We start from the raw sequence: 122,459 nt of genomic DNA on the forward strand, positions 1-122,459 counted from the left end.
TCTGTTTTTGGAGAGACGAAGAAGAGAGAAGGAAGGCACTGACATTGCAGGAATTGTGGTGGAAATCAAGCATGTGTTGTCAGGCTGGCAAAGTTCCAATGGCTCTCCGTAAGTTTTCCCTTGGATTTGGTAGTTATTGGTAGTTTTATAAATTGTTACTTCCCTCTATATATAGTTATATAATATTCCCTATGTTTACTATAATTGGAAAGGAGGAGGAAATTATCATCATCATTTTAACTTAATGGCATAGTGTATAACTCAAAAAACACATTAAGATCATAAACAACTCTTTTTTTTTTAAAGTATTTTCTCCCGTTATAATTTTTGGTCAGTTTTAACTTTGTTTTTGAAGTTTACGAAGAAATAACCACAGAACGCAAAGATCAACTTATGCAAGGATGTTTCCATTTGATTTAATTATGGGGGATACTTGTGGTAAAGAAGTTACAAAGAAGTACAATTTCTACCACTTGTTAATGTTATTGTTTTTTTAAGCAAATGGATGACATGCAGAGGCATCACAATAGCAGAGTGATCCCAGTCAGGTTGGCACCCCATGCATCATTTGCAGCACGCCAAAGAAGAGAGATATAAAAAATCAAGGGACATAAACCAAACCAATGAGAACCACAATTATTTAAACCAAAGAGAGATATAGTTTTGGATGCATATTCTATTTCTATTTAATTCTAGTGAAACAAAAGAAGGGATTGAATCCCACCAACAAACCCATTAAGATATGAGGCATGAGAAACAAGCATATATGTACAAGTGTGGCCTTCTCAAAAGATATGTTCAACTAAAAACTATATTTTCTTTGTAATTTTTATGCAATTAATTCATCTATTTCTCAACTTCCAAGGGACTAAACCTATATTTTTAAAAGTTTGTTAATAATATTACTATTCATAATTTTTATTCTAATTTGAAATCCTAACAATTTCACTATGAATAACTGTGCATTCTGTAATTTAGTTTTCCCGGTCAGTGTTCAAATGGTAAATGCAAAAGCAATACATTTCAAATCATATTATTTTCTAATCTAATACTAGTAGTTAACATCTTTGCATAAATACTTCAGAAACGATGTAGCTAGGATGCTGCCAGTGGATTAACATTTATACCGCAAAAACAGAGTTCATGTTTTCTAATTTGCATGAAAGTAATATTACGCTGAATAAATCAAACACTCAAAACGCAGTGCCAAATGAGACATTGAATAATTATTCAATTAACTTAATTTCACTGAGAATGAGACATTGAATAATTATTCAATTAACTTAATTTCACTGAGTAATCTGACAAGACTCAATTGAACATAACCTTATGTTGTATTCAAAATCCTAACTCTTCAGCACGTGTATAATCTCTAGTATTACTTGTAAATCAAGAAAGATAAAACATCAATCAATATAATGTTAAAAAACCAAAAAAATTTCCTGACCAGACCCATTTTCAACTGATTTTAAAAGTGTAAGAATAAAGGCACCTGATCTTACTTTTGCCTGAATTAAGTTACAGAACCATTAAATTAAACCATGCACTGACATTATTAACAAAGATTAAAACGGTCCTTTCAGAAAACAAACAAAGATTAAACGGTAAAAACAATAGATGCTTGAATATGACTATTTCAATAACAGGCACCCCAAATTGCTAAAGATTAGAAGACTTGCCAAATAGACAAATAGGGATGCTTAAACGGCCCAAATGGCCATTTCAACACCAATTGCTTTTCACAATAGTTTTTCAGTGTTGTATTGTCATAAGAAAATCCTGCACTTAATGACTAGAAACATAAACTGCAAAATTGAGCTTTCTCTCTGATCTGAATCAACTGAGCCTTGCTGCTGTCTGTATGGCTGTGTGGGCTGTGTTCCAGATTCTTCCTGGCTTAGATTTTGCACACATGATTTTGGAACATTATTCTGTTAAAATTGAATTTGCAATTTTGCAGTAAAGTCATTTATATTTTGATCCTCGTAAATGTAAGTTTGTCCTAAATTAAATTTTGTATAAGATTCCTCACTCAATAAAAAAAAAAATTCTTCATTCATGACTGTTTGTAATTTGATGATAGTATAAGTATGTATATTTAGTCTAGTTTTAAACTGATAAGTTAAATTGAAAACTTAGAAAATATGTTTAAATTAATCTTAACTGTAAACTTTGCATTCTTAAAAAAAAAACTGTAAACTTTACATTGAAGTATATGTACGCTACTGAAAACTCATTTTTCGTGCAAAACAAACGGCATGAAGTGGGTATACAACATGGAAGTTGCGGCTAATATTGTTTGGTAGTTTTTTTTTTATTATTCAAAAATTTAGGTGAGTTGGACACGGGAGATTCACAAAATTAGAATAAATAAAAAAACTCAATCAGTATTTATAGAAATATTTATAAATTATCCACTAACCAAATTTTCATATCTACAATAAAAATTGAATCCATGTCCAACTGTGATATAAATTCGTTTCTATATCAACTAGATCAATCTTTGTTTACTATTTGTTTGATAGTTTAGTATGATACTCCTTCACACTCAAAACGAAGTTAGTTAATTTGAGTAAAATTTGGAGATGAAAAACATTTTTCATTTCTCAATACTAAAAGTAAGATTAAAGTCAGCAACTTATTATCCAAGCAAGTTATTCACTTTGACGGGATAAAACATTCTACAGCTTCAGAATTACTTCTTTCACCTTCTTTATATTTTAGATTGCACTTTCCAGAATTCTATGGAGGCGGCAACTGCTTGGAGGTGCAGGAAACAGCACTCCACTTGATACTGTGCCCTGTTAAAATAATAACCTACGAAAGGACGAGAGGTCATGATGTTGTGGCCCATTTGTTTTTTGTTCAATGTGGTTGGGCTTATAACCTTTATATTGTTCTAGCAAGCTATTCACTTGATAGACGAAAAACAGATTGTCAAATTGGGGAAGAAAATTCCTTGAAGTTAATTGAATAATTTGGTCATGATGGGAATGCTTATAGGTGCGACAAATCTAAAATTTGAAATAATATTTAAATAACTTTATTATTAGGCATTTTATTATTATTTTAGTACATCTTAGATTTTTTATTATAGAGTTTAAGTCAAAAGATAAAATGCATGCACATTTGAGAATTGAATTTTTATCATTAAAGTTTAGGTGATTTAAATGGAAAGTGAAATATTGCATTTTACTATGAACTTTTTGAATGAGTGCATTGGAAGTTATTTTTGTTTTAGCTTTCAAGAGAATTTATTTATTATAGTTGGTGACAATCTTAACTATAAATAGAGAAGATAATTAATGGAGAAACACAACAGTGAAGAGAGTGTGTGTGAGAAGAGAGATTATGAAACACAGTTGAGAGGAAAATATCTTTCTGTGAAAGTGTTATTATTTCTTGTAACCTTTGAATGGGGTATTCGGGTTTGTAGAATGATGCACTATTTGAAGTTATAATCTTGTAATTATTTTTATAATAGTGAAATACTTTTTGAGTTGATTCTGTAAACATAGGTAAGAAGTATCGAATCGCATTAAATTCTTATGTTTGTTATTATTTTTCCTACGATGTAATCTTTATTATGTTATCCTTCTTTATGAGTGTGGATAATTTTATTTATGAGAGCTTTGATTTTCCAACACTTATTAGCTTTATTTATATATATTCCTCACTACAAAAATGATGGAGAATGACGATCCTTCAAAATTCAAACATCCAACAAAACGAAGTTGATCTATTGAAAACCAGTAATGTCATACACTCATACGTACACAGGGCACTTGAAACGTACACTACACCTACGTTGAAACTAGATACACGATAATGTCATAATTTTATAGTTTTTAATAAATCTCAACCAATAATTAATAAAAAGTAGAAATAATGTTTTAAAGAATGTGTTATTACTTATTAATATATACTACTAAAAAATAAGAGACATTAGTCATTAGTAGACTGAAAATGGCAAGAGATATGTACTTATTGACCTTAAAGCTCTTGCTAGTATTAACCATTAATTAATTAGCAAGTCTTATTTGTGCAAGATATATGTAATTGAAAGCAGCCACTTGTCATGCATGAGAAAAAAAAAAAACATCTATTCCATTCCTCAATTTCTCAATATACGATAAAGTTTTTGCAGAAGGAAATTAACAACGTTTAAAGAAAATGCATGGAGCATGCATAGAAGAATGAACTATACATCGGTATCATCCATCCACTTGCGTGCTTATGTAGAACTCTTATTTTATGCATTTGTCTGTTCTAGCAGAGTGCTATATATATACTCCCCTTTGTTGTTATCAAGAAAAAAAACAAGATACTTCTTGCCATTGTCTTGGTCTCGCTGACACTAACATGTCATTCGAACAACGAGGTAAGTTTAAATTTTAACTGGGAAAATAAATTTAAGCTTAACAGTTGACGAGTAAAAAGGCTTAAAAATCTCAGACTTCACTATCTACTTTTTTTTCCCCTCCATTTTTCTACTTGACTAAAGACTCAAATGACAAAATTCATCTTCTCTCACTTATTTAAGTGGAGAATGATCACATTTGGGACAGAAAGAGATTCATTTGAGAGGAAAGAACACGTACAAAAATATTGAAAGAGTAAGGATTCATTGTGATTTTTGCACTCACCCGAGAATGTCTTTTAGATTATAACTGTGGATTCGTTCACCGTTGGATCAGGTTGATTTCTGGATAGTAACTTCTACACACGTGATACTTCAAATTATTTGGTTAGATTGTAAAAAAGATAGAGAGATATATGTTTCACATTTTTTACTAAATATTTTGAGATTTCATCTTCTTGTCTCTATGATAAGCATTGGGGTCTGTTTTGATTTAGTTGTTTGTAGCACGTTTTAGTGCACTTGTTAGAAACTCTCTTATATCTTTATTGATTATAGTAAATTTATTTTTTTGATCTGGATGACGCGTGATTTTTATCCTTATATTAAGAGGTTTTTCACGTTAAACAAATTGTGTCTTTTGTGTATTTTTTCTTAATTTCTATTTTGCATTCTATTTTTATTGATGTTTCTTACATGTTCCGATAAGTTTTTAAAAAATTTATTTTTGTTGCATATTATTTTATTATAAAATTTATTATTATGTTGACTTGTTTTCCCATCATTCACCTCAATCAAGGATTGTTATATACTCCCCCAGTATATGCACCGAATAATGCTACCATATACTAGTAGGTATCATAGAGAGTATTAATTAAGTGTTTAGTAAATAGTAAAGTACCTAAAAATATTGTTACTCCTACATGTATAATTACTCTTAACTTAAACAAACTTTGTCGTTGTCTTGGCCTTGCTGTCACAAAACGGTACCTCGTCATGACAAATACGAGGTGAGTTTAAATTTTATCATTGTCAACATCTTCCAATCTTTTAGTAATTAAGATCAATGTGTGGGAAAAGAAATTTAGGATTTAAGCATAACTGTTCACGAGTGAAAAGGTTCGAAAATCTGACTTCACATCAACCAACGATTATTATATAATCCTATGTACCGAATAATGCTACCATATATACTTACGTTCACACACAACATCGTATATGACAATGGTACATGCGAAGTAATTATTTAATTCATTGGTAAAATAATTTCTTTGACAACATTAGTAAAATAATTCCAAGACACATGTACCATCATTTCCTTAATTAACGGTCTTCATGTATTGATTACGGATTCACATCTGTTGAGATTAAATCACAATTCACAACCTTAATCTTTCTGAGTTTATTGCATTTGATTTAGGTGTTAATTAATCAATTAGTATTACCTAGCTAAATTGTCATGAATCATGATCATTTGCAAATTCCTATCGAATCAGATGACTCAAGCTGGAGACAAAGATGCAACAGGAGGATGGAGGAACTGAAGAACACACAATTCTCAAGTCAAGATGCAGCTTCTTCTTCACATCCGGTAAGACTATTATTGCATAAGGAACTTGTTGGAAAAGTTATGGTTCATGAGTTGTATAAAGCTGTTGAAAATGGGAATTAATGTGGATAACTTTGTAGAGGTGTTGAATCAACAATGCAGAGAAAGGAAACTATCTTTGTCTGATATTTTTTATCAATTCACAGGAGCAAGTGATTCATTGCTTCACTTAGCAGCATATCATAAGAAAGAACATATTGCAGCGTTGATTTGTGATCACTTTCCTAAGCTTCTTATTAGGAGAAACGTAAGAGGAGATACACCACTTAATGTTGTTGCTGTGAGGTCTAAGAACTCTACTATAGTCAAGCTCATTCTCTCCCAATATGCCATAGAGAAGACAAAACATGATGATTAGATGAGAGAGAGAGAGAGATAACAAGAGAAACAAATGAACATGGGGATGTTGATGTGATAGAAGAGATTTTTGGTGCAGATAATGATGTGGTCCATTGTTTGAACAAGTCAAAGCAATCACCACTGTATTTAGCAGTTGTGAATGGAAATAATGTGAAAATTCTGAATCTTCTATTGCAAATTCCATTCCCTGCGGATCTTCCACAGTGTCTTGGAAACTCTCCACTCCATGCAGCCATATTAGATCGGAAGCCTGGTAAATCCTGCTTCTTTAGACTAATTTTTTTTCACATTAATTAATGTATTTGTGGTATTTCAGTTAAACACTTACTTCACCTGAACCATCTTCAACAAAATGTGTAAGTATTATAAAACTTTTAATATAGTGTTTAATTTTTACCAATAAAAAAAATACTTACTTCTTAAGCTTTTAAAGTAGAGTTGGATATATCAAACATGAAATGACACAATCGATAGATAACATTATCTATTTTCTCTATTTTCTTAGTACTTAAGGTGTTAATTTGAATAAAAAAGAAGTATTAAACCAAACAGAAAAAAAAATACTTATAAATTATATTTTTTTCTCTATTTTCTTTCCCTCGCTTACTCTTCTAACAAACTCATTATAAAAGTTAAAATTCACTCCATGAATAAATATCTGGTTAATTTAGGGTAGAAAAATCTGGTACTGACCGTGGATAACATGTAATTAAGAGCAACCAAATCAGACTTGAATTTGGCCCAATAAAATATTGACTTTCAGGTTCATGTTTTATTCATTGAGATCTAAATCTCAATAATCTGATTTTGACTTTAATTTACTTATGGCACAAATTGCAACAACTTTTTACTACACTCCAGCAGACCCCAAACAGATACACAATGCTCAAATCAAAACAACAAATGTCAACGATAAGATTTAGAGTAAATTATACGGCCACATTTGAAGTTTCGTGTACACTATTTTTCCTATTTAACTTTTCAATGCTTTGCAAAACATTACGCTAACAATTTTCATATATTATTTCTCTTAATTATTTAAAAATTATTGTACTGTATTTTCTTGTAAGGAAGTTGCCGTAAAGTTTATAAAAATAAAAACAGTTTGTACAATTTCACAAAATATCAATGTGATTTTCTTTATCCATGAACAAATGGAGGAAAGAAGCAATGTGCTGTATGACAAGGACCTATATTGAGGATTAAGGGCCCCTCACCAGTGTCTTCTGGTATATGTATATCATTTATATTTTTATATTTTGTATATACCATTTATATCTTTATCTATAACTAATACTTTATAGTATTCCAAGATTTCATGCAAATCTCATATCAAAGTATGAATATGTTAACCGATGTATTTATGCATTGTTATTTTTTGACGGTATATTTTGAACTTCACATCATATAGCGTAACAGCCATACTCCTGCAAACTATATACTATGTTTAATTTTATGAAGTAACTAGTACAAACAGAGAAGAAAAAAATTCACAGAAGTCATACTTTAATAGTAACATATAGAGAAATAGCAAAATCTTAAAATAAATTAAGTGTGAACACATGGCTAAAAAAATGGAGGCCGGATGGTTTTAATAAAACGATTGATTTTTTTAATAATTAATAAAACTATTGATAAGAGTCACCTTTTCCTATTTAGTGATTTAATTTAAAACTGGGAGCAAGTGTGGACAATATGCTCATTCTTTGATCCATATCAATTAAATTTAAAATGTTCAAATTAAAAAAAAAAAAAAACTAAGTGAATCAAATCAAATTATGGAACTTATGCTAAAGTTCCCTTTAATAAAGTTGTCAGTATTGGCCTTAAACGCGACCTAAGAAAAAGTTTTGGCCTAAAACAAAGCACATGTAAACAACAAAGTTACGCCTTTAATTTGTACTATATTAATTATATTATAAATATTAATGCCATATAAATATATTACACGTTTAGTTTTGGTTATTTATTTTATAGATTAAATGTATTTTTAATTCTTAAATTATGTCTGTTTTTGTTAAAAATGTTTCTTTTTGTTTCTTATGTTTAACAGAATAATGTAATGTTAGTTTTTTTCAGAGATTAAAAATACATATTTATCCACTATAATATATAAATATTAAAAATATTTTTTTAAAAATATATATATATATATATATATATATTCAATTGGTATTTTAGTTTGTGTATGTCATATAACAAATACTTATTTGTACATAATTAAAAAATTATAATAAATAAATATTTTTAACTATTTACGACAACAAAGTTTAAAATGCAACTCAAAATATATAAAAAAATTAAAAACATTGACAAAATCTGTAATTAATATAAAATAAAATAAATATATAGTACACCTAAAAATTAAAATAAAAAATTATTCTTTTAAGTTGATATTTTAATTTATGATATAATAACGAATTCATCTATCACTCCAACGTATTTCTAGCTAATCTATTATATTGGGAGCATAGTTCAAAAACTGGTCCAACTTTGTCGGTCAGATCGGTCCAATCAGGATTTGGTGGTATAATTGAATCGATTTGATTATTGGACCGATCATGTATCTAGTTCAGTATGACTCGATCAGATTTGATCGATTTTTAAAACCCATATCGAGTTTTCGCGTAAAAAAAAGTTACAAAATCGTCAAAATGATGCCGTTTTAAAAAAAAAACCCTAAAAAATCTCAACCCTTCTCTTCATCTGATTTCTCTCGACTAGTTATAACTGTAGGAAGCAAGAAGAAAGCCCCAACCAAAAGCTTCTCTAAGCGGTCAGCTAGTTTTTGGTCAAACAATGTTAACTTCCACTTCTAGCTACATTGTCTGAGTAGACCCCGTATGTGCCTAGATTTGGAGCCACATTTGTCTATTTGCTTTTCTTTTTAGTTATTAGTGTTAAGAAAGAAACGGCCACAGCAGACATTTGAACCAAACCTAAAACGCACAGCAAAACTGAAACTTAAACTCACCTAACACAAAAAAAATACTTGTTTTCTCTTTCACTCTTTCGAGACAAAACTGAAATAATTACTGCCATAATAATTATTCTGGTGGCAATTTGGTTACTTAATACCCATTTGAGTTATACAAAAAAAATGGAGACTCCAGTTGAAGTGAAACCTACTAGTGTGTAAGTATACTTGGATTGGACTCTTCAAATTTGATGAATTAAATTATTTTTTTCTGTCATGTCTTTGAATTTTAGTATTTAATGTCTTTTTGCTCAGCAATATATATATATATATATATATATATATATATATATATATATATATGTTTTATTTTTCTCCCCTAATATTCAATCTCTTCATTGCAGTGCATCTGGATTCTTAGATGATGACTTGTATGAGACCTGCAAGGTGTGATCTTTTTCCCATTCTGGCATATTCTTGGTAAATTTCTTTTGAATTTTCAATAGGGTTAGTATTTTTAATTTATGTTACCACAATCTGTAGTCAAATAGGAGTTTCCATAATTTGTAGTTAACTTTTAATACTTTAATTATTATTTTGAATTTTAGAACATAAATAATTTTTTTAATAAAATAAAGTTAGTTATATATTTATATATGATAAATACATATATAATTTTATATTTATTTAATATATATCAGATGAAGACCCACAAATTAGATTACTCGTATACTAAATCCACTATCTTCACAACTTTCATTACAGATAACAACAAGGCATATATTCAATAGTTATTTGGTGAAATAAAATATTGCGTGTCATCCTTATCCGGAAGAGTCTCATTATTTTGTGGGGTTTGTTTTTATTCTTATTTGTCCGCGGGAGTACAAAAGGTTCAAAACGACAGTAACTAATTACTAAATTTGGTAATGATTAAATTCTATTATAAGAACGTGTGTTTCAATTTTAACGTTAGTGGTACATAATTTATAAATATGTTTATAAGTACTCGGTGATCCCATATATATCCAAAATTTTGTTGAGTTTTTAAAATCTAACTTACCCAAATTTTCTCTCATAAAAATAACGATAGTCTTTGATTTATACTATGTGACAAATTATTTTAATTAATTTATACTTTTTTATCATTTGAAAACTTGTAAAACTTGTTTGATGTTTGATGTTTAGTAAACAAATTTTTTAAAGTAATTTTTAGTATTTTTTTTAGTAACTTTTAATTTTTTTTGAAATGTTATTTAAAATAACATTTTTTTAAAGTGTCAATTTTTATTAATTTTTAGTTTTTTATATTTTATTTTTTATCTTTAAAACATTTATTTAATTTTCTTATTATCCCATTTGAATTTTATTTATATCATTTTATATTTTTTGGATTACTTCAACAACTAATTTGATTATATTTAGTAAAATATTTCAACTAGCTTCTAATTTTTTTAACTAGTTAAAAAAATTTAGTTGTTCCATACATAATTTTTTATAAACATATTCCAAAACGTTACTTTTTGAAGTAATATTCTTTTAAACGTTAGTTTCTACATTCTTAATTTTTTATATTTTCTTTTATTTTTTTAAAATATATTTATTCATTTTTTTATCTTTTTTAATTAATCATCATTTATTATTTTTCTATCATTTTATACTTTTTAATCACTTTAACAACAGTTAATTTTATTAAGTATTTATAATTTAACAAGTTAGTTTTTCAACTTCAAATCACCCACTAGTTTTTTCATTTCTAACTAATTTTTCAATTAATTTTCTCAAACATTAAACATTTATGTCTTAATAAATTACTTTAAAATTTACAGCTATCAATTATAATTTTTTAATTAATTTTATCTACCGTAACCATATTCCCATTGGTCATATCGACTTTTTTTTTTACCAAAATGTTGATAATTTCATTGGATGAGACGATTAAGGGGTCCAACGGTATTATCATGTTGACCTTACAATTTTCGAAATTTAGTGTAGACTCTAGAGGCGCGAGTAGTATCCCAATCTCTTTTAATGTAAGTGATTAATTGAGAGACAAAAAAAATCTTATGGGAAGAATTGCAACGTTGTATTTTTCCTAATTATATGATTAAATAATTAATTAAAATAAAGATGAAACTGAATTTTATTTATGTTATTTAATAGTTAACTGATGATATAATTAGTAAGTTTGCTGATGTGCAGTGTGTTTTGGATGAGTTTACGTTACATGTTTTTTGAATGAGCTTGGTTGATTATGTTATGTTTTGGATGAGTTGAGGCTCCTTATCTTGAGAGTAACATTTTTTTCCATCTTAGGATCTTTGGATGATAATTTTTTTAGTGTGGTGGTAGGTATTTTTCTTTTCTATTTCATCTTTTATCCCATATTATTCTCCCTCGGTTGAAAATCGTAATTAATATTTTAATTTATTAATAATTACAGTTTATAGGAACATAATATTTGATTTAGAGGAAACAAAATATTCTCTATTTATGTATAATTAATGTAATCAACATATATAAATGTGTATGGGTTGTATATTTAGACACGCGATTTTATCAATAATGATTAACACAAGTAATGACTTGTGTTTCTTAACCAAACCTTTCATATTTTTTAACAATACTCCTTCTGTTATTTAGTGTTAGGTATCATTATTTTGCATTTATACTTGTATTTTCCTCTCCATAATGGCTTCCTCTAGCCTTATCTTTTTCCTAGGTGCACTGATTTTTTCTTTAGTTTCAAGTTTAAATAATTTAGGTCTCCAACATTGATGGTTTGAATTAAGAACTAAAAAAAAATCCAAACTTTTCAGTAAGTCAAACAAAGTGTGGGATATGTCATATGCTTTGTTAGAATTTAATGTATATTATTTTATAATACAGGTTCTCATAAAATTCTTTGAGCGGAAAATTCTCCATCCATGGATCATATCTTAGGCAAGACTCTCTAAAGGTTGAGATTACCTTTTTAGAGTGCTTTACAACTCCAAAGCCTAAGAACAGATGCCCCTCCTATTCCTTCATTCACCAAGCATTTAAGAGGTCAGTATTCTCACATCTATAGGTTGAGAATATTAAGTTAAAACCTATAGAGCTACAAAATCCTTTATATATATATATATATATATATATATATATAGCTTTACAGAGACTTAAAATTTTTTAATTAATAGTCTATGAACCTAATTGAAAAATATCAAATAAGTCATAAACCTACATATAAATTTAATTATTTTTTTGTCTTTGCAGAGTGAAAAAATCAAGTGGACATTTGTTTCTAGTTGAAACAAATACTTTCAAGGTATTGGAAATGAAAGAAATATTATGGTCAGAAATATCATTCATGTGAACATATTTGGTTGACATTGGTTATTTAAAAAAACTAAAGTTAAAAAGAAATGTAGAAAAATAAAGTGAGAAAGAGTAATTATTATAAAAAAAAATAATTCTCACAAAAAATACACAATATTTTATTTCATCATGGAAATAAGATATAAGGCAAGTATAAATAATTTATATTCTTAAAATATTTTTTCAAAACTTATACTTTTTTCATTCCTTTTTATTTGTCTTTTAAAAATTCTATGTAGAAATTAAAAAATAAAATAAATTTTCTTGATCCTAATAAAATAATTATGAGAGGGTTTCTATTTTATTTTTTTATTTTTATTTCTCATTAAATGTATATGTAAATTAATTAAATATCGGTTAAAATTAAGAATATAGTGTCAAGTTATTTAATCTTATATGTTGATTAAAATAATTATTTTAATAAAATAAATAATTTTTTATTTCTTGGTGTATTTGTCTAACTGTTTCTCTTTTAAAAAAATAATTTTATGTTTATTTTAAGAAATAAATCATATATATTTATTAAAAAAACGTTTTTAAAAATGTTTATTTTAAAATCATTTTTTTAAGTTTAACCAAACCGATCCATTATTAACAAAAAAAAGTTAATTGATTTTATTTTAAACTTTGAAAACAAAAAAAACCAAAAAATTCTAAAAATTTAACAATTACGAAAGAAGGAGTATCAAACACCAAAATGTGTTATTCCTAAATTGGTTTTTCTAAAAATCTTTAATGATATTTGTTTTCACCAGTAAGTATTGAGATTTTTTATTCTCAATAAAATAAATAATAATAATTTTTTTAGAGAACAAATTAAAAAGAATACAGTAAAAAAATTTAAAGAACATTTTTAAGGTCGCATAATGATAATAAAATTTAAGATTAAATACTTTTTCATCCTCTAAAATATGTCTTGATTTTAGTTTCTCTAATTCTTCTTTTTATATTTTTCATTTTCTAATTTTAAAATACATCACTTTTAGTTTTATAAATAATTTAGACTTTAGATGATACTCTATAAAGAGATAAAAAGTGGTTTAGATACCAATCAAAAGTGGTACATTTTTTTAATGATAAGAGTGGTATATTTCAAAATTAGAAAAATTAAAATCAGACAATTTTTTATATTTTATAATTTATATTTTTTTTGAAAATAAAAACATATTGTGTTAAAAAAAAACTTAGTTGAACAGTGATTTAAATTGAAGAGCATTTGATGAGCTGCATTAAGTATAATTAATGGCTTTTTCATAAATGAAGACAGCCAAAAGAATTAAGTATCATTAACTAATTGTTGTTTTTAAGCATATTGATGAAAAATTAATTTCTAATTTCATGCTTAAATAAGGTTTTGTCGAACAAAATTTTACTAATACCATAGATTATACGCAGATTAATTTCTAATTATGAACTAAAGACACTTTATTTTTACCTAATATTTTAGTTTGTTCATTGCACATAATAAATATTTTATTTATACAACTAAAATGTATAATTTATAATAAATAAATATTTTTAAATATGTAAATTATATTGTAATTAAAATTAGTAATAAATAAATATTTTGAATATATAAATTATATTTTAAATTTATGATAAGTAATTTATAATTAATTTGATATATTTCTGTTATTAATTTTTTTAAAAAAATATTCAAATTAAAGTTGTAACTAAAAGATTTTGAAAGTTTAAAAGAGATAAGAATTTAAGTTAAATTGTTTGGCTGATATTAAAAGTATATATATATATATATATTGATATTTGATTACATGCAGTTTCTTAAATAGTCCAGTTGATATTAAAAGTTAAGAAAAATAGAAAATATATCATATGCGTCATTTAAATGGGAAGAAATGTGAAGGAGAGTGGAGCAATAAGAATACACATAGACTTAGATTTACATTTTTTTTTATAAAAGATGAAAAAATTAACAAAATTCAACAGGTCGAATTGGACATGCCGACCATAATTTCTTATTAGTAATATGATGTAAAAATGAGATAAACTCTTATTTGAACGTTTGAGTAAAAAGTTTTACATTAAACAGCATAAAAAAATCAATGAAAATATTGAAAGTATACTATTTTTTATGTATAGTTAGAAAATAGATAGATACAGAAGGAAAGAAAAGGAAGAAATTAAGAGATAGATATAGATGTGATATCACCATAGTTAATGCATTTGTTTGTTATTATTTTCTTTGACTTTCATGTGCTTTTATATTTTTGTTCTTTCTAAAAACATCTTAGTGAATCAAGGGAGGATGATATTCATAAATAATCCTTGACTCAGGCACCGATACAGGAAATCATTAAAGGGAGCTAGATTTTTTTTTTTGTATTTTAATTATTTAAATATCTAACAAATAAATATTTAATAAAATATATTACCATAAAAATTTAATACATAATACTTTTTATAATTATTGATTAGTTTAAAATTAAAATTGTTTTTATAATTCAAATGTTACAAGAAAAAAATACATGTTAATACTTGTATTAATCTTAGTTTCAAGTTTTAGAAGACTTTGTTGTCTCACAAACACAATAACAATTAAACAAGATTTATAATAATAATTTCATAATAAAAAAAGAGAAACAAACTCATCGGATATAATAATAACTCATTAAGTTTTATAACAATTATATATAATATTAATAATTAAATATATAGATAGATAAATAAGACTTATAATAATAATATTAATAAAAAAACATATTATTAATTTAAGTAATAACAATTGATGGAAAACTATAAAGATATCATTCTTATCAAATCTATCTATTAGTATATATATGTTTTTGAGTAAAATTATAATTAGTGAGAATATATTATTAAAAAATTAATATAAAATGAATGATAACATATATTATCATATTTATTAAGTATATATTATTTTACATATTTTTTGAAAAAACAAAAGATTTTTTTTATTAAAAAAAGCTCAATTAGCTCACAAGATTTGGCCAAACTAAGCTGCAGAATTATAAACACAAAGATCCACGTACAATACCTGTGGCTATGTAAAGCATAGAAAGTTAGAAACATCCCAACAAACAATTCAATCCACCCAAGTCCAATCTATCTATTTTTTTTTTTAATATAATCTATCTATTATTTTACTTGAAAGAAGTTTGGCTGAGGGGAATGGATCAAATAATCAAAATATAATGAAATGAGATGGATTGAAATGAAATAGAATAAAAATATCATTCCATTATTTGAATATTTTAATGGAGTAAAGCAAAAATTTCAGCTTACTGTTTGAAAAACAACAAAAAGGAAAAATATAACTTTTTAATTTTACATTATCCTTATTTTAAATATATTTAGGTTAAAATTTGTAAATATAGAATAATCATTTTATAATCTAAAAGCTTTGTTCGAATAAGTGCACTCCAAATTTAAGGAAAAGATAAGATAAAAAAAAAAGTATATGCATGATAAAATAACCCATATACAAAACTCTTTATCATAAGATTTGTCACACTTATTTATCCACTTTTCCCCGCCGAATTCATACCATAACCACAATTAATTTAAGGTGATAATTATTGTTATTCTATTATAAAATCTCATTGTCTCCGAACTCTTCTTTCCTCGTACTCCATCACTTCCTTGTTCTTCTTCCTTCTCTTCATTCTGTCTCTACCCTTCAACGCAACTTTCTTTCTTTTCTATTGAGCTTCCAATATTCTCACGCCTTGCAATCGTAGTTGCACCCTCCAAACTCCTTCCCTTTTCTTTCATCTGTAAGTATTTAAACCTCTCTCTCTCTCTCTCTCTCTCTCTCTCTCTCTTCGTAGGATGTGATGTCAAAGACATGGGGCATGCAATTTCGTTTTTATTTTCCTTAACTCACCTTCTTTATTTGTGCTTAGCCTCTTATGTTCATCTGGGTGTTGAAATTTTCAGTCAAAAATGTTTTTTTATTTTTGATTTTGGCTGTTGTGTGGAACTGCTTGGTCTTTAATGGATGCCCTTTAACTTCGCACGAGGAAACTTATGAAGCAACTATCAATACTTTGCGTTGAGAATTGAGATCCTGATTTCCTATGTTTCTAATAGATGGAAATAAACACCTTTTCTCTCATTTTTTTTGTTCAACACTTACACACGCCACTACTTTCCGTAGTAATTTTCTCTCACGGCAGATCTAGAAAGAAAATTGTTTAGGGTGTGTTTGATTTCTATTTTAACTGATTGTAGTTCCTACTAAAATTGATGTAGTATTAATTTATTTTAGAATTTTTTTTAAAACCAAAAAGTGAGAAGGTAATCGGATGGCTCTTAATTTCTAGTTCCAGCAAAAAGTGATTTAGTGATTGATGATGGATATCAGAAACTTTTTTTTTCCCTCTTGTACATGATAACATGATATCCCTGAGATTGTGGATATAGGTTCCTCTGTTTTCCCAACTTGTCTGTAACTCTAATTGTCATTTTTCTTGCAATTATTGGCAGAAACCAGAAACCTTTTTTCCCTCAAAGAGAGGAATAGAGATTAACAATCGTGGATACTGTGATATGGTTAGTTGTAGAGAGAGAACTACAATTTTTGAGAAATATAATTAGGGTGCGTGACAAACAATCGTGGTGAGTTCTTAATAGATGAGTAAAAATCAAATATAAATTTTGCACTGCTTTCTCTGACATAACCATGTTATGTATTTAATCACACAATCAAATCCGAATCCGTTTTCAACTACTCTGAATGTAAAAAAAATACTAGAATAATTGTAGTTGCACCACCGACTACACAGTTGGGTATGTGATTAAAGGTATTCTCCATGTATCATTATTTTGTAATTTATGGGGAAAAAAGAGTGGTTGGAGAGTTAAATGGGCTGGTTGTTCCCAAATTTGGGATTTGTGTAAACCTTTTGATTTGATCCCAAGACTTTGGATTTTTTTATTACAAATACTAATTATTTTTATGGAAATTTATAACTAAATATGGCTAACCAAGTAACCGTAACTCTCCAAATCTATAGTTTATCAAACACTGCACTTCATTTGGTTGGTTCATATCTCACTTAATTTTGTGTCCTTTCCATTTACATATTCCACATTCATTAATTTTGAGAAACATTTAGTGTATGTTACATCTGGGGAAGGCTTAAAGTAGATTTACTTTGGGTCCATGGTATCCACTGACTTAAATTACTTTGCCAAACCATCATTCTCAACCTCAATCCACAAGGAAAATAATTGTACCATAGATAGAAGGCTGACATTTTTAATTTGAACCTTTGATTTTGAGTGGTTTGTAAAATTTAAACCCCCTCATCCTAACTAAACTTTATTTGTGAATGTAATCCCTTCTGAGACACTCATAATTCATGCATGGTGTGCTTGTACATTTCAGGTTCAGGTACTTGCAGTAAGAGAACATATTGTAAAACTAAAAGGGAAAAATGGCCTTAGATCACTTTGAGGAGACTGTGCACCAAAAAGGAAATTGGAAATCTTCCAGTGAAATCATTGCAGATTCTGATAGAAATGCCTCTGGTGACTTTGACTGCAACATCTGCCTGGAGTGTGTGCAAGATCCAGTGGTGACACTTTGTGGTCATCTTTATTGCTGGCCCTGCATATACAAATGGCTTCATTTTCAAAGCACCTCTTTGGATGATGAAGAACAACAGAGGCCACAATGTCCTGTATGCAAATCAGAAGTTTCTCAATCCTCCCTTGTTCCATTATACGGCCGTGGCCAAACCACATTACCTTCTAAAGGGAAGCCACGTCAAGTAGGCACTGTCATACCACAAAGACCTCATGGTCCAAGAACACTTAACACTAGAAGTGTTTCACAACCTATTTCTCAAAGTTACCATCCCTATAGTAATCCTTATCATCCTCAACAACACTTCAACTCGATTCCAAGCGGTTACACCTCACCTATGATTAGAACAACTGGTTCAATAGACAACACATTTGGAATCTTTGGTGAGATGATATATGCAAGGGTCTTTGGTAACCACGTGTCAAACATTCATACATACGCCAATTCGTACAATCTTTCGGGGACCAGTAACCCAAGGATGAGAAGACATTTAATGCAAGTTGATAAATCACTCAGCAGAATAAGTTGTTTCCTCCTTTGCTGCCTAGTTTTGTGTCTGCTCTTATTCTGATTGCTACTTCATTTTCATCATTAGTTATAGTGCATCCTTACGTAGAATACATTCACTCATTGATCCAGATGTATTCTATGTTAGAGAAGCTGCAAATTGATGCTGAGTTATGTGTAAATTACCAATCTCTCTACGAGCTATATGAAGTGAATAATGATATTCTCATACCATTTTTAGAACATTTTCTTTTTCTGTCCCTCTATATCACATTGTTCATCTTATCCCATTTCTTTGCTAATTGTAAAAGTTTTGGGGGAGTAGAGTTATACATTTGAGAGAATAGATTGAAGTCCATAGCAGGTGGTTTAGTTGGAAGGTGAATTCAATAATCAATACACCCTGGAAAAAGGAATCATACCTTGGCGAGTAAACTAATAACATATTACTTCTTAATAGGTAAAAACTTTTCAAATGACATTTACTGTCATTATATTAAAATTCTCACTATTTTAAGTGTTGGAGTGCATTTGCAAGTATCCTAACCCTTTACCATCGAGCTCTGCCATGCCTAAAGAGAGAACCACCGCGAGAGTACTTCCGAACACGGTTGAAATCAAACTCGGACATCTCAGACTAGTTCAGTTGGTATTCTAGTTAGCCAACTAGCTAATGCCTTCCACCTGAGGGTAGGACAAATAAGAGGATTCAGGATAGGAATGACTTTGCTTCTTGGTAACGGCAGGCATACAATGCATAAAGCCTCAGAAGTCATACCTTATCCATCGCATTGGATGAAACTAGTTGCTGTGGTCCATACTATAAAATGCCAACTATAAGTTTTTCTGATCATTTTCCAAGTTATGACTTCCCTAAGTTGATGGGTGACTAGAGAGGGCATAAGGAATGGAGAGCATTCTCTATGTTTCAAGTATGAAATCTTTTGTGACGTGTAATCAATTCTCACACCTTCTTTAGCCAATTGAGCTAGACCCTGATTTTATATTTCAATAGTAAATTGGTAACCGATGAACGTAAATAATTATCACATCATCAAAGAAAATTTTGTATCTGAAACACTCTTTCTTTACATTATTCTTGTTCAATTTCATCATCTTGAAAGTGACTACTAGTGGGGGGAGCATGGCATGGCATGGCATCTAGTGATCACAGAAGATCGCTTCAGTGATGATGAAAGTGACTTATGGTGGTCCCAGTTCATCAAGTTGTTCAAATTGCCATGAACACTCCATCCTTATCCTTCACTAGTTTAGAAGACTGAAACAAATTTTGGATTGGAGTGCCAGCAACGATTCTCCATATTAAACTTATTTGAATTTGAAGAGGTGTGGCAGAAGGAATTGCTAAATGAAATAGGAGTAGTCACTTGTCAGGACTCTCCAATGTTGTCTTAAACAAATTTCTTTTATATACACATATAAGGTTTATCAAGTAAAAAACAATTTTCATTTTAAGAATGTCATAATTTTAAATATGAATGAGTCACACAGTGATATATAGATAGTTAAAATTAAAAGTTATTTAATGGTTACTTTAAAAAGTCACATTTTTTTAATCTTAACTATTATGATGATAAGATTTGAAATTTTAATTTTCTATCCTAATATTTGGAATCTTATGATAAATTTAGAATATAAAATAATTTAAAATAAAATATTTGGTAAAAAAATTAATAATTTTTGAAGGATTTTGTAGAATGTGAAATTGGTCTATGAAGAGGGAAAATTTCGAGATTTTTTTTTATGGATTTTAATGTTTTGGGTATCCCCTATTCAAGAGCTAGAAATCGAAGTTCAAAAAAATTTAATCAAATCAAATTTTAACTATTTTGTGTAGAAAATAAAAAATTGAGGGTTTAAGGTAAAGTAAAAATGACAAAGACCAAACTTGCTTAATTTTCGAAATTAAAAGACATATTTTGCTAAAAAAAAACTTAAAAGATAAAAGGCACATATACTTCAAACTAATGGGCTATAAGTGCAATTGAATTATATATTTAATATTTACTCACTGGAATCCAAAAATTATATATTTATTATTTAAAATAGTAAATAAATCCGCTCTAATTTGAATATTTTCTAGTTTTTCTCTCTCAAAGACTAATATCCTGCCTCTTTAGAAAAATTCAAAAGTTTAAGTGTGGAAGAAGAGTCTCAAAGAATAGTTGGCCGTACGTACGAAAATATTTATTAAAAAATGTTATCTATTTAAATAACTAGCAATATTTTTAAAAAAAAAAAAACTAAAGTCTCTAATTCTTGGAACTAGGAAATACTTAGAGTTCATAAAATAAAAAAATCTTTAAAAAAATTAGCTACATTCTACAGGAATTGGTTGCACTTTTTTTATCTTCTATATCTTTCCTCCCTCGTTAGCTTTTATATTCTTTCTATTCTGTGAAAGTTCTTTTTGTTTCTGAGTTTCTATTCTGTTAAAGTTTTTCCTTCATTTACTTTTTCTTTCCCACAATTTTCTTATTACTCTTTTATTTGATTGTATTTTACAAATTTCATCATATCTAGATCGCGACTTTAGCTATTTTCTTTACAAGTCTTGTGCAGTATCCAAAATACATTATTTTGTAAAGGAATGAAAATAAAAAAGTATTTAATGTGAAAATTATTTGAGATTGTAAAAATTGTCATTAACACCCTAATTTTATGTAATTTTATAGAGGATATAATAGGAACATTTAATATTTTTTTTTAATTTCTCAATCAATCTTCTGACAGGGCATTTGTCTTTCTTTATTACTTTCTCTTCACATTTTCTTTATTAGTTTGTTTACTGTGCATAGATAATGAGCATGCGATTGTGTGGCGGCAACAAATCCCTTTAAAATTTCGGCTCTTATGGTTAATATATTTTTTTTATTATCAAAATGTGAGTATTTAAATTTCGGCTCTTAAACAAAAGTTTTAATCACCACAAAATGTGTCTTGATCTTCAATGTGAGTATTTCTTTTTATGAGATAAACCTTGGTATGGTAGGTAATCTATAATAAAAGAGTCTCCAAAGAAAAATATGTCACCTTTTGTGGCATTTTAATTTGCCACAAACATTTAAAAATGTCATTTTCCATTGCCTCAAACCTCAAATTATGTAATGCCAAGTAAGCGGATTTCACGTGTACATGCATACTTGATGTGTCTTCCATCCAACAAAACCCTTTAAAATTTTAATATTTTTTTTAAGAGCCGAAATTAATGCGATTATGGTTAACATTTTTTTTAATACTCACATTGAAGATCAAGACACATTTTTAAATGTAACTCAGGAAATTAATTTAATTATGGTTAATATATTTTTTTATCAGTTTTGAAACCATGTTTAAAAAAAATTAAATGATTCAATTTCCTTAATTTTTATTTAATCATGCTTGTTTAAAACTTTTGTTTTCTGGTCAGTTACATTACATAATAATGATATATGAGTTTAATGCAATTTCGAGAAAATAGTAACGTATGATTATAAATTGATTAACATTCACCAAGCCTTATATCAGTTATGTTACATAAAATGTCAATATAACTTCAAGAAATAATAACATTAAAATATATTATTTAAAATAGTAACAATAAAGTTTATTTAGAATGCAATTAAATTAAATATTTTTTTGCAAATAATCTTTAACCCATTAATGATATTAAATGATTATATTAACTATATATAACTATAAAATTAAAAACTAACCATTAAAATTATAAAACTATTTGAGTTTGATTTATGGTTAGAGTGATGTTTTGGACATTATTATCTAGCTATATTTTTTGGGTACATTTATTGTCTAGTTGTATAGTGTCTCATTAATTAAGGGATAGTAGTACATCAAAAATGTATTTTAGTAATTAGGTGTGGTAGGAGGTAGCCCATAAATAATCAAACAATACACAAATAAAGGTATTTCGTTTGACATTAAACATGTACAAAGTAGTATGAACTATGTTAAAAATAAATTTAATTGTTAAGAATACACATTTCATGGATAAGTGCTAAAAAAAAGTGTCAAGGTAAGCTAGAATTTCATATTGTTTGACGATTTCTATCTGTCAGAGTACAGATGTATTATTTGAAGAATTTTTTACCCCAAAGATATAAAAAATATAAATATTTATCTAAATAATACATGTAAATTACATAAATGATACAAAATATTATACAAGGTAAGAAATCACACTTTAGAATTTGGTTACCTCCAAATTAATTTCTCACTTATACAATTTTATTTTATTTTTTTAAAAACACACTTTAGAATTTGGTTATCTAAAAATTGACTTCTAAAGTGTGTTTTTGTTTGTTTTTTGTTTTGCCTAGGTTTTTTTTTTTAAAACTCAATCAAAAAATAAATTGAGTTTTTGTTTTTGTTATTTATTTTAGTTTTTTTTTTGCAAATTATTGTTTTCTTTTTTAATTATCTATATGTTCGTATACAAAACTAATTTCTCATAAGTTTGTTAAATGAAATTTTCTATAATTTTTACACTTTTTTCTTAATATTAAATTTTTATTTTATTACCTTGGATGATTCATTTTTTTTATTAGGAACACTTACACACATTCTATATTAAACATATATCTTTCATATATTTTATTTTAAAATATTTTACTAAAATGAAATTAAGTTGATTTAAAAATAATCTGGTTAAAAATAAAAATATTTAGTATTTAATTACTTTTAAATTTTTGAAACAAAAAAGATTGGACAACAGCTCATCCTAGCATATATTTCAATTCTTTTTTATTTTCATTCTATTTGATTATTAAAATACATATTTGAAATTAAAAAAATATATGCAACCAAAAAGTTGAATTAAACATTTTTTATTTATTTAATTTGTTTAGGAAAAAGAATTAGATCACATAAATATATACATTTTTTATAAATATTTAACTAAATTATATTTATATTGAGTATTTAAATATAGACATTTTTATTAAATGTTATTCTAGATAAGATATGTATTTTTTATAAATATTTAACTAAATTATATTTATATTAAATATTTAAACATATGTGTTTTTATTAAATAGTATTCTAGATAAATTATGTTTTTTTTTATAAATTAATATATATATATATATATATATATATATATAAATTAGAAAAATAAAAAATTAAAACAAAAAAACAGTTAATTTTTTAAAAAAACTATAAGAAAAAATAGAAAATAATTTTAAAAAAACCTAAAAGAAAAAAACAAACAAAAACACACTTTAAAATCGGTTTTCCAGGAACCCATTTATAAAGTGCATTTAAAAAAAAAATTAAAATGGTACAAGTGAGAAATTAGGTTGGGAGGAACCGATTTCTCACCTTACACAATATTTTGCATTATCTATGTAAATATTTTTCCAAATGGATTATTTGGATAAATATTTTTTTTTTGTATTTTTGGGTGAAAAAATCATTATTTGAATGAGTTATGTTATTTATATAACTACTCGTATACTAATATAGAACAAATTACGCATAATCTCACCCTTTTATTACATAAAAGATTGTTTTTTGTTGTATTCAAACGAAATTAATTATCTCCAAACTTATAAAAAAATTCTAATTATAATCGACTATAATATAATAATCAATTATTGAAATTATTTAATTTCAATCCTCTAGCAATATATATCATTTCAAACATTAAAATGAACGATGATAGTCTCTCAAACGGAAAGACTTAAATTACACAATTGAAATTTCTTGGAATATCCAATTGACAATGTGAGAAATTAAAATGACAGCATTTAAGATATTTGGGGATCCAATTAAAACAATTGAAACTTGAGGGACTTTTTTTAAAAACTGAAAACTTGAGGGACTTAAATTACATAATTACAATAGTTGGAAGAGCACGAGTGTAACTAAGCATATTTGTAAAGTTTTATTTGTGTACGTATAATCTTTGTGAAATAATTGCTCTGAATGATATTTACAAAACTGAGTAATCACAGAAACTTGCAAAACTTGAAAGAAATATTTCCTTTTCAATCTTTAAATTCTTTGCTATATATATCACTAGTTACATTGTGAATTATAGATTAGGATATTTAATGATAATTGATAACCAACATCTGGCCTGTGTAAAGCCACATAAGTTCATTAATTTGCTCAACTCTGAAACGCCAATTCTAGCTGCTTCTGTGTATTTGTCCATTTTCACTTTCTTTGGTCCTCACATATAATGTCACTGCTAACCGTTCTGTTTGGCTTCTTCTCACATTACCTATCCTCTATTCCTTTCAAGAATTTAATTATTTATTTTTTCTTTAATTTTCTGTGATGAAGAGCTTTGTTCTAAAAAACAAATTGATATTCTTTTTTTTTCCTACTGAAGAACAAATTAATATTCTAGCTCTGCAACTCCCTGCATTCTTTCTACTGAACCCTGCATTTTTTTAACAACATCAATCCAACAAGAAACAACAATGTCCCCTTTAGGGATGAGTGTGGTACTATTTGTGATAGATTTATCATGAACTCATGTTTAATTTTCATTATCTTAAAAAAATTTCTTAGTTCATGTTATGTACTACGAGATTAATATATGACTAAATAGATTAGAGAACATTTATATATATATATATATATATATATATATTATTTAGATTTAAAGAATTGAACCAATGTTTTTATTGGATTCATGTTTTAGATAGGCTAATTTTATTTTAATTAATATTTTAAATAGATTAATGTTATTTGAATTTATGTTTTGGAGTTATATAATGTATATATTTTAAAGAATCTAATTATGGTGAAGTTGTTTAGCATTATATAGTTTTCTTTGTTTTGTTTTTAATATTCATGAATATCTACATGTTTAGAAATACTCACATACAGTTGCATACGTAGGCAATGTATAGATATTTTAGCACACAGGATAGGTAAGAGTTAGGCACTACCCGTGATTGTGTTGGTGCCGTAGTTTTGAGTGAAGCATATAATGGGTTCGATGAAGGACACCTAGGGTCAGTTAGACCAACCTGGGAATACGGGGCTTCTTTACCAATTAGGGGTAAAAAATTTCACAATTTTTTAATTGGGAGTATATTTTAAAAAATGATTTAAAACGGGATAAGTCGAAATAGGTGTTATGACTTCTAACTCAGAAGTCCGTAACATCTATTACGATTTGATTTTTTTTTATGTTATTTTTTATACGATTTTAAAGTCGTAAATATTTTTTTAAAATTGAAATCATAAAATTATTTATGATATTTTTTTGTTTTATGAGTTTAAAGTGGTAAAACTTTTTTTTAAAAGGTTTCATAAGCAAGTAGTAAGCCTTTTTTTTATTTTAAAAAATTATTTTTTTTCTATTCGTATACCTGTTTTTGTTTTGTTAACCTTTTTTTTTTCTTTTTGTAAATCTATTTTTTCTTTTAACTTACATGCCCTGAAGGTACATAATTGGACTTATTGTCTATACAAATAAGAAATAACTTGTAATTTTTATGTTTTTTTTCATTTGTATTGTGCGTTGTATTAATTATGTTGTTTTTAATTTTTATTGATAACTTATTTAAACTTTAAATAAAAAACATTTAAAGTAAACTATATTAAATATATATATATATATAACATGTTTAAAATAATGAAACATTAAAATAAAATCATAAAAAAATATACAATAAGTAAGTCAACTTAATATTATTTATTATATATTTAAATATGTTTTTTAATTTTTTATTTAAAATAAAAATAAAATCATAAATAATTGTAAATTAAAAGAAAAAATAGATTTACAAAAAGAAAAAAAGGTTAACAAAACAAAAATAGGGATACGAATAGAAAAAAAGCAGTTTTTTAAAATAAAAAAATTTACGTAAACCTTTAAAGAATAAAATAAATAAAGAAAAGAAGTTTTTACGAATTTAAAGTCGTAAAACAAACAAAAAGTCATAAATAATTTTACGACTTCAATTTTAAAAAAATAAAAATATTTATGACTTTAGAGTTGTAAAAAAAATAACATTTGAACTGAAATAGTAAATAATTTTATGATTTCAGTTAAAAAAATAAAAAAAATAGAAGTCGTAACACCTATTACGATTTATCCCATTTTAGATAATTTTTTAAAATATATCCCGGGTTGGAAAATTGAGAAATTTTTTACCCCTAATGGATGATAGAAAAGCCAGGAATACGGTACTCTCAACAAAAGGGCAACGATGCTTGTAATTAGAGACCATGGAAGGGATTCAACATATTAGTAACTACTATACAATTCATGATTGAAAAAGTAAAAAAAAATAAAAATTGGAAAAGTGTAGATTAATTTTTTATTTGAGAAAAAATGTAGAGTGATTTAATATGATAAAATTAGTTAAGGTGATTTAGTTAGTTGGTTGAGAATTAAAGATAATACAATATGTTTATAACATTTAGGCATGTTCAATCAACTAAATTAAACCCTTTGATTGTTATTTATTACTTTTAGTCATTTAGTATGAACATCCATTCATTAATAAGAAATAAGATTCTTAATTTTTTTTAACTTTAAGGATCTAAAAAAGAATTAGATGACCAAGAGAAATTTAACTTAGTTGGTTAAATAAAACGTATAAATATTCTAAACATCATAATATCATGTTTAATTCTTATAAAAAAAAAAATAGATCTTATGAAAATTTGGTGAATCGTTATATTTTTATTCTTGTAAAAGATACCTCAATGGATTAAGAAAATAAAATATTTGTAAATAATCTGTAATCTTAACTCTATGAATAATCGATGTGAAATTTTATGATTTCCAGAAAAATAATATATATAGAAAGAAATAACTAAATTCAAATTCTACGTGAATCACCTAAGCTAATGCCATATGAGTGAAAAGTAACCCATCATGAAACAGACTTTTGGAGTTATTCTATTTTTCTTGTAATAGGGAGTGGAGTAATACATAGAAGACGAGATAATTAGAGTAACGTTGATTATAGCAAATTTGTCAATTCTAACTGCTTATCTGTCATATTTGTATTTTTATTTTCACAACTTTGATTTTAACCGGTAGATGAGCACATAGAATCCGAAATTGACAGCTAAACATGCATCTGTGGGCCACAAAACAGGGGTCCCCAAATCAGAGCATCTAAGAATTAATGAATTATACCAACTATGTCAAAAAGCAATAGAAATTTAGTTCCTTTTTTACTTTAGAAGTTGCATAAAGCAATGAAACATGCTTCTGTCTTCTTTTATGTTTCCAGCACGTCTAGTTTAGGAAGCCTCATAATTCATCATGATTTGGGGCAAATGCATAATCGAAATGAATGAAGGAAAATAGTGTTCATAAACCTTCATAACCTTTTATAGGATATGCATGGATTTAACGAAGGACCTTTTCTTTATTGTCTTCACTATTTGATTACAGCTAGCTGAATAACGCGTTCAAAACCAAAATTAATCATAATTAAGAAACAAGCCCATACATGATCATGACCCTCTCTCTACTCATTTAAGCTTCCCAAGTTAAAATTAAATCACACACCACCAAATTAAATATTGGGGGATGCATCTGGATCCTAAACCATATAATTTTCAAATTTCAAACACCACCCTAATAGTAACAAAAACAAGGGACAATAAGCAAGATATAAAAAATAAGAATATTATTACACAAATAGAGTCAAAAGAAACATCAAGATCTGGAATTTGGGTCCTCACTAGAAATTTTGCATAGCAATCCAGAGGAAGAACAGAGAAAATAATAAAACAAAATTTTAGATTTAACACAAACAAACTCGGACACACCAAAATTATATCCCTGAGAAGAGACAAAAACAACCCCAAAAAAGGGGATAGAGGAACCAAAAAAAATTAGAAGGACTACATTTTACATGCAAACCAAACCTATGAAAGTACAAATAAATAACAATACCAAAAAGAAAAAGAAAAACAATCAAGAGACTTTGGGATAATAAGCCATGCAACAGATGATTACAATCACACTAATCAGCGTTTGATGTGTTTGACTTTGTTCCACCCCTTCTTGCATGAATCTCCCACAATCTTCACCCCTTTCTTGAGCAAGACCTTGAGCTCCTTGGCCCTATCCTTCATCTTCTGTTCAAACCCACCCATGAGAAGAACAAAAGACAAAACAAAAACTCTTTGGGAAGAGAAAAACTGAAGAAAAAAAAAAACTTGTGTTGGGTTGAGAGTGTTAGGCTAATTGGTATTGTGTTGTGTTCTAAAAGGTGGTGGAAGAAGAGAAAAAAACCACTTTAAACTAAGAGGCCCAATGGAATCCAACGCATCGTAGGACACGTGGCGGTGATCGGTTGGTGATGTGGGTATAAGATTTGATCTGAGTCGTCCTTTGATGCCTACGTTGATTGAGGGATAAGCATTGGTGTGTGGGGACCACGTGAATGCTGACACATCTGAAAGCAAAGTGAGTCTAGCTCATTAGGTGGGTGGCAAAATCTAAGAAAAAGAAGTTCAAGGGAAATTGGTGAAAGAAAATAGTGAAAATTAAACCGTTAAAATTGTGTGTTTGTGTGTGTGTTTACTATTTAAGTTCTGTTTACTTAAGCTTAGTTACATATTATTTAAATTTTATATTATGGTAGTAAGTATTTGTGTAAATAGTCTTTAGAAATTTTATGTGTAAAACAATACTCATACACATAATTTTGTTAGAATAATATTCATATTATGAATCAGTTTTTATATCATATTTAAAATTATGTGGATAATTTCTAATTATATATATATATATATATATATATATATATATATATATATTAAAAAATTGAAATTTTGCAGGACAATTATCCCAAACTAGTCCACCAAGTTGTTTGGTGAAGAAAAAACCGAAAGAGAGAAAAATATCAAAGCAATAATTTTATTTAGTTAATAATTGTGCTATTAAAAATTTATTTAATATAAATAAATTTTAAATTTAAAAATCAAATATAGATTGTTATCTTTATGTAAGCAGTTTTTTTTATAAAAAAAAACATTAATATCTTTCTATCATTTTCTTTCCACGTTCGATCAATCTATATATATACCCGTTATAGTATTGGTTTGCAGGTCTATTTTTTTGTTTTAAAAGAGAAAGTCCAATTTCAAGGAATAAATAACCCCCTCACCCACTTGCTGTCCACACACACACACATGCACGCAAGGTGATGAAGAAAGTAAAAAATAAATAAAAATAAAGAAGAACGAAAAGGATATTTATTATTTGAATTAATTAAGTATTAATATTTCAATAATCTCTTCTTTTTTTTTATTTCTTAGAGCAAAGGGCACACTTAAATGAAAGTTACTGAAAGGAATTATTAAATGTGAGAAGAGAGTTTTGATGTGAAGAAAAACTGTCATCTTCGAATAAGGGAATTTTCATTTGATAAATTAACTAAGTTTTCATCCACCTATTAATTAACAAAGAGCAACATTACCAAAAGAATGCATAAATCCAGCTTAGGTATTGTCTATACTATACTCCAGAATGTTTTATTCACTATATAGCCTTGCTGGAATGTGAAGGAAGATACGTATTTCATTCTCAAGTACTCAACAATATAATAAGCATATATTAAGTTGTATAGTAATAATTAAAGTCGAATAAAGTAGAAACATTTCTGTACTTGCCGAGCATTCCTCTCTATTTGAATTTGTGCCATGGAAAGAAGGGTTACATCTCAAATCTCAAATAAAATAAAAAGGTTAAATATTATAATTTGGGTGGATTAATTGTGCTCCAGGCACTAACTAACTTGAGGAAACTTATTATGAAAATAATCAACGATGGTATTTTAATAAACCCAAGGCGTTAAATGGTCGAAATCATTATTAGTTAACGAGTAATTAAGTGGTTAACATATCAAACTTTCATAAATGCAAGTTTCTTCTCAATATATTTCTCATTTTAAATACTTATGTTAACGTATATGTTTGGATTCTGGTTGAAGAAGCTCCAAATTTCTTTAATTCTCAAAACAATGATTTTTTCTTTTCATTTTGTATCTTAAAATTTTAAAAAAAAATATATTAGAATTCTCAAAAACTCATTCTCAATTTTTATCCAAACATAACTTATGTTTCAGACCCTATGTTCATGTCTGTCTACTCTTGCTTTTAAATGGGATAGGCCAATAATTGTATATTCATGGTTAAATTTGAATTTAACTACTTAAAATTTAAGAGGAGAGAAAAAAAAAAAAAGGAAAGTCGAAGTCACAGAGAAAATAGCTTCTGAACCATTGGACCCAATTCAGTAAGGGGGACAAAGGCAGCAAACATATGATGACAGAGACATAATCTCCTACGGAAAAATAATTGTGTTTCCTTAAAGAGAAAAGGCTAAATAGAATAAGAATAAAATTTTTATTAGATTAAATTAAAAATATATAGGGAGAATTCTACAACTCCATGGATAGACATTATCAAATTAATCTATCTTTATGCATATAAGGAATTATTTGATATTAAAAATGTCATTTTTTTACACTTGCACTGTTTAATAATTTTTTATAGCATATATCATTTTTTTTTTATAGAATGTAAAATTAATCAATCCAACAATTTAAATTATTTTTCTGATCATATATATCTAATTTCACATAAATTAGATAATTGTAAGTATTTTATGTTGTAATAAATATTTACTTGTATTTTAACTAATATATTATCCATTAAAATAAAGTGATAATTAATTTTTTATTTTGATAAATTTTACAGATATATTTTTTAATAAGAGTTTTAAAATAAATAAAATTCACCCGTCGTGGTTATTCCAGTGATGAAGAATTTATTTTCCTTTAATAAGATTCTAAATTTAAATTTTATAAATTGAAAAAAAAACAAATTTCTTTAAGAATGCATTTGGATAGAGAATTTTAACTGAAGAAAATAATTTATCAGAGAATTTGAATTTCTGTAATCTAGAATTTATTGTTTAGATTTTTTTTGTGAAGAATTTAAAATTTTAGAATTTTAAAACAGAATTTTAAACAACTAAAAATCTGGAATTTCAATTTCATTCTCAAAGGTGAGAAATTGAAATTTTCTTCTTACAATCTTCTTCAAGAGATACCGTCTGAGCTCGTGGAACATCAATTGAGTGTGAATGTAGAGGAATACGTATAACTAGCACACCAATCATATCTTCTCTTTTTTTTCATTCATTTTTTTTCACCCTCATAATTTTAATTTTTTTTATCCAAACACAAAATTTTGAAAATAAAAGAATTTCAATTGAAGCATTTGAAATTCTCAGAATTTTAAATTTCTTAGAATTTTAAATTTTCCCATCCAAACACACTCTAAATGAATATACTCAAATTGAATAATTAGACTAATGTAATTTTTATTCACAGAGAAAAAAGACTCATGTAATTTTTTAATACCAAAGTTTTTAAATACAATTTAATAAAAATAAGTTATTACTAAGGTCAAAGCATTGTACAAGGAATGTATAGCAATGGAGGAACTCAAATTCCCAGACCAGCAATAGGAGCATCCAAGAACACATCCAATGATGAACAATTGTAGAAAGTTCTCACCAGAGAAGTGAATTGCACTGAATACAACTGAGCTTATGGCAACAGCTTGCTGCCACTCCAAGGTAGAAGAAAGTGAGGTCAAAAGAAATCCCCTATAAACAACTTCTTCCAAAAGGGGAGTGACAATGCAATAAGCAAGCACACAAGACAATCTTGAGATGTCACTGTTTAGGAGCATGTCCTTCAGTATGGGGTTGTTCACAGGCTGCATGCATATGGTAAAAGTAAAGTTAAAGGAAAACATTACACACCATCATTTCATAACTTTCAACCCGTCTCAGTTTGCTATGGTACAGACTTAAAAAATTGCAAATTTTTAGAATAACTACATACAGAAATATAGAATCATGAGGTTTGGTTCGGAGGGGTTGGAAGAAATGATAGTTCCATGGTTTGCAATAATAATGCCTTTATTAAACATCATGAGAATAGGATAATGACACTTTCCACAGCTCACACAGTAAAGTAGGACTACATTTTGCAATCAAATATTGCTGGATATTCTCCACAACTGAATCAAATCATTCGGGTAATTTATATTAGGTATGTGGGAATGCATAAAAATCTTAGACATTTGTTAACTTTAATAGGATTAAAAATTATTACACGAATTTTTCGGCCATATAGCTCCTTTAGTGCATAGTGCATACTTTTAAGTCAGATGCCAAATACAATAATTTTGTTTCTTACTTACAAATTTCCCTTAGTCTCTTCTTCTTTCTTAAGTTTCCCCCTTTTTAGTTCTTCCAAAAATGTTGTTAGCAGCAAGTACCATTATAACCCTGTTTGTTTCTGTCATCAGGCTATCTAATTTCAAATTGGACAAGTCATTTTTCTAGCATGCATATTATCTCTGAGCCTCCCTAAACTAACATGGCAAAGTTACCGTGTATGAAGAAATTAAAACTGTGATATTAAAAGAAATATAAGAAACGTTAAAAAAGTAAATGTTAGTTGATAGGAGCCTCTAGGTTTAACCCATTGATCCTCTCACCTGTTGCCATGTAGGTTATGCCTAGACAACTTGAGTTATGTGGGTATTTTTCATTATAAGGTAGGACATTTTATTGAGACCAGCTTTATTATCATACCTATATACTAATGCAAAAAAAAAAAAAAAACTCAATACTTGTAAAGAAAGAGGTTTAAAAGTGAAAGAAAAAAAAAATAATGATACCAGTTTCTGGTTCACTAACTACTGCGGCATTGATATTGAACAGTATTGTGTTTGATAGAAGATTCTTGATGCTTCTGATCTATTACCATGTGTGTTTACAAGAATTTTCGATTAAGATATTAGGCCACAGAGGTACCTTGAGATGTCAAACTAAAAAGATGCCCTTGGTGTAGGATAACACCACCTATTTTAAAGATGATGCCCTGCTCCTTGAGGAAGCTTAAATCCTGAGGCCATGTTTTAAAGACAAATTATCTATTCCCTTCCACTAAATACTCCCAATCTCATGTAAATCTTGCACAAATCAAAGTTTCATTCCTATTAATCTCCTCCTTCTCGCCGTTCTCGCAGTTTGCTCAATTGTTTTGTCATACACCATAGCCTTTGGTTGTTGTTTACTCTTAGAAACTATTTCTTTTTAAACACTACTCATTCCATAAAGCTTTAAACTCCCGGATAATGAAAGGGTGCTTTATTGTTCTACTAAGAAAGCTATGCAAGCAGCAAAGATAATGTAAGGAGAATCATGACAAATGTGCTAGACATATAGTTTTTCTACACAAATGAAATTAAATATATAACTGTATATATATATATATATATATATATATATATATATATATATATATATATATATATAATCACCAACCTTGGAGCCAAATAATCTGTCAGCAAGTAGAGATGTTAGGAAAATTAACAGAACAAGAAACCCAAATCCCACAGCTGATGACAAAAACCAGTTCCTGTTGCTCAATAATTTGTTCTTTCTGGAGAAATTTGAAAACTTGTATTGTGGCTTAGCTGTGTACTTCAATAAAACTAGAGCCCCACCAAACTCGAGAATTTGAATGGTGAGAAGTGATAAGGCCTGCATCAGTGAATGAAAAGAGATTGTTAAAACTTAAAACATCTTCTCAAAAGGCATAACACTGTGAACCAATGAACCTAAACTCCAGCAGAATGTAAATTCAGACCATGAACTAAATGTAAAGATGAAGGACCATTTATAGCATATCACTTAAAAACACCAGTTCTGGTTGATGCTCTATTGCACAACCTTAAAACCTCTGATGCGCACACTGGATATGTGAACATAAAAACACCATTCTATAAATGCAAGCTATCCCCAAGCACAAGTGAGATACAGCAAAGTGACAAGCCATAAAAAAGCAACTTCCAATTCAGTCTTGCAGAACTAAAAAAAACACTGTTGATCTATACCAATTAAAGCAATAATAATAACAACTAACAAGATTTTGGAATGATTTTACTTTTTCCTTTAAACTTAGCAAATCAATATCACCACCACATTAACCTTGGAAAGATTTTGGTCATCAATTAGTCCCTCTCAAACAGAGATTAGGTGTGTTGCCACTTTAATCCTCAGTAAGACATGGTAATATATATTTGAATTTGAAGTACCAATTTGGTTATTAAATATTTTGACTAATAATGTGGCGACACGTTAATTTCTCAAGGGACTAATTTAATAACAAAAATCTTTATAGGATTAACATAGTAACACCCTGATGATATTTGGAAGATTTAAGGGTTTACTACTCTAATGATTATAAGAAATAAATAATAAAGGTGACCTCAGTTTGTGGGTCAAGAACAGGTTGTCCATTAAATAGAGCAACCACGGATAAGCCTCCAAAGCTAAAAGGGATATGCAGAGTGAATAAATAGAGTGCAAGATTGCTCCACACGTTCCCACTCTCCCATGGACTATCATCCTCTTGCAACTCTGAGAATCCCTGCAATTTGTAACAACAAAAAGAAGAAGAAAAATTAGAATTAATGATTGCATCAGAATCAGAGGGTCTCAGAGACCTAAGAGAGAATCAACATGTTTTTTTTTTCATACCTGAGAAAAGGGTGTGACGTGTTCTTTCCTATTGCAAAAGCACTTGAAAGGGTTGCGTTGGGAGGGAGTGCTTCCCAATTGCAGTTTCGGTGAACATTTCAGGCTATAATCTGTGTTTGGGAAGTGAAGGCACTGAAAGGGTGTGGCCAACTCATGAGATGGACACACCAGAACCGACAACATTTGCCTCTGGAATCGAATCCTTAATACTCAAACCTTTATCTTGCAATATAGTATTCCACGACTGAGATTGAAGGTCTTCAGTTTGGACTTTGGACCAATTATTCAGGCTTCAACACTTCAATCAGAAACTTATCTTACATTTGACTTATTTTTCACTTGGATGTTTGTTAAAATAATTTAATTTTGATTCGTTATTCTCTTAATCGATTATAGAATTTTTTTAAAATAATTACTATAAAGACTTAAAAGTATTTTTTATCTCTATTATATATTTGACTTTTGTATTTAATTTATGATAAAAAAATTTCTTTACATCTATTTTTTGATATTTGAATATTTTTATTTTAAATAATTTCCGTTAATGGACTAATGACGTATTTATTAAATATTTTATAATATGATATTCAAATATCGTCAGTATTTGATTTAAAAAATATATTAAAAAACATTTATTTTTTTTTAAAAAAAAACGTGTCGACTTCCTTGTATTCCTATGCATGCGACCTCCAATCAAGACCTACCTTGCGTTGGCCCTCCACCACCACCAAATCACCATAAGCGACTAGATTTGATTCGCAACACCTCCGACCGCCACAGTCTACTAGATCTTGCCACATAGACCATTGCGGCGCCGCAACCCACCCTTCACCTACCACGCCAACTCCATCACCACCACCTTAATCTATCCAAACAGAACCCACAAGTCCAGATCTAAGCCAAATTTGAATTTTGAGAATTAGAATTAGGATCGACCAAGCTTGAATTTTGAGGACAACCTATAATTGGTTCATCTCCAAGGTTTCGGCGTCAAGTTCGGGTCTTTCGAGGGATTTCCAGGAGAGGCCACCAACGCACGCGGTGGCGTCGCAGATGAGTGATAGTGCGATGGCCACAACGACATAATCAGGAGAGGACGATGAGGACGAAGAGGTTGTCGAGGTGGAAGGACTTCACGGTGGGGTTGAAGCCGTAATAGACCTTGAGGGGTGGCAGTGTTAGGCATGCGTTGTGGTGACTAAGGCAAAGGCAAATTGTCCCTCTTTTGAGACAAGGAACTTGCCATCTTTGTCAATCCAATTCATTTGAGAACCATTTATTTCCCCAAATGAGAGACACTTCCAGAATATTGACTCCTAACTAAACAAACTTTGCACAAAAGGAAAAGGGTACCCATAATATGGAAGAAAGACCAATGTTTTCCATGTTCACAAATGCACATGGAAGAAACATAGTTCATCTGAAGAAAAAAAAAGACAAAAAAAACACATAAATCTAACTACTATGCTCTATGAGACCATTACCAATAACAAGAACCACCCCAGAAAAGAATATGAAGTAGAGAGAAGAACTTGGTTGTTGCTTTTTATTTTTATTAAGGATGAGTAATTGTTCTTCTATTGGCAAGTATACCAATTTGCACAAGTAGTATTTAAACGGTAAGACCAAGTATCGTATTCACAAAGAATTTGTTTTACTTAGATGTTGTATATTCAATATGTAAACACTTTTAACTTTAGGAATGAAATAAAAGGTCCATCAATGATTTGATTTTTCTGTAATAAACTACGCTTATCAAATACCGAAATAAACACAAAGCTGTAAAATACAATAAATATCAAGGTAAAAGTGTTGGAGAGTCTTCTACTGAACTTTCTCTTGCCGTAGTAAAAAGTTTTTTCTCTCTATTTAACGTTATTTTAGCGCTCTTGCACCACCGATTTACTCAGACCATATTTCCTCACACGAATGGGTCTAACTCTCTTAGTTTTTGTTCTTGATTTCTCAACAAACTCGTTCTAAGGGAGTTGCAATATGCGCACAGTACAAAATATACTAGATTACTGCATTTTATTCCTAGATAAACAGACCTCTAGCTGCTCTATCAAGTTCTAAGGATTCCAAGCATTTTCCAACACTAAAAAATCTAACTAAACATACAAATGGATGATCAAGCCACAAGCATGTAAAATAAATGCATATAGAAGTAAAGAACACCAGAGAATAACATTAAATAGATAGTTAGAAATTTACATTAAGAGTGCTCAGTAGAATAACTCCTCCACAATGAAGTTTCTAGCCCTCCATTAACAAGTAGGACTTAATACAAAGAGGAAAATGGTGTTTGAATGAAAGAAAACGATAAAGGATGAAGAAAATGTCTTCTCTCCAGCCTAGGTGTCTTCTTCCTTCTTTTTTATGTAGTAGAAGCTTGGTGTCCTTTCATTTTCCACTAACTCAGTGTTTTAAAGGCTCTTGGACTTCTCAGCATACGAAGGCTCGCTCAGTGAGCATGTCTCGCTGAGCGAGAGTAAGTGAATATCTGCTAAGCGAGAGTAAATGAATATCCGTTAAGCGAGCTTGTGCCCACTAAGTGAGCCTGGGAATGCTAAACGCGAGTAGAGACAACGACCTCGCTGGGCAGGTTGGCTGCCCACTGCTCTCTAGCTTAAAATCTTCTAGGGTTTTGCATTCGCTAAGTGAGCTGGCTGCCTTGCTAGCTAAGCGAATATGGCTCGCTTAGCCAATCTGCCTCGCTAAGCGATTCCTTCAGCAGCATTTCACACATTCTCTTCTTTAGCCTACAAACTGAGTTAAATTCAATATTAATTCACAAAAAAATGGGGTTTCTACTTTATAAATTCATACAAGAATGAAAACATTTACAATCTTCACAAAAGAAACCGTAAATTAGAGGCACATTGCTATTTTTTTTACTTATTTTCAATGCAATAAAAGCGTATGAATAACAATTAACAGTAATGATAAGAGAAAGAAAAGAATATGAACAAACCCGAATATAGGATTTGACCAGTCAAAAAGTCTAATAGTAGATGACATGCTTATCAAAATCATGATTTAACTTGTAGAATCGTACGAGTTTATGATTCCATGGAGCCTCCACGAGTTAAATCCTGACTAGAATCAAAAACTGAGTGCAATCAAGTGAGTTTGCGCAGACTCATGCGAGTTAATGTAGACTTGTGAGTCTGCACCGAGTTTGCGGGTTTGGGAAAAATGGAAATGGCGTCTGTTCGTTTATTTCGTTTTTCTCTCTTCCTTACCACTTTGCATCAGTATCGCAGTGCTTCCATCAAATCATTTTTTTTCTTCCTCCTCGCTTCGTGTTCAGTTGTTCCCTCATTCCATCCCGCAATTGTGCGACAATACGACTGCAACAGCGTAGGCGAGGTGCACATGCGTGGTGGTTGCGGCGACGATGAGATGAAGTGTGAGTGGGCAAGTGTGCGTTTCTTCCACGATTATGTGAGTGCATGGTGGCCGCAACGACAATGAAGTGCATGGCGGTGAGGACAATGAAGAGAGTCTTTATTGTTCTCTTCTTTGTTCTATTTTCACTTTTCATCCTCTGCGACAGTAAAGTGCGATGGCCCAAGGCTAGGTTTTCTTCTTTTCCTCTTTTGTTTGTAGGTTTGCCTTTTGATTGAAGAATACTATAAATTTGTAGTTGTCAAGACTCAAGAATCTTGTGAATACAATATGAAGCTTTTAGTTACAAATACAATGCAAAAATGGTTCAGTAATTTTCAAGAATATGATAACTAACAAAGAACATTGAAACATGTTACGAAAGCTATATGTAATATGTATCATAATGATAAACAAATTGGATTAAAAAGGTAAATATCAATTGGCTAGGCAATACTAGACCAAACTTATCTATATATGAAAGAAGACAGATATGAAATACTTATTTGACAATTGAGTCTTTTATGTTGAAGATAGATTTTGTTCTTCTTCTTATCTTATTTGGCTCAAATGTATTTTAGGTCTTTTATGTTTTCATTTCTCAAGTTTTTTGAATTTGTAGTTGAGTAAAATTGGTAGTTCAATTTGTAGTAAGATTATACAACAATAATAAATCAGCGAGAGATACAGCTCTACGTTCCAAAGATAAATAATAAACCTCTGTATTATTTTTTTTTGTTTTGAAGTTAACCTCTATATTAGTTTGAACATTATAATATTTTTTATTTAAATTTATTTGAGTTCTTTATTTGTTAGTAACTATTTTTATTTCATTCATATTATGTATAATAAGTGTTGTCTCGATTGAAAACATATGAAGTTTATCTAAGAATTTTTTTTCATATTTGAGGTATATATATACATTTTATTGATTGAGGAAAACGACTTATATTCCACTTTAGCTTTATATAGATTAAATTTTGTGAGACTTTTTTTTTTTGAAAAACAATAGTTGATTAAATTATTTTTTTAATAAATAAATAAATAAATAAATTTGGTGTTGCGGCTAATTGTGTTTTTTTTACTCAAAACTCTCGAGATTTTATTTTCAATCTAAAAATAAGGGTACTTAAGTTAGAATTAAGATATGGAATATTTTTAAAGATTAAAAGTGAGAAATTTAGTAGAAATTTGATAAAATTATAATATATAAGATAAAAAAAATTTAATAGAAAAGATTAAGGTTTGACAAGGAAATTAAAATAATAAATTTATATATATTAAAAGACAATTTAAGAAATATATTGCATAAGTACCAAACGAATACGAGCAATAAATTACAAAAACACAATAATAATAATAATAATAATAATAATAATAATAATAATAATAATAATAATAATCTATTATTAACGTTCGGATATATGTGCCACGCTTTTTATATTTTCAGGGACTAAATTATATATTTTTATTGTTTAGCGGTGCATTTGTTCGCACGACAGAAAGACGAAAAGTCAAAAAAATATTATGACAAATATGTCCATATGCTAACAATCCACATTAACAATCATTTCAGTGAGAAATTTTTCCTTTCATGTCATGTTTTGGATTGAGTGGCCTCAGAATAATTAAGAAGGGGGAGTTGAATTAATTATTCCTAAACCTTTTACTAATTAAAAATTACTCTTCTAAGGCTTTTACTAAATTGTTAGGAGAATGAGGAGTAGAAGAGAAACTTAACAGAAAGTAAAAGCGGAAATTAAATGCACAGCGGAAAGTAAAAGAGTAGGGAAGAAGGAAACAAACACACAAGAGTTTTTATACTGGTTCGACAATAACCCGTGCCTACATCCAGTTCCAAAGCGACCTGCGGTCCTTGAGATTTCTTTCAACCTTGTAAAAATCCTTTTACAAGCAAAGATTCACAAGGGATGTACCCTCCCTTGTTCTCTTTGAACCTAGTGGATGCACCCTCCACTAGAACTGATCCACAAGAGATGTACCCTCTCTTGTTCTCAGTCAAACCCAAGTAGATGTACCCTCTACTTGTACCACAAAGGATGTACCCTCCAATGTGTTAAGACAAAGATCTCAGGTTGTTAAACCTTTGATACTTTGTGAATGGGGATACAAAAGAATTCTCAGGCGGTTAGTCTTTTGAACACTTTTGTATTAGGGATAGGAAAGAATCAAAAGAATTCTCAGATTGTGTCGTTTTGAATTCTTTGACAAGGGAGAAGGGAGACACAAAAGAATTCAGGCGGTTAGTCCTTTGTTCTTTTGGAAAAGGGAGAAGAGAGACACAAAAAGAATTCAGGCGGTTAGTGCTTGGTGAATTCTTTTTGGCAAAGGGAGAAGAAAATGAAAAGATGAATAGCACAAGTTTTCAAGGTTTGGAAAATCAGAAAACTTCATAAAGCTTTTGGTACAAAGAAGAAGAAGAAGTTCAAAGAGATTCAAGGCTTGTAAAGGATTGTAATGATTGGAAAAGTATTCAAGATTGAATGAATTGAATTTCTTTTTTTTTTTTTTTTTGCAAAACAAAGCCTTTCTTTTATAGACTCTTTGTGTCTGGTCAAGAAGACCATTTAGAAGAGTTATAACTTTTAGAAAAACTTAAAACCAATTTGAAAAAGTAAAAAATCTTTTGAAGAGTTACATATTTTGATTTTTTCAGAAATAGTCACTGGTAATCGATTACCAAATTAGTGTAATCGATTACACAAAACTTTTGTGTGAAAGGATGTGACTCTTCATATTTGAATTTGAATTTCAACGTTCAAATGCACTGGTAATCGATTACCAAAACACTGTAATCGATTACATCTTTTTGAAAATAATTGGAATGTTGTAAATTTAATTTGAAAACTTTTTCAAAACAATTTTGCTACTGGTAATCGATTACCAAAGAGTAAAAACTCATTGGTAAAGGATTTTGTCAAAAACTCATGTGCTATTCAAAGTTTTGAAAAACTTTTTAATACTTATCTTGATTGAGTCTTCTCTTCATTCTTGAATCTTGAGTCTTGAATCTTGATCTTGATTCTTGAGATCTTGAACATTGAATCTTGATTCTTGACTCTAGACTTTTTTCTTGAGTCTTGAATTCTTCTTGATTGATCTTTGATTTACTTGAGTTGATCTTTGATTGATCTTTGAGCTTTTTGTCATCACCTTTATCATCATCTTTTGTTATCATCATTGTTATAATCAAAACACCTTTGAATCACTTTTAATTCATCATGAAGCTTTACTTCTACATCATGTATGCCATTTTATTAATAATAACAAACGAAAGTTAATAGTAAGGTATATTTGTCGTACTTTTTACACTTTTCAAAATTAAATTTTATCTTTTTATTTTTAAGAAATATATTTACTAACGAATTACACGTTAAAGTACAAAAGTAACTGCTCTTGAATCCTTGTTACTCATTCATTTATCTTACATGATAGTATTCCACGAGTGAGATTGAAGGACTTCGGTTTGGCTCGTCAATACTTCAATCAGAAACGTATCTTGCATTAGAATAATTATCATAAAATTAATAATATTTACATTATTTGTTTTAATTAAATAATAGTATACAGATAATTAAAATGTTAGGGCATTATAATTTAATTATTGTCAAATGTATTTAGTTCATTTGTTGAACATTATTAGCTCATGAAATTAAAGAAGATTTATTAAAATATTAGGTTTTTAATTAACATTTACTTTTAAATAATTAAAAGTATTTAATAAAATGTACTCCAAACTACAGGGATTGTCCGCCTTCGTGAATATTAAAAACTGTTACAGTCATACATGTCTTATAGCATGTTTGTTTACGCATCCAATTCAACAGGATCCACGTCCGACAGAAGCTTATATAAGTAGTTTCTGCGTAAATGTGATGCTAGACGTGGAGAGAGAGGACCAAATCCACGTTTACTAAATCTTTTTCAAACACACTAGTTTAAGACATAGAAAAGTGCGTAGGAAAGTTTCTCTCGAAGCATTTTTAAAAAGAAAAAAAAATTATAAATTAAAATAAATTCTTTATCAGTTAATCGTCAGTTAATTTTTAAATGTCTTTTAACTTTTAGAGAAATAATATGAAATAATTTCTATAAATTAAGTAATAAAAAGTTTATTTTAACTTAAAAAAGGTTATTTCTTTATTTATTCTTAGAAATGCTTGTGAACAAACAAACTTATCAAATAAACAAAAAAATCTAGTGACTGACAAATTCATATAAACTGAATTAGTCTATATATGCTATCAGGTCTCAAGTTCTGTTTTAACTCGACACTGACGAATTTACATAAACAAATTTTTAACATTTTCACATTTATGAAAATAAAAAAATATATTTTTGCATGAGCAAATTTTTGCCTTCACAAAAACATTTTGAATAACAAAAATCGATCTATAATTTCATTTACATAATGATTTTCTTTACCAAATAAACAAAATCTAGTGACTGACAAATTCATATAAACTGAATTAGTCTATATATGCTATCAGGTCTCAAGTTCTGTTTTAACTCGACACTGACGAATCATGGCGAATGTGGCGATTCTTGAGCTCAATGGAAACTGTGGTAATACAGTGGAAGAGATAGTGAAAATGGAGAGAGAGATCTTTCCCGAGCACGAATCACTGACTTCATTCTTTCACGATGAACTTAGAAAGAAGAACAGTGGATTGCTTTATCTTCACGTGGATGGCGAACTTGTAGGCTACACCATACATCGTTGGCTTTTTAGGCCTGTCAGGCCCTAGCTAGGGGATTAGCCGCTCATGGCCATTGAGGGCTTTACAACTAGGGGTGAAAGAAAGAATGGGTAATAAAAGCAAAGAATATAGAGAGAAAATGGAGAGCTCAGGCTTGGAATGCTGAGAGAAGTGCTATGAGGCGAGGTGTACGTTCTCCCTTGGCTTGGATCTCTATTTATAGGCGCAGAAATGAGCTTTGGGCCTTCAAAGGCACGCTTAGCGCGTTCAGATCGTGCGCTTAGCGCCTGCCACAAGCTTAGCGTGTGCTTCTGTTAGATTGTGCGCTTAGCGCGCGTAACGAATCCTACATCTTCGAGCTTAACGCCTCGCTTAGCGCCTGTGTTGCCTTGCACGCTTAGCGTGTGACGCGCGCTTAGCGCGCGTGTTGAGCTGGGCTTGATTCAGATTTTCTTCTTTTTCTTCAATTTCTGCCACCTTTTGCTTGTTGTACCTTTAGTTTTCATATCTGCAGCCAAAAAATTTAACTTAATTACTTTTCTAGCTTTTAATCACAAATAACTGCTAAATAATTAATTTTAAGTCAAAATTTGACTAATTTTTTACTATTAATTCATAATTATTTAACAGTTATCATCTAGTAACTAAATAAGAAAGTAGATAAAAGGAAATAAATTTGAAATTATGAAATTGTGCTACTTACTCTCAAATTAAAATGAACTCTCAAATTAAAATGATAGGTAAAATAGTATTTTTGATCTTCTTAATTATTTTTTATTTTGATTTTAGTCTTTCTTTAAATTTATTCACAAGTTTAATTTTTTATGTCAAATAAGATAAATGTGATCCCAAAATTATAAGAATCAAAAAGATCAAATTCTGATATTAACCAAGTTTCTTTTTGGTTGAAATAGTTTAATGGTAAAAATAAATAAAATAAAAACTTCCAAATCAATTATTAAATATTTATTTTTAAAAAATCATCAAATGGAATACCAACTTTTTTTGTGGGTGAAGACAAATGAGATAACAATAAATTCATAAAACAAAGTGCTCTCCTGAACTAAAATAATAGTTGTAGAAATGTTAAAATGCACTTTATTTTTTCGTTATTAAATGTATTTATTATCTTTGATTATTTTATATAGATAAATAAAAAATAATATATGAAAAAAATTATAAAATTAATCTAATATCATCATTCATTTGTAAATTTTGTTATCTATCATTAATATTTGGAGACCAATTTTTTTTCTTACTGGGCACTTATAATGGGACCAAGGAAGTATAAGTTTAAGCCTTTTTTTGCTGAGTTTATAATTTTAAGCCATGTACATAATTATTTATTATTGCATCACTTATTTTACATTTTGCATTTAATTTCTATCAGAACCTATCATTAATTTTTTATGTTTGTTACAAAAAACATGCTATTGGATCAAAGAAATAGATTAATAATCAAAATAAGTTTTTATCTTCTTAGTGAAATTTGGGTTAAATCCAACCCCGAACCAATGGATATAATGGATTCGGAACGAATGAGAAAGAGTCCATACAAAAAACAAAGGGGTATTTCTTCTTGCAGCCGGTAGAAATCAAGGAACACTTTCTTACATTATGAAAAAGATAACTCAAAATGTAAAAGAAGTGTTCCTTATTTTCATGTGGTGTATGAAGCTTTACCCAAATAAGTTTATGTTGTGTTTGGTACTAATGACAACGAAAATAAAATCTCGACCACAGAGATGAGCAGTAGGAGTTTGCTACCACCGAGTTTATAGTGAATTAAATTTAAGGTTAAGATATATTTTTCATGTTAAAAAATACAAAATGTTTAAAATTTGTTTCAGTAAAAAAACATTATTCTCATAAAATTAAAATTTGTCTTTTTTTTTTTTGAAACAAAATTAGACATCCAAACCTACATACATCGATTTTGTGCATTGGTTAAATTCATAATTGATGCAAAAAGTCATATTTTATATTTGTTATATGTCTAATCAATATAAAAATATCATATTTACATTATATGCATAGTTGGTCTAAAAACTCATTCTTGTAGGTTTGAATTTATCTAAATTTACGTTCATGTTAAAAATAATTACAAGAAAAAACATATTAAAAAATTTACAGAAATAAATTTTTAATATTTTCATATTTATGAGAATAAAAAAAATATTTTTGCATGAGCAAATTTTTGCCTTCACAAAAACATTTTGAATAACAAAAATGATCTATAATTTCATTTACACAATGATTTTCTTTACCAACTTAATATATGCATCATAATTAATTGGTTGTGCAACTTAATGAATTTTTATGTGTCTGTTTATTTCTGTCATTCCTATTTTCATTCATACCAATCAACTTTTCACAGTATTATTTTTACTCTACTTCTTACTCAGTACAAAAACAAACAACAGAATAAAACTTCTTTATTTCTATTTTAAAATTTATTTTTTTTCAAATTATTTCTCTACTCTAAAGTGTAAATCAAACAGTGTTAGAACCGTAAAAGATATGAGGAAAAGCCCGCACAATGAATGACTAGCAGACCCAAATAAATTGGTAGATAATTAAAAAATAATAAACTAAAAGTAAAGGGCAAGAATTTGAAACGAGATCACTGTGTAGAAACAATTTTTTTTTTTATTTTTTTCTGAATAATGTAGAAACTAATGTATCTGTGTTGTGCATCTGACTACATAATAACTTTTCTTATTTTTCTTCACCTAATTCTATCATTTTTTACATTTTCACGGAGAATTATTATGCCGTGATAGATATTGCTAGAAAAAGAAAACATCAAATCAGTGTTCATAATTCATAAATAATTTAAACAAGATCGGATTAGAAATACCATATTTATCTCCTCTTCAATTCCTTCTAAGGTTCTACTTCTACCCAGGGAAATTTCCTTATGTTCTATTTATAGATATTTTTTATTCCATTCTTAATTGTTAATTAAAGGATTTAAAATTCTAAATTGATTGTGCAAGTTTCCTGCAGCATCACGACCTTTTTTCTTTTTCTTTTGAAATTGCTTGCAACTTCAGGAACGTATTACAGAACAGGGAGCAGGACAATCCGGATTCAAAAACAGACTAAAAATTGAAAACAACATAGCAATAACGTTTTAAGTTTTTTTTTTCCTGATGAAGTCAAAACGTACGTGATGACACCTAACAATATTTTTTTCTTGATATATATATTTAAAATCTTAAAAAAACTTGAAAATAAAAATCATTTTTAAGAAATAAAAAACAGAAAATAAGCCATCAAATCAAACATTACCTTAATTTTTAACTAAATTTTTCAGTTTCAATTTGACAAACAAATCCCAAGTTTCATGTCATACATAAAGGAAAGTTAAATGAGCAAGATCTGAATTATCTTTCTTATTCTATCCCAGTAAAAACAATAATAACTTCTACTCAATTGCCTTGTTGCACATGCTCTTCTAATCAATTGTCCTTGTCCTTGTTTGCTTTCTGAGAATGAAGAAGAATTTTGGGCTTACCACCTATTGTCGAGAAAAGAATCGAACAGCAATAAAGAGGTCGAAGTATTGGACTATGCACTATAATTGCATCAGTGTTCGCTTTTTCTTGTAGATATGATAGTACTGAAGGTAGTATTAACGTAACGGTGTAGAAAGCGAGCACGCATCCAATGCCGCTTGTAGCAATTGTGAGTAAATAGTTATTGGCCACAACTATAACTACAGCAGCTATAAACGCCACTGGTGCTGCGAAAAAGGCATATAACAAACACACGAGCGAAAATTGAATTGTAGGAGTAAGTTCAGACTGAAGAACCATTCCCACAGACAGAAGTGCACATGCCATTGCGGAGCTACACATAGTTATGATATTGAAGATGGTGAATATCACGAATAATGGTTTACGAGCCAAAACTGCAGTTCCTCTAATTTTAGGGTTTGGGTCATCAGAGCTATATACACCTCCTGGTACAGTAAAAGCAGCTGCAAATGACACTGTCATCAACAACGCTGCAACAATCAAAAATGCCTGACGGGTGTCTTTTTCAGGCTGTGATTGGAGTTGAAAATCAGAGGTGTCTTTTTCAGGCTGTGGTTGGCGTTGAGAATGCAACATGTGATTTACATGGACTCCAGCTCTTTTTAATAACTTCATGGAAAAAATCTAGCTACATGGAAATATTGTAAAATTTCAAAGTAGAAAAGCAGAAGTAAACATAAAAAATAATTATGCATATATAATCAAGCAGTGGAATTTCATGTTGTGACTGAATATACAATAATAGATTAAAATTAAATAATATAAATCACGAGAGTTTAATAGATTATTTTTTTAAATGACCAAAAAGAGAATAATTCTATAATGGGGACCAACAAGTTATTATAACATAGGATTCAATATCGTTACATCTCATTTTCTTTAATTACATTTGATCTTTTCTATCCACAGAGACATGTTAATCTATTTATAATGAAGTCAAGATGAAGCGCATACCTCTCTTCTACGCAACATTGGATGTTTAAAGGTCTTACTGATATCTCCAGCCGTTAAACCGTCTTCATTCGTGAGATTCAGATCAGTCCTATTATCCTCTGTGATCAACTTGATAACTTGCGGAAATAAATTTTTGGAAGCCAAATGCAATGATGTGTTCCCATCATAGTCTTTCTGGTTTATATCTAGATCATCAGTGTTGCAATTTCCTAGTAGGTATTCTACCACTTTATCTCTTCCATTCTTTGCCGCAATGTGAAGAATGTTTTGACCCTTTTGATTGAGGAGAACATAAGGATTAATGGGCCATCCGGATCCAGGTTCAAAGAATTCTTTTACCATCTCAACACAACCCCTCTTGCAAGCAAGATGAAGGGGAAGACGGCCCTTCTTGTTTCGTTCCAAGGCAGTTTGATCCAATTTATTTAGCAATGATTTTTTTAATAAAATACGAAATCCGTCAACATAACCAATGTCAGCTGCATAATGAAGGGGAGTATTTCCATCTTCATCCCTTAAATAAACTAGCTCGGGCCTTATTTCTATAATCGCTTGTATCACAACTACAATAGAAGAAATCAAAGTAAAATAAATTAGTTAGGTCTTGTTTCAGGACATGATTAAAAACTATTAAATATTTTAATTGTTGGTGTATGTTTTTATTCTTCTCGCTTATATTTAATTGAATGAGTTAGGAATATTGTGAAGAATTATGTTTAATATTATGGGATGATAATCGAATTATGTTGGAATCCTAGATATCTTATCTTACAAATTAAAGGTCTTATCTTAACTTAGAAGAATAATATGAGAATCAAGACATGTCAAAAGAGTAATCAATGATTAGATTTTAATGTGAACGAGTTATTAAGAAGACCAAATTAAAATTAGATGTCTTCATAAAAAAATATAGTATTAGATGTTACTAACAAATAACTTGAGTTTCACCTAATTTAGACTTATGTAACTCTATATATAAACGAATTTGTAAGCAAAGGTCAAACTATCAAGATTCTACAATCAATTTTTATTCTTCCTAAATATTGTGTCTACATCTCACAAAGGTCATAGAGGTGTAGCATAAAGCGATAGAAGTAATACTCAAATCTTAAGGATGTTGAATAAAGTGTTATCGCATAAAATGTCATAGTGTAAATGAAAGCCGTCGAGAAATCAAAAATCAAGGATATGTTACAAATGATATTAGACTAAACTTCTCTTCCAGGACAATGTGGTTCGAGGAAGAACCAGACAAAAGCTGGTGAGCATATAACACTCTAAACAAATCATGCCAAAAAGGGATCTAGAGACCGTATAGTTATGTATAGTTATGAGACTATACGGTTGATGATTATTTAAAGGATTGGTATTACTTATATCAACATGGTGTACATATTTTTTTGATAGTCTATCACTTAAAATTTTTACAGTTAAACATGTTAGGCTTGAAACAATTTCAGGATGAATGATATTCTAGGAAATTTGCCAGAAAACATGTAAGTGAGAATAAAATACGTCAACAAATCTCATTTTAGCTTGTGAATATAGTAATCCATCATATAAATAGGTAGAACTGGTTGTCAGGGTCTCAAAAAAAATTATTTAAGTTGAAGTATTCATATCAATAAGAATGTTAAGTGGATTGTTATAATGTGAAATGCAGGTAAGAGTTACTGAAAAGTAAAAAAAATCATAAATGTTATAGGCTATCCTTTAAATAAAATAGGTTGATAAAATTATATTTTATCTAACTTATTTTGAGTGAAAATGAGGTTAGATAATTTCATCATAAATAATTGATGAAATTTTCTTATGTATTACTTTAAATGGTTACTTGCATGTATTAATTTAATTAAATATTTATGATTATTTTTGCTTAGATTGGGTTAGACAATTCCTAAAATTTTTAGATCCGAATTAGTTAGTAAGTTGATCCATAGACTTATATATATATATATATATATATATATAAACAAAAAAAAGTCTATAAACCGACCTCTAAATCGAAAGACTTCAACTTTATTTAACCCATGACTAGTTTTGTCTAACCTAATTGTGAATATTATTGATTGGTATAAACATATTTGACTAATTCTATTTACAAGTTTATTCATCGAGTACTTAATTCTTCTAAAAAAAGTATTTAATTGGAAATTAAATTTTTATTCAAGCACACGGACCATAAATCAAGCACTTTAATATTCATTTTATCCTATTATAATTATTGTGTAAAAAAACATTTCAAAATAATTGTTATTTTAATTTTTTAATATAACATTAATTTTTTTCACATATAATATTAATAATAGGCTTAAATATATTTAAGATCTTTAATATATATTTAATTTTTATTTTAAGTGTTTAATAAATTTTTTTGTTATACCAAATCTATGATATATTAAAAATTTTATTTAAAATTTTAGTCGTCAATTAAATGATATCGTGATATTATCTCAATAACTTTTTTAATATATATTTATTATTAGAATGATATCTCATTATTATTTAATTTATGATAAAATTAAAAATAAAACTTTTAATATATGAGAGATTTATAATAATAAAAAAAATATTAAGACTTTACAAAAATTAAATATATTTTAAAGATCTAAAAATTATTTAAATCTTAGTAATATTAATGATGAACAATAAAATTCATAAATAAATTAATGATAATGTAACATTAATTTCTTATCATTTAAAATAATAGTAATTTGGTGTAAAGAAGGATTACCTTTTTTTTTATGGTGTATAGCTGTGTGGAGTGGAGAACTTCGACGACACTGTGAAAGCGGCTGGTCCGCAGGTAATGGAATTTGCAACAGAAGTGAGAGAATTTGCTCATTACCATTCACCACTGCCAAACACAGTGGTGATCTCTTTGACTTGTTCAAACAATAGGCTACAGCCTTATCCTGGTCGAAAATATCTTTAACCACATCAACATCCCCACTGTAGACAGCCTCGTGCAAAGGAGTATTCCCACATTCATTTGTTTCTCTTGTTATCTTTTTATCTTTCATCTCATCATGTGTTGACTTCTTTGTGGCATATTGGGAGAGAATCAACTTGACTATATCATATTTCTTAGACCTCGCAGCAACATGAAGTGGAGTGTCACCTCTTACATTTCTCCTAATTAGAAGCAAAGGAAAGAGATCACAAATCATCTCCACAATCCTTTCTTGCCCCAAATTTGCTGCCACATGAAGCAGTGAATCACCTGCTAGGGTGACTTTATCAAAAACATCAGACAAACGTAGCTTATTTTCCTCACACTGTTGCTTCAACACCAAAAAAAAGTTAGCACCATGTCCTTCTTTAACAGCTTCATACAACTTGTAAATCATAGCTTTTCCAACAATTTCCTTATGCAGTAGTCCCACTTGTGAAGCTGTATCAACATCAATTCTCAGTTGGTCCATGATTTACGTATGCTAAGCGATTAAGGTTGTAATGTAATTGCACAGCTGAGAACTCACAATACCTGTAGTTGGTAGTATTAATCAAGCTAGGAGTGAAAATGGATATGGTATATGGTATTGGTAGGTAGAAAATTCTTGGTTGAAGTGAAGTCAATTTTTCACTTAGTCTACTTCCATTCCCACGCCGCCATCTTAGACTCTTCGTTTGTGACAGCCTGGCAAGACAATGGCAAAGACTTTAACAAGTCAATTCATCTTAGTCTACTTCCATTCCCACGCCGCCATCTTAATAATAAGTTATTTCTAACTTACTAACTTATTATTGTAATTTTAATGGTAATTTATATTGTAAGTAGGCTAGATAGAGCAGCCAGCCCAACCTATTTTAAGTGTAGCTAGTTAAATACAAATCCCCTTCACATGCGTCAAATGCCCTCTATGAAGCTAATGGGCTCATAAAAATATTCACCCATGTTTAGCTCCCTTGGCATATGCTAGTTGGCCAGTTACGTTGGACATATAGTTAATAAAAAATAATTTAAAAACAAACATGTGGCCAAAAAATAAAAATAAAGACTAAATTAAATATTAGTAAAATTAACTAAAAATAACAAATCATATTTAAAGAAATTTTTGCGGGTGTTGACTTGCTATAACCCGCGATAGAGAACTTGTATCTGTTTAATTCATAACTTACATAAAAACAAGTATTAAAAAAAAACATTTAAACGAATGAATTGAACCTATATTTTTTGTGGTCTCACTTAACAGAAATTAATTGTAAATCCTAGGGCTGTATCAAAATTTATAAAAAAAATACCAGGACCCCAGGTTCAAATTTATAAACCCAGCTCCATAAGTTTATGAAACGAGTGTTTAATTAAAACACCATATCTGATTCGACATCCAAACCTACATGCATCCATTTTGTGCATTGGTTAAATTCACAATTGATAAAAAAAGTCATATTTTACATTTATTATATGCATAATTAATATAAAAATATCATATTTAATTACATTAATTGTATGCATAGTTGGTTTAAAAAATCATTCTTATAAGTTTAAATTTATCTGAGTTTAAGTTCACGTTAAAAAATGACACATTTTAATTTTTACATGAAAAAACATATTAAAAAATTTACATAAACAAATTTTTAACATTTTCACATTTATGAAAATAAAAAAATATATTTTTGCATGAGCAAATTTTTGCCTTCACAAAAACATTTTGAATAACAAAAATCAATCTATAATTTCATTTACATAATGATTTTCTTTACCAAATAAACAAAATCTAGTGACTGACAAATTCATATAAACTGAATTAGTCTATATATGCTATCAGGTCTCAAGTTCTGTTTTAACTCGACACTGACGAATCATGGCGAATGTGGCGATTCTTGAGCTCAATGGAAACTGTGGTAATACAGTGGAAGAGATAGTGAAAATGGAGAGAGAGATCTTTCCCGAGCACGAATCACTGACTTCATTCTTTCACGATGAACTTAGAAAGAAGAACAGTGGATTGCTTTATCTTCACGTGGATGGCGAACTTGTAGGCTATGTCATGTATTCTTGGCCTTCTTCCTCGTATGCCACTATCACCGAGCTCGCAGGTTTCACCCCACTTCGTTTTCTTATTTGCATCTAAGTCACGAAATAGTGGTTGCATTCAAAATTTCAAATTTCGTCTTTTCTATGTTAATTTTTGTGCTGGCGTTCTCAATTCAAGTTATGACCATAACCTGTTTGATGAAATTACCCAATTAAAAAGATTAAAGCTTTTTTTACTACTTGTAAAGATGAGACTGATGTGGTCTTCTAAGTCGTCCTCATAAACCTTAGATAGTAAGAAGTGTTTTGAAACATTACTTGTATTGATTCTTCAATTTTTTGGTTATTCATAACATGGGCATGCCATATTTTGGTCTTGTTAGTTAAGGAGCAATGGAGGGGACAAGGCCACGGAGAGGCTTTGTTGAAAGCAGCAATTCAGAAATGCAGTACAAGTAAAGTTTTGCGCATAATGCTTCATGTGGATCCCTTGAGGACTCCTGCAGTGAACCTTTACAAGAAACATGGTTTCCAAGTTGACACATTGGTTGAAGGGTACTACTCCTCAGATAGAAATGCTTATAGAATGTACTTGGACTTCGATTCAAGTTGAAGGAGAAAATGAATAACATTTGACACATGATCTGTGGTTAATTTAAAGAATGTAAATGACTCAAACTATTCATAAATTATTCAAATTTCATTTATTAAATGTTTGATCAAGTTTGATTGTTTAATTAAATGAGGAAATTAAAACTTAAATTTAAACTTAAATTTAGATTTAATTATTTAGATGAGACAAACTCAAACTTTACAAGTTTATTGTTATGGTAATAATAAGTTATTTCTAACTTACTAACTTATTATTATAATTTTGATGGTAATTTATATTGTAAGTAGGCTAGATAATTTTAAGTCTAGCTAGTTAAATAGAAATCCCCTTCACAAGCGTCAAACGCCCTCCATGAAGCTAATGGGCTCATAAAAATATTCACTCATGTTTAATTCCCTTGGCATATGCTAGTTGGCCAGTTACGTTGGACATATAGTTAATAAAAAAAAATAATTTAAAAACAAACATGTGGCCAAAAAATAAAAATAAAGTCTAAATTAAATATTAGTAAAATTAACTAAAAATAACAAATCATATTTAAAGAAAATTTTGCGGGTGTTGACTTGCTATAACCCGCGATAGAGAACTTGTATCTGTTTAATTCATAACTTACATAAAAACAAGTATTAAAAAAAAAACATTTAAACGAATGAATTGAATCTATATTTTTTGTGGTCTCACTTTACAGAAATTAATTGTAAATCCTAGGGCTGTATCAAAATTTATAAAAAAAAAAATACCAGGACCCCAGGTTCAAATTTATAAACCCAGCTCCATAAGTTTATGAAACGAGTGTTTAATTAAAACAGCATATGTGATTCGACATCCAAACCTACATGCATCCATTTTGTGCATTGGTTAAATTCACAATTGATGCAAAAAGTCATATTTTACATTTGTTATATGTATAATTAATATAAAAATATCATATTTAATTACATTAATTGTATGCATAGTTGGTCTAAAAAATCATTCTTATAAGTTTGAATTTATCTAAGTTTAAGTTCATGTTAAAAACTGACACATTTTAATTTTAAAAAAAACATATTAAAAAATTTACATAAACAAATTTTTAACATTTTCATATTTATGAGAATAAAAAAATATATTTTTGCATGAGCAAATTTTTGCTTTCACAAAAACATTTTGAATAACAAAAATTGATCTATAATTTCATTTACATAATGATTTTCTTTACCAAATTAATATATGCATCATAATTAATTGTTTGTGCAACTTAATGAATTTTTATGTTTCTATTTATTTCATTCATACCAAACAACTTTTCACAATATTATTTCTTACTCATTACAAAAACAAACAACAGAATAAAACTTCTTTATTTCTATTTTAAAATTTCTCTACTCTAAAGTGTAAATCAAACAGTGTTAGAACCATAAAAGATATGAGGAAAAGCCGGCACAAGGAATGACTAGCAGACCCATTAAATAAATTGGTAGATAACTAAAAAATAATAAACTAAAAGTAAAGGGCAAGAATTTGAAACGAGCACAAGTTTCTGGCTTGGTGTAGTGGCAATGCTGGGGTTGGGGTTAAGCGAGTAATGTATTTATTCTTTTTTGCTTGATGGCACTGGACTATTTATTATTATCTGATTCAGTAATATATGTATCCGTATTGAGGGAGTAATCACAGTGTAGAAACTTTTTTATTTTTTTCTGAATAATGTAGAAACTAATGTATCTGTGTTATGCATCTGACTGCATAGTAACTTTTCTTATTTCTTCACCCAATTATATCATATTTTACATTTTCACGGAGAATTATTATGCCGTACGTGATTGATATTGCTAGAAAAAGAAAACATCAAATCAGTGTTCATAATTCATAAATAATTTAAACAAGATCGGATTAGAAATACCATATTTATCTCCTCTTCAATTCCTTCTAAGGTTCTACTTCTACCCAGGGAAATTTCCTTATGTTCTATTTATAGATATTTTTTATTCCATTCTTAATTGTTAATTAAAGGATTTAAAATTCTAAATTGATTGTGCAAGTTTCCTGCAGCATCACGACCTTTTTTCTTTATCTTTTGAAATTGCTTGCAACTTCAGGAACGGATTACAGAACAGGGAGCAGGACAATCCGGATTCAAAAACAGACTAAAAATTGAAAACAACATAGCAATAACGTTTTAAGTTTTTTTTTTTTTTCCTGATGAAGTCAAAACGTACGTGATGACACCTAACAATATTTTTTTCTTGATATATATTTTTAAAATGTTATAAAAAATTGAAAATAAAAATCATTTTTAAGAAATAAAAAACAGAAAATACGCCATCAAATCAAACATTACCTTAATTTTAAACTAAATTTTTCAGATTCAATTTGACAAACAAATCCCAAGTTTCATCTCATACATAAAGGAAAGTTAAATGAACAAGATCTGAATTGTCTTTCTTATTCTATCCCAGTAAAAACAATAAAAACTTCTACTCCATTGCCTTGTTGCACATGCTCTTCTAATCCATTGTCCTTGTCCTTGTTTGCTTTCTGAGAATGAAGAAGATTTTTGGGCTTACCACCTATATTTCTCGAGAAAAAACTCCTCGATCAAACTGGAATAAATAAGTGGAAGTGATGACTTAGATTTAATTTCATCAGTCATCAAAGTTTCATTTGCTCGACATTATTTTATTAGAAAAATGTAGAGGATATAGTGAAAGGCTCCAATGAGGATTGTAGCACCTGCGAGTAAACGGTTACTGGCCACAACTAGAGCTACAGCAGACAAAAAGGCCACTGATGCTGCCAGAAAGGCACATGTCAAAAACAAGTGCGGAAAATGAATGTTACGAGTTAATTTAGACTGATTAACTATTCCCACAGACAGAAGTCCACATGCCATTGCAGAGCTATACATAGTTATGGTATTGAAGATGATGAATATCCAGAATCCTGGATCACCAGCAAAAACTGCAGTTCCTCTAATTTTAGGGTTTGGGTCATCAGAGCTATATAGACCTCCCGGTACAGTAAAACCAGCTGCAAATGACACTGTCATCAACAACGCTGCAACAATCAAAAATGCCTCACGGGTGTCTTTTTCAGACAGTGATTTGCGTTGAAAATCAGAGGTGTCTTTTTCAGGCTGTGGTTGGCGTTGAGAATGCAACATGTGATTTACAGGGACTCCAGCTCCTTTTGATAACTCCATGGATAAAATCTAGCCACATGAAAATATTGTAAAATTTCAAAGTAGAAAAGCAGAGGTAAACATAAAATAAAAAATAATTATGCATATATAGTCAAGCAGTAGAATTTCATGTTGTGATTGAATATACAATAATAGATTAAAATTAAATAATATAAATCACAAGAGTTTAATAGATTATTTTTTTTAAATGACCAAAAAGAGAATAATTCTATAATGGGGATCAACAAATTATTAAAACATAGGATTCATTATCGTTACATCTCATTTTATTTAATTAAATTTTATCTTTTCTATCCATAGAAACATGTTAATCTACTTATAATGAAGTCAAGATGAAGCACATACCTCTCTTCCACGCAACATTGGATGTTCAAAGGTCTTACTGATATCACCAGCCGTTAAACCGTCTTCATTCGTGAGATTCAGATCAGTCCTCTTATCCTCTGTGATCAAGCTGATAACTTGCTGAAATAAATTTTTGGAAGCCAAATGCAATGGAGTGTTCCCATCATAGTCTTTCTGGTTTATATGTAGATCACCAGTGTTGCAATTTCCTAGTAGGTATTCTACCACATTATCTCTTCCATTCTTTGCCGCAATGTGAAGAATGTTTTGACCCTTTTGATTGAGGAGAACATAAGGATTAATGGGCCATCCGGATCCAGGTTCAAAGAATTCTTTTACCATCTCAACACAACCCCTTTTGCAAGCAAGATGAAGGGGAAGATGGCCCTTCTTGTTTCGTTCCAAGGCAGTTTGATCCAATTTATTTAGCAATGAATTTTTAAATAAAATACGAAATCCGTCAACATAACCAATGTCAACTGCATAATGAAGGGGAGTATTTCCGTCTTCATCCCTTAAATAAACTAGCTCAGGCCTTATTTCTATTATCGCTTGTATCATAACTACAATAGAACAAATCAAAGTAAAATAAATTAGTTAGATCTTGTTTCTGGACATGATTAAACAATATTAAATATTTTTGTTGTTGATGTATGTTTTTATTCTTCTCATTTATATTTAGTTGAATGAGTTAGGAATATTGTGATGATTCATGTTTTGTATTATGGGATGATAAACGAATTATGTTGAAATTGTAGATATCTTATTTAAAAATTAAAGGTCTTATCTTAACTTAGGAGAATAATATGAGAACCGAGACATGTCAAAAGAGTAATCAATGATTAGATTTTAATGTGAACGAGTTATTAAGAAGATCAAATTAGAATTACATGTCTTCATAAAAAAATGTAGTGCTAGATGTTATTAACAAATAATTTTAGTTTCACCTAATTTGGACTTATGTAACTCTATATATAAAAGAATTTGTAAGCAAAGGTCAAACTGTCAAGATTCTACAATCAATTTGTATTCTTCCTAAATATTGTGTCTACATTTCACAAAGGTCATAGAGGTGTAGCATAAAGTGATAGAAGTAAATTCAAATTTTAAGGATGTTGAATAAAGTATCATCGCGTGAAATGTCATAGTATGAAGGAAAGCCGTCAAGAAATCAAAAATCAATTATATGTTACAAATGATATTAGAGTAAACTTCTTTTTCAATACAATGAGGTTCGAGAAAGAATCAGGCAAAAGCTGGTGAACATATAACACTTTAAAAAATTCATACCAGAAAGGGATCTAGAGACTGTATAGTTATGAGACTATATGGTTGATGATTACTTAAAAATTTCACTGTTAAGTTGTTAGGCTTGAAAAAATTTCGGGATGGATAACATTCTAGGAAATTTGTTATAAAGCATGTAAGCGAGAACAAAATATGTTGAATTGATTGTGGGGTCAGTCATTTTAGTTTGTGGGGTCAGTCATCCATCATAAAAAATAGGTAGAATTGATTGTTAAGGTCTTGGAAAAATTTATTTACATTGAAGTATTCATACCAATAAGAGTGTTGAGTGGATTGTCACAGTGTGAAGTGCAGTAACTTAGAGAAGTAAAAAAATCATGAATGATATAAGTTATCCTTTAAATAAAATAGGTTGATAAAATTATATGGTTATCTAACTAATTTTGAGCAAAAATGAGATTAGATAATTTCATCATAAATAATTGGTGGAATTTTCTTATGTACTACTTTAAATAGTTATTTGCATGTATTAAACAATTCCTAAACTTATTAGACCCGAATTAGTTAGCAAGTTGATTCATAGGCTTTATATATATATATACACACAAAAAATAAGTCTATGGACTTACCTTTGAATCGGAAGACTTCAACTTTATTTAACCCATGACTAGTTTTGCCTAACCTAATTGCGAATAATACGGATTGGTATAAACATATTTGTCTAATTCTATTTACAAGTTTATTTATCAAGTACTTAATTCTTGTAAAAAAAAAGTATTTAATTGGAAACTAAATTTTTATTCAAACAATGGACCATAAATCAAGCACTTTAATATTCACTTAGTCCCATCATAATTATTATAATTATTGTGTAAAAAAATACTTTAAAATAATTACTATTTTAGTTTTTTAATATGACATTAATTTTTTCACATATAATGTTAATAATAGGCTTAAATACATTTGAGATCTTAGAGATATATATATATATATAAAATTTGTTTTAAATATTTAATAATTTTTTTCATTACACTAGATGTATGATATATTAAAAATTTTGTTCAAAATTTATGTGGTTAAATGATGTCATCTCAATAACACTGTCAATATATATCAATTATTAGAATAATATCTTATCATTATGACAAGATTCTGAATAAAACTATTAATATATAAGAGATTCAACAAAAATTGAATATATTCTAAGGACCTAAAAATTATTTAAGCCTTAATAATATTAATGATAAATAATAAAATTCTTAAATAAATTAATGATAATATAACATTAATCTCTTATCATTTAAAATAATAGTAATTTGGTGTAAGGAAGGATTACCTCTTTTTTGATGCTGTATAGCTGTGTGGAGTGGAGAACTTCGACGACACTGTGAAAGCGGCTGGTCCGCAGGTAATGGAATTTGCAACAGAAGTGAGAGAATTTGCTCATTACCATTCACCACTGCCGAACACAGTGGTGATCTCTTTGACTTGTTCAAACAATGGACTACAGCCTTATCCTGGTCGAAAATCTCTTTAACCACATCAACATCCCCACTGTAGACAGCCTCGTGCAAAGGAGTATTCCCACATTCATTTGTTTCTCTTGTTATCTTTTTATCTTTCATCTCATCATATGTTGACTGCTTTGTGGCATATTGGGAGAGAATCAACTTGACTGTCTCATATTTCTTAGACCTCGCAGCAACATGAAGTGGAGTGTCACCTCTTACATTTCTCCTAATTAGAAGCAAAGGAAAGAGATCACAAATCCTCCCCACAATCATTTCTTTCCCCAAATCTGCTGCCACATGAAGCAGTGAATCACCTGCTATGGTGACTTTATCAAAAACATCAGACAAACGTAGCTTATTTTCCTCAGATTGTTGCTTCAACACCATAACAAAGCTAGCACCATGTCCTTCTTTAACAGCTTCATACAACTTGTAAATCATAGCTTTTCCAACAATTTCCTTATGCAGTAGTCCCACTTGTGAAGCTGTATCAACATCAATTCTCAGTTGGTCCATAATTTACGTATGCTAAGCGATTAAGGTTGTAATGTAATTGCACAGCTGAGAGCTCACAATACCTGTAGTTGGTAGTATTAATCAAGCTAGGAGTGTACGTGGGAGTAGTAAATGAATTAAATAATTAAAATATATTATTTTTATTAATGAATTAAATAATTAATTGGCATCTATCATTATCGATCAAAGGATGGGGTGTGTGAGTGTAAATGGATATGGTATATGGTATTGGTTGGTAGAAAATTCTTGGTTGAAGTGAAGTCAATTTTTCACTTAGTCTACTTCCATTCCCACGCCGCCATCTTAGACTCTTCGTTTGTGACAGCCTGGCAAGACAATGGCAAAGACTTTAACAAGTCAATTTTTGTTTTTTTTTTTTCTCAAAGACAGAGACCTCTTGAACTCTTCCAGCAATAAATGATTTGTTCTTCTGTACAATCAAACCTAATAATGATCAAGCATTTTATCGCATGTTTAATTTAAGGGATATAATTATTTTTCATATACCATATGTTGGTTCCTATTTAACATATTTATGCACAAATTTATAATTATTATGATGGATGATATATAGATGCAAAATAAAGCATAATATATATTTTAGAATTTAAATAAGTTGAGATAAAATCATATACTTATTAATATTCACTTTATCTAAACATAAACATATATATTCACTTCCAGGTTTTTTTTGGTTCGTTTAGATTGTTTTTTGGTTCTTGAAAACTTCCAGTTACTTATATCTAGTTCGTATATTTTTTTTCAGGAAAAAAGAAACCCAATAAAATGAAGTAAATTTGTAAGTTGTGCGCTGTGTTTTATTTCAATGCTTAGTGTCTTAGTGATTAATTAATTAATGAAGTAAATATATATATATATATATATATATATATATATATAAGTAAACGTTGATTACTTTTATTTTATTTAATGAGATTATGTTAAAAATATTCTTCATTTAATAATGAATAATTTATGTTTGATGTCAAATTTTAAGGATAATTTTTGGTTATTCATAACATGGGCATGCCATATTTTGGTCTTGTTAGTTAAGGAGCAATGGAGGGGACAAGGCCACGGTGAGGCTTTGTTGAAAGCAGCAATTCAGAAATGCAGTACAAGGAAAGTTTTGCGCATAATGCTTCATGTGGATCCCTTGAGGACTCCTGCAGTGAATCTTTACAAGAAACATGGTTTCCAAGTTGACACTTTGGTTGAAGGGTACTACTCCTCAGATAGAAATGCTTATAGAATGTACTTGGACTTCGATTCAAGTTGAAGGAGAAAATGAATAACATTTGACACATGATCTGTGGTTAATTTAAAGAACAATTTTATAACAGATGAAGGACAAGCATTTTAATAAAGAGGGCTTGTAGTTTTTACTTTTGTTTTCCAAACAGAAAATGGAAGATATATGTTCTGCAATTGTCTGTACTACTAGACACTAGTACATGCTTTGTCAATGACAGGTAACATTGTGAAAATGTCTAAAGAAACTATAGAAAGATTGATGATTACGAAGGTGGAAATGCTTAAAATAATTTTGAACCTTCTATTGATAGTTGAAATATTTTGAGTTTACGAAATCATAAGCCAAATATATTTGAGATTCAACATCATTTTGTTTGTATCAGCAAAATTTTCCATATAAAAAACAGAGTGGAAATTTTTCCTAAGTAAAAATAAATAAAATTTAAAGAAATGGAAAATTTTCGAAAGTTGATTTTTGGAGTAAATATAAATAAAAGAGAAATGCAAAAAGGTGATAACAAATTCCTTTGTTGCTGCCCAGGATCGAACTGGGGACCTTTAGTGTGTAAGACTAACGTGATAACCACTACACCACAGCAACTATTCCCTCACATTATAAAACAAGTTTTATATTTACTTAAAATAGAATGATGACGTCATTAATAGCCTGAAAAACTGAGCCATAAAATAACCAAAAGAAGAAACTAATAACCTCTTCGAATCCATTGATACGCATTCGAGCCCTAGATTTCAATCTAGGGTTTCTTTGCACGCTAATTCCATCTTCAAATTCTGCCTTCATTCGATTCAGGGGGGAATTAAATTGTTTCTATTTTTTTTCGAATTTACCACAAATTAGAAATCGATAAAGAAAATGGTGAGGGTGTTGAGAAGCTGCATTCAATCGATTTTGAAGCTGGTGAACTCGGTGATTGGGATGGCGGGGCTTGCCATGATTCTGTACTCTGCATGGATGATTAGGGTTTGGCAGAGGAAGATGGGCGAACTTCCCTTTGGTCACGATTCTGATTACCCACCTCCGTGGTAAAATTCTTACTTTTTTTTCTTCCTTTTTTTTTCCTTGTGATCAGAAACTTTGGACTTCGATTGACCCATGGCAAATAAGATTTGAGCAGAGAAAAATGTTTTTTGAGGATACATTTTGAAATTGTTTTTTGGTTATATGGTGCTAATTGATTTTTTTTTTTATTAAAGTCTTGAGTGGAAGATATGTTTTAGGTTGTGAAAGAGAGAATTGTTTATTGGGGGAGTTGTGTTTGGCATTATAAAGCTGTTGAGTTTTGTATTCTGTCCACTTGCTAGCTGTTAATGGAATTAAGAGAACTAGGAAATGAATTATGTATAAGCCGGAGTTTTGGAGCAGTGATGAGGTTCTGGCTTAGGATTTAGATATGTTCAAGGTTTTAAATTGTGGTTGCAATTGCGGTTTTGTTATAATCATCGACATTGTGGAAAGTTTATTGCGGTCGCAGAAACTCCAAAAACCTTGATGTTAGATGCGGCTGCCATTTTTTTAAAACAATGATATGTTCAGTTTGTGAGGTACACTGGTTGGTACTTAAAATTTGTTTGCTTGAGAAATAATTGTGTACAAAGTCCAAACACAGTATTTCCTGCTAGTTTGATTCTTCTTTACATTATTAAGTTTTTTGATCTTTATGTATGGACAGATTGTGAACAAATTGCTTTCTTCTGCATTCAGGTTCATTTACATGTTTCTTGGCCTTGGAGTTGCTTTCTGTGTAATCACTTGTTTAGGTCATGTTGCTGCAGAAACTGCTAATGGCTGTTGCCTATATTTGGTATCCTTTTCTTTAGTCTACCGTTATATTTCAATCTATGATGCACGAATACAGGCACTAGTATCTGATATGTCTCTGATGCAAAGCAAGGATATAACATTTCTAAAAAATTAGTTTGTATGTATGGCACGATACAACATAGCACATGAAATTTATTGATATCATATCATAACATAAGAAAATTATAAAGTCATTGTAAGATTACTCTTAACATTTTTATCCATTTTCTTAAAACCTAAATTAGAGACTTTTAATTTTAAGTGTTAAATGCATTAATGAAAATATGTTTAATTTAATAAAATAAATAAGGTTATATTTAAGGTAGCTATTATTAGCTAACAATTTAAATGATGAAATGATTACTGTTTAATGTATTTATCTTTTGATCCCCCCATGTACTTAATGATTTTGGTACTTTTAACTTAATTTAACTTCTGGTAAGTATTGATCAAACACCACTGGTAATTTTCACTGCTGAAACTTTTAATTTTCTGCACTGATTCTAATTTTTAATTATTAATGCATCCTAAGAAAAAATATTTAAATAAAATAAACAATTCAATAATATTTATGATAACTATAATAATTTAAATAAGGGAATTTTCACTGTTGAATGTATTCATAAATTTCCTGTGTACTGAATTATTTTTGCACTTTTCACTTAATTTCACTTTTGGTAAATATTAAACAAACACCAATAATATTTTTTAGTGATAAAACTTTTAATTTTGTGTACTGAATTGAGCTTTCAAGTAGCCTAAACAGCAGTAGCATTGTGTTCAATTGCAAAAATTCTCATTATGTGGTCATTAAGTCATTAAGGCGCTGTTGACCTTGACTTCCTACAGTATATGGTATTTGTGGTTTTGCTTATCATGCTGGAAGCTGCAGTAACTGTTGATGTATTTGTAAACCAGGACTGGGAGAAGGTATTGTATATAAAGAACTTTCTCAGTAATGTTTTTGTTAATTCAATACTTCTGTAGTCTCTTCCTGTGCAATAGATGCATTAAACCATTATCTGATCCATTGAAACATCGAAATTGGAATCAGGACTTCCCAAAAGACCCCTCCGGGAGTTTTGATCAGTTCAAGAATTTTATCAGGTCAAATTATGAGATGTGCAAATGGGTAGGCCTGTCACTTGTTTCTGTACAGGTAAATCTCCCTCTTCTCTGTGTGTGACACTAGTATAGTAATTTATGACACACTTACTGTAGAAGCATAATTACCAAATGTAAAAGATTCTTCCAACTTCCTAGATGATTACAATTTACAATTTCTCAACGCATTTAAGTTATTTAGTTCAAGTGAATTTTGTATTCAGGTTTTCAAGATTGTCTAATTAGCTTCTTCCTTTTGTGAATAAAGCATACTAAGAAAACTATGTCTCTAATGATTGGAAAATACTGAATTTTAAAACAATATTTATTGCTTTCCCTAAACAAGTTTGGGGACCTGTTGTATGTGAGACTAACACGATACACACTACACAGCAGCAACTTTCTTCTTTTGCACACATCTCTTTCACACTGTCAGGATCAGGTTTTATCTTTTATTAAAAATGGAAAAAGAAAATATTGGATTTTGTCATTTGTTTCTAACTGCATCCTGTTATGTTTGCCCTTTATTTATAGTTTATATGCTTTGTTAGTTATTTGTAATTTGGATGCATATTTTATGATTAAGGGATTGATGAAGGTAATACTCCTGTCGTGGATGATCTGAACCTATTATTCTATCTATATAATTACTTAGTTTGTAAAACAACTGGCCACTAGTACAATGTCTACTGTTTTTCTAATACATTTGTTCTTTCAGTAGAGTACCTGGTCAGCTACTGCGTATTTCTTCTTGTGCTTTGTTACATATTTCTTTAGACTACTACTTCTGGTTCTAAAAAGTGAAGATGGAGTTACTTTTTGGAATTTTGGTTAATGAATGATGTATTAATGGATGGCTGCCTGTGCTGTTAAGCAGGGACTCTCTTTATTATTGGCAATGATACTCAAAGCACTAGGGCCACATCAATATTATGACAGTGATGATGAATATGCTCCTGACAGGGTGCCACTCTTGAGAAATGCTCCGCCTCATTATGTTGTTGTTGATCCAGGATATGTGCATGGAATTGATGCATGGAGGAGACAAGGTAAAAAAAATTGGAATTCTTTAATTGATCATAATTTTCTTATTCGAGTCATCTTGGATTTCCATTGTCATTTATTTTCACTAGTTTGTTTCAAATACCTATTATCATGCATCAGGCTCAGTGTTAAATGGTTTGAAGAGGCAAGTAGGCTTGTAGACTGTACTTTGATGTATACTATAATTTAAGAACTTGAAAATGGTTATGTATTAGATTAAATCTATAGCATTAAAATAGATCGATTTTCTCCATTCCTCTTTTTTGAAACTTGTTTAAAATTAGAACATTAATCTCTGCTAATGATTTTTTTTGTATGATATTGATTTAATTTTAGTGTTTACATTATTATGTCAGTGGTCAGATACTTCATGAAATATCTATTGGATTTTATTTAGTCACTATTTATTAGTTAACTTGTGGAATAAAGGCTAGGCTATTGTTTTATTGTACATTAGTCAGCATGTTAAACATTAGGTCTTGCTTGCACTTTTCTATTTTTAAATGGAAGTTTCCTTCTTAATCAGACAAATAGGTAAGGCCATTTTGCTTTGAATTGAACCTTGATGCTTGGAGCCATGGAAGGTGGGCGTGGCAATCATTTTCGATGCCAGTTGACTTAGAAGGGGACCTGTATGCTGGAGATGGATTAGCTATTGGATTAATGGCTATGAGAGAAACAAGTTCTTATCGTGACCCTTGCATCTGTTACACCAATTTCATACAGTTATGAGCAAACGTATACGTTGTATCATATATTTTTATATTTCTTTTTTGGGTGAATGTACGAACGTATGTATCATATTGATTCATGTCTGTATATCATAAATAAAATGCAGAATCTCTTGATGAATGATCCCCCTGTATCTTCTGTTAAAAGTATCACAGAAGTTGGATCAATAGATAGATAAGAACAAATTTTCCTTTGTTTATCCTGATTACTGATCATTCATCCAGTTGATACAAAATGGAATTTTGGTGCCCGGTGCATTTACACAAAAACATGACTGTCCTTTGTTTTTTCTTTCTATATTTTTTTATTGTGCCTTTTTGCTTTTTTTTTTTTACTTGAGATTTGGATGATAAACTTCATTTCATCACTGGATCAAATGGAGATGAAATGATTTCTTACAGGTATCTTGCGTGTTTTAAAAAAGAAACAGAAAAATCTTCGTTTTAAATTTTCATTAGACAGAGACACTTGTTTTTTTTTTCTTTGTAATTAGTGTAATTTCAGTCAGATTTTTGTAGTACTGTGTAAATTATATCTGCAACGGGATCCATCATCCATGTACACGTTTCAAGGCCTTGGCACTGGCAGTTTCGTTGTGTAATTATTTGCTGCTGAAGCTGCTGCCTGCAAATGGTTTTCATATTTATCATTTAAATTTAGTCGATTTTTATATTTTTAAAGGGAGTTAAAATAGTTGTTTTAAAATAATGTGAAACTTGTATTAGATTTACTAAGATATCAGACATTATGGAACTCAATTGATATTTGAAAAAAAAAACTATAACACAATGACATTTGTCTAAAAAATGATTCTTTTAACAATCCAGAAATAATCTTATATTTGATTTTTAAAATATTTTGATGGCTTATTGAACTTACTTTTTAAGCAATTTTTATTATATTTATCATCTTTTTTGGTTAAAAAATTAATGGATTATTATAATTTTTATTTACATGAATTTAATGGAACAAGTTTTGTCACAAATCAATTAAAAATAATTTAAAATTGTGTCCAAAAAGAAAAAAATTATCATGTTTCAAAAAGATCATTTTTTATTCACTTAAAAAACATAAGGGACAAAATTAGATTTTTAAAAATATAAAAAACCTAAAAAAATTTAATCACAAATATAAAAAACTAAAATTGTATTTTAATTAAATATTTTTACACCACCAATTAAACTAAACTATTTTAAACTATTAATTAAACAAGTTACCTTACTACATTAAATTGTGTTATTTTTAAGAAATAAATAATTATTTTTTAAAAAATTATCCATCATTGAAATTTGACATTAAACATAAATTATTCATTATTAAAAGAAGAATATTTTCAACATAATCTCATTAAATAAAATAAAAGTAATCAACGTTTACTTATAATATATATATATATATATATATATATATATATATATATATATATATTTACTTCATTAATTAATTAATCACTAAGACACTAACCATTGAAATAAAACACAGCGCACAACTTACAAATTTACTTCATTTTATTAGGTTTCTTTTTTCTTAAAAAAAAAATACGAACTAGATATAGGTAACTGGAAGTTTTCAAGAACCAAAAAAAAATCTAAACGAACCAAAAAAAACCTGGAAGTGAATATATATGTTTATGTTTAGATAAAGTGAATATTAATAAGTATATGATTTTATCTCAACTTATTTAAATTCTAAAATATATATTATGCTTTATTTTGCATCTATATATCATCCATCATAATAATTATAAATTTGTGCATAAATATATTAAATAGGAACCAACATATGGTATATGATAAATAATTATATCCCTTAAATTAAGCATGTGATAAAATGCTTGATCATTATTAGGTTTGATTGTACAGAAGAACAAATCATTTATTGCTGGAAGAGTTCAAGAGGTCTGTCTTTGAGGAAAAAAAAAGACAAAAATTGACTTGTTAAAGTCTTTGCCATTGTCTTGCTAGGCTGTCACAAACGAAGAGTCTAAGATGGCGGCGTGGGAACGGAAGTAGACGAGTGAAAAATTGACTTCAATTCAACCAAGAATTATATACACTCACACACCCCATCCTTTGATCGATAATGGTAGATGCCAATTAATTATTTAATTCATTAATAAAAATAATATATTTTAATCCTTTAATTTTGAATTAATTTTTTTAATCTTTTGAAATTTATAAAATATGTTTTTAAGTCCTTATGCATAATGTTAGCAACACATGGAATAAAAGATTTATAATTTATAAAAACTTTTTGACTATTAAAATATGTCTGAATCGTGTCAGAAAAAAATTATAAATTTATTAACTATTTTAAATATTGCTTTAATTTTTTCATTAACTTGATTTTGATAGTTTTTAATTGTCCAAAATTGTACTTTATAATATAAAATAAAAAACCAAACACTATGATCGTGTATTTATCAAAATTTGGAGTTGCTATTTCAAGATAGACATAATAAATGTAAATTCCTAGATTTCACACGTCGGTTCATAAGACACCTTTATTAAGAAGATAAGAGAAAAAATTTGTAAAACAAATGACTCTAACGCTCAAGTACATGTCTAAATATAAGCTCGGGTGAGTGAATGAGAGACATGTTTTTTGGTCGTGTGTTGAAGTATGTGGGATTGTCGTGTTAAGAATTTGATGAAATTTGTATGTATAAGAGTGAAATGTAACGGTTGATTATTGTTTATATGAACTATTATAATCTTTGTAGATGATTTTTGACTTATAAATAATAACCGATAACTAAATCATAATGTTAGAGATAAATATTAACTTATCGATAAAAAATTAGAAAATAATTATACCATGTAAATAATGTGTGACTTTATATTTAATTAATTATCCTACAATAAATAAATATATTCAAATATTAATAAATCAAAAATAAAAAAGTCTAACGGGTAAGAATCAAATGTCTACGCTCTTATTATTCTGTTGACCCTAAACAATAAAAGTTGTGAAAAATTGTCATAAATTATCATCTCTTATTTATTTTTTTTACTCAAACAATACATGAGAACTAAAAAAACTTTAAATATAAAGTACTAAAAATCATGGACCGTGGTCCTAAAAACTCGGATGCTGCAAACTGGTAACAGAGATGCCGTGAGAGGATGAACAACCTCAATCATGGACCGTGGTCCTAAAATCATCGTGAGCGACAATAACGACATAGGTTTTAAAGCCGTGACAGTGAGAGAGACAAGGATTGGTGAGGGAGACAAGTAAACGGTTAGAAATTTTAAAAATATTATAAATAGAATAAATAATTATTTTTTAAAAAATTATCCTTAAAATTTGACATCAAACATAAATTATTCATTATTAAATGAAGAATATTTTTAACATAATCTCATTAAATAAAATAAAAGTAATCAACGTTTACTTATATATATATATATATATATATATATATATATATTTACTTCATTAATTAATTAATCACTAAGACACTAAGCATTGAAATAAAACACAGCGCACAACTTACAAATTTACTTCATTTTATTGGGTTTCTTTTTTCCTGAAAAAAAATATACGAACTAGATATAAGTAACTGGAAGTTTTCAAGAACCAAAAAACAATCTAAACGAACCAAAAAAAACCTGGAAGTGAATATATATGTTTATGTTTAGATAAAGTGAATATTAATAAGTATATGATTTTATCTCAACTTATTTAAATTCTAAAATATATATTATGCTTTATTTTGCATCTATATATCATCCATCATAATAATTATAAATTTGTGCATAAATATGTTAAATAGGAACCAACATATGGTATATGAAAAATAATTATATCCCTTAAATTAAACATGCGATAAAATGCTTGATCATTATTAGGTTTGATTGTACAGAAGAACAAATCATTTATTGCTGGAAGAGTTCAAGAGGTCTCTGTCTTTGAGAAAAAAAAAAAACAAAAATTGACTTGTTAAAGTCTTTGCCATTGTCTTGCCAGGCTGTCACAAACGAAGAGTCTAAGATGGCGGCGTGGGAATGGAAGTAGACTAAGTGAAAAATTGACTTCACTTCAACCAAGAATTTTCTACCAACCAATACCATATACCATATCCATTTACACTCACACACCCCATCCTTTGATCGATAATGATAGATGCCAATTAATTATTTAATTCATTAATAAAAATAATATATTTTAATTATTTAATTCATTTACTACTCCCACGTACACTCCTAGCTTGATTAATACTACCAACTACAGGTATTGTGAGCTCTCAGCTGTGCAATTACATTACAACCTTAATCGCTTAGCATACGTAAATTATGGACCAACTGAGAATTGATGTTGATACAGCTTCACAAGTGGGACTACTGCATAAGGAAATTGTTGGAAAAGCTATGATTTACAAGTTGTATGAAGCTGTTAAAGAAGGACATGGTGCTAGCTTTGTTATGGTGTTGAAGCAACAATCTGAGGAAAATAAGCTACGTTTGTCTGATGTTTTTGATAAAGTCACCATAGCAGGTGATTCACTGCTTCATGTGGCAGCAGATTTGGGGAAAGAAATGATTGTGGGGAGGATTTGTGATCTCTTTCCTTTGCTTCTAATTAGGAGAAATGTAAGAGGTGACACTCCACTTCATGTTGCTGCGAGGTCTAAGAAATATGAGACAGTCAAGTTGATTCTCTCCCAATATGCCACAAAGCAGTCAACATATGATGAGATGAAAGATAAAAAGATAACAAGAGAAACAAATGAATGTGGGAATACTCCTTTGCACGAGGCTGTCTACAGTGGGGATGTTGATGTGGTTAAAGAGATTTTCGACCAGGATAAGGCTGTAGTCCATTGTTTGAACAAGTCAAAGAGATCACCACTGTGTTCGGCAGTGGTGAATGGTAATGAGCAAATTCTCTCACTTCTGTTGCAAATTCCATTACCTGCGGACCAGCCGCTTTCACAGTGTCGTCGAAGTTCTCCACTCCACACAGCTATACAGCATCAAAAAAGAGGTAATCCTTCCTTACACCAAATTACTATTATTTTAAATGATAAGAGATTAATGTTATATTATCATTAATTTATTTAAGAATTTTATTATTTATCATTAATATTATTAAGGCTTAAATAATTTTTAGGTCCTTAGAATATATTCAATTTTTGTTGAATCTCTTATATATTAATAGTTTTATTCAGAATCTTGTCATAATGATAAGATATTATTCTAATAATTGATATATATTGACAGTGTTATTGAGATGACATCATTTAACCACATAAATTTTGAACAAAATTTTTAATATATCATACATCTAGTGTAATGAAAAAAATTATTAAATATTTAAAACAAATTTTATATATATATATATATCTCTAAGATCTCAAATGTATTTAAGCCTATTATTAACATTATATGTGAAAAAATTAATGTCATATTAAAAAACTAAAATAGTAATTATTTTAAAGTATTTTTTTACACAATAATTATAATAATTATGATGGGACTAAGTGAATATTAAAGTGCTTGATTTATGGTCCATTGTTTGAATAAAAATTTAGTTTCCAATTAAATACTTTTTTTTTACAAGAATTAAGTACTTGATAAATAAACTTGTAAATAGAATTAGACAAATATGTTTATACCAATCCGTATTATTCGCAATTAGGTTAGGCAAAACTAGTCATGGGTTAAATAAAGTTGAAGTCTTCCGATTCAAAGGTAAGTCCATAGACTTATTTTTTGTGTGTATATATATATATAAAGCCTATGAATCAACTTGCTAACTAATTCGGGTCTAATAAGTTTAGGAATTGTTTAATACATGCAAATAACTATTTAAAGTAGTACATAAGAAAATTCCACCAATTATTTATGATGAAATTATCTAATCTCATTTTTGCTCAAAATTAGTTAGATAACCATATAATTTTATCAACCTATTTTATTTAAAGGATAACTTATATCATTCATGATTTTTTTACTTCTCTAAGTTACTGCACTTCACACTGTGACAATCCACTCAACACTCTTATTGGTATGAATACTTCAATGTAAATAAATTTTTCCAAGACCTTAACAATCAATTCTACCTATTTTTTATGATGGATGACTGACCCCACAAACTAAAATGACTGACCCCACAATCAATTCAACATATTTTGTTCTCGCTTACATGCTTTATAACAAATTTCCTAGAATGTTATCCATCCCGAAATTTTTTCAAGCCTAACAACTTAACAGTGAAATTTTTAAGTAATCATCAACCATATAGTCTCATAACTATACAGTCTCTAGATCCCTTTCTGGTATGAATTTTTTAAAGTGTTATATGTTCACCAGCTTTTGCCTGATTCTTTCTCGAACCTCATTGTATTGAAAAAGAAGTTTACTCTAATATCATTTGTAACATATAATTGATTTTTGATTTCTTGACGGCTTTCCTTCATACTATGACATTTCACGCGATGATACTTTATTCAACATCCTTAAAATTTGAATTTACTTCTATCACTTTATGCTACACCTCTATGACCTTTGTGAAATGTAGACACAATATTTAGGAAGAATACAAATTGATTGTAGAATCTTGACAGTTTGACCTTTGCTTACAAATTCTTTTATATATAGAGTTACATAAGTCCAAATTAGGTGAAACTAAAATTATTTGTTAATAACATCTAGCACTACATTTTTTTATGAAGACATGTAATTCTAATTTGATCTTCTTAATAACTCGTTCACATTAAAATCTAATCATTGATTACTCTTTTGACATGTCTCGGTTCTCATATTATTCTCCTAAGTTAAGATAAGACCTTTAATTTTTAAATAAGATATCTACAATTTCAACATAATTCGTTTATCATCCCATAATACAAAACATGAATCATCACAATATTCCTAACTCATTCAACTAAATATAAATGAGAAGAATAAAAACATACATCAACAACAAAAATATTTAATATTGTTTAATCATGTCCAGAAACAAGATCTAACTAATTTATTTTACTTTGATTTGTTCTATTGTAGTTATGATACAAGCGATAATAGAAATAAGGCCTGAGCTAGTTTATTTAAGGGATGAAGACGGAAATACTCCCCTTCATTATGCAGTTGACATTGGTTATGTTGACGGATTTCGTATTTTATTTAAAAATTCATTGCTAAATAAATTGGATCAAACTGCCTTGGAACGAAACAAGAAGGGCCATCTTCCCCTTCATCTTGCTTGCAAAAGGGGTTGTGTTGAGATGGTAAAAGAATTCTTTGAACCTGGATCCGGATGGCCCATTAATCCTTATGTTCTCCTCAATCAAAAGGGTCAAAACATTCTTCACATTGCGGCAAAGAATGGAAGAGATAATGTGGTAGAATACCTACTAGGAAATTGCAACACTGGTGATCTACATATAAACCAGAAAGACTATGATGGGAACACTCCATTGCATTTGGCTTCCAAAAATTTATTTCAGCAAGTTATCAGCTTGATCACAGAGGATAAGAGGACTGATCTGAATCTCACGAATGAAGACGGTTTAACGGCTGGTGATATCAGTAAGACCTTTGAACATCCAATGTTGCGTGGAAGAGAGGTATGTGCTTCATCTTGACTTCATTATAAGTAGATTAACATGTTTCTATGGATAGAAAAGATAAAATTTAATTAAATAAAATGAGATGTAACGATAATGAATCCTATGTTTTAATAATTTGTTGATCCCCATTATAGAATTATTCTCTTTTTGGTCATTTAAAAAAAATAATCTATTAAACTCTTGTGATTTATATTATTTAATTTTAATCTATTATTGTATATTCAATCACAACATGAAATTCTACTGCTTGACTATATATGCATAATTATTTTTTATTTTATGTTTACCTCTGCTTTTCTACTTTGAAATTTTACAATATTTTCATGTGGCTAGATTTTATCCATGGAGTTATCAAAAGGAGCTGGAGTCCCTGTAAATCACATGTTGCATTCTCAACGCCAACCACAGCCTGAAAAAGACACCTCTGATTTTCAACGCAAATCACTGTCTGAAAAAGACACCCGTGAGGCATTTTTGATTGTTGCAGCGTTGTTGATGACAGTGTCATTTGCAGCTGGTTTTACTGTACCGGGAGGTCTATATAGCTCTGATGACCCAAACCCTAAAATTAGAGGAACTGCAGTTTTTGCTGGTGATCCAGGATTCTGGATATTCATCATCTTCAATACCATAACTATGTATAGCTCTGCAATGGCATGTGGACTTCTGTCTGTGGGAATAGTTAATCAGTCTAAATTAACTCGTAACATTCATTTTCCGCACTTGTTTTTGACATGTGCCTTTCTGGCAGCATCAGTGGCCTTTTTGTCTGCTGTAGCTCTAGTTGTGGCCAGTAACCGTTTACTCGCAGGTGCTACAATCCTCATTGGAGCCTTTCACTATATCCTCTACATTTTTCTAATAAAATAATGTCGAGCAAATGAAACTTTGATGACTGATGAAATTAAATCTAAGTCATCACTTCCACTTATTTATTCCAGTTTGATCGAGGAGTTTTTTCTCGAGAAATATAGGTGGTAAGCCCAAAAATCTTCTTCATTCTCAGAAAGCAAACAAGGACAAGGACAATGGATTAGAAGAGCATGTGCAACAAGGCAATGGAGTAGAAGTTTTTATTGTTTTTACTGGGATAGAATAAGAAAGACAATTCAGATCTTGTTCATTTAACTTTCCTTTATGTATGAGATGAAACTTGGGATTTGTTTGTCAAATTGAATCTGAAAAATTTAGTTTAAAATTAAGGTAATGTTTGATTTGATGGCGTATTTTCTGTTTTTTATTTCTTAAAAATGATTTTTATTTTCAATTTTTTATAACATTTTAAAAATATATATCAAGAAAAAAATATTGTTAGGTGTCATCACGTACGTTTTGACTTCATCAGGAAAAAAAAAAAAAACTTAAAACGTTATTGCTATGTTGTTTTCAATTTTTAGTCTGTTTTTGAATCCGGATTGTCCTGCTCCCTGTTCTGTAATCCGTTCCTGAAGTTGCAAGCAATTTCAAAAGATAAAGAAAAAAGGTCGTGATGCTGCAGGAAACTTGCACAATCAATTTAGAATTTTAAATCCTTTAATTAACAATTAAGAATGGAATAAAAAATATCTATAAATAGAACATAAGGAAATTTCCCTGGGTAGAAGTAGAACCTTAGAAGGAATTGAAGAGGAGATAAATATGGTATTTCTAATCCGATCTTGTTTAAATTATTTATGAATTATGAACACTGATTTGATGTTTTCTTTTTCTAGCAATATCAATCACGTACGGCATAATAATTCTCCGTGAAAATGTAAAATATGATATAATTGGGTGAAGAAATAAGAAAAGTTACTATGCAGTCAGATGCATAACACAGATACATTAGTTTCTACATTATTCAGAAAAAAATAAAAAAGTTTCTACACTGTGATTACTCCCTCAATACGGATACATATATTACTGAATCAGATAATAATAAATAGTCCAGTGCCATCAAGCAAAAAAGAATAAATACATTACTCGCTTAACCCCAACCCCAGCATTGCCACTACACCAAGCCAGAAACTTGTGCTCGTTTCAAATTCTTGCCCTTTACTTTTAGTTTATTATTTTTTAGTTATCTACCAATTTATTTAATGGGTCTGCTAGTCATTCCTTGTGCCGGCTTTTCCTCATATCTTTTATGGTTCTAACACTGTTTGATTTACACTTTAGAGTAGAGAAATTTTAAAATAGAAATAAAGAAGTTTTATTCTGTTGTTTGTTTTTGTAATGAGTAAGAAATAATATTGTGAAAAGTTGTTTGGTATGAATGAAATAAATAGAAACATAAAAATTCATTAAGTTGCACAAACAATTAATTATGATGCATATATTAATTTGGTAAAGAAAATCATTATGTAAATGAAATTATAGATCAATTTTTGTTATTCAAAATGTTTTTGTGAAAGCAAAAATTTGCTCATGCAAAAATATATTTTTTTATTCTCATAAATATGAAAATGTTAAAAATTTGTTTATGTAAATTTTTTAATATGTTTTTTTTAAAATTAAAATGTGTCAGTTTTTAACATGAACTTAAACTTAGATAAATTCAAACTTATAAGAATGATTTTTTAGACCAACTATGCATACAATTAATGTAATTAAATATGATATTTTTATATTAATTATACATATAACAAATGTAAAATATGACTTTTTGCATCAATTGTGAATTTAACCAATGCACAAAATGGATGCATGTAGGTTTGGATGTCGAATCACATATGCTGTTTTAATTAAACACTCGTTTCATAAACTTATGGAGCTGGGTTTATAAATTTGAACCTGGGGTCCTGGTATTTTTTTTTTTATAAATTTTGATACAGCCCTAGGATTTACAATTAATTTCTGTAAAGTGAGACCACAAAAAATATAGATTCAATTCATTCGTTTAAATGTTTTTTTTTTAATACTTGTTTTTATGTAAGTTATGAATTAAACAGATACAAGTTCTCTATCGCGGGTTATAGCAAGTCAACACCCGCAAAATTTTCTTTAAATATGATTTGTTATTTTTAGTTAATTTTACTAATATTTAATTTAGACTTTATTTTTATTTTTTGGCCACATGTTTGTTTTTAAATTATTTTTTTTTATTAACTATATGTCCAACGTAACTGGCCAACTAGCATATGCCAAGGGAATTAAACATGAGTGAATATTTTTATGAGCCCATTAGCTTCATGGAGGGCGTTTGACGCTTGTGAAGGGGATTTCTATTTAACTAGCTAGACTTAAAATTATCTAGCCTACTTACAATATAAATTACCATCAAAATTATAATAATAAGTTAGTAAGTTAGAAATAACTTATTATTACCATAACAATAAACTTGTAAAGTTTGAGTTTGTCTCATCTAAATAATTAAATCTAAATTTAAGTTTAAATTTAAGTTTTAATTTCCTCATTTAATTAAACAATCAAACTTGATCAAACATTTAATAAATGAAATTTGAATAATTTATGAATAGTTTGAGTCATTTACATTCTTTAAATTAACCACAGATCATGTGTCAAATGTTATTCATTTTCTCCTTCAACTTGAATCGAAGTCCAAGTACATTCTATAAGCATTTCTATCTGAGGAGTAGTACCCTTCAACCAATGTGTCAACTTGGAAACCATGTTTCTTGTAAAGGTTCACTGCAGGAGTCCTCAAGGGATCCACATGAAGCATTATGCGCAAAACTTTACTTGTACTGCATTTCTGAATTGCTGCTTTCAACAAAGCCTCTCCGTGGCCTTGTCCCCTCCATTGCTCCTTAACTAACAAGACCAAAATATGGCATGCCCATGTTATGAATAACCAAAAAATTGAAGAATCAATACAAGTAATGTTTCAAAACACTTCTTACTATCTAAGGTTTATGAGGACGACTTAGAAGACCACATCAGTCTCATCTTTACAAGTAGTAAAAAAAGCTTTAATCTTTTTAATTGGGTAATTTCATCAAACAGGTTATGGTCATAACTTGAATTGAGAACGCCAGCACAAAAATTAACATAGAAAAGACGAAATTTGAAATTTTGAATGCAACCACTATTTCGTGACTTAGATGCAAATAAGAAAACGAAGTGGGGTGAAACCTGCGAGCTCGGTGATAGTGGCATACGAGGAAGAAGGCCAAGAATACATGACATAGCCTACAAGTTCGCCATCCACGTGAAGATAAAGCAATCCACTGTTCTTCTTTCTAAGTTCATCGTGAAAGAATGAAGTCAGTGATTCGTGCTCGGGAAAGATCTCTCTCTCCATTTTCACTATCTCTTCCACTGTATTACCACAGTTTCCATTGAGCTCAAGAATCGCCACATTCGCCATGATTCGTCAGTGTCGAGTTAAAACAGAACTTGAGACCTGATAGCATATATAGACTAATTCAGTTTATATGAATTTGTCAGTCACTAGATTTTGTTTATTTGGTAAAGAAAATCATTATGTAAATGAAATTATAGATTGATTTTTGTTATTCAAAATGTTTTTGTGAAGGCAAAAATTTGCTCATGCAAAAATATATTTTTTTATTTTCATAAATGTGAAAATGTTAAAAATTTGTTTATGTAAATTTTTTAATATGTTTTTTCATGTAAAAATTAAAATGTGTCATTTTTTAACGTGAACTTAAACTCAGATAAATTTAAACTTATAAGAATGATTTTTTAAACCAACTATGCATACAATTAATGTAATTAAATATGATATTTTTATATTAATTATGCATATAATAAATGTAAAATATGACTTTTTTTATCAATTGTGAATTTAACCAATGCACAAAATGGATGCATGTAGGTTTGGATGTCGAATCAGATATGGTGTTTTAATTAAACACTCGTTTCATAAACTTATGGAGCTGGGTTTATAAATTTGAACCTGGGGTCCTGGTATTTTTTTTATAAATTTTGATACAGCCCTAGGATTTACAATTAATTTCTGTTAAGTGAGACCACAAAAAATATAGGTTCAATTCATTCGTTTAAATGTTTTTTTTTAATACTTGTTTTTATGTAAGTTATGAATTAAACAGATACAAGTTCTCTATCGCGGGTTATAGCAAGTCAACACCCGCAAAAATTTCTTTAAATATGATTTGTTATTTTTAGTTAATTTTACTAATATTTAATTTAGTCTTTATTTTTATTTTTTGGCCACATGTTTGTTTTTAAATTATTTTTTATTAACTATATGTCCAACGTAACTGGCCAACTAGCATATGCCAAGGGAGCTAAACATGGGTGAATATTTTTATGAGCCCATTAGCTTCATAGAGGGCATTTGACGCATGTGAAGGGGATTTGTATTTAACTAGCTACACTTAAAATAGGTTGGGCTGGCTGCTCTATCTAGCCTACTTACAATATAAATTACCATTAAAATTACAATAATAAGTTAGTAAGTTAGAAATAACTTATTATTAAGATGGCGGCGTGGGAATGGAAGTAGACTAAGATGAATTGACTTGTTAAAGTCTTTGCCATTGTCTTGCCAGGCTGTCACAAACGAAGAGTCTAAGATGGCGGCGTGGGAATGGAAGTAGACTAAGTGAAAAATTGACTTCACTTCAACCAAGAATTTTCTACCTACCAATACCATATACCATATCCATTTTCACTCCTAGCTTGATTAATACTACCAACTACAGGTATTGTGAGTTCTCAGCTGTGCAATTACATTACAACCTTAATCGCTTAGCATACGTAAATCATGGACCAACTGAGAATTGATGTTGATACAGCTTCACAAGTGGGACTACTGCATAAGGAAATTGTTGGAAAAGCTATGATTTACAAGTTGTATGAAGCTGTTAAAGAAGGACATGGTGCTAACTTTTTTTTGGTGTTGAAGCAACAGTGTGAGGAAAATAAGCTACGTTTGTCTGATGTTTTTGATAAAGTCACCCTAGCAGGTGATTCACTGCTTCATGTGGCAGCAAATTTGGGGCAAGAAAGGATTGTGGAGATGATTTGTGATCTCTTTCCTTTGCTTCTAATTAGGAGAAATGTAAGAGGTGACACTCCACTTCATGTTGCTGCGAGGTCTAAGAAATATGATATAGTCAAGTTGATTCTCTCCCAATATGCCACAAAGAAGTCAACACATGATGAGATGAAAGATAAAAAGATAACAAGAGAAACAAATGAATGTGGGAATACTCCTTTGCACGAGGCTGTCTACAGTGGGGATGTTGATGTGGTTAAAGATATTTTCGACCAGGATAAGGCTGTAGCCTATTGTTTGAACAAGTCAAAGAGATCACCACTGTGTTTGGCAGTGGTGAATGGTAATGAGCAAATTCTCTCACTTCTGTTGCAAATTCCATTACCTGCGGACCAGCCGCTTTCACAGTGTCGTCGAAGTTCTCCACTCCACACAGCTATACACCATAAAAAAAAAGGTAATCCTTCTTTACACCAAATTACTATTATTTTAAATGATAAGAAATTAATGTTACATTATCATTAATTTATTTATGAATTTTATTGTTCATCATTAATATTACTAAGATTTAAATAATTTTTAGATCTTTAAAATATATTTAATTTTTGTAAAGTCTTAATATTTTTTTTATTATTATAAATCTCTCATATATTAAAAGTTTTATTTTTAATTTTATCATAAATTAAATAATAATGAGATATCATTCTAATAATAAATATATATTAAAAAAGTTATTGAGATAATATCACGATATCATTTAATTGACGACTAAAATTTTAAATAAAATTTTTAATATATCATAGATTTGGTATAACAAAAAAATTTATTAAACACTTAAAATAAAAATTAAATATATATTAAAGATCTTAAATATATTTAAGCCTATTATTAATATTATATGTGAAAAAAATTAATGTTATATTAAAAAATTAAAATAACAATTATTTTGAAATGTTTTTTTACACAATAATTATAATAGGATAAAATGAATATTAAAGTGCTTGATTTATGGTCCGTGTGCTTGAATAAAAATTTAATTTCCAATTAAATACTTTTTTTAGAAGAATTAAGTACTCGATGAATAAACTTGTAAATAGAATTAGTCAAATATGTTTATACCAATCAATAATATTCACAATTAGGTTAGACAAAACTAGTCATGGGTTAAATAAAGTTGAAGTCTTTCGATTTAGAGGTCGGTTTATAGACTTTTTTTTGTTTATATATATATATATATATATATATATATATATATATATATATAAAAGTCTATGGATCAACTTACTAACTAATTCGGATCTAAAAATTTTAGGAATTGTCTAACCCAATCTAAGCAAAAATAATCATAAATATTCAATTAAATTAATACATGCAAGTAACCATTTAAAGTAATACATAAGAAAATTTCATCAATTATTTATGATGAAATTATCTAACCTCATTTTCACTCAAAATAAGTTAGATAAAATATAATTTTATCAACCTATTTTATTTAAAGGATAGCCTATAACATTTATGATTTTTTTTACTTTTCAGTAACTCTTACCTGCATTTCACATTATAACAATCCACTTAACATTCTTATTGATATGAATACTTCAACTTAAATAATTTTTTTTGAGACCCTAACAACCAGTTCTACCTATTTATATGATGGATTACTATCTTCACAAGCTAAAATGAGATTTGTTGACGTATTTTATTCTCACTTACATGTTTTCTGACAAATTTCCTAGAATATCATTCATCCTGAAATTGTTTCAAGCCTAACATGTTTAACTGTAAAAATTTTAAGTGATAGACTATCAAAAAATATGTACACCATGTTGATATAAGTAATACCAATCCTTTAAATAATCATCAACCGTATAGTCTCATAACTATACATAACTATACGGTCTCTAGATCCCTTTTTGGCATGATTTGTTTAGAGTGTTATATGCTCACCAGCTTTTGTCTGGTTCTTCCTCGAACCACATTGTCCTGGAAGAGAAGTTTAGTCTAATATCATTTGTAACATATCCTTGATTTTTGATTTCTCGACGACTTTCATTTACACTATGACATTTTATGCGATAACACTTTATTCAACATCCTTAAGATTTGAGTATTACTTCTATCGCTTTATGCTACACCTCTATGACCTTTGTGAGATGTAGACACAATATTTAGGAAGAATACAAATTGATTGTAGAATCTTGATAGTTTGACCTTTGCTTACAAATTCGTTTATATATAGAGTTACATAAGTCTAAATTAGGTGAAACTCAAGTTATTTGTTAGTAACATCTAATACTATATTTTTTTATGAAGACATCTAATTTTAATTTGGTCTTCTTAATAACTCGTTCACATTAAAATCTAATCATTGATTACTCTTTTGACATGTCTTGATTCTCATATTATTCTTCTAAGTTAAGATAAGACCTTTAATTTGTAAGATAAGATATCTAGGATTCCAACATAATCCGATTATCATCCCATAATATTAAACATAATTCTTCACAATATTCCTAACTCATTCAATTAAATATAAGCGAGAAGAATAAAAACATACACCAACAATTAAAATATTTAATAGTTTTTAATCATGTCCTGAAACAAGACCTAACTAATTTATTTTACTTTGATTTCTTCTATTGTAGTTGTGATACAAGCGATTATAGAAATAAGGCCCGAGCTAGTTTATTTAAGGGATGAAGATGGAAATACTCCCCTTCATTATGCAGCTGACATTGGTTATGTTGACGGATTTCGTATTTTATTAAAAAAATCATTGCTAAATAAATTGGATCAAACTGCCTTGGAACGAAACAAGAAGGGCCGTCTTCCCCTTCATCTTGCTTGCAAAAGGGGTTGTGTTGAGATGGTAAAAGAATTCTTTGAACCTGGATCCGGATGGCCCATTAATCCTTATGTTCTCCTCAATCAAAAGGGTCAAAACATTCTTCACATTGCGGCAAAGAATGGAAGAGATAAAGTGGTAGAATACCTACTAGGAAATTGCAACACTGATGATCTACATATAAACCAGAAAGACTATGATGGGAACACATCATTGCATTTGGCTTCCAAAAATTTATTTCCGCAAGTTATCAAGTTGATCACAGAGGATAATAGGACTGATCTGAATCTCACGAATGAAGACGGTTTAACGGCTGGAGATATCAGTAAGACCTTTAAACATCCAATGTTGCGTAGAAGAGAGGTATGTGCTTCATCTTGACTTCACTATAAATAGATTAACATGTCTCTGTGGATAGAAAAGATAAAATGTAATTAAACAAAATGAGATGTAACGATATTGAATCCTATGTTTTAATAACTTGTTGGTCCCCATTATAGAATTATTGTCTTTTTGGTCATTTAAAAAAATAATCTATTAAACTCTTGTGATTTATATTATTTAATTTTAATCTATTATTGTATACTCAGTCACAACATGAAATTCTACTGCTTGACTATATATGCATAATTATTTTTTATGTTTACTTCTGCTTTTCTACTTTGAAATTTTACAATATTTCCATGTAGCTAGATTTTTTCCATGAAGTTATTAAAAAGAGCTGGAGTCCCTGTAAATCACATGTTGCATTCTCAACGCCAACCACAGCCTGAAAAAGACACCTCTGATTTTCAACTCCAATCACAGCCTGAAAAAGACACCCGTCAGGCATTTTTGATTGTTGCAGCGTTGTTGATGACAGTGTCATTTGCAGCTGCTTTTACTGTACCAGGAGGTGTATATAGCTCTGATGACCCAAACCCTAAAATTAGAGGAACTGCAGTTTTGGCTCGTAAACCATTATTCGTGATATTCACCATCTTCAATATCATAACTATGTGTAGCTCCGCAATGGCATGTGCACTTCTGTCTGTGGGAATGGTTCTTCAGTCTGAACTTACTCCTACAATTCAATTTTCGCTCGTGTGTTTGTTATATGCCTTTTTCGCAGCACCAGTGGCGTTTATAGCTGCTGTAGTTATAGTTGTGGCCAATAACTATTTACTCACAATTGCTACAAGCGGCATTGGATGCGTGCTCGCTTTCTACACCGTTACGTTAATACTACCTTCAGTACTATCATATCTACAAGAAAAAGCGAACACTGATGCAATTATAGTGCATAGTCCAATACTTCGACCTCTTTATTGCTGTTCGATTCTTTTCTCGACAATAGGTGGTAAGCCCAAAATTCTTCTTCATTCTCAGAAAGCAAACAAGGACAAGGACAATTGATTAGAAGAGCATGTGCAACAAGGCAATTGAGTAGAAGTTATTATTGTTTTTACTGGGATAGAATAAGAAAGATAATTCAGATCTTGCTCATTTAACTTTCCTTTATGTATGACATGAAACTTGGGATTTGTTTGTCAAATTGAAACTGAAAAATTTAGTTAAAAATTAAGGTAATGTTTGATTTGATGGCTTATTTTCTGTTTTTTATTTCTTAAAAATGATTTTTATTTTCAAGTTTTTTAAGATTTTAAATATATATATCAAGAAAAAAATATTGTTAGGTGTCATCACGTACGTTTTGACTTCATCCGGAAAAAAAAAAAACTTAAAACGTTATTGCTATGTTGTTTTCAATTTTTAGTCTGTTTTTGAATCCAGATTGTCCTGCTCCCTGTTCTGTAATCCGTTCCTGAAGTTGCATGCAATTTCAAAAGAAAAAGAAAAAAGGTCGTGATGCTGCAGGAAACTTGCACAATCAATTTAGAATTTTAAATCCTTTAATTAACAATTAAGAATGGAATAAAAAATATCTATAAATAGAACATAAGGAAATTTCCCTGGGTAGAAGTAGAACCTTAGAAGGAATTGAAGAGGAGATAAATATGGTATTTCTAATCCGATCTTGTTTAAATTATTTATGAATTATGAACACTGATTTGATGTTTTTTTTTTCTAGCAATATCAATCACGGCATAATAATTCTCCGTGAAAATGTAAAATATGATAGAATTGGGTGAAGAAATAAGAAAAGTTACTATGCAGTCAGATGCACAACACAGATACATTAGTTTCTACATTATTCAGAAAAAAATAAAAAGTTTCTACACTGTGATTACTCCCTCAATACGGATACATATATTACTGAATCAGATAATAATAAATAGTCCAGTGCCATCAAGCAAAAAAGAATAAATAAATTAATTGCTTAACCCCAACCCTAGCATTGCCACTACACCTCCCACACACCAAGCCAGAAACTTGTGCTCGTTTCAAATTCTTTCCCTTTACTTTTAGTTTATTATTTTTTAGTTATCTACCAATTTATTTAATGGGTCTGCTAGTCATTCCTTGTGCCGGCTTTTCCTCATATCTTTTATGGTTCTAACACTGTTTGATTTACACTTTAGAGTAGAGAAATTTTAAAATAGAAATAAAGAAGTTTTATTCTGTTGTTTGTTTTTGTAATGAGTAAGAAATAATACTGTGAAAAGTTGTTTGGTATGAATGAAATAAATAGAAACATAAAAATTCATTAAGTTGCACAAACAATTAATTATGATGCATATATTAATTTGGTAAAGAAAATCATTATGTAAATGAAATTATAGATCAATTTTTGTTATTCAAAATGTTTTTGTGAAAGCAAAAATTTGCTCATGCAAAAATATATTTTTTTATTCTCATAAATATGAAAATGTTAAAAATTTGTTTATGTAAATTTTTTAATATGTTTTTTTTTTTAAATTAAAAGGTGTCATTTTTTAACATGAACTTAAACTTAGATAAATTCAAACTTATAAGAATGATTTTTTAGACCAACTATGCATACAATTAATGTAATTAAATATGATATTTTTATATTAATTATACATATAACAAATGTAAAATATGACTTTTTGCATCAATTGTGAATTTAACCAATGCACAAAATGGATGCATGTAGGTTTGGATGTCGAATCACATATGGTATTTTAATTAAACACTCGTTTCATAAACTTATGAAGCTGGGTTTATAAATTTGAACCTGGGGTCCTGGTATTCTTTTTTTTATAAATTTTGATACAGCCCTAGGATTTACAATTAATTTCTGTTAAGTGAGACCACAAAAAATATAGGTTCAATTCATTAGTTTAAATGTTTTTTTTAATACTTGTTTTTATGTAAGTTATCAATTAAACAGATACAAGTTCTCTATCGCGGGTTATAGCAAGTCAACGCCCGCAAAATTTTCTTTAAATATGATTTGTTATTTTTAGTTAATTTTACTAATATTTAATTTAGTCTTTATTTTTATTTTTTGGCCACATGTTTGTTTTTAAATTATTTTTTATTAACTATATGTCCAACGTAACTGGCCAACTAGCATATGCCAAGGGAGCTAAACATGGGTGAATATTTTTATGAGCCCATTAGCTTCATAGAGGGCATTTGACGCATGTGAAGGGGATTTGTATTTAACTAGCTACACTTAAAATAGGTTGGGCTGGCTGCTCTATCTAGCCTACTTACAATATAAATTACCATTAAAAGTACAATAATAAGTTAGTAAGTTAGAAATAACTTATTATTACCATAACAATAAACTTGTAAAGTTTGAGTTTGTCTCATCTAAATAATTAAATCTAAATTTAAGTCTAAATTTAAGTTTTAATTTACTCATTTAATTAAACAATCAAACTTGATTAAACATTTAATAAATGAAATTTGAATAATTTATGAATATTTTGAGTCATTTACATTTTTATTAGACATACTCATTATATTAAACGGCTATCAACTTAATTTTTATTAGGAAATATATCTTTAATTAATTTTTCCTTAGCAAGCTCCTAATTAAATTATTTTACTTTGTTTTATTCAATTGTAGATCTAATACAACATATAATAGAGAAAGACCCGAGCTAGTTTATTTAAGGGACGAAGATGGTGGTACTCCCCTTCATTACGCAGCTCACATCGATTATGTTGAGGGATTTGATATACTCTTAGAAATTCATTAAAGAAATCAGATCAAATTGGCTTGGAAAGAAACAAAAAGAGTAACCTTCCTATTCACCTTGCTTGCAAAAAAGGTCCTGTTGAAGTTGTAAAAAAATTCCTTCAAAACAAATGGAATGTAAATCCTCATGTTCTCAATCAAAAGGGTCAAAACATTCTTCACGTTGCTGCAAAGAATGGAAGAAGTAATGCGATACAATACCTAATGAGAAATCGGAAGATTGATCAATGCAGTATAAACCAGAAAGACTATGATGGGAACACCATTGCATTTGGCTTCAATAAATTTATTTCCTAAATTTTTATACTTTATTACACAAGATAAGAAAACTAATGTGAAACTCTTGAATAACAAGGGTTTAACGGCTCGAGATATTGTTGAGAAAAAGAAAATGGCGATTCGAATGGAATGATCAATTAATAATTGATATCTAGGAAAGAAGTGGGTAAGGTCTTATATAAGTTTCAGGAAGTTATCTACTTGATTCCAGAGTATGATGGGACTGATCTGAATCTCAGGAATAAAGACGGTTTAACGGTTTGCTGGGTTCTTATCTTCCCTGATCACCACACCATGATGGAGGAGTAAGAGCTATGAAGCACCAACACCGATATGGACACCGGACACGACACGGACACGAACACGTGGACACCTGTAATGTCCAAAATATAGAACGTAGTACGGGTGTCGTGTCGGTGTCTGACACGGACGCGGACACGTGTCGAACACCGAACACGACAAGGGACTGGAGTGTCCGTGCTTCATAGGTGAAGAGTAGGCGTATGTGTAGATTAGCTGATTAGCGAACCAAGGACAGTGATGAGCACCACAAGTCAGTTTTTTAATTTTAATTAAATCAATCAAAGACAGTGTTTAATTTTAATTAATTAGTTTGTTTTTGAAAATATTATTAGAAAAAATAGGATCAAAATAACATGGAAGTGCTGAATAGGGAATCCGGATCCTTGTCCTGCTCCCTCTTCTGTAATCCGTTCCTGAAGTTGCAAGCAATTTAAAAAGAAAAGGAAACTTGCACAATCAATTTATAATTTTTAATTTAAATCCTTTAATTAACAATTAAGAATGGAATAAAAAATATCTATAAATAGAACATAAGAAAATTTCCCTGGGTAGAAGTAGAACCTTAAAAGGAATTGAAGATCGAGGAGCTAAATATGGTATTTCTAATCCGATCTTGTTTAAATTATTTATGAATTATGAACACTGATTTGATGTTTTCTTTTTCTAGCAATATCTATCACGGCATAATAATTCTCCGTGAAAATGTAAAAAATGATAAAATTGGGTGAAGAAATAAGAAAAGTTATTATGTAGTCAGATGCACAACACATATACATTAGTTTTCTACATTATTCAGAAAAAAAATAAAAAATAATAACAAAATCACTGAACCCCCACACACCAAGCCAGAAACTTGTGCTCGTTTCACATTCTTGCCCTGTACTTTTAGTTTATTATTTTTAGTTATCTACCAATTCATTTGGGTTGCTAGTCATTCATTGTGCGGAATTTTCCTCATATCTTTTAGGGTTTTAACACTGTTTGATTTACACTTTAGAGTAGAGAAATAATTTGAAAAAAATATTTTAAAATAAAATTAAAAAAGTTTTTTCTGTCTTTTGTTTTTATAATGAGTAAAAAATAGAGTAAAAATAATACTGTCAAAAGTTGTTTGGGATGAATGAAATAGGAATTAGAGAAATAAATAGACATACAAAAATTCGTTAACATATATTAAGTTGGTAAAGAAAATCAATTATGTAAATGAAATTATAGATTTTTGTTATTCAAAATGTTTTTGGGAAGACAAAAATTTTCTCATGCAAAAACATGTTTTTTTTTATTCTGATAAATATGAAAATATTTAAAATTTGTTTATGTAAAAATTTTAATATGTTTTTTTCTGTAAAAATTAAAATGTGTTATTTTTTAACTTAACACTACTACAAAAAGTAGTTTTAACATCGACAGATTAATATCGGTTTTTGACAAAACCAATGTTAACATAAACGCAGTGACATAATTATAAATAATGTGTATCTGTTAACATTTTTCTACAAAATCGATGTTAACGAAGTGATGTTAACATCGGTTCTTGTAAAACCGATGTTAACAAAGTGATGTTAATATCGGTTTTCAACAAAACCGATGTTAACGTTAACATCAATTTGTTAACATCGGTTTTTATTGAAAACCAATGTTGAAATTAAATTTTAAATTATTTTGACGCGACCTATTTTGCTCGCGCTCTCTTCTTCTCGATGTATTCTCTGGCGCTCTGTTCTTCTCCGTGTATTCTCCAACGCTCTCTTCTTCTCCGTTAACATTTGAAGACTTTCGTAACAGGTATGTGTCATTTCGTCTACTTGTGTTGTTCCATTAAATAGTTAGGTTTGTTTCTAGAACCTTTGGTTAACCTAAGGACATTTTTTGGTTTCTGGTGCAAGGATTGGGGAATTCGTGGTGACATGAGACCCATTGTGGCTGTCATTGAATAGATGAGTCTCGCTGCCATTGTTAGTGTTGGGTTCGAGGTAAGCTTCATGTCTTTGATTTCTTAGGTAAACAAAGCAACTGCCAAATGCATTTCCCAGACAAATTTTATTTGAATATGTCTTTGGTGTTCTTTTCCTTGTCTTTCAAGATACATGGGAGTGCTAATTGCCCAAGTGTTTTGAAATTTTTGATTAATTCTAGTTTAAGTTAAGTGGAGCTAATATTTTTGTTTATTCAAGATGTTTGGTTAGAGAGGAAGAAATTATAGTGGATGAGAAATTACCTCCACACGTTCATGAATGTAAAATAAATTTAAACCTACAAGAATGATTTTTTACATCCTATCCTATGCATATACTTAATATAAATGTGATATTTTTATATTGATTATGCATGTAACAAACATAATATTTATTCATCTAAACTTAAATAGGTAAATATTATTACAAAGATAATCATTTAATATTACAAAGATAAATTATTATGTAAATACAAATTTATCCTACTATTTTAATAGACCAAATAATATGAAATATTGATTCACAATTGAAAGTGAATTTTAAAATTAAATGAACTTCTCAACAAATTCTTAAATAAAAATAAATAATAATTTAATATTTTTAAATAAAATTTAAGATAAAATATATTGATTTAAGATCACAAATTTGAAACATCCGTACCATATTTCTTTTCCACGCTGTGGGAAACCTGCACAATGTTTTCCACGTTTTTCCACGATAGAAACCCTTTTCCACTCACGAGTAATTAAGATGGTTAAAAGATATGACTTGACATCAACCAAAAATTGCTATGCACCTATTAATGCTACCAACTACAGGTATTGTGAGTTCTCAGATGTGCAATTACATTACAACCTTAATCGCTTAGCATACGTAAATCATGGACCAATTGAGAATTGATGTGGATTTTCCAAGTCCAGATGCAGCTTCACAAGTGGGACTACTGCATAAGGAAATTGTTAGAAAAGCTATGATTTACAAGTTGTATCAAGTTGATGAAGAAGGAGATGCTGATAAATTTGGTGAGGAGTTGAAGCAACAATGTGAGGAAAATAAGCTACGTTTGCCTGATGTTTTTGATAAAGTCACCCTAACAGGTGATTCACTGCTTCATGTGGCAGCAGATTTGGGGCAAGAAAGGATTGTGGAGATGATTTGTGATCTCTTTCCTGTGCTTCTAACTAGGAGAAATGTAAGAGGCGACACTCCACTTCATATTGCTGTGAGGTCCAAGAACACTAGTATGGTCAACCTCATTCTTTCCCAATATGCCACAAAGAAGTCAACACATGATGAGATGAAAGATAAAGAGATAACAAGAGAAACAAATGAATGTGGGGATACTCCTTTGCACGAGGCTGTCTACAGTGGGGATGTTGATGTGGTTAAAGAGATTTTCGACCAGGATAAGGATGTAGTCCATTGTTTGAACAAGTCAAAGAGATCACCACTGTGTTTGGCAGTGGTGAATGGTAATGAGCAAATTCTCAAACTTCTGTTGCAAATTCCATTACCTGCGGACCAGCCGCTTTCACAGTGTCGTCGAAGTTCTCCACTCCACACAGCTATACAACATCAAAAAGAAGGTAATCCTTCTTTACACAAAATTACTATTATTTTAAAATGATAAGAAATTAATGTTATATTATCATTAATTTATTTATAGAATTTATTAATGATCATTAATATTATTAAGGCTTAAATAACTTTGAAGTCCTTAAAATATATTTAATTTTTGTTGAGTCTTTAATATTTTTATTATTATTATGAGTCTCTCATATATTAAAAGTTTTATTTTGAATTTTTTTTAATGTTAAATAATGATGAGATATCATTTCAATATTTGATATATATTGAAAGGGTTATTGAGATAATATTACGACATCATTTAATGAAACGATAAAAATCCTAAATAAAACTTTTAATATATCATAGATCTGGTATAACGAAAAAAATTATTAAACACTTAAAATAAAAATTAAATGTATATCAAAGATCTCAAATGTATTTAAGTCTATTATTAAAATTATATGTGAAAAAATTAATATTATATTGAAAAACAAATAACAATTATTTTGGAATACTTTTTTACACAATAATTATAATAATTATAATGGGACGAAGTGAATATTAAAGTGCTTCATTTATGATGGTATGTTTGAATAAAACTTTAATTTCCAATTATATACTTTTTTTTAGAAGAATTATGTACTTGATGAATAAACTTGTAAAAAGAATTACGCAAATATGTTTATACCAATTTGTATTATTCACAATTAGGTTAGGCGACAAAACTAGTCATGGGTTAAATAAAGTTGAAGTCTTCCGATATAGAGGTCAGTTCATATATAGACTTATTTTTTGTTAATATATATATATATATATATATATATATATATATATATATATATATATATATATATATAAACAAAAAAAGTCTATGGATCAACTTGCTAACTAATTCGGGTCAAATAAGTTTAGGAATTGTCTAACCCAATCCAAGCAAAAATAAACATAAATATTCGATTAAATTAATACATGCAAGTAACCATTTAAAGTAGTACATAAGAAAATTCCACTAATTATTTATGATGAAATTATTTAACCTCATTTTTGCTCAAAATAAGTTAGATAACCATATAATTTATCAACCTATTTTATTTAAAGGATAACCTATAACATTCATGATTTTTTTACAATGCATTTCACACTGTGACAATCCACTCAACATTTTTATTGGTATGAATGCTTCAACGTAAATAATTTTTTTCGAGACCTTAACAATCAGTTCTACCTATTTTTATGATGGATGACTGACCCCACAAACTAAAATGAGATTTTTTGGCCTTCTTTGTTTTCACTTACATGCTTTTTAGCAAATTTCCTAGAATGTCATCCATTCAGAAATTATTTCAAGCCTAACACGCTTAATTGTGAAATTTTTAAGTGATAGACTACCAAAAAATATGTACACCTTGTTGATATAAATAATACCAATTAATTTCATTAAGTAATCACCAACTGTATAGTCTCATAACTATATGGTCTCTAGATCCCTTTCTGGTATGATTTGTTTAGAGTGTTATATGCTCACTAGCTTTTGTCTAGTTCTTCCTTGAATCACATCATACTGGAAGAGAAATTTGCTCTAATATCATTTGTAACATGTCCTTGATTTTTTTATTTCTCAACGGCTTTTATTCACATTACGGCATTTCAAGCGATGACACTTTATTCAACATTCTTAAAATTTGAGTATTACTTCTATCACTTTATGCTACACCTCTATGACCTTTGTGAGATGTAGACACAATATTTAGGAAGAATACAAATTGATTGTAAAATCTTGACAATTTGACCTTTACTTACAAATTCTTTTATATATAGAGTTACATAAGTCCAAATTAGGTGAAACTAAAGTTATTTGTTAGCAACATACTACATTTTTTATGAAGAGACCTAATTCTAATTTAGTTTTCTTAATAACTCGTTCACATTAAAATCTAGTCATTAATTACTCTTTTGACATGTCTTGATTCTCATATTATTCTCCTAAGTTAAGATAAGAACTTTAATTTTTAAGATAAGATATCTACAATTCCAACATAATTAATTTGTTTATCATCCCATAATACAAAACATAATTCTTCACAATATTTCTAACTCATTTAATTAAATATAAATCAGAAGAATAAAAACATAAACCAACAACTAAAATATTTAATAGTGTTTAATCATGTCCTGAAATAAGACCTAACTAATCTATTTTACTTTGATTTGTTCTATTGTAGTTATGATACAAGCGATAATAGCAATAAGGCCCGAGCTAGTTTATTTAAGGGATGAAGATGGAAATACTCCCCTTCATTATGCAGTTGACATTGGTTATGTTGACGGATTTCGTATTTTATTAAAAAATTCATTGCCAAATAAATTGGATAAAACTGATCAAACTGCCTTGGAACGAAACAAGAAGGGCTATCTTCCCCTTCATCTTGCTTGCAAAAGGGGTTATGTTAAGATGGTAAAAGAATTCTTGGAACTTGAATGGCCCATTAATCCTTATATTGTCCTCAATCAAAAGGGTCAAAACATTCTTCACATTGCGGCAAAGAATGGAAGAGGTGGTGTGGTAGAATACCTACTAAGAAATTGCAAAACTTATGATCTATCTATAACCCAGAAAGACTATGATGGGAACACTCCATTGCATTTGGCTTCCAAAAATTTATTTCCGGAAATTATCCACTTGATTACAGAGTATTATAGGACTGGTCTGAATCTCACGAATAAGGACGGTTTAACGGCTCGAGATATCAGTGAGACCTTTGAACATCCAATGTTGCGTAAAAGAAAGGTATGCGCTTCATCTTGACTTCATTATAAGTAGATTAACATGTTTCTATGGATAGAAAAGATAAAATGTAATTAAATAAAATGAGATGTAACGATATTGAATCCTATATTTTAATAACTTGTTGGTCCCTATTATAGAATTATTTTCTTTTTGGTCATTTAAAAAAATAATCCATTAAATTCTTGTGATTTATATTATTTAATTTTAATCTAATATTGTATATTCAGTCAAAACATGAAATTCTACTGCTTGACTATATATGCATAATTATTTTTTATTTTTACTTCTGCTAGAGTGTATCCATGGAGTTATTAAAAAGAGCTGGAGTCCCTGTAAATCACATGTTGCATTCTCAACGCCAACCACAGCCTGAAAAAGACACCTTTGATTTTCAACTCCAATCACATGTACAGCCTGGAAAAGACATCCGTGAGGCATTTTTGATTGTTGCAGCGTTGTTGGTGACAGTGTCATTTGCAGCTGCTTTTACTGTACCAGGAGGTGTATATAGCTCTGATGACCCAAACCCTAAAATTAGAGGAACTGCAGTTTTTGCTCGTAAACCATTATTCTGGATATTCACCATCTTCAATATCATAACTATGTATAGCTCTGCAATGGCATGTGGATTTCTGTCTCTGGGAATATTTCTTCAGTCTGAATTAACTCTAACAATTCAACCTTCGTTCTTATATTTGTCAAGTGCCTTTTTCACAGCACCAGTGGCGTTTATAGCTGCTGTAGTTCTAGTTGTGGCCAATAACCGTTTACTCACAATTGTTACAAGCGTCATTGGATGCTTGCTCACTTTCTACACCGTTCTTTTAATGCTACTTTCACTACTAGTATCTCCACTAGATGGAACTTCGACGACTGTTAGAATTATTATATCTAATCCAAAACTTCGACGTTTTTATGGCCGTTGGATTCTTCCCAAGATAAGTATAGGTGGTAAGCCCAAAATTTTTCTTCATTCCAGAAAGCAAACAAGGACAAGGACAAGGACAATGGATTAAAGGAGCATGTGCAACAAGGCAATTGAGTAGATGTTTTTATTGTTTTTACTGGGATAGAATAAGAAAGACAAATTCAGATTTTGTTCATTTAACTTTCCTTTATGTATGAGATGAAACTTGGGATTTGTTTGTCAAATTGAAACTGAAAAATTTAGTTAAAAATTAAGGTAACGTTTGATTTGATGGTTTATTTTCTGTTTTTTATTTCTTAAAAATGATTTTTATTTTCAATTTTTTTTAAGATTTTAAAAATATATATCAAGAAAAAAATATTGTTAGGTTTCATCACGTTTTGACTTCATCAGGAAAAAAAAAACTTAAAACGTTATTGCTAATTTGCTATGTTGTTTTCAATTTTTAGTTTGTTTTTGAAAATATTATTAGAAAAGATAGGATCAAAATAACATGGAAGTGCTGACTAGGGAATCCGAATCGTTGTCCTGCTCCCTGTTCTGTAATCCGTTCCTGAAGTCGCAAGCAATTTCAAAAGAAAAAGAACAAAGGTCGTGATGCTGCAGGAAACTTGCACAATCAATTTATAATTTTAATTTAAATCCTTTAATTAACAATTAAGAATGGAATAAAAAATATCTATAAATAGAACCTAAGGAAATTTCCCTGGGTAGAAGTAGAACCTTTGAAGGAATTGAAGATCGAGGAGCTAAACATGGTATTTCTAATCCAATATTGTTTAAATTATTTATGAATTATGAACACTGATTTGATGTTTTCTTTTTCTAGCAATATCTATCTCGGCATAATAATTCTCCGTGAAAATGTAAAAAATGATAGAATTGGGTGAAGAAATAAGAAAAGTTACTATGTAGTCAGATCCACAACACAGATACATTAGTTTCTACATTATTCAGAAAAAAATAATAATAAAAAAAGTTTCTACACTGTGATTGCTCCCTCAATACGGAGATATATATCACTGAATCAGACAATAATAAATAGTCCAGTGCCATCAAACAAAAAATAAATAAATAATAGCTTAACCCAACCCCAGCATTGCCACTACACCTCCCACACACCAAGCCAGAAACTTTTGCTCGTTTCAAATTCTTGCCCTTTACTTTTAGTTTATTATTTTTTAATTATCTACCAATTCATTTGGGTCTGCTAGTCATTCATTGTGCGGACTTTTCCTCATATCTTTTACGGTTCTAACACTATTTGATTTACACTTTAGAGTAGAGAAACAATTTGAAGAAAAAAAAAGAATTTTAAAATAGAAATAAAGAAGTTTTATTCTGTTGTTTGTGTTTGTAATGAGTAAGCAATAGAGTAAAAATAATACTGTGAAAAGTTGTTTGGTATGAATGCAATAGGAATGATAGACATAAATAGACATATAAAAATTCATTAAGTTTCACAAACAATTAATTATGATGCATATATTAAGTTGGTAAAGAAAATATTATGTATATGAAATTATAGATTTTTGTTATTCAAAATGTTTTTGGGAAGACAAAAATTTTCTCATGCAAAAATATATTTTTCTATTATTATAAATATGAAAATATTAAAAATTTGTTTCTGTAAATTTTTTAATATGTTTTTCTTGTAAAAATTAAAATATGTCTTTTTTTAACATGAACGTCAACTTAGATAAATTCAAACCTACAAGAATGATTTTTTAGATCAACTATTCATACAATTAATGTAAATATGATATTTTTATATTAATTATGCATATAACAAATGTAAAACATGACTTTTTCATCAATTATGAATTTAACCAATGCACAAAATCTAATTTTTTTTACTGAAACAAATTTCAAACATTTTGCATTTTTTAACATGAAAAATATTTTTTAACCTTAAATTTAATTCACTATAAACTCGTTGGTAGCAAACTCATGCCATCTCTGTGGTCGAGATTTTATTTCCGTTGTCATTAGTACCAAACACAACATCAACTTATTTGGGCAAAGGTTCATACATCACATGAAAATAAGGAACATTTCTTTTATATTTTGAGTTATCTTTTTCATAATGTAAGGAAGTGCTCCTTGATTTCTATTGGGTGTAAGAAGAAATACTCCTTTATTTTTGTATGGACTCTTCCTCATTTGTTCTGGGTCCATTATATCCATTGGTTTGGGGTTGGATTTAACCCAAATTTCACTAAGAAGATAAAAAATTATTTTGATTATTAATTTATTTCTTTGATTCAATAGCATGTTTTTTGTAACAAACATAAAAAATTAATGAAAGGTTCTGATAGAAATTAAATGCAAAATGTAAAAATAAGTGATGCAATAAAAAAAAGGCTTAAACTTATACTTGGTCCCATTATAAGTATCCTATAAGAAAAAAAATGGTCTCAAAATATTAATGATAGATAACAAAATTTACAAACAAATGATGATATAAGATTATTTTTATATTTTTTTTAATATATTATTTTTATCTGTATAAAATAATGAAAGATAATAAATACATTCCATTTATATATATATATATATATATATATATATATATATATATATATATATATATATATATATATATATATATATATATATATGATTGTTTATTGCTTTTATTGGGATAAAATGAGAGAGGAAAAAATTTCATATTTGTTGATGAGTAACTTTCTTTTATGTATGATGTAAAATAATGATATTTGGGATTTGTTTAGTAAAAAATCTTAAGTTAATTGAAAATTAAAAAATTTAACAATGGTAGAAGCACATTAATTAATTAATTAATAAAATAAAGAAATTCAGTCCTTCAATTTTTGAAAACCCATAATTTTATTTCAATTTTAAACTTTACATACATTTATTTCTTATATTTTTTAAGACAAAATCAAATAATTTATTAAAACAACCTTAGTTTTATTACAAGATGTGCACAAACCAAGCCAGCAATCAAGACCAATTACAATAACAGCACTATAAAAAGTGTAATATAAAAACACATGATCGAGCTTCCCTATTGAGAATGTTTTGCACCATTGCTCATCGAAAACCAAGCCCGAGACATCAGTAAAGCTTCCTTGTGTTCATCTCATATGGTTGGTTGTTGATAAGCAATGCACCAGCAGCATCAAAACTGAATCTCCACAACATCACATCACTAGTGTAGCCTTTAATCACCTGATTGATAGGGTCATCTCTAATGAAAATTTCTTTCGGATTTAAGTCTAAGAAACTGTTTCTTTGAAGAAATCTCCCATTAGAGAGTATCTACGTGGCAAGCCAGTTTCTTTACCATAAATTCCAATTTCTTATATAAGAAACTGTATTTTCACATTAAAAAATAATTTCTAAATCCATCTATCGGTATCAACCAACTTACAAATGAGAGGGAAAATAACCACAAGCAAAATGAAGAAGATGAAGAATGAATGGACAAAAATGAGCAGGGAATTATCATGTTAGTTTTCTGTTAGATTTCTATAGCATAGTAGTCATACCTATCAGACGTCGTCTTCCATTCTTCTAAATCGTAGTGTGGGAACAGATATATATTTAGGATTTAATTACATTTTAATCATAATTTTTTCTTTTAGTTCTTTAAAATATGTTATTTTAGTCTTTAAAATCATAATTTTTTAACCTTTTCATCATTTTCATCTAACAACGAAGTAAGTCATGATGCTCACCAACACGTTGTAGGGCTAAGAGCGTTGAGAAGTCGATGCTGAAAGATGATGTCGAAGGACGCACAAAACAGCCCAGATATGCAGTAAACAATTTGGAAGTTGTTAAACGGAAAAAAATAATCAAGAAACATAAACATTATTTTTTATTTATGATAGTTAAAAACCACCAAAATCAGTTTTATATAGTCAATTTGCAATTTTGTAGAGACTTAATTTAAAGAATCTAAACCTAAAGGCATTAGGTGAAGACAATCAAAATCAAAATTGAAACTATATGATCAAAATATTATGTTTTAAATTATATCAACTTAAAAGAAAAACTTTACCAAAATAATGGTTAAACCTAAATTTAGGATCAAACAAACAATGCATTACAATTCAAGAGAAAATAGTTGAAAATAGTTTTAAAAAAATCTCACTTCAAGTCAATAAAGAATTATATAATATTATATTATATATAAAAAGACAATATCTTTATGAGGAATAATCTTATCTCATCTAAACTATTCAACATCAATGAGACAAAAACTATTTAAGATTTTTTATTTATTTTGAGAGACCTTTTTATAACATATAACATTTTTACTTTAAAGAACTAACAGCCAATTAATAATGTTTTTATTGATGAGCCTATAATTTAATTAATTGCCTTTCTCTTTAGCTGGCCAGCCCAGCTTGTATCCCCAACAAAGATTCTCCCAATATTTAAAGTAGACAATTATATATTCTCAACTTTTGAAAATGGTAAATGTAAATTAATTATTTAATTCGTGAATAAAATAATTATAGACAAATGTGTCGCTATATATATTGCGGGTTAATTTACACTTGTTGTGATTACATTACAACCTTCATCTTCCTGCCTTTAGTGTAAATCATAGGTCCTAATCATTTGCAGACTCCTATCAGTTTGGGACATGTAACGAGAGGATGAAGATACTGAAGAACACACAATGCTCAAGTCAACAAGGTGCAGCTTCACAACGGAGATTACAGCACAAGGAATTTGTTGGGGAGAACAAAGTTACTTCAGAGTTGAATGAAGCTGTTGAAAATGGAGGCATGGATAGCTTTGTTAACGTGTTGGGTAAGGTTCTTGATCAAGTCACCTGGACTGGTGATTCATTGCTTCATTTGGCAGCAAATCTTGGGAAAGAAAAGATTGTAGAGTTGATTTGTGATCACCTGAGCTTCTTTTAAGAAGAAACGTGAAAAGTAACACTGTACTTGATGCTGCTGTGAGGTCTAAGAACTCTACCATAGATCAGGTTCATTCTCTCCAATTAAGCCATAGAGAAGATAAAGAGATAACAAAAGAAAATAATGAATATGGGGACACTCCTTTGCACGAGGCTGTCTACAGTGGTGATGTTAGGGTGATTAAAGAGATTTTACTTGTGGATAATGATGTGGTCTAATATTTGAACAAATCAAGGCAATCACCACAGTATTTGGCAGTTTTGAGAGGAAATAAAGAAATTCTGAATCGTTTATTGGAAATTTCATTCCCTGCAGATAAGCCACTTCCACAACAGTTCATTGGAAACTCTCCATTGCATGCAGCCGTACAGAAACGGGATCCTGGTATTCCTTCTTTACTCTACATTTTTTTCTTTCTTTTCACATATGGTATTTTAATTAAACACTTGTTTCATAAACTTATGGAGCTGGGTTTATAAATTTGAACCTGGGGCCCTGGTATTTTTTTTATATAAATTTTGATACAGCCCTAGAATTTACAATTAATTTCTGTTAAGTGAGACCACAAAAAATATAGGTTCAATTCATTTGTTTAAATGTTTTTTTTTTACTTGTTTTTGTATAAGCTACGAATTAAACAGATTCTCTATCGCAGGTTATAGCAAGTCAACACCCGCAATATTTTCATTAAATATGATTTGTTATTTTTAGTTAATTTTACTGATATTTAATTTAGTCTTTATTTTTATTTTTTGCCCACATATTTGTTTTTAAATTATTATTTTTTTATTAACTATATGTGGCCAACTTGCAAATTGCAAGGGAGCTAAACATGAGTGAATATTTTTATGAGCCCATTAGCTTCATAGAGGGCATTTGACGGCTTATGCTAGGTGCATCCAGTATTTTTTTTTAAATACCAAAATTGTCTGTCATTTGTGTTGGGTGTGTGTGAAAGGGTGGTTCGTAAAAGGCTTATGGATCAAGTTGATCTGTAAAAGCCTTATGGGTCAACTTGATCCTTAAGTCTTTTACGGATCAATTTGATCTGTAAGCCTTTTATGTAGGGATATTTTTGACTTTTATCATTAAGTATTGGGTGCACCAATAATAATACTGGGTGCACCTAACATCACCCGCGTGTGAAAGAAATTTATATTTAACTAGCTAGACTTAAAATAGGTTGGACTCTATCTAGTCTACTTACAATAAAAAATTACCATCAAAATTACAATAATAAGTTAGTAAGTTAGAAATAACTTATTATAATAAAACTTACCATAGCAATGAACTTGTAAAGTTTGAGTTTGTTTCATCTAAATAATTAAATCTAAATTTAAGCTTTAGTTTACTTATTTAATTAAATAAATCAATTTGATCAAAATTTAATAAATGAAATTCAAATAATTTATGAATAATTTGACTCATTTATATTTTTATTAGACATATTAATTATATTAAACGGCTATACAACTTAATTTTTATTAGGAAATATATTTCTAATTAATTTGTCCTTAGCAAGCTCCTAATTAAATTATTTTACTTTGTATTATTCAATTGTAGATCTAATAGAACATATAATGAGAAATCGGAAGATTGATCAATGCAGTATAAACCAGAAGGCCTATGATGGGAACACCATTGCATTTGGCAGCTTCAATAAATTTATTTCCTAAATTTTTATACTTTATTACACAAGATAAAGAGAACTAATGTGAAACTCTTGAATAACAAGGATTTAACGGCTCGAGATATTGTTGAGAAAAAGAAAATGGCGATTCGAAAGGAATGATCAATTAATAATTGATATCTAGGAAAGACGTGGCTAAGGCCTTATATTGGTTTCATGCATTAGAGTAATCTGTTTATGTTGTGCAAAGTATCATACAAAATGATACATAGAAAAATCAGAATTTCTTTCTAAGGATGAGTTTCAGATTACAAAGAATTTTTTTGGTGAGAATTAAAAAAGAATCACTCAATCTAAATAGGAGTTGAGTTAATTATACTAGTTTTACAAATGGACAGTTCACTAATTTTAATAGTTTGTTACAACTATTTTAACTACCAACTAAGTTTGTTACAATTGTTTTAACTAACAACTTAAATTTGTTAGTTATGTGGACCAACTTATCAACAAATCTTTGCCTTGGTTACATAACTAAACAAGGATCAAAGTGACTGCTTCCTTTTTTGGCATCAAACTAGCTTACATTACTTCAAATTTATAAGGTTCATGCAGTAGAAAAACTTGTTGCTTGATAGAACTTTAGTGATCATATCAGATGGATTATGCTTGGTGGAGACTTTCTTCACCAACACAACTCTTTCAACAATAGTCTCTCTCACAAAGTGTAGCTTCACATCTACATGCTTTGTCCTTAAGTGATAAACCTAGTTTTTTGAAAGGTGAATAGCACTTTGGTTATCACAATGGACAGTGATAGCATGATCTTGAAACTATCTCGAGCTATTCCCCTTAACCACAGTGCTTTTTTTACTGCTTCTTCTGTCAAAGCAATATATTCTGCTTCAGTACTGGATAATGCAACCACCTTCTGAAGACTAGCTTTCCAACTAATTACAGTTCCAAATGCAGTAAAGATATATCCTGTGATTAATTTCCTGGTGTCAAGGCAGCCAACATAATCAAAGTCCACAAACCCTTCTATGGCAGCTGAACTGTAACTGTTCTTATCAACTCCACCATAAACCAGACCCTTCCCAAGTGAACCTTTGATGTATTTTAGAATACACTTCAAGGCTTGCCAATGCATCTTCCCTGGATTTGACATGAACTTACTCACCAAACTCATTGAGTATGCTATATCAGGTCGAGTACACACCATGGCATACATCAAAGAGCCTACTGCATTTGCATAAGGAATTTTAGCCATAAATTCCTTGTCTCCTTCTGAACTATGTGCTTGATCATTGCTTAACTTTAACTATTGGGATATAGGTAAGGTTACTGGCTTAACTCCAGACATTCCAAACCTTTCTAACATTCTTTAAGTATGACTTTTGAGATAGGAACAAGTACTTCTTGTTTCCATCCTTTTTTATCTCAATTCCCAAAATCTTACTGGCAGCACCTAAATCTTTCATTCCAAACTCCCTTTTAAGTTCAGCCTTTACATTTGTTCACTCACTCTTATCATTGCTTGTTAGCAAGATATCATCAACATATAATAGTAAGAAAACAAAGGTATTAGGTGTGATGAATTTGAAGTAAACACAACTGTCATACTTACTTCTGTTGAACTTTATTCTTGACAAGAAATCATCAAATCTCTTATTCCATTGTCTGGGAGATTGTTTCAAACCATACAAGGATTTGTTCAGCTTACAGACATGATCTTCCTTGCCTTTTGCTTCATATCCTTCAGGTTGTCTCGTGTAGATAACCTCTTCCAGCTCTTCATACAAAAAAGTTGTCTTCACATCCATTAGTTCTAGCTCCAAATCAAACTTTGCAACCATAGCTAAGAGTATCCTTATAGACTTGTGCTTTACAACTGGTGAGAAAACATCATTATAATTAATGCCTTCTCTCTGTGTGAAGCCTTATGAACTAGCCTTGCCTTAAATCTGCCCTAACTCCTGGAATCCCTTCTTTCATCTTGCAGACCCATTTACAACTTACTAACTTGGCACTAGTTGGTTTCTTCACTAACTCCTATGTATGGTTGTCATGGAGTGATTTCATTTCCTCATCCATAGATTTTCCCCATTTCAAATTTTCCTTACTCGCCATTGCAGCCTTGTAGCTTTTTGGTTCATCATCCTAAACTTCACTAGCAGCTACAAAGGAGAAAGCCATCAGATCAACATAACCAAATTGTATTGGTGGTTTGATTTGTCTCTTGGTCCTATCTCGAGCCAGGAAGTAATTATTTGTCTCATCTTCAACATCAGGTTGAGTTCCTTCTAGACATTCTTCCTTAGGTGGTATGTTGTCATCTTGTTTACTCTTAGCTATATCAGTAGGCTCCACCTCAAACATTGTTTTTTCTGGAGCTGGATCCAATTGTCCCTTGTTAGTATTTGATCTTGTTTTATAGGCCATTTCAGACTCATTGAACACCACATCTCTATTTATAATGCATTTCTTATGTCCATTTTCCAGACACCATAGCTTATAGCCTTTGATACCTTCTGGATACCCTATAAACATGCACTTCAAGGCCCTGAGTTCCAACTTATCTTGCCTTATGTGTGCATAGGTAACACAAGCAAACACTCTAAGTCTGTCATAGGTTGGAGGATGACCAGACCAGACTTCTTTTGATGTTTTCATGTTCAAGGTTGTAGATGGACATCTATTTATCAAGAAACAAGGTGTTGTCATAGCTTCTGCCCAAAAAGTCTTTAGGACAGTTGCACTTAAAAGCATGCATCTAACCTTCTCAAGTATGGTTCTATTGAACCTTTCTGCTAGGCCATTTTGTTGGGGTGTTCTAGCAACTGATTTATGCCTAGCAATTTCCATCTTCCTGCAATAATCACTGAAAAAATCAGAGCAGAATTCAAGATCATTATCTGTATGAAACCTCTTGATTTTCCTTTCAGTCTAATTCTCAATCATTGTTTTCCAATTCTTGAAAGTCTCATAAACCTTATCCTTAGTTTTGAGAAAGTGAATCCATAACTTCCTCGAGAAATCATCTACACAAGTCAGGAAGTATCTTGCACCATAATGAGATAGAGTTCTAGAAGGTCCCCATAGATCAACATGTATCAAATCCAAGGTGCCTTTAGTTCTTTGTTGACCAACTCCAAACTTTTCTCTACAGGCCTTACCGTAAATACAGTGTTCACAGAAATTCAGTTTCTCTACTTTGTCACCACATAGCAGACCTTGTTTACAGAGCTCCTCCACCAGAAACTTTTCACTCATATGTCCAACCTTCTATGCCACAACTCAATTCTTGACATGTCTCTTACAGAAACTAAAGCTACTGACCCAGCTACTATCTCTCCTTCCAATGAGTACAAGCCATGCTTCCTCACACCCATCATGACAATTCTTGAGTCCTTCATAACCTCCAATGCGCCATTTTCACCCCTGAAAAGATAACTTTTTCCTGTCTAGTTCGCCAAGAGAAATTAGATTTCTCTTGAGATTAGGAACAAATCTCACATCTTGGATAATCTTTTCAATCCAATCATGCAATTTTAATATAATTGACCCAATACCTTGAATTTTACATGGCATATTGTTTCCAAGTAACACTGACCCTCCCTGTAGCTCAATGAACTTCTCAAACCATGACTTATTTGGTGTCATATGGAACGAACACCCAGAATCCTTAATCCATTCTCCATCAGATTTCTCAGAGCCTACCATTAAAGCTTCTGCAGATTCATAACCATCTTGGACTATCGCTACATTTCCTCCTTCCTCTGATTTATGAGAATTGTAACCATTTTGCCTTTCAAGTCAGAATCTTCGAGTGTGACCTTCCTTTTTGCATTGGTAACATCTTATATTAGGCACATTTCCACTATTTTCATATTGCGTCTTTGATTTCTCCTTCCCAAGATGGTTGTCTTTCTAGGTTCGTTTCCCTCAGACTATTAAACCTTCACCACTCACAGAAGCCTTTTGCTCATTTCTTTCATTCAATTCCTTTGAGTTCAGGGATGATTGAACCTCTACTAGGGACAAAGATTCTTTCCCATACAAAAGAGTTTCTTTAAAATGAGAGAAAAACTTTGGTAAAGCACACAATAGTTAAAGGGCCTGATCTTCGTCATCAATAGTCACATCTATATTTTCTAGATCAAGAATTAGTTTATTGAAGACATCCAATTGAAATTACACATTTCTATCTTCTTGCAACTTGAATGAATATAAGGCTTGTTTAAGATAAAGACGATTTACCAGAGATTTGGTCATGTACAAACCTTCCAGTTTTGACCAAATTCCAGTTGTTGTCTTTTCCTTTGAGACCTGTCTTATTACCTTGTGTCCAAGACTCAAGATGATTGCACTGTGAGCCTTATCCATCAAGATCTTCTTATCATTTTCCTCCAGCTTTGCATCAAGAGCGGTTTCTCCTTGCAAAGCTTATTCAAGACCCTGATGAACAAGCAATGCTCTCATCTTCAATCGCCATAAGCCAAAATCATTTTGGCCTGTGAATTTTTCGACCTCATACTTTGCAAATACCATGGTTGATCATTCCATATTCACCGCACCAATTTGTTTTACAAAGTATCATACAAAATGATACATAGACAAATTAGAATTTCTTTTAAAGGATGAGTTTCATATTACAAAGAATTTTCTAATGAGAATTGAAAAAAAATCACTCACAATCTAAAGAGTGATTGAGTTAATTATATTGGTTTTACAAATGGACAGCTCACTAATTTTAGTAGTTTGTTACAACTATTTTAACTACCAACTTAAATTTGTTAGTTATGTGGACCAACTTATCAACAATTTCAATAGATGAAATGAAATTATATAAAATGAGATTAAATAATATTCAATTTTATCATGTGAGATATGAATATCAATTATAATTGATATGAAGCATAATATTCTACCATTTGAAATACTCTCTAGGTTTCGTAATGATTATATCCATATAATAGAATCATAATGTCTTTTTGTTCATTCTATTTCACTCTATTCTTTTTCACATCGTTTCATTTTATTTATCCTATCAGTAGATATCCAATTAATCACAACATAAAGCTCTACTTGTTAATGAATGCATTTATAAGTTTTCATGTTAATTTAAGCTCTCTTTTATCAAGTTTTCCAATTTTCATGCAGTTTCTAGCCAATAGAGTATTAAAAGAAGCTAGTGTCCCCTTGAAAGTAAACGATATATTGCATTCTCAACATCAACAGCCACCCAAAACGAATTTGAGCTTAAAAGATCTCCTCAACACATTTTTAGTTGTGGCCACTTTGATGGTCACCGTGACATTTGCAGCTGCTTTCACTGTGCCAGGAGGTGTATACAGTTCTGATGACCCAAATCCAAAAAAATAGAGGGATGGCAATTTTGGCTCATAAACCATTATTCTGGGTATTTACCACCTCCAACATGATAGCTATGTATAGCTCTGTTGTTGCATGTGGACTTATGTTGATGGCACTTTTTTTTTTTTTTATCAAAAATTGGCAACACGAGCAACTATTCTTGCAATGGTTTGTTTGGTTATTGCATTTTTTACTAGTACCAGCAGTGGCATTTATGGCTGCTGTACGTCTAGTTGTAGCCAACAAATCTACACTTGCACTTATTATATTTTTTATTGGTGGCATGTACATTTTCATCATCTTGTGTCTGTTTCTTGTGTTTTTTTTCAGTTGGAATCAGTCTTTTACTATCTCGTCAAATTTCAGTTTTGTTGTTGAGTAATTTTCCTTTTTTGTATGATGCATGTGCAAATGAAACTTAGGATTTGTTGGCAAAAACAATATGACAAGTTAATTAAAATTTTTGAAAAGTTGATTTTTAGCAAAAAGTTAGAAATTGTTAATTTAACTTACTGAATTAAAAATTATAGATAAATTTATTTTTATATAAATTTTATTTTTTATTTTATAGATGGAAATATTTTTATGTTTTAGCTAAAAATATTTTAACAAAAATGCTAGGAATGAATACAACTCTTTTATATGCACTCTCCTATTAATTAAAATTTATTAAAAAGTATTACGAATATATTTTTTAACACTAAAAATTATTATTTGATTTAGGATTACACGTCAACTGTCATTGTCAATAAAAGCCTGACACGTATGTTAGAAAAAATACTAACTATAAACAATTATGGGATTATTTGAAATTTAAAACCTAGTTTATCAATTAATTGTATAAGTCATGCACAAGAGATTACGTAAGTAAATCTAAAATATTGTAGAATCGATTTATCCACAAATCATGCAAACAGAATGATGCAGATCGTAAAAGCTCAAATTTTAAAAATAATCGGAAATCGTATTAGTAAATCTTCCACGGCACCAGAAAAGAACATGAAAGGGCTCTACCATTATGGTCTCAGGAAAACTGCATAGCTGCTCTGACTAAATTTTGTAAAAAAAAAACAAAAAAAATCTTAGATTATAGTCATGGCTTCAAAAACTGTCATTTCTTTCAAAATTCTTTTCTCCCAGATTAACTTTTTTTTTATGATCCGCTTCTGACTATTAAGAGTAAATCTAAAAGCATAGTACACATGAAATTGATTTGTATCACAACATTTTATTACTTTATGCATTTTATAAAATTGATAAATATAATAATTATTATCAATTTAATCATTATTTAATAGAAATTAGTTTAATATATATGAACTAGTATTTTTATTGTTTTTTTTTTTTTGCTGAATTGGTACTTTTATTGGTTAAATAATTTCTTTAAGATAGTTTCTCTTTTAAACATTATTCATAAATTTGTCTTGAGATTTAGCTATCAAAATTAAAGAAATCTAAAAAAGTTGGTTAGTCAACCAGGAAATAAAAAGCATTGCAATCACCGTAGAATCAACAAAGCAATTAATTAAGATAGTCAAGTTGACCTTTTAATAAACTCGATCTGGCACTGGGGCTTGGCATGGCTGTCATCACAAACCAAGACTGTGTCATCATTCGAACAGTAATGTGAATTTCAATTTTATTATATTGAAGTCTACCGTTCTTCGTGGTGTGTGAACGGAAATAAATTAATCTAAGATCTAAGCATCAACAATTCATGAATAAAATGGTTAAAAAAACTGACTTCATGTCAACCAAGAGTTATATATATGCATCGAATAATGCTTAACAACCATTTACTTTCACACACAACCATCCTTTGATAATGGTACGTAGATGCAAATAAATTATTCAATTCATTAATAAAATAATTTATAGACAGACGCATCACAAATTACTTAAATTTATATATAGGTATTGCAGGTTTACATCTGTTCAGATACATTACAACCTTAATCTTTCTGGGTTTAGTGTATTTGATTAAGGCCTTAATTAATCAATTAACTAGTTAGGACTCGAACTCGAGAACTCTAGTTAATTGATTAAGGTAATAGCTAAAATCATGAATCATGTGCGAATTCCTATCGACCCAGATGATGAAAGTTGGAAAGAGAGATGCAGCAAGAGGATGAAGGAATTGGAGAATAGACAATTCCCAAGTCAAAACGCAGCATCACAACCAGAACTAGTGCATAAGGAGCTTGTTGGGAAGAGAAAAGTTATGACATCTGAGTTGTATGAAGCTGTTGAAAAAGGAGACGTGGAAAACTTCGTGGACGCGTTGCAGAGAACATGTGATGAAAGGAGAACACCCTTGCATGCTATTTTCGATCAAGTTACCTGCGCAGGTGATTCATTGCTTCATGTGGCAGCAGATCATAAGGGGAGAGAAAGGATCGCGGAGTTGATTTGTGATCACTTTCCTGAGCTTCTTATTGGGAGAAACATAAGAGGAGATACTCCACTTCATGTTGCTGTGAGGTCCAAGAACTCTACTATAGTCAAGTTAATTCTCTCCCATTATGCTAGAAAGAAGACAAAGCATGATGGGATGAGAGATAGAGAGATAACAAGAGAAACAAATAAGTATGAGAACACTCCTTTGCATGAGGCTGTCTACAGTGGAGATGTTGGTGTGGTAAAAGAGATTTTATTTGCAGATAACGATGTGGTTCATTATTTGAACAAGTCAAAGCGATCACCACTGTATATGTCAGTGGTGAATGGGAAGAATGATGTGCAAATTCTGAATCTTCTATTGAAAATTCCATTTCCTGCGGATCTTCCAGAGTGCCTTGGAAACTCTCCACTTCATGCAGCCCTGTTAGAACGGAAGCCTGGTATGCAGCATTCTTTTACACCAGATTATTTGTTCGACATTAATGTCTATATTTAAGATTTATGGTTAAAATAAAATTTTAGGCTTTCATTTTAATTTTTAGTTTCAGTTTAGTATCTTAAGTTTTACAAAAACTATTTTGGTGACTTAAAGAGTTAAAGATTTCCAATTTGACCAAAATAGTTATTTCTTCAACTTTTTTACAACTTGTATTAATTTTGACTGAAATCACATTTTTTTGGTCATAATTTGACAAAACAAAAACAATTTGGTGGAACATATATATACTTTAAGGATTAAAATAAAAAAAAATTAAACTTAAAGGTCAAACTAAAACTAAAAATTAAAATAAGAGACAAAATTGTATTTTTACTTTTAATTAATATAACACTTATTTCAAACTATATTTATATTTATATTTTATTTTATGTATAAAAAAAATGAAACTGGTTTGTAAGCTTACGCTTTAGGCATCTCTTTTGTTAGAGTTTGTTAGTTGTCTTTATGTTTCTCAAAAAGTTTAAACAAGCAAGTTGATTGTATTATTCACAATTTGAGTGAGGTAAAACTGGCATAAATATAGGTCAGTCTAAATGTAGGTTTTTATGGCCTATTCTGTGTAAGTTTTGGTTGAATAGGTTTAACTGTGTGCATGCAAAGTTTTCTCTTAAAGAATAAAATTTGTTATTTTTTTGTTAATTTTACTATTTTTTTATCTTTTATTTCATTCCTATGTGTGTGTGTTTTTTTAATTAACTATATGATCCAACTTACTAATTTTCGGGTCAAGGAGATGAACATGGGACAACAATTTTATTATTTCATTACTTGGTCTAACACAATAGCGTGTTTGATTTCAGGTTTTAAATGTAATTTTTCATGTTTTAGATGCGACTTTTAGAAGCTTAGTTATATAGCTTCCACAAAATTGAGTAAGCCTAAATTAAAGAGGCTTGAGCTCATGTGCATAGTTGGACACTTAACCCTACTTGAAAGACCGTGAAAATTGCTAAAATAAGATAGAAATAGCTTAGTACAATAAAGTTTACGACAAAAATTATTTACATAAGTCAAGAAAACGTATAAAAAGATTATTATGAGCCTAAATATAAGTTTTAGAATAAACTCTCCAAAATACCACCGTAATTAAGAAAAATTAGGCATATTTATATCTTAAAAGGATACAATATATTATTATTAGAAAAAGTATTTTATAATAAATATAAGCTATTTAATATTTAAATATTAAATAATTAAAATTTTAAATAAAATATATTTAACGTTCTTTAATTTGTCCTTAGTCCCCTAATTTATTTATTTTTCTTTGTTTTGTTCAACTGTAGCTCTAATAAAAGAGATATTAGACAAAAGACCAGAGCTAATTTATTTAAGGGATGAGCATGGAGGTACTCCCCTTCATTACGCAGCTTACATTGGTTATCTTAAGGGATTTTGTATGCTGTTAGATAATACATTTAAGAAATCAGATCAAACTGTCTTGGAAGGGAACAAGAAGGGTCATCTTCCTATTCACCTTGCTTGCAAAAGGGGTCATGTTGAGCTGGTAAAATATTTCCTTCAACAGAAATTTGTTACAAATCTTTATGTTCTCCTTCTCCTGAATCAAAAGGGTCAGAATATTCTTCATGTTGCTGCAAAGAATGGGAGAAATAATGTGGTAGAATATATGTTGAAAAGTTTGAAGATTGATGAATCTATTATAAACCAGAAAGACAATGATGGAAACACTCCATTGCATTTGGCTTCAATAAATTTATTTCCTAAAGTTTTGTACTCTATTTCACAAGATAAGAGAACTAATGTGAAACTCCTGAATAACGACGACTTAACAGCTCAAGATATCGTTGGTCTGGCATTGAAAAATCAAATGACGATTCGAAAGGTATGGTCCATAATTAATATACCTAGAAGAAGTGCTATGGCTACATGTTGCATATAGTATAAAATGTTTCATGGGTTGAAGAAAAGATAATATAAAATTATATAAAATGACATAAAATAATATTAAATTCTATCATTTGCGATATGGATATGGATATCAATTGCTTTTTTTAGTTTCATCATGAATACATCTAAACAGTAGAATTATAATTTTGCATTATATATATATATATATATATATATATATATATATATATATATATATATATATATATATAATTCTCTGAACATCCAACCATAATCTGAAATAATTCAAAAATTAATCCAGTAATATAAAATTTCACTACATTCACGTGAGTAAAAATAATTTATTTAATGAAAAAATCTATATTTCATCTTTATCATATATAAAAAAAAAAATTAGATAAACTGTAATCAAATACTTTTAAGCCGGGTTAGTCTCTAACAGTGGATTGAAGGATATCCACAATCAAAATCACAACCTGAAATTCTACTTGATGATGCATAACATCAAATGTTAATTTCTACTTTCTTTTCTTAACTTTTCAAATTTCCATGTAGTTTCTAGCCAAACGAGTATTGCAACAAGCTAATGTCCCCTCGAAGGTAGACGACATGTTGCTTCCTCAACATCAAAAACCACCCAAAACAGATTTGAGCTTAAAAGATCTCATCAACACATTTTTAGTTGTGGCCACATTGATGGTCACTGTGACATTTGCAGCGGCTTTCACTGTGCCAGGAGGTGTATACGGTCCTGATGACCCAAACCCTAAAAATAGAGGGGTGGCAGTTTTGGCTGAGAAACCATTTTTCTGGGTATTCACCACTTTCAACATGACAGCTATGTATAGCTCTGTACTTGCATGTGGACTTATGTTGATGGCATTGATTTTTGATCATAAATTGGCAACACGAGCAACTATCCTTGCAATGGGTTGTTTGGTTCTTGCATTTTTATTCGTACCAGTGGCATTTATGGCTGCTGTACGTCTAGTTGTTGTTAACAACTCTGCACTTGCCCTTCTAATTACTGTCATTGGAGGTGTGTACACTTCCCTCATCTTGGTGGCTCTTTTAGGATTTTTCCCAGTTGGAATTCGCATTTTTCCATTTCGTCAACTTGGTAGGTTCATTCTTTGGATTCTAATTGCATTAATTGACTATGATAATAAGCCTGAAAATCCATCTTCTGATCAGAAAGCGAACAAGGACAAGGATGATTAGTTACACGTACAGGAGTATGTGAATTAGATGAGCTTGTGTAACAAGGATATGAAACTAATGAAACTATATCTAGCATTTATTATGTTGTGTTTTGGGGGAATAAATGTGAATGGGAATGGCAATTAAAATTTCATATTTGTTGTTGAGTAATTTTCCTTTATGTATGATGCAAATGAAACTTTGGGATTTGATTGACAAAAGAAATTAAGAAGTTCATTGAAATAATTGTCTTTCGGCTTGGGAAGTGTATTTAACAATTGTCTTTCAAATTCTAGTCATTCTTCGATAGGGTGTTAGTGGATTGGATCAAACTAAAAAAAAATCATTCAATTCAACTACTTAAATTTTCTTAAATAATCATGAAATCAATTTGGTTTAAAATTTAAATCCTACTTGATCTGATCCAATTTAAAACAACTTAAATTAGATTAATTTTGATGTTAATCTTACTTAGATTTTTTTTAAGAAAAAATATTAAATAAATGGTAAGTTAAATAATAAACATATTAAAAATAAATTAAAATATCAAACTAACAGAAAAGATGATAATTGATGAGGGGGAAGAATCTAAGACAATGATGAAGACAACCATGGAAGATGATTAATTCAATGCAAGCGAACCAATCTGTGCATTGGTTTCCTTCACGATAGACATGGTTGAAATTGAGAAGGCCATGGTCTTTCTTTGAATGATCAACTATGATCGATCGAAGTAACATAAGGGTGTCTAAGGGGTTGATCATGATTAATAAGATCCAAGATCACAAGTGAATTTGATTCACACTCAACAATTTGATCATGATTAATTGTTGTCCTTGAAGACTGCATCATTTGAGTTTTCCTAATATTCCAGGCATACAAGCTGAAAGAAAGAAGACTAGAAGGAAGTTGAAACCGAGTCCGAAGCCAAAGTTTGGAATCCATCACCTTGAAGTCTAGCTAGCCTATCTTCAAGATTGAGCACCCTCCAAACTTTTCTCCTCCACCGCACCACACCAGCGACAAGAAGCATCAAACAATAGAATGTGCTTTGTCTTTAAATAATCCTTAGAATGATTCACAAAAAAAAAAAAAAAAAAACCTTACAATGTGTTTAGTAGAGAACTTGTATCTGTTTAACTAGATACAAGTGAATAAAAAAATATATAAAAAGTAATTTTTAAATGATAATATAAATAATTAATATATTTAATTAAATTAATTATTTTTAATTGAAAAAGTCTTATTATTAAAAACGGATGGATGGAGTATAAAGGTATCGAGGATTCATATGTGTTGCCATTATTATTACCTTACAACCTTATATATCTTTCTGGGTTTAGTACATTTGATTAAGGTGTTAATCATTCAGCTTAAATCATGGATCCTGATCATTTGAAATTTCCTATCGAAGATGATGCAAGCTGGAAAGAGAGACGCAGCAAGAGGATGGAGGAACTGAAGAACACACAATTCTCAGGTCAAGATGCAGCTTTAGACCCTGGACTACTGCATAAGGAGCTTGTTGGAGAGAAAACTATTCTGATTTCTGAGTTGTATGAGGCTGTTGATGAAAAAGGAAATGTGGATAACTTTGTTGATGTGTTGAAGCAAGAATGCAGACAAAGGAAATTGAATTTGTCTGATATCTTTGAACAAGTCACTGAAACAGGAGATACATTGCTCATGTGGCAGCAGTTAAGGGGAGAGAAAAGATTGTAGAGTTGATTTCTTGTCACTTTCCTGAACTTCTTATAAAGAGAAATGTAAGAGGTGACACTCCACTTCATGTTGCTGTGAGGTCCAAGAACACTACTATGATCAACCTCATTCTTTCCCAATATGCATTAGTGAAGTCAACACATGATGATGTGATGAAAGATATAGAGATAACAAGAGAGAAAAATGAACTTGGGGACACTCCTTTGGATGAGGCTGTCCAAAGTGGAGATCTTAGTGTGGTTGAAGTCATTTTACAAAGAGATAAAGATATGGTCCATGAATTGAACATGTCTAGGTGTTCACCACTGTTTTTGGCAGCTGCTAGTGAGAATTGAAGGTGGAAATTCTGAATCTTCTGTTGCAAATTCCATTCCCTGCAGATCAGAAGCTTCCTCGGTTCTTTGGAAACTCTCCACTCCATGCAGATCCTGGTACTCCTTCTTCACTCCAAATTACTTGATTTTTTCCCTCACATTAATGATGTTTATGGTATGTTTTAACTAAGCACTTAGTTCATAAACTTAGAATTGGATTTATAACCAAGAGAGAATCTAACTGAGTTAATTAAATAGGATGTAGTTGTTATAAACTTCGTTATACATATTTTTTATTCATATATATAAAAAATAAAAATAAAAATTGGATTTATAAGTTTAACCTGGACCATAAAAATAATGAGTTTGGATCCTCTCCAATTGATGTATTCACATCCTCTCTCCAGCAGCAAGCATAAGTACATAACCATGGGATATATATATGCATCCAATGGTTAAAAAAAATCAAGAGCTATATAAAAATATTAAAAATTAATAGTTAATAATTAGAACATATATGGAAGCCTAGCCTCCACCAGAGCTTAAGCCCAAGACTTCAATTCATTGCCTGGATTTAAGGTTATGAGCGGTTTGACAATGATGTTTCATGATGACAACTCGTAAAAAATTGACCTTTGTTTTCTCTTTAATTTGGTTAAGGGTTTAAAATCTATATAGTTTGTTTTCTCTTTAATTTGGTTAAGGGTTAAAAATCTATATAGTTGTAATTTGTAACAGTCTATGTGAATTCTAATTATCTATTTTTTTGAGTTCGAACACCTATTATTTTTTAGTTCGGAGACTAGTTTCATTTTGTTCATATACTTTCTTGAATCTTAATTCGTCTTTTTTCTTCAAGAAAAAAAATGTTAGTTGATGAATAGATCTATCGGTGTTGGCCATGGTTTGACTTGGTGACATCAATCCAACACTGTGAAGAAGAAAGCGAAATTTAACGAAGATCGTTAGATGTTTATCTAAAGACTCTCATTTATTTTAATTATTTTTTGAACTTGATTGTTTTTTACAATTGGATACATATATATGGGTGACAAAATGGATGGATCTAATAATTTTTAGTCCCAATAATAATGAATTGGATCAAAATAATTCATTAATTTATTTTAATATATTAAAATTTTAGTCAAATTTTATATTTATTCTAGTTTTTTTTTCTAAGTGTACTCTTCTTTTCTAATTTAATTTGGTTATGACTTAAATTACCTCTTTTTAACCTTATTTTTTCCTCATAATACAAAATGTAAAAATATATTATGGAAACTACTTTCTGGAACTATTATTACATTTCTGAAAATAGTTTCCAATTTTTTGTTTTATATTTGCATTCCAGAAATTACTTTGTGGAACAAAACATTAAAACATCATTTCGAAAACTACTTTCCAAAATAATCACATATATAAGTATTTTGGGTATAAAGAGTATTTATGATAGTAAAAAATTAAAAACAATTGAAAAAGGGAGTGTACATAGGAAAAAAAAGAGAGTGAATAGGACATTTGCCAATATTTATCTAAAATAATCCAATCCAATCTGATCCACTTGATAAAAATTCATTCAATCCATCTTCTAACAATTTTATTCATGGATGTATATCCAATGCAACCATAACAATAATATATTTTAGAAATTAATTATTTTTAATTTAAAATAATAGTATTTATTTAAACAACCTTGATCGATGACGGTTAAAACTATCCTAATCGACATCAACCAAAAATTATTCTGACCGATGTTGGCCAAAATTAAACTTTCCTAGCCAATGTTGAAAAACAAATACTCATGTCTATGTCAATTGAAAACAACCCTAACAAATGATTATCGAAAACTATCCCAACAAACATTGATCAGAAGAAGAAAAAAAAATCATCGTCGAGGTCGATAGAAAACAATCTGGCCAATATTGGTGAGAAAGAGTCTTAATCAACGTTTGACGAAAAAGTCTCAAGCCAGGTTGATCAAAAGTAGTGTCAGCCTACATCAGTCAAAAATTAGCATTGGACAAAAGGATGGTGATATATATTTTTAAAATACATTTAAGAATAATTTAAATATAAAATAAGTTTTTTGGATCTATTTTTATCTATTAAGTATTGATTTGAGAATCCATTAGATTTTTAAAAATAATAAATGAATCATTAACCATCCATCAAATTAAATGAATGAATTGGATCCAATCCATGTGATTGTTATGGAGAGTGGATGAAGAGACACTAACGAAGAGAATACAAAAAGAGAAATACTAGTATAGGTCCATTTAAATGTGAGTTTTTTTCTTGTTTCACATGATTAACTTATGGGTTAAACTCATTGAAGTCCACATGTTAGCAAGTGAATCGGCAAAGTTTTCTTTGAATATAATTTGTTGTTTTTAGTTAATTTTACTAACCTTTTTTATTTTTACTATTTTTTGTTTTTGCATATTTTAATTTTTAATTTGTTAACTATATGCCCCAACTTTCTAACTTGCATGGAAAAGGGAGCTAACACATACGAGTAATGTTGTGTTTGGTTGAAGGAAAGGAGAGAAAAATAGAAAAAAAAAGTTATGTAGATAGCATGTGGATCTTATACTTTACTTTAATTCAAATATTCATCTTTTATTTTTATTTTTTCTATTTTCATTCTCTCAATCAAACACATCATAAATAATTTTACCAACTCACTCGTTTTATAGGATGTTTGACACATGTTATGGGGGCTTGCAATTGACTAGATTTATATACACACTCAAGTAAAAGATAGAAAACATTTAATTTAGTGACACATACCTATCATTGGATGTGAATAACCTTACTTAAAAATGACATGAAAATTATAAAAAAGGGAAGTTTCATGAAATTATACACAAATTATTCTTCCTATTTTTTAACATTTAATTTATAGAAACCTTCCTTATATAAGAACACATTATAATAATGTTTTTATAAAGCTTAATCCTAAGTATGCTTTAATCACCATGTCATCTCCAAACATTCCACGCAACCCGTATAATATTCGCTCTGCATTAGCTCATCCTAGATGGAAGGTTGTCATGTGCGAAGAACTTGAGGCTTTACATAAAAACCAAACTTGGGAACTCGTTCCTCGCACCCGTAACCTGCATGTTATTGGCTCTAAATGGGTTTTCAAATCAAAACTCAAACCTAATGGGTCCTTAGATCGGCTCAAAGCTCGTCTTGTTGCAAAGGGACATCACCAGGTTAATGGAGTAGACTATACTCAAACATTCTCTCTTGTAATCAAACCAGACACCATCCGGTTAATCATCACTATAACTCTTGTTGAGAATTGGCCCATTCGACAACTTGACGTAAAAAATACATTTTTGCATGGTTTGATTTCTGAACATATACATGGAGCAACCTCCTAGCATGGATGATCCTCAATTCCTAAACCATGTTTGCAAGCTTCAAAAGGCTCTTTATGGCCTTAAACAAGCACTTTGGGCTTGGTTTGATCGTTTCAGTTTTTTTCTTCTTAAATATGGTTTCTTTTGTAGTAAGGTTGATCCATCTTTATTTATTTGTGTTAGTCATCATTTACAACTAACTTTTGTATTGAAAAGAATTATGAAATTTATGTCTTTTCCCCAATTTATAGTTCTTTTTGTAGGTTTGTACATATTTTTATGTTTAGTTTAATTTTTATACAGTAGATATTCCCTTTATTGTGAATTAATGTGTTTTCAACTTCAGTTTCAGGTTAAAAAATGAAGAATAAGAAGGTTGCAGTAGTTGGTGTCTCTCTAAGTGAGGCATATGCGCTTAGCGAGCAACATACGCTAAGCGAGACATCAGCTCGCTTAGCGAGTGAAGAGAATCTGGAAAAGAATATGTCACACATGCACGCGCTCTGTGTGCCATCAGCTCGTCCAGCGAGTCATTTGTCTCTTTTGACGTCCAGCACGCCTAACTCGCTCAGCCAAAAATCACTAACTCACGCTTAGCGCGAAAATGGCGCTAAGCGAGCCTTCGAGAACACAAAGCCCTTAAAAGTTGAAGTTGGCGTAAAAAAGGGAGTCTTTAGCTCATGGAAGAATATAGGTATACGTGAGAGACGAAACAGGGCAAGGGAACACCAAAAAACTCATCTTTCAAGAGGATTCTAGGTTTTAGAGTGATTTCTAGGTTCCTAGAGGTGGATGAGACATCCCAACCATTGTGTAATTTGAATTTTGCTTCCAAAACCCCCTATTGTAACTGAAAGGTGATAACTTGCCATGGAAGGCTAAAGCTTTTGTTGGGAATTTCTGCTGAGCCTTGATGTAAAAACTCTTTATTATCTGTTTGATGTTGTTTTAATGTGTTCATTGCTTCTATCTGCATTTAATTATTGCATGTTTGTGGACTAATCACCCATGTGTGTTGAATCCTTAGAACTGGATAGAGCAGGACTAGATAACTATATGTCTGGATACGGAGTGCAGGGATTTAGTTTTTAATATGTTGTAATCGTAATGCAATTCGTTTAGGTTAAGTTCGACGAGACATCCTAGAATGAGGTTTAAATAGAATTAGTCCATTCACGCGAGGAATCGGTGTTTGGTAGAATTGCCATTAGCATAGAACACAGAAACAACCTTAAATAGAGAAAAACCTTTAATTGCATCAAGTTACTCAGTAGAAGAACTCAACGTTTTAATCATCTATTTATCTCTTGCATTTACATAGTTAATTTTGTAGTTATCTTTAGAATTGCAACCATATCCTGTGCTTATTTCCATTTCATGATTTTATACAAATGTCTACTTATTGAATGAACGTTTTTCCGAATGAAACAAACTCCCTGTGATTCGATACTTGGTTCTTACCATTTTATATTACTTGTGACTCAGTACACTTGTTGATAGATTTTGCATTTGTAATAGAGGCGAACAATTTGGCACTCAAATATTGGATGACTAATTCTTCTTCTTTTGTGTAGATGATATACTTTTCACGGGATCCACTACCACTCTAGTTTCTGACTTCATTCAACTACTACAATCTGAATTTTTCATGATGGACTTGGGGCCTCTTCATCACTTCCTTAGCATTGAGATCTTTGTTAACTTATTAGCAAGTACACCAATTCGTTCAAGTAGTAATTAAAACAGTAAGACCGAGTATCGTATCTACAAGAAATTTCTTGTACTTCAATGATACATATTCAATTTGTAAACAATTTATAATTGTAGTAATGTGGAATTAAGCAGTTCATTCATGTCATCAAGTAAACTATAACAATTTTTCTAACTTAAGAATGAATGCTAGAAATAAACGTTGAGTTTTGAGATGAAATACCAAGTTGAATATGTCGGGGAGTATTCTACTAAACTCTCTCTTGACATGATTATAAAAGTTTTTCTCTATTTAATATTATCCTAATGTTCTTTGCACCTTCAAATTTACTCTAAATGCAATTCCTCACATGAAAGAGCTTAACCTTCCTAGTTTCATTCTTGATTCCTCAACAAATTCAGTCTAAGCGGGCTGTATTATGAATTAGATGCAAACTATACTAGATTACTTCACATTATTCCTAGAAATGAAGACTTTTAGCTGCTCTACCAAGTTCCAAGAACTAAAAGCATTTTCTAACACTTAAATCCCAAAAAAAGCATATAAATGGATGATCAAGCCACAAATATGAAAAATAACCACTGATAGAAGTAGAGAACACTAGCAAATAATATTAAATAGATAGTTAGAGTTTTTATATCAAGAGTGCTCAGTGGAAAAAAAACACCCTAACAATGAAGTGTTTAGCCCTCCATTAGCATGGATAGCTCAATACAAGGCTAAAAATAAGGTAGAAATGGAATGGTGAAGTCAAAATAAGGAGAAAGCAGCTTTCTTGTCTTCCTTCAACCTCGATGTTCTGTTTTCTTCTCACCCATGCTGCATGTGTCGTTTCATTTTCCCCTTTCTTCCAACTTTAAAGAATTTTGGGCTTCTCAGATTATGAATGCGTGTTGAGCGTGATGCTCTCTGACTTTACATTCTCTAGGGTTCTTCTCGCGTTGGGCGAGTTGGCTTCCTCGCTAAGCGGGTTAGCCTCGCTTAGCTAATCTGGCTGGCTGAACGAGCTCTTCATCATGCACTTCCAAATCTTTCTTTCTTAAACCTGAAAATTCAAATGATAACAATATCAATCATCAAAATGAAGTCTCCACTGTGTAAAACTCACACAAAATCAGTTATTTACAAATCTCACACAAAAAGCCATAAAATTATAGGCACATTCATCTACTTTTTGATGCATTTTGTATTCTTGAATAACAATTATCAATCCTTCCGACAACTAATGGTCTTCATCTATCCCAATCACACTATGCCCTTATCATCCTTGAACGAGCTAACATGGTTGATTGTAAGCCAAAGAGCACACCACTTGAAGCTAACACCAAGATGACGACTAATAACACTCCCCTTGATGATCCAAGTTACTTTCATAGGTCTCACTAAAAAAAAATCTTCTTAAAAGTGATGAGATTCAAGAAGAAATAAGTGTTATTCACTTTGTTTTCGGTTTAGTCTTCCTCTTAGTCATGGACATTTTTTAGCTGCAAGGATAGAATAATATTTTTATAAATTATTTATTTATTTATTTATTTTTCTTACCAACTCACTTTAATTTAATTTTTTCTCTTCTCTTTTATTTTATTTCATCTCAATCAAATAACTTTAATTTTTAATCTATTTCTTTTTTTTTCTTCTTACTTATCATCTTTCATTCTTTCCTTTTTTTTTTTCTTTTCACAATCAAACACACCATTAATGAGTGTTTGTAATAACATCATTGCATTGCTTCCATATTCACTATTTTGGACAAAAATCCAAACATGTTTAAAAGAAGCAAAATCAAAAGAATAAAAAAAAACTCAAACTACAAAACAGAAGAACATATTTTTTGTTTTTAAAAATTAATTTTTTTCTTTAAACATATAAAATAATACATTACCATCCGTTTTTCCCCCTATAGTCCAATCAAAACACAAGTCTATGAACGTAGGCTACTACTAGCATGTGTAGAAGGGAAAGCTACATAGACAAGTAGTTCTGAACCTGTGAGTTTTTCTTCCCAAATGGGAAAGGAAATTATACAATTTCTGAATTTTCAAGGGCCATAAAGCCTGGCAAACATAGTAGAGAGAATCAGGCCAATCTTCTACGCCCTACCATGTGGTTAGGACAACCCGTAAAGTCTGATCATACCACAGGCTAACAGATGTTGGACTAAGAAAAAGGTTACCAAACACTACTGTCTATTCCCCACATTTCTTCTCCTCTCCTTTCCTCTTTATTATTTTTTTAAGCTCCTTTCCTCTTTATTATTTTTTTTAAGTAAATTTTTTTATTGATAAATATTAATTTATTAATTTTACTAAAAGTAACAATTTAAAGAATTTAAATTTTTGATTTTTTTATTGACAAATATTACTTATTAAAAATATTATTAATAAAAAATTAAACTTATAATTTTTTTAATTATTCAACTCAATTTATATTTTTTTTATTATTAAATTCATTCGTGTGCAGTGTGGCAGGTACTCATTTCCAGGAGACCCGTCATACATGTTACTATACTTTTATTATATTCAATCTTTTGTGTATCTCCCTAACGTGCCCAGTTATTTTCAAATATATATAGTGTGGTGTGATTGAGAAAGATTTATGCTGTTTGCATAGTGCTGAATAAAATCCAGTCAATTCACATGAAAGTGGAACTGTATGCTCTCTTTAACGACCACTAATCATATACTTTATTGAAAGTAAGAGAGTTACTTTTTAGTTGCATTTAAGTAATACGACACTCTTTTGAGTAGACATCGTAATTCATGGGCATTTGTCGCTTTTATTGTTGTATTAAAATATTGTTTCGTTAAGAAATTATCTTGCAGCCACTTTGTCTGGAACCACAAGTACAAGTGAGAAACTGTGACTTTGTTCGTTCTGGAAAACGGTTTAAAGTTGCAATATTCCACTTGAATAATGATTTTTATATATGCATGGTCTTAGAGTTCACATTGGATCTATCTTAAT

At 29.6% G+C, this 122,459-nt stretch overlaps 12 protein-coding genes and 1 non-coding gene across 20 annotated transcripts in view; 7 read left to right on the forward strand and 6 right to left on the reverse strand.

Annotated features, from left to right (window-relative positions):
- Positions 1–114, reverse strand: part of LOC114414246 (GPI-anchored protein LLG2) — a 3,346-nt gene extending 3,232 nt beyond the window's left edge. Inside the window, exon 1 of the mRNA XM_028378546.1 lies at positions 1–114. This exon is cut by the window's left edge and continues 146 nt beyond it. The gene's annotated coding sequence lies outside the window, so the exon portion shown is untranslated.
- A 16,079-nt stretch (positions 115–16,193) lies between these two features.
- LOC114417209 (E3 ubiquitin-protein ligase RMA1H1-like) lies at positions 16,194–18,932 on the forward strand. 2 transcript variants are annotated; one of them, XM_028382333.1, is made up of 3 exons: positions 16,194–16,358; positions 17,071–17,202; positions 17,975–18,932. In XM_028382333.1, exon 3 carries the CDS (start codon positions 18,024–18,026, stop codon positions 18,744–18,746), a length of 723 nt encoding a protein of 240 aa, XP_028238134.1. In that variant the 5' UTR covers positions 16,194–16,358; positions 17,071–17,202; positions 17,975–18,023; the 3' UTR covers positions 18,747–18,932. The 2 variants fall into 2 exon arrangements, with proteins under 2 accessions (XP_028238134.1, XP_028238133.1); XM_028382332.1 differs by lacking the exon at positions 17,071–17,202.
- A 13,064-nt stretch (positions 18,933–31,996) lies between these two features.
- LOC114417210 lies at positions 31,997–35,568 on the reverse strand. Its single transcript, XM_028382334.1, has 4 exons — positions 35,262–35,568; positions 34,990–35,151; positions 34,044–34,262; positions 31,997–32,422 (listed from the first exon to the last, which is right to left on the reverse strand). Exons 1-4 carry the CDS (start codon positions 35,442–35,444, stop codon positions 32,081–32,083), a joined length of 906 nt encoding a protein of 301 aa, XP_028238135.1. The 5' UTR covers positions 35,445–35,568; the 3' UTR covers positions 31,997–32,080.
- Positions 35,569–43,097: 7,529 nt separating this feature from the next.
- On the forward strand, positions 43,098–61,807 carry LOC114417214 (putative ribosomal-protein-alanine acetyltransferase). Of its 2 annotated transcripts, XM_028382341.1 has the most exons (4): positions 43,098–43,376; positions 52,855–52,911; positions 53,233–53,498; positions 61,579–61,807. In XM_028382341.1, exons 1-3 carry the CDS (start codon positions 43,199–43,201, stop codon positions 53,460–53,462), a joined length of 465 nt encoding a protein of 154 aa, XP_028238142.1. In that variant the 5' UTR covers positions 43,098–43,198; the 3' UTR covers positions 53,463–53,498; positions 61,579–61,807. The 2 variants fall into 2 exon arrangements, with proteins under 2 accessions (XP_028238142.1, XP_028238141.1); XM_028382340.1 differs by lacking the exon at positions 43,098–43,376 and having other exon boundaries at positions 52,587–52,911.
- Positions 46,644–51,447, reverse strand: LOC114417212 (protein ACCELERATED CELL DEATH 6-like). Of its 3 annotated transcripts, XM_028382336.1 has the most exons (4): positions 51,356–51,447; positions 50,603–51,262; positions 47,869–48,431; positions 46,644–47,538 (listed from the first exon to the last, which is right to left on the reverse strand). In XM_028382336.1, the coding sequence occupies exons 2-4, from the start codon at positions 51,216–51,218 to the stop codon at positions 46,837–46,839; spliced, it is 1,881 nt and encodes a 626-aa protein (XP_028238137.1). In that variant the 5' UTR covers positions 51,219–51,262; positions 51,356–51,447; the 3' UTR covers positions 46,644–46,836. The 3 variants fall into 3 exon arrangements, with proteins under 3 accessions (XP_028238137.1, XP_028238136.1, XP_028238138.1); XM_028382335.1 differs by having other exon boundaries at positions 50,603–51,436; XM_028382337.1 differs by having other exon boundaries at positions 47,347–47,542; positions 50,603–51,436.
- On the reverse strand, positions 55,760–60,359 carry LOC114417213 (protein ACCELERATED CELL DEATH 6-like). The gene is made up of 3 exons (XM_028382338.1): positions 59,573–60,359; positions 56,989–57,551; positions 55,760–56,652 (listed from the first exon to the last, which is right to left on the reverse strand). The coding sequence occupies exons 1-3, from the start codon at positions 60,261–60,263 to the stop codon at positions 56,116–56,118; spliced, it is 1,791 nt and encodes a 596-aa protein (XP_028238139.1). The 5' UTR covers positions 60,264–60,359; the 3' UTR covers positions 55,760–56,115.
- A 238-nt stretch (positions 61,808–62,045) lies between the features above and the next one.
- Positions 62,046–62,118, reverse strand: TRNAV-UAC. Its single transcript has one exon. It is a non-coding gene; the product is annotated as a tRNA-Val (tRNA).
- Positions 62,119–62,211: 93 nt separating this feature from the next.
- LOC114417215 (tetraspanin-19-like) lies at positions 62,212–66,488 on the forward strand. Its single transcript, XM_028382342.1, has 6 exons — positions 62,212–62,561; positions 63,241–63,340; positions 64,189–64,269; positions 64,394–64,498; positions 65,321–65,492; positions 66,014–66,488. The coding sequence occupies exons 1-6, from the start codon at positions 62,392–62,394 to the stop codon at positions 66,019–66,021; spliced, it is 636 nt and encodes a 211-aa protein (XP_028238143.1). The 5' UTR covers positions 62,212–62,391; the 3' UTR covers positions 66,022–66,488.
- Positions 66,489–70,418: 3,930 nt separating this feature from the next.
- On the forward strand, positions 70,419–75,021 carry LOC114417216 (protein ACCELERATED CELL DEATH 6-like). The gene is made up of 3 exons (XM_028382343.1): positions 70,419–71,208; positions 73,230–73,792; positions 74,129–75,021. Exons 1-3 carry the CDS (start codon positions 70,518–70,520, stop codon positions 74,663–74,665), a joined length of 1,791 nt encoding a protein of 596 aa, XP_028238144.1. The 5' UTR covers positions 70,419–70,517; the 3' UTR covers positions 74,666–75,021.
- Positions 75,022–77,214: 2,193 nt separating this feature from the next.
- LOC114414247 (putative ribosomal-protein-alanine acetyltransferase) lies at positions 77,215–78,195 on the reverse strand. Its single transcript, XM_028378547.1, has 2 exons — positions 77,870–78,195; positions 77,215–77,548 (listed from the first exon to the last, which is right to left on the reverse strand). Exons 1-2 carry the CDS (start codon positions 78,102–78,104, stop codon positions 77,319–77,321), a joined length of 465 nt encoding a protein of 154 aa, XP_028234348.1. The 5' UTR covers positions 78,105–78,195; the 3' UTR covers positions 77,215–77,318.
- Positions 78,196–79,333: 1,138 nt separating this feature from the next.
- LOC114417218 (protein ACCELERATED CELL DEATH 6-like) lies at positions 79,334–94,727 on the forward strand. 4 transcript variants are annotated; one of them, XM_028382347.1, is made up of 4 exons: positions 79,334–79,425; positions 79,519–80,178; positions 82,367–82,929; positions 83,260–84,145. In XM_028382347.1, the coding sequence occupies exons 2-4, from the start codon at positions 79,563–79,565 to the stop codon at positions 83,959–83,961; spliced, it is 1,881 nt and encodes a 626-aa protein (XP_028238148.1). In that variant the 5' UTR covers positions 79,334–79,425; positions 79,519–79,562; the 3' UTR covers positions 83,962–84,145. The 4 variants fall into 4 exon arrangements, with proteins under 4 accessions (XP_028238148.1, XP_028238147.1, XP_028238146.1 ...); XM_028382346.1 differs by adding an exon at positions 94,593–94,727 and having other exon boundaries at positions 79,359–80,178; positions 83,260–83,997; XM_028382345.1 differs by having other exon boundaries at positions 79,359–80,178.
- Positions 87,824–94,627, forward strand: LOC114417217 (protein ACCELERATED CELL DEATH 6-like). Its single transcript, XM_028382344.1, has 6 exons — positions 87,824–87,858; positions 89,035–89,047; positions 89,149–89,235; positions 90,036–90,803; positions 93,009–93,574; positions 93,868–94,627. Exons 4-6 carry the CDS (start codon positions 90,098–90,100, stop codon positions 94,588–94,590), a joined length of 1,995 nt encoding a protein of 664 aa, XP_028238145.1. The 5' UTR covers positions 87,824–87,858; positions 89,035–89,047; positions 89,149–89,235; positions 90,036–90,097; the 3' UTR covers positions 94,591–94,627.
- A 13,599-nt stretch (positions 94,728–108,326) lies between the features above and the next one.
- On the forward strand, positions 108,327–112,623 carry LOC114417221 (protein ACCELERATED CELL DEATH 6-like). Its single transcript, XM_028382349.1, has 3 exons — positions 108,327–109,249; positions 110,592–111,151; positions 111,733–112,623. The coding sequence occupies exons 1-3, from the start codon at positions 108,472–108,474 to the stop codon at positions 112,396–112,398; spliced, it is 2,004 nt and encodes a 667-aa protein (XP_028238150.1). The 5' UTR covers positions 108,327–108,471; the 3' UTR covers positions 112,399–112,623.
- The last annotated feature ends 9,836 nt before the right edge of the window (positions 112,624–122,459 follow it).

The sequence above is a fragment of the Glycine soja genome, chromosome 6 (assembly GCF_004193775.1).
Source record: "Glycine soja cultivar W05 chromosome 6, ASM419377v2, whole genome shotgun sequence".
NCBI classification, from domain to species: Eukaryota; Viridiplantae; Streptophyta; class Magnoliopsida; order Fabales; family Fabaceae; genus Glycine; species Glycine soja.

What these genes read in the sequence shown, in the direction of transcription:
- LOC114417209 (XM_028382333.1), top strand. Translation starts at nt 18,024, where the DNA reads ATGGCCTTAGATCACTTTGAGGAGACTGTGCACCAAAAAGGAAATTGG.
- LOC114417210 (XM_028382334.1), bottom strand. Translation starts at nt 35,444, where the DNA reads ATGTTGTCGGTTCTGGTGTGTCCATCTCATGAGTTGGCCACACCCTTT. An exon ending in ACGTCACACCCTTTTCTCAG is followed by an intron (nt 35,152 to 35,261) that starts GTATGAAAAAAA and finishes TACAAATTGCAG; the next exon opens with GGATTCTCAGAGTTGCAAGA. An exon ending in TTCTTGACCCACAAACTGAG is followed by an intron (nt 34,263 to 34,989) that starts GTCACCTTTATT and finishes TCACTGATGCAG; the next exon opens with GCCTTATCACTTCTCACCAT.
- LOC114417214 (XM_028382341.1), top strand. Translation starts at nt 43,199, where the DNA reads ATGGCGAATGTGGCGATTCTTGAGCTCAATGGAAACTGTGGTAATACA. An exon ending in CGTGGATGGCGAACTTGTAG is followed by an intron (nt 43,377 to 52,854) that starts GCTACACCATAC and finishes GCGAACTTGTAG; the next exon opens with GCTATGTCATGTATTCTTGG. An exon ending in CACTATCACCGAGCTCGCAG is followed by an intron (nt 52,912 to 53,232) that starts GTTTCACCCCAC and finishes TGGTCTTGTTAG; the next exon opens with TTAAGGAGCAATGGAGGGGA.
- LOC114417212 (XM_028382335.1), bottom strand. Translation starts at nt 51,293, where the DNA reads ATGGACCAACTGAGAATTGATGTTGATACAGCTTCACAAGTGGGACTA. An exon ending in TATACACCATAAAAAAAAAG is followed by an intron (nt 48,432 to 50,602) that starts GTAATCCTTCTT and finishes CTTCTATTGTAG; the next exon opens with TTGTGATACAAGCGATTATA. An exon ending in CAATGTTGCGTAGAAGAGAG is followed by an intron (nt 47,539 to 47,868) that starts GTATGCGCTTCA and finishes CCATGTAGCTAG; the next exon opens with ATTTTTTCCATGAAGTTATT.
- LOC114417213 (XM_028382338.1), bottom strand. Translation starts at nt 60,263, where the DNA reads ATGGACCAACTGAGAATTGATGTTGATACAGCTTCACAAGTGGGACTA. An exon ending in TATACAGCATCAAAAAAGAG is followed by an intron (nt 57,552 to 59,572) that starts GTAATCCTTCCT and finishes GTTCTATTGTAG; the next exon opens with TTATGATACAAGCGATAATA. An exon ending in CAATGTTGCGTGGAAGAGAG is followed by an intron (nt 56,653 to 56,988) that starts GTATGTGCTTCA and finishes TCATGTGGCTAG; the next exon opens with ATTTTATCCATGGAGTTATC.
- LOC114417215 (XM_028382342.1), top strand. Translation starts at nt 62,392, where the DNA reads ATGGTGAGGGTGTTGAGAAGCTGCATTCAATCGATTTTGAAGCTGGTG. An exon ending in TCTGATTACCCACCTCCGTG is followed by an intron (nt 62,562 to 63,240) that starts GTAAAATTCTTA and finishes TTCTGCATTCAG; the next exon opens with GTTCATTTACATGTTTCTTG. An exon ending in TGTCACTTGTTTCTGTACAG is followed by an intron (nt 64,499 to 65,320) that starts GTAAATCTCCCT and finishes GCTGTTAAGCAG; the next exon opens with GGACTCTCTTTATTATTGGC.
- LOC114417216 (XM_028382343.1), top strand. Translation starts at nt 70,518, where the DNA reads ATGGACCAACTGAGAATTGATGTTGATACAGCTTCACAAGTGGGACTA. An exon ending in TATACAGCATCAAAAAAGAG is followed by an intron (nt 71,209 to 73,229) that starts GTAATCCTTCCT and finishes GTTCTATTGTAG; the next exon opens with TTATGATACAAGCGATAATA. An exon ending in CAATGTTGCGTGGAAGAGAG is followed by an intron (nt 73,793 to 74,128) that starts GTATGTGCTTCA and finishes TCATGTGGCTAG; the next exon opens with ATTTTATCCATGGAGTTATC.
- LOC114414247 (XM_028378547.1), bottom strand. Translation starts at nt 78,104, where the DNA reads ATGGCGAATGTGGCGATTCTTGAGCTCAATGGAAACTGTGGTAATACA. An exon ending in CACTATCACCGAGCTCGCAG is followed by an intron (nt 77,549 to 77,869) that starts GTTTCACCCCAC and finishes TGGTCTTGTTAG; the next exon opens with TTAAGGAGCAATGGAGGGGA.
- LOC114417218 (XM_028382346.1), top strand. Translation starts at nt 79,488, where the DNA reads ATGGACCAACTGAGAATTGATGTTGATACAGCTTCACAAGTGGGACTA. An exon ending in TATACACCATAAAAAAAAAG is followed by an intron (nt 80,179 to 82,366) that starts GTAATCCTTCTT and finishes CTTCTATTGTAG; the next exon opens with TTGTGATACAAGCGATTATA. An exon ending in CAATGTTGCGTAGAAGAGAG is followed by an intron (nt 82,930 to 83,259) that starts GTATGTGCTTCA and finishes CCATGTAGCTAG; the next exon opens with ATTTTTTCCATGAAGTTATT.
- LOC114417217 (XM_028382344.1), top strand. Translation starts at nt 90,098, where the DNA reads ATGGACCAATTGAGAATTGATGTGGATTTTCCAAGTCCAGATGCAGCT. An exon ending in TATACAACATCAAAAAGAAG is followed by an intron (nt 90,804 to 93,008) that starts GTAATCCTTCTT and finishes GTTCTATTGTAG; the next exon opens with TTATGATACAAGCGATAATA. An exon ending in CAATGTTGCGTAAAAGAAAG is followed by an intron (nt 93,575 to 93,867) that starts GTATGCGCTTCA and finishes TACTTCTGCTAG; the next exon opens with AGTGTATCCATGGAGTTATT.
- LOC114417221 (XM_028382349.1), top strand. Translation starts at nt 108,472, where the DNA reads ATGAATCATGTGCGAATTCCTATCGACCCAGATGATGAAAGTTGGAAA. An exon ending in CCTGTTAGAACGGAAGCCTG is followed by an intron (nt 109,250 to 110,591) that starts GTATGCAGCATT and finishes GTTCAACTGTAG; the next exon opens with CTCTAATAAAAGAGATATTA. An exon ending in ATCAAATGACGATTCGAAAG is followed by an intron (nt 111,152 to 111,732) that starts GTATGGTCCATA and finishes ATTTCCATGTAG; the next exon opens with TTTCTAGCCAAACGAGTATT.